Here is a 143,049-nt window from a genome sequence, read left to right as displayed (position 1 = left end):
GGTCCTCCGGCCCGTCCGTTTCACGCTCCGCCGTAGAGCGCCGTCCTCCGGCGACTCCCTTTGGCCTCGTACCCGTCCACCCGTGACTTCAATCGTCCATCCTTCATGCTAAATGCTAAAGTCCCTGTGCAGCCACTCAAAGCTCTGAGAGAGGACGGCGCAGTGTGAGGCGTGGCACATTTGTCTGTGCAGACACCGTCTGAAGACACAGGCTTCAAATGTGCCACGTAAACGCATTTGTCATTAACATCGGTCTTGCGGCTAATTAATGGGCAGAATGCAAGGCATGTTCAGATAGGCGCTCTGGTACAAATAGGTTTTGATGTGCGTGAAAACAATAAAAGGCATGCAGTGATATCCTTCTCAAATGAGTGTTCAGTTGTTTGAGCAGGAATGGACTCGAAACCTCACTTTCATATAATTTGTAAGTTACATGTAATTCTAACAATACAACTACCTTTGTTTTTGCACCTTCGTCTGTATACCTATTATAGAAAATAGGTTTTCTTGACAGCATTTTATTTTTTTGTATTTGTGTTTTCTTGACTGCACAGGGACTTTAAATGTATGTATGTTCACAGTTGAAATCCAGCAGATGCATTGCAACAACAGGACAATCTATGGAAAGAGAAAACAAAACAAACGTCAGAGGCCTTAGAAACTAGCACTGTAAGGCTATATATTCAAAATGTAATTTATAGACCGGTTTGAACTGTGGTCCTATTGGCTCAGTAATTGGAGGCCACTACCCATTTGCAAGATACTGCATTGAAGGTATTTAAACTACTTCTAAAATCTGACAATTTATCACTATTTATGAGTTCATCTACAATCCAACAAAGATTGCCAACAAAAAACACATTCGTGAGTGCCAAAACAAAGATATGCACTGGAGATGTTAAACACTAATAAAGCATTTGTGCACTCTGCTCTTCTGTTTTCTTTCACTGATATCTTCTTACTATTTGTAATCAGATTACCGCGCTCTGCTTCAATAGTAGAATTTCACAAGCACCAACATCCACAGCAACGCTGATACCGTGCCCGATTATTTCTTCTGCCTTAAATCCCCACTGCCGCAGATTTCATGGGCTCAAAAAGTCAATACGTAATGCAATTCTAATATCCATTTTAAAGATGTACTCTCCTCCCATGTGGCCTGCAGGAGAACAGGGCCTCCACTGCAGCATCCTTAAGTACACACAATGGGGGCTCACACAATTCAGCATCCTCCGTGTCCCGCCCACTCCGCCTCCCTGAAGCATTCTTTAATTTGGGGCTATAAAAATGATTTGTCATCTCTGAAAGAGGTCTGCTGTGTTCCCAAGTCACACAGAAAGAAAAAGCAATTAGCGGATGATTGCCATCGCTATCCTCCGCAGAGCACGGACAGCGAAAAATCCCCCCGCCCCACCATCTCTCCCCCCTCCACCCCCAACTCTCACATACCAATAAATATTCTGCAGGCTTGCCTCAAAACAAAGCACTCTGTACGGCAATCCACTTGAGGTATGGGTTATTCAGCTCGGGGAAACTAATAAAGATAAATAAAACTCGCATGAAACCAGGCCCCGGTCATTAATCAGTGATCAGGAAAGTATGCAGCGATAAGTGGGTCTTTCCTCTGAATGTGCTGGGAAGGGGGTTTTCTTTCCCGGTTCTGATCTGTGATTAGGCGAGGGCGAGTCACAATTTCGATTTTGGACGGGCCCCTTGTCAGCGGTCCAAGGTGAAACCTCAGACGACAAAACAAACACGTCCCTGCCCCTCGCCTTTCCCCGGCGCGTTTTCTTTGTGTCAACACGGCGATGCTGTGGCAGAGGCCGCGCGCGAGAGAGAGAGAGAGAGAGAGAGAGAGGCGGGGCAGCGAGTAAACAGTGCTCCCGGGGGCCGCGGAGTGACCAGGGCCAGTGCGAAAACAGAGAACTGCGGGGGCAGCTTCCCCTTCCTTTCCCCTCCCTCCGGACCCACCGCCGGGGGACAATAACGCCTTTCCGGGGGCCCCGGGCAAAGCCGCTCACCGCCGTTTTAAGCGCGTTAATAGAGCGTCACAAAGGGACCACCACTTTGAAATTTACTGCCCAACCTAGGTGGGCAGCATTCCATAGGAAAACAAAGGTGGCAATGGAATTCCTGTCAGGGGCTCACAATACCCCCGCGGCTGAATAGAGTCCCGCAGGGGTCCATGCCAGACTGGTTACTAATGGTCTGCATATATTGAGAGGCTTGTGCTAATCTATTCCATCCCTGCTTTTGCAGTGTCGAGTCATTCTCGTGTGCTAACCATATTTGCACAAATGCTGAATAAGGTTTCTTTGATATCAAGGAGCCAAAAAAAAGACTCACATAAAAAGAAATTTTACAACGATGCATCTAGGAAATTATATGAACTTTGAGACAATGTTGAGCAGCCTAGTTAATCCCCCTCCTGATCACCAATAGTACATTTAAAAAATGTATTTACTGGGGATTAAACCCAACTAAATAGTGTCATTTCATTTGTGATTTCTGTAATACAGAAGCCAATGAATGAAATACTTCCAATACCACTTCCATTGTGTCATTGTCATAAACAGGCTTTAATACAAAGCCGGTTAGATTATGTCAAGGGGGAGCAGGAAATAACAGGGACAGTCTACAATATAAACATTCCAGACAGAAAGGCAAGTGTGGAACCCATCTGTATAGAACTAAAAGAACACCCCCACCCTCCCCAATTCACTTAAATTAGTTTCTGATGCAATACAAGTATAGTACTCTACAGACTTCCAACCAAGTCCGTCTACAGTCTAAGCGCGCAGCACAAACAAATCAAATTAAATTCAGACATCTGTGAATGTATTACCCCTAGCAGGCTTTTTGCAGCCTGCACACTGTGTGGCTCTCTGGTGTTACACCACTGGGGACAATTATGCTATTCCAATCTATTGCTTTCTCATATATTCTACTTTGCCATTTTGGCTACTCAGTGCCTCATAATTCAATGAGCCATCTGTCCAGCCAGCATCTATCTACTGAAGGGCAGGACACGGAAGCACATGTCCGTGAGCGCATCTTTGTCCTGTTATACCAGTGGGCCATCTAGGTGAGAGTGCACCACACACTTTCTACAGTTGCTAACTTATTAATGCAGTGTTTTTCATTGCAATGTAAGAAATGAATTGACCTCAAGTGTCTATCCCCCTGTCTGTGGCCGGTCCCTCCCTCCTGTTCTGGCTCGCACTGAACAAAAGCAGCCTCCCATGTAATTGTCAAATCCTCTGTAAGGTAGGGTTACAGAGAATGGCAGAGGCAGGCTCACCTCATTTACATTTTCCTATTGACTTTACATTGGTTGCGATAAAGCCACCCTTTTTCACAGGGAATTGGACATTGCCTAGAGTAGTGGGTAGCCAGAAAGCAGTCCAGCTAGATGATTGCTGGGCTATTGACCAGATGGATAAAAATGGCTAACATTCATATTCATGGATACAATCTGCCACACCAAATTAAATCAGAACCACATTACTCTACCACAAAAACTCAATTTCAGTTTAATTCAATAAGGGGCTTTGTCCTTGTAGAAACTATAATGGGTAAATATGATAATTGTATTTCTGCAGTGGTCAGTCTGCAATCTTAACCATGTATAATCATTTTATTGCCATGTATATTGAGGTTCCTGAGTGAAATATATTTAAGATACACTTTTGCAATGTAACGTCTATTCACTGATCAATTGGTTTCAGTTTCATACCTTAGAGGAGCTTACGCCGGAAGATGTTTCCACGTGCTAACGAAGGCAGTGGGGATAAGCGAGTATGGCACAGTGGTAATACTATTCCAGGTGTCCAGTGTGGGGTCATAGCAGTCAAGAGTTTTGCACCGCTGGGTACCAAAGTAGCCACCAACTACATAGAGTTTATTGCCAGAGGCCACCGCCTGACAGCTCATGCGCTTGGCTGTGACGTCGCCCACTTTAGTCCACTGGTAGTTCTCGCTGTTGAACTTGTAAGCGGAGCATGCAGAGAATTCAGTGTCTCCTCCCATGACAAAGATCTGGTTGCCAAGGACGGCAGCAGCAGTGTAGCGCCAGGGCTGCGGGCACGTGGCTGGCACAGTCCAGCAGTTTTCCAGCGGGTCGTAGCACTGCACTTTGGGCAGCTTGTCGTGACTCACGCTGGTGCCGCCGAAGGCGAAGAGCTTGAGTTTGACGCTGACCACCGCCGCGTTGCTCACCCCTTCCCTGAGCGTAGCCACCATGGTCCACTTGTTAGTGGCCGGGTCGTACTGCTCCACCTGCTTGAGCGACACTGACGGGGAGGCCGGGAGGCAGCCGGTGGCGGCCGTGTGCCCGCCCACCACGTAGAGGCAGTGCTTGAGCTCCGCTGAGCCGTGTCCAAACCTGGCGATAAGCATGGGCGCGGCCTTGGACCACTCCTCGTGCAGCGTGTCGTAGACCCACACGTCTTTGGACACCCCGTTCTCTGAGCCTCGCCCCCCCGTGACGTAGACCTTGCAGCCGATGGCGCAGGCGCTGAACTCCTTGCGAGGGCTGGGGATGTCGGCCTTGGGGATGATCTCTTTGGCCTTCTGGTCCACCAGGTACAGCTTGTCGCACATGAAGGTCTGGCCGCCCAACAGGAAGAGGGCGTGGCTGGTCTTCCTGGGCCGGGCACACAAGCTGGTCACCACACCATCGTTCTGCAGGATCTTCAGCTTGCACCGGATGGCCTCATCCACCAGCTCTTTGCTCTTGGCCTGCTTGTTGATGAGCTCCTCGGTGGAGACGTTCTCCATGAGGAAGATGGCGGGCAGGAGGGCCAGGCGCACAGTGCGCAGCAGCTCGGGGAGGTCGCAGTACCTCCTCTCCAGGTCGTAGTTGACCCAGTTGAGGGCCGATTCGTACACCAGCCTCTCGTCCTCCGTCTCCAGCTCCTCGTGGGAAAGCAGCTGGACCAGGATGTCTTTGGGCAGCTGCAGGAAGTCCTCCGTCTTGCAGATGGTGGGGAAGTTGTTCAGACACATGCCCCAGGAGAGCTCCGACAGCTTGGCGCACTGGTGGGCATCTGACAGCAGCAGCATGCCCAGGCAGTTGGTGGGGTGCAGATTCTTCTCCAGGAACTCGGCGCATGCGTCCCGGATGTCCTGGAACTCCAGCATGTCGCCGGCCTCCAGCAGCGACTCGGCGTTCTCCTCATTGATGATGACACGGGAGGAGTAGGCGTAGTCCAGCAGCAGCTCCAGCACCTCGGGGTGAATGGAGTCGTGGAAGTTGACCTCGCTGGCCTGGCTCTCCAGCAGGCCGCCGCTGAACATGGCCTCGAAGTAGCGGCTGCAGGCGGCCAGCACGGCCCGGTGGCAGGGGAAGGAGCGGTTGCCGGCGTGCAGCAGAACGTCGGTGAAGAGCCTCTGTTGCCGCAGAGCGTTCAGGTGCATCAGCACGCTGTCGGCGTAGGATGACTTGTGGAACAGGTAGATGTTCATGGAGCCCGTGCTGGCCCGAGACTTGCGATTCTCATGGACACAGATGGACATTTTCATTGAATCCTACAAACAGAAGAAATTGAAATGGTTGAGACAATGTCAAGTCAAGTCAAATCAATAGAGGGCAGAAGATTTCTGACATGCAAAATATGTCCCCTTTAGCTTCTCATATTAAGTCACAGGCAATTTAAGTTTGACTGACAGACAGAATTTACTCCTTTGATCACAGTGCCAAAACAAAGTCAAGCACAAGCCAAAGAAAAGATGACTGCTGGTCAGACAGCAAACAACTCCTGTTTGCATTTCTGATGTTGGTCCGGGAATCTACTTGAGTCTAATCACTGCCAGGTGGTCAAAGCAGAACATAATGCAGAAGGGGGTGGGGCTGGAATTTTGAGGATAAACAACTCACAAAGCTGCAGTCACACTTTGCAGCTATTATTTCTCAATGAATGTCCACATCACCTGTCTATATCAATTATCTAACACCTGCAACCCTGTAACTGAATATACCGATTTAACAATTATTCCAATTTTTATGCAATCGATATCCACCTCTAAACAGCCACGTTAACATTTCTCCCATTGAGCATATCTGGGGTCTATACCAGTTTTCCAAATATACATACCCCCACCTATTTTCATTACATAGCCTACATTAATGACCCGAATCTATTGCATCTGATGTTCCACCGTATACATTTACATTAAGCATACTGCACACGAATAGCAAATACATATTAACCATAAACATACATATGTTCAGGCCAACAGTTTTAAAAGTCAAATGAATGCAACAAATTCTTATGAGAGTTAAATTTGGTCGTAGGCTACATAACGCAGCATGCGCACATACGAACTGTAACGTGTATTTTCGCATTTTCATTATTATTATTATTATTATTATTATTAATAATAAATTATTTATTATTATTATCATCATTATTGCAAACTGACATAACACGTCGTGGACAACTATGTTAAACATCTAGGATACATCGCACACCGCAATTCTACAACACGCTGACCGCTGATCATTCAAAAACTTGTTCTGCCACCAAGTTATTCTAAAACAATTCTCCATAAATTATCATAAGCGAATGGATATTTTACAAATACCTACCTCTTTGTGTTAAAAGTAGGAGTTCAAGTCGGTCTCTTTTAGTCCTCGAACATGCCACTTTGGGAAAAGCCACGATGCTGCCAAAACTGAATAAAATGAATCCAGTTTATTCGGTGGCGTAGTTTAAGGAATTGCGGTCTTGAAAAGGATTTTTATCTCTGTATCTTTCGTTTGGTCTGCAAGAGGTTGAAAAGCACTGATATAACTGATTCGGTCTGGGATAAAAATTTTCAGAGCTATATCACGTTTGTTAACCATGCGAAGTCTATAACAAAAAACGATCTCCAGCTGGCTGTCTCACCCTCAGCTCTGGTCGTACTATCAGTCGGCCAGCCCGTGTGGATCTCCTCGCTTAAGTCAATGGGTGTGTTTTTAGTATTGTGAGGGAGGAACATTCCTGTGTTGAGGAAGAAAAATGGGTGGAGTATGCAAAGTAGCTAGCTGGGCCAGGAGGAAAACAGTATATCAGCCAAGGGAAGGGGAAACGGGCAATAAAACTTGGGCAACCTGACAGCAGTAAACCCTTCTATATACCTCAGAATTTATTATGGACAACTGAAATATTTTCACATTGTAAGGGCAAGGTCATCGATCAGTATTATCATATTAAATTCTAATTTAGGCACATAGGTTTATCGATGGAGACTGGACCATTTCTGTAAAAAAAAAAAAAGAAAAAGTAAAAGGAAAACAAACACTGAACAGTCAATGTAGGCTATAACATTATTAATCCTGCGATATACCTTAAGTCAACCGAATCATAGTTAGGCTACTTTCTCAAATTTAATGCTAGCAAAATTGTATCATTTTATCTCCATGAATGACATAACCTACATTGTTTTGCAGGAACTTCAGAAACACCGCTTGTGTATTAGCCTATTACATCAAATTTGAAAATTGGCGATTGGCGTTTTGAACTGTATCCAATATTTTAGAATTAAAACTGTTATTTAGGTTTCCTGGAGAAAACATGTAAATCGACAGAAAAAAAGGACATGGGAGGCATTAACTGTTGTGCATGGCTAGGTCAGCTGTTCCGTAGCTTCACAACCGTCCTCGAGCGAGATGGACAAGAAAACAACTCCCTCCGGGAATCGATGGCCCCTGCACAACCCGAAAAGCGTGGATAATTACATTATCTAAAATTAATAGTTTCTTCGTGTCTGTGTCTGTCCTGAAGGAAAATTGGGATATTGATTGCACCCAGAGCTGGATTTTGCTATTAATACCATGCAACTCGTGTCATGTGACTCATGTCATTGTTTTACACTGCTGTAAGAAATTATTTGTTAGTGACAGTTCTTCGTCTGCAGTTGTGAAATTACATTTCGAGAAACTGGAAGAGCAGTAGGCCTAACAGAACCCATTTCCGAACTCTGTGTGTGTGTGTGACCTGGGAATGGGATGGGGTCCATTGTATTCAAGCTTCAAATACTATTCCAATTCAAACTCTCCTGCAAAATATATCAAATTGGACACAAACTGTTGTCAGAAGATAGGCAACCATTAACTTGCTAATAGCGCCACCCAGTGAATTATTTTATATCACATGTATCAGGTAAAGTTGTCAGTTACATTTTACGACACAATAGCTCGGCATTGATGTAACTCTGAGCTTCTAAATAAGGCAAGAAAGCATTAAACTATAAGAGGTTCAGATTTGATCTTGGTTATCTACATCACTAAATGTAATTACAGCTGAGCTTATGAATGTAGTAATACCTGATTTTATATAAAATATTACAGAATGGATAATGTGAGTAGCCTATTCTACATTCAGATAAGCCAAACTAAACATTTGAATAAACACCTTGCATTTCTGACAGTATCAAAATCCTTGAACCATTGCACAGTGTTCAGGGAACCATTTCATGTAGTTCATGCAATCAGTTGACTGCATCTTCAAACCACTTTGATTCTGTGGTCAGAGCAGTCGACCAAATGACAGGAGGTTTGGAAAAGAATGTTAAATTCATGCCGCTTTCAGCTGTTACTTTTTGTTTCCACTGAAGCTTGAAGTAATAGAAATGTTGTGTAGTTAATGGAGCAACGCTACTAGCCATGAAACCAAAACAGAGTACTCCAGCTCCAGGAGCACAAGTTGAGTAGCCTACTACCTGAAAGAAAAATGTTCCAAGATATTGAATGAAATAACAGTCAATATATCAATAAGTATCTTCACTACTCACCCCCACACTGCCTCAAGAAAAAATTATACATAATAAATGCGCAGTAAAATCTAGAATAATATATGGAATGGAAATTTTAGAAATGTAAAAGTAATCCTATAAACAAGTTACATATTCATCATTTAATATGCTTTGGAATGACTTTTTGAAGTGTACACAACACACAGAAGTGCAGCATGTAGAATGTGCAATTGATTATATAAAAATAAATAAAATAAAATACAAAAACTCAATTAATGTACTTTCTCAAACCTCTTCAACATGAAAATTCCCCCTCCAGACAACTTGAAAGGCGGTGTGTACACAATCAACTAACATTTACAGCTTAACCTGTCTTAACTGACCTAAAGTGACTTTGTGTCAGCTTACTCCTAAAGAGGTTTTCAAAATCAACATCTTTGTCAGTACAACTACTGTACAAGGCTATGGAAGGGAAACAAACTAGGATGACTCATATTTCCCAAGTGTCTTTGTGTTTAGGAGAAATATTCTGAACAGTTTGAACAAATATTCTTGCATATTTATTTTATTATTGGTATGTTTTCTTTGCTTTGACACAAGCAGAAGATGTGAGGGCTTGTTTCAGGACTTGAAAGTGTTTAAAAATATTTATAATTATGTTGCACAGATAGCTATCTATCGATAAAGGATGTCTTTTCTCTAAAGTAGTTAGCAAACAGATAGGCTATGTGTGTAACTGTTATGCAGATGTGAAATAATTCTGTGAAAAATTTAATTAAAATTATGCAAATAATTAATTATTTTAATAATAATTAATACAGAGATATTAGGATAAGAAACAGAACATGCTGCAAAAACACAGTATATATCTAACAATAAATATATGACACTTTCATAAAGATGTTTCTAGGAAGTGACCTTACATGTAAATATTAATTATAAAAATGATAGATACACTTCACCTCGTGGAAAAAACAAATGTAGAATATTATGTGCATATACTGCCCCCTGGTGTATAGTCACAGATAAATCAACATCAACATCTCAAAGGCTGGATGGACATGGACAGCATAGTTTATTGATATGAACACCATCTCTGTCTTAGTGTTACATGACAGTATAATAAAGTGAAATGCAACTGGTTGAACATAGTATAGGCTACATTTTCAGTTGAAATACTCCTAAAATGTACCAGAGAAACCATTAACTGTAAACAAAACAAGAAAAATAGATATATACTTTAAAACATTCAGCAATCTCAGACTCTGAGGCTCAGAGTTGAATACAATCCTATCTGAATTAAAAATATATATATTTTGAAAACTGAAAACTTCGGAGTAAAGTGTATCGTTGACAAATGACAAGCCTTGCTGCTCATATCCAGTTACGGCACATTGAAACTTACTGAAAAATAAACCATAAAATTATTTATTTATTGCTGGAATATTTGCACCTTGTTTACTGAAAATGTTTAATCACTGCTGCCCTATCTCTCTCATCAGTTGTACCACAAGGTTCAGTCCTTGGCGCTGTGTCATTCTTTCCCTTCTTAAGATCCATGGGCTTCCAAATGACACTGATGTCTTTCACTCTTTTCTACTTTCCAACTTTATTAATGCAGGGTAGATGCATGGTTTTAAAAGCAAAGTGTTCATTGTCATGATCAATATAGTAGCATGGTTCCCTCTTTCAAATTTCTTCTTTTTTTAGGATTTGTGAACCCTTAGAATCAATTAAACCTTTTTGCCTGGGATACATATCTTGCTGTTATATTATTCTTGATGAATAAGTACTTTGTTTTCTCCAGATGGCAAATGTTGTGTCCTGGCAAAGGGCAAAAAAATGCTAGGAAAGCATCATGCTATTTCTCCTACACTGGCAAGAACCTGACAACATGCTCCCTTTCTCGCAGGGAATTGTGGCATTGATCTGCCTTAGCGTATTCTCCATCCAAAAACCTCTTGCTCCAAGTGCTACACTTGCATATACAATATATGAAAACTGCAAATATGCCACATGTTAATCAGAACCTGACAACCTGCTCCCTTTCTCGCATGGAATTGTGGCGTTGATCTGCCTTAGCGTATTCTCCATCCAAAAACCTCTTGCTCCAAGTGCTACACTTGCACATACAATATATGAAAACTGCAAATATGCCACATGTTAATCTGTGCACTCACATCCTATTTCATGAAATGCCCCCACAGTGCCCCCTATGGACACGTGAGTCGCCAAACACTATCCAGGGCCTTATGGGCATTGGAGTTAAGAAAGAGCAAAAAGGCAATGTTTTCTTCGTATAACCCATTCCCATTTTGTCTTTTTTTAAAAATAGAAGAATACATTATCTTAAACTTTAAATGATTCTCAATAACACCTTTCATCTTTACAACACAAACCCAGTAATACAACAAAACGTAGGTCTATTCACAAGAGTTTAATTTGTCCCGGTAAAAAAAAATAATAATAACCGCCCGGCCTGGAATCACGTAATATGAACACGCCTCGTCTTACCCGTGATCCAGGTTTCCGGAGCGCGACTCGCTCATCTTCAGCTCACTTCTCATCAAAAGAGCCTACTTCCTTTCTGGAAACTGATCTTGTGATCAGTCAGCTGACTGTTCAGTTTATAAACGTTCAACAGCGACTTCGCTTCATCCATCATGGTTGCACTACTGGAGATAGGAGCTCTGTTGCTCCTGGTTACTGCTTGCCAGGGGCGATATAAGCAAGAGACGGATCTTCCTAACATTATAAATTCTGAATACGGATCTCTATGGCCTCTTCCACAAAGGGTGCAGATATTCTCCGTGGCATTTAGTCTAAGCAGGAATCGTTTTCAAATAGTCCATTCGCAGGAGTCTTCGGCTGGTCCCAACTGCGACCTTCTGCAAAATGCGTTCCGCAGGTAAGACAAGCGTGCATTTGCGAATTCAGATTTAATTGTTTATTTAACTGCACGATTGACCTCCACAAAAACTATTGACCAACAAAATGTCTGTTCTACCTAAGATGGTGCAATGCATTAAAAAATAGATTGTATACGATGGCTAACCTTACGACTTGAAATCTAGCCGGCTAGCAGTGGTTAGACTGACATTTTTTTCGGAAAACTACTTTACTTGATGTAATTAGCGACACAATGCAATCAGTACAGTAACAATACAATAAAGTAAAATACGGCGTATAACTGTAAAAGTTTCGTTTCATTTCCGCTTTCTGTGGCTTGTTTACAGTAGCTTGCGAGCCAAAACAAAGACATCGGCTGTTTAGCCTCGTTAGCTGTGTGTTGCAACGGGTATTTTCTCCATGTCTCACAGATATTTTGAGTACATGTTTGGGTTCACTAAGAAACTGGGAGAGTACAGGAGCGGACTGGCATCGGAGGTGACTGAACTACAGGTGTTGATCACATCGGTGGATTCCGAATGTGACACACATCCAAGTGTAACATCTGATGAGTCATGTGAGTTTCTGTATTCAAGCTCGTTCTCATCGTTCTCAGGAGCACCAAGGTCAATATCACCACCACATACAGTTCTGTGGTCACCCCTGATTGCTGACAGCCCAACAATGAGCAGGAAGTGTAGGAGTGGTTTTCCAGTGGCTGTACATTTATTATGCAATATTAAGTTAGCTGACCCTCACATGGCCCCCTACTTTCAGTACAAACTCTGGTGATTTTGCTTTCACTTAAGAATAGGGTCATTCTGTGTGAATGTGAATGCAAATATACATGATCCTTCAGGATCTTTATATGTGGCACACAAACTAAAGGGTTGACCTTTTACACTCTGTGCAGAATAACGAAATAAATAGATACAAGTTGAATTTGTGATTGTCTTGAGTTGTTATAGAATTGGTGTTGTCATGTCATATTTAACTTCCTTTGCACCAGATGAACTCACGGTAGACCAGCCCACTGCTGTACTGAAGGCCAAAAAGGTGTGGGGAGCCCTCAGAGGTACAAATAACAGCTACATGAATATGTATTACTGTGCACAAGCCTTCTGAGATATTCTAAGATATATAATAAGAAATATGATAATCAACAATCCCTTTGATTTTCATTACCACCAATAATGCCCAGTTCAGCACTGTTACTGTCCTGAACAAGGTATTATCTATTTATTTTCTCGTATCTAGGTATTTGTCTAGTTATATTGTTTTTTGTCTCCAGCACTTGAATTACATTGTAAACCTCTCTTCTGTAACAAGGACTTGAGACTTTCAGCCAGTTGGTGTATGAAGATGACTATGGAGCTGTAAGTGTTTAGTATCTATGGATAAATTGATGTGTTTACCTAAGCATATGCAGTGTGAATTTGAGGGGCACCAATACTGGCTTTCAGCAATTCATTGCAAACAAGGCAACTGTAAATGTGTAGTCTTCTAGAACAAGCCTGTTTAAAATTTTGCCCCTCCTAGAAGACAAAAAAGGAAATAGCTAAAGTCTGTTTCAGGAAGTATGTAGGTGATTTCCTCTTGTCACCGTCTATTCCACAAAACCGAGCTTATAATAAACAAGTATAGTCATGAAAATTTAGAATTTAATCAGAAATTAAATACTGTTACTTGCACAAAATATTTTTAGCAATGTATGGTTATTTCCATCAAACTGTTAAGTGAAACTCATGGGGCAAATGTCTGTTGCTACATGTTCTTGGAGGGTTTGCAAAACTTAAAGAAAAACACTCACTCTGCTTTCTGTTTTTTTTTTTTTTAAATACAGAGGAGCATTAACAAGACTGCCATAGTGGACTTCCCCAGGTTTGCCCACAGAGGCATTTTACTGGACACCTCTCGTCACTTTCTGCCCATAAAAGTCATTCTGGCTAATCTGGTGAGTCTGGCATGTGTCTGTGAGGGTTCGGGTGCTGGATGGGCACCGGATGTGCGTATAAAGCCTTGACGCAAACGTTTCTAACTAGCACCAAAAGTAAAGCAGTGAAGCTTAATTCATATGAGTTTTTCCTACGTATCTACTACTTAAGATGCTTGAAATGTGTGTATAATTTCAAGCACATGCTGTGAACGATCACTTTATTTTACTACAGAGTATTTGTGCTGTTATTTTTCACAACAACACATATACATTTAAACAGTCCTAAATCCACATTGGAAAAATAAAACTTGACATGATTAGGTTTACTTGTATAGATTTCAAATGGCCAAAAGGGAAAATGAAAATGATCATCAGGGAAAATGAGCTCCATGCAAGTAGAATTTTGCTGCAATAAAAAAAGTGAAAGGAGACAGTCAGACAGACTAACCAGGTCTGTACAGTTTTATGTATATGTAACTCTTCTTTCCTTGTAAACTGGTTCCTTATAATTGATTACCCTTGCATCATGTCAACATTATTTTGCTAAGCCCTTAATTATTAATGCATGTGAACTGTAACTTTAACTCCAACTTTTATGTAGATAAATGGAGTACAGTGGAGGCTTTATTTTGAAATAAAAAAAGAAAGTATCAGTATACATATGACTGTATGCTTTCAGTGCTGTGGCATTTCAGGAAAATGAAATTATGTATTCTATTTAACAGGAAGCCATGGCAATGAACAAGTACAATGTCTTCCATTGGCATATAGTAGATGACCACTCCTTCCCATACCAGAGTCCATCCTTTCCGGACCTCAGTCAAAAGGTAGGAGAAGCTCTATCGGGGACATTTTATTCCTCCGTCAGGACATTTGAGAGCTAGCAGGAGTGACTACATATATAATTATGGAGATCTAAATTTTTTTCTGCTTGCAGCTGTGTGTACTGGAAGGTGCTGCTGTTGTTTGTGAGATAATGGTTTTGCACTACTTATCAAAGGCATATCCACGGCTATGCCTATGATAAGTAGGAATTCAGCAGGAATATTGCACAAAAAGTACTGGAAAATCATTTTCATCAAATTGTGTCATTTCAGGGGGCCTACCACCCATATACACACATTTACACACCCTCAGATGTGAAGATGGTGATTGAATTTGCGCGGACAAGAGGGATTAGGGTGGTCTCTGAGTTCGACACTCCCGGGCACACACAGTCATGGGGGAAAGGTGATTGTGATGAAGAGAATGAGTCCAACTTGCCCCAGAGTTTACTTTATAAGAATAAGAATACTATAGATGTGAATACAGTTACATCACTGTTTGGCTATAAAGAAATTGTACTAAAGTGGTTCATTGGCACTAGAAATCCTGTAGCATTAGTTATGTTTCCTCCTCAGGCTAAGTCTCATAGAAAGGTCTCAATGTACTGTGTGCACACCAGTGTAATTTTATATGTTTCGTTTTCGTGATGATTCTCTCTTGCCCATGCAGGTCAGATGGGGCTCCTGACTCCATGCTATGCTGGGGACAGTCCCACGGGAACTTTTGGGCCCGTCAACCCCATCCTGAACACGACCTATGAATTCATGAGTCAGTTCTTCAAGGAGGTTAGCGCCGTTTTCCCCGACGCTTATGTTCACTTGGGTGGAGATGAAGTGGACTTCACCTGCTGGTGAGTGGCTTTACGCACAGTGCTGATTTACCAGGAACACAAAGGCCAATGAGATTACATATAATGCATTTCTGCTCTTAACATGTCTTTTCATATGACATAAGGAGTTCTAATGAGAGGTAATAAATGTGAAATACTAAAATGTATATAAACTGTATTTGCATTATTTAATGTAGACAGGAGGCAGATATTAATTAATCTGTATAGATTATTGCTTCTTGCCGTTATTACTTTAGAAACAAATTCTGAATGTTTACCAGGAAATCCAACCCTGACATTAAGAAATTCATGGATGAACAAGGGTTTGGTACGGACTACAGCAAGCTTGAATCTTACTACATCCAGAAGTAAGTAGCACTATTGACTGCCATCTTGCATGCATAACGGATATTAACAGCATTATTGAAGTGAACAGTTGCAAGCGTATAAAGTCATTTGTGCACATCATCATCAGTATATATGACTCCATAAAACAACAGAAAATGCAGGGCCACATGTGCCTTATCATTAATACACTGTTTTTCATGGTTTGGGCTGGGCCCTTAGTTCCAGTGTAGGAAAATCTTTATGCAATGACTTTTTTGACAAGTCTGTGCTTCCACCCCTGTGGCAACAGTTTGGGGAAGGCCCTTTCCTGTTTCCAACCCCATGCAACACCTTTGGGTTTCATTGAACAGCCAACTGTGACCCTGCCTAATCGGCCAATCGGTGCCTGACCTCACGAATGCTCTTCTGGCTGAATGGAAGCAAATCCCTGCAGCAGTGATCCAACATGTAGTATAAAGCCTTTCCAGAAGAGTCTATGTTGTTATAGTAGCAAAGGGTGGACCAAATCTATATCAATGCCATATGCTATATCATCATTTTGGATGAGATGTTGGATGTCAGGCGTCCACGTACCTTTGGCCCTGTGGTGTATGAGGCAAACACATGAAATAGGCACAAATGAACTTTTTCCATGTCTGTTTGTGTTTTTGATGTATATGGATGGCATGAAAATGGAATGTGAACATTCTACTTTAATGGTAGGATACTGGATATTGTTGCTGCAACCAGCAAGGGCTACATGGTTTGGCAGGAAGTATTTGACAATAAAGTGAAGGTAAGTGACATTACAGTGGAATAGATCGCATTTTGCTTTACTGCAATCATGGTTGTGATACTCTTGCTGTTTTCTGCCTTGCACACTAACCTGCACCATTTATGCTAAGCATGTAGTTAATATTCTGGCTTGGTTGTGTTCAAGCTTCAACTGACATGTATGTATGGAAGGCATGTGCATTTTGGAATGTTATATATAGCATACGCTATGCTTTTGTCCTAATCTTAAATTGAATTTAATATCTATAATGGCTCATTAACAAGCTTTTGCCCCGGTGAATGTGAACTCAATGGAATCACACATTTCTGCAGAGGTTTTCTTGCAAATGACTCTATTATGCATGAAATAATCTCCTGTAATTGAGTTTAGGAGGGCTCATTTTTTACTATTTGCTCACTGCAGCTGAAGCCAGACACAGTAGTGGAGGTATGGATGAGCAATAATGTGGAAGAAGAAATGCAAAAAGTTACCGCGGCTGGGTACACTACCATCCTTTCTTCCCCATGGTACCTAGATTATATTAGCTATGGACAGGACTGGCAGAAGTACTACAAGGTTGAGCCACTCCGCTTCAATGGTTAGTCAAGGTTTTGATTTTATACTTGCCTGAAACCCATTTGTAAAATTATGTTTTATAAAGCTAAGAAAATATACTTTAAGTGAGGAAAAATGACTGAAATATTAGACATTTAGTCTGTGGTGCCAAAACGTGTTTTATTGTTCCTTACCAAGTCGGCTCAAAAGATGGTTGTTATGATTTCATCAATGGATTTTCTTGGTTTACCTAAAAAAAGAAGGAAAAAAAAGCAAACATTTGAATACTTGGAACTTCAATTTCAAGCTTCCATTTCAAAATGCAAGTTTAAATAGATGTAAACTTGTTAACTCAAATATTTGGAGTCAGGTGAGAATTAAGTATGGCCTTGCATACATACATTGACAATGCATGCCTCAAACATAATTTAACCACTGTTACAGCAAGGTATACTTCCATTGTATTAACATGAATCACCTACATAATGGCTGCCCCTTCCCTCTGTTTGGTTGGTTCTGCACCTGCTAACTTGCTAACCTGCATGGTAAAGTTTCACCGAGCAGAAATCACAAGGACTTTGTCTCGGTGTGATGTTTTCAAGACACGATCTTGTGTCTGCTCTGGATGTAGATCAATCCTGACACACTGGTTCAGGTGTGGAAAGGAAATGCGCAGCAGTACCAGAAGGAGATGGCTGCAGTCACAGCAGCGGGCTTCCAAACCCTACTTTCCAGCCCCTGGTACCTCAACCGCATCTCCTATGGGCAGGACTGGCAGCAGATTTACAAGGCTGACCCCCACAACTTTAATGGTGTGTGAACTTTTGTCACCTCATTAAAATTCACAAAACAATTCAGTCTTCTTATTAAATGAAGGAAAATGGGTTACTATAAAGATTGATTTATTTATATAAAAATATCTTAAATAATTGCTCTGGGGTGCTGACAGGCTACCAGTAGTCATCATTAGGAGACACGCATTCCCTTCATTCAGTGCTAGCTCTCCTGTATTACTGTGTAGCCTGCAGTGAATTAAATTGTCCCTGGCTCTTTTGTAAAGGCATTGGAGGTGTGCACAAAGTTCTGCCTTGTAGAAGTGTTCTTTGTAACTCTACAGGCACAACTAGCAATTCCAAATTAGGGATTGTAAGAAAGCCCTTCAATACAAAAAACAGTACTTGAGCGGCGAAGGAATTTGTGTAGTCTTACCTGATGTTGCTGTTATGGGATTAATTTAGTGATATCTCCAAAATGATGTTTTAACCTTTCCTCTGTGCTAACAGTTATGCAAAGACTGCTTTCCGCCAGCAGTGTGGCTCAATACGGATCGCTGTCTGTCTTGGTAGACCTGGACGAGCCTCTGGCTTGTGTACCCTGCATAGATACAATTGTGTATCTATGCAGGGTACACTAGCTACAACACTAGTGTATAGGCGAGTGATTACAGGATGCAGATATCCTGAGTTCTATGTGTGTTAGGACCTTAAAATTGCTAGGTGTGTTGAGGTAAGAGTAAAAGAGGAATGCCAGGTCACACTGAACTTAGTTTATTGTAGTGTGTTGATGGCAATATACAATGGTACAAAATGTGTGCGTAGTTGAGCGGCTATACGCATATGACACATTGGAGACCGTGTTGATGAGTCTCCCTGAACCCTTGCACTTATCTCCCTTATGTACCCAAAGGTCAAAGCCAAACCCCAAGTCATGAAATAAAGACACAGTCATAACAAAACGGTACATCAGTGATCCTGCTTGTGCTATCTCTAAGCATAGCACACCAGGTTAACCTTTGTATCTGGCTGGGCGCTGACCCATAAGTATCGTGATCTTTAGCCAAAGACACCAACTTGTTCCCCATTAACAATGGCTTTCTAACTATACCAAACATGATTACACTATTGTGGAGAACCTAAGGTTTATATAATGTTGATCCAGTAGGATGTTATGTTACTGAGTCTCATCACACCTGTACACCTGTCAGAACAGTAAACAGTCGGTTTTCCTTTGAGGCACACTTCTGTAAACTGCCCAACAGGATAAAAATAAACAAAATTAAATATTCGGCAGAGCATATGTAAAAACATCAGGTGATTTTAAAAAGTTGTTTATGTTCTATCAGTGGCCTACATCGTCTGTTTATTGCCTGTTGTAAAAAGAGTCCTGATTTCTCTGCGTATCTGTATGTGAGTCAAACAGCCGTTTGACAGGTCAACTGTATGCGATAGGCCAACACCCCAGCTCAGAATTTACTCTGCAAATAAAGACGTCAGCAGTTCAAAACTATTTTATGCTTTTATGAAATGAAGTGGAAGCTTGTTGATTGAGGTCACCAAATATAGCATCACGTGAAATGAACATCTCAAACATGTGACTTGCTTGTGGCCTCCCAACAATTTATTTTTTTGCTGTGGTAAGAATAATAAATTGATTTGGCACCAAGTATAGTTTCTTCATTCCAACACTTTGTTATAGTTTCTGAATCAGTTGAGATGCAGGTCACTGGACCCTCTCCCCAAATTAACTTGTTTGTTGTGCATTACCCAGGAACCGAGGAACAGAAGAAAAAGGTTGTTGGTGGAGAGGCCTGTTTGTGGGGAGAATTTGTGGATGCCACAAACCTCACACCCAGACTTTGGTATGCAGACAACACCTCTGACATAATTAATCTGCAGCCTTCATAATCAGACTGATCTAGTAAATGTGTAGCCTGAATTACTTGAGAAAATGATACATACATAGGGTAGATTGGCTGGAGTCCATGTAGATTATGGGGAATAAGCACCTCCTTATCTCCGATTGAAAGATAAGCAGTGTAGCGTCCGCGTGACTGACTGTCACTGCGTTGGTCTCCTCCGTGTTCTCGACAGGCCCCGAGCAAGCGCTGTAGCAGAACGGCTGTGGAGTGACCAATCCGTGACCAACATCGACGACGCCTACAGTCGCCTCATCCAGCACCGCTGCCGGATGGTCCAGTAAGTGTGGCATCGTGTGCACTGCATGGTCAGAACAGCACACGGGCCTGTAGCGCATTTCTTGGTGTGAATAGAGGTTTAGCCATCTTTACACACCATAAATGAGGTCATATGCATCCTCGTTGTGAGTTCCAGAATATGGGGTCCTTCAGGGTTTGATGAGCATGTGTTAGGATTAATGCAATGGCCTTTTCAGTGATTCTCCAATTTGATCGGCTGAAATAAATGTTGTGCTAGGTTAGGCATAAATAATACTATATTGTATACTGATGTCAAGTGCAATGTAGAATGACTGAAATGGGTGGTATGCATTATTTCCTACCACAACCTGAATCAAAATTGTAATTTTTTTTTTTCAATCTTTCCTTTGGTAAAGTTGCAATGAATTTTACTTATTTGCACTCAAAATGCACTGAAACTACCTGCATTGTCAAAATTAGAAAAAAACCTTTTGTTCACCTGCCATCTGGTTGGTAGGGGAAGTACCAGTAAGTGGGCGAACCACAAACTAATACATAATGGAGGATTAAGTCAATGGAAGGAATTGCAGCTGTACTCGAGAAACGGTGCTAACAGACGGCCCTCCTCTCCCTTTATTCCCGTCCTCCAGGCGAGGGATCCCGGCTCAGCCCCTGTACGTAGGGCACTGCGATCACGAGTACAAAGGCCTCTGATGGCCTCTTACCGCTGGAGCCCGGGGAACACGGCAGCACTACTGTGAAGACAAAAATCAACTCTGCACTAATGTTTTTAAACCTTTTTCTCAACGGGAGATCAGCTGCCTGCATTAAACAAGCTTGCGCATTCGCCGATAAAATGCAAATCATAAAAGGAAATTTTCAGTCATGCGACATACATCCTTCGTGTACACAGATTTATTTTTGAGAAACCTTTTTATAAGCGTTTGATTGATTTTCAAAAAATAAAACTCCTGGAGTGGAATGTATATTCTGTATATCTTTTCTTTATTTGTGTGTTGATACTATTCACTGGTGCAACCCTTTTAAACAGTTCAGGTTGATGGTATGTTTATAGCTTGGAAGTGAGGACAGCAACATGGAAGGTGGCAGTCAGTCCACTATTACAATCAATGTTCTGCACTTGACAAAATGGAAACCATATATGATGCAGCACATTAAAGTATTGCTCCAACCAAACACAATTTAGATTTGAATGATCTACTCATTGTGTTTACACAGGTAAAACTGGAGGGTCAGAGTCACTGTAAGGTCCTAAGATTCACTGTAAGAATGAGATTGTGTATTTTACTTCAGGTTTATGCACATTTAAGACCTTAAATATGCACTTATCTAAAGCTTTTACTCGCAAACATGCTGAAGCCGATTAGCATGTTTGTAAAGCGCGTCTTCATTGAGAGGTACGTTTTCTGGAATCATCCCTCTCGAGTCAGGTGAAAGGGATCCACACAGAGGATCACGCTTCACCAGTTCCTGTAGTCATGGCATCACCGAATGTTGAGCTCAGGGCTGTCATACCAGTCCTGCCATTTTGTTCAGGAGGACACTCTGGTCCTGGGGGCTCATGGCCTGGTAGCTGGACAGCTGCAGGGAGAAGGTGGCATTCCCTGAGGTCAAAGTGCGTAGGACAGTGGAGTAGCCCTGTGTTGGGAAACAAAACATGTTTTAGCGTAGTACAAATGCAACGCCCTAAAGTCTTTGATTTATGAACCCTTGTAAATATACAAAGAGCTTTTATGATCCAACACCACTATTGTGCTGTTGATGAGTAACTCCAGTGAAAGTGTTTAGTGCATGGAGAGTATGGCTTTGCAGGAGCAGGGCTGTGTAGCTGTGGGTAGAGCACTGTTAGCCACACAGGCTGGTATTATTGCACCCACCATCATTTCGGCCAGTGGCACGGAGGCCAGCACCACCTTGTTGTCATGGCGACTCTGGATGTCGTGGATGGCGCCGCGTCTCTGTGCCAGATCCCCCAGCACGGAGCTCAGGTGCCCGTCCTCCAAGGTGATCTCCAGACTCATCAGGGGCTCCAGGAGCTGCCCGCCTGCCTGCCTTAACACCTACGGGCCAGAGAGCACATACTATACTGAACACAAAACACCCTCACTGGCATTACACTGTACAGCGCACACCCTCACAGGCAATATACTGTACACAGCACACCCTCACTGGTACTATACTATACACAGCACACCCTCACAGGCAATATACTGTACACAGCACACCCCACACACTGGCTGAATTTGTTGTGATTTTATTATCAATAAATTTTTATTGTACTTAGAAGTAAAATTACTTCAAAACTCATTAGTCTTCAAATACAATTTACATTCATAAACATTGCTCGTATCTTGTCCACACACCAGAGCGCAGGGGTAATGACACCAGCAGTGCCGGAGCTGGTTTTACCTTGAGCATGCAGCGGGACACACACGCAGACACCATGGCCATGGATGTGCCAGGCTGGATTCTCACAGACTCCACGGTGGTGCTCACTCCCTGCATTGGGTAGCCCAGCAGCGGTCCTGGTGGAGTGGAGTGGAGGGGGGGGGGGGTTACTGTTCCTGCAGCAGTCTGATCTGTCATATCCAGTATGCTACTTTCCTGTCATATGTGAATACTAGACAGAAGTGCTTATAAAAAAATATTGTGTGTTCCAAGACACATATGAAGTATTTATGTATTGTTACATACCTTTGGAACACTGTTGAACACAACGAGGTATGCCACAAAGAAGCATGAAGTCCGGTATGGGCTGTTTTTTTGTGCAATATTACAAATGAAATGCAGGTGATGCTTAGGTCAACTGTGAACCGTGTTACCTTGGAGATATGAGCTCTGTACCCCGTTCTCCACCGCCATTTTGACATCCGGAGGAAGCTCCACCTTCTCCTTGTAGGTGAGGTCACAGGAAGTGCTGGAAGTGGTTTCCTCCCAGGGCCTCACGGACAGCCCCACCGTCACCACGTGCCTCCTGTCCCCTAAAGTCCGGTCCAGTGTGTCTGCACAGACCCCCCCCCCCGGGTGGGTTAGAGCACTGACTCTACAGACGAACCCCATTAGTCAGGCTGTGCGGTACACATGCGCGGTAAGGTACACACACCTGTGGTAGACGCCGGCTGGAGGATGGTCTCCCTGTAGGCCACCTGCAGAGGGCCCAGGTGAGTCTCGATGCCGTACTCTCTCCGGATTCGATCGTGAATGATCTCAATGTGGAGTTCCCCCATTCCACAAAGAATAGTCTGGGAAAAATATTTAAACACATTCACGCCTTCCCTTGTAACCATACTCTACTGTAACGATAGTCAGCATAGTTATACCTTTTCTCCAGCATTCACTGTTCTACAACTGAAATGCATTTACATAACCACAACAACCATACTGTCTACATTAACACCAATCTGCACTTTTTAAATCAAACAGCAGTAAAATGTCAAATTAAATCGTGTATGAACTTGCACCTTCTAACTTAGGACCCTATCACGATTAGACACTTAGACATTCAAAGTTTGCCTGTGGTAAATGAGTAAGTACAGCAGAGATTGTGGGTGGATGCTGCAAGATCCTCACCTGTCCTGAGTCTGGGTCTGTTCTTACTTTCAAGCTGGGGTCCTCCCTCTGCAGACACTTCAGAGCGTGCTCCAAGTCTTTACAGTACAGAGGAGAAGATTATTTTACCCAGACCACCCAACCTCTCACTTGCTCATTTATGTCCTTCTCAATACACCTATTAAACTGAAAAGACCTTCACTGCTGGATGTCCTGTTGATACTGAGCACCGCTACAGAACTTAGAGGGGTCCCCACCTGTTTGCTTGGCCATGGAGGGGGGCTCAACGGTGCAGAAGAACACGGGTTCGGGGACCTCCACTCCAGCCAGGACCAGACTGCCTGGCCCCTTCTGCGCGCCCCTTCCCCCCTCCCCCTCCTTCAGGGCCCGGCGCTCCGCGGCCGCGGCGGACGCCTTGGAGGAGACGATGGTGTCGCCCGTCACCGTCTGGGACAGAGTTCACATGAAGGCCCAGTTTGAGCAAGGGGAGCAGGGAGATGGGGGGAAGCCTAACAGTCCAGGCCCATTGCATGGGTAACATTGGCCACTGATAGAGAAAGGCCTATGTGTTTAGGCCTACTGTAAGGGCTATGCTACACTCTAGCACAGTGCTGCTCAACCCTGTCCCTGGAGATCTACCGTCAGGTAGGTTTTCACTCCAGCGTTAACAATGGGCATCTCATCGAGCTGCTAATTGGTAGAATCAGGTATGCCATCCAGGGGTTGAAATGAAAGGCTACATGTTGGTAGGCCTCCAGGAACAGGGTTGGGCAGCCCTGCTCTAGCAGAGAGGACGCACAGACAGGCCTACCTGTTTCAGGCCCACGGTGAGGGCGATGTTGCCCGCGGTCAGAGAGGGAATCTCCACGTGCTGGTCAGCGAAGGGCATCAGCAGGCGGCTCATCCTCTCCCTACAGGGGCCCGGAAACGCAGGGCGAGAAGAGCGCAGCCTTGAGACGGGGGTGCTAAGCCGTTAGCATGTTTCTCAGCGGCGTAGCTCACGTACGTGGCGTTCCTGTTGATGTTGTGGACGGCAGACTGGGGCTTCATGGTCCCCGAGTAGATCCGGACGAACACCAGGGGCCCCCGCTGTTTGTCGTGGAGGACTTTGAACGCCAGGGCACACAGGTCATCCTTGTACCATCGCCTGTACGAGACAAAGCACAGAAAAGGTGAGAGCTAGTATCAAGGTGGCACCATAGTGTAGAACTTTCATGGTTGCAGGTTCAAATCCCAGGAGGGGATCTACTTTTGTGTGGATTTGAAAGCTGTGTACGTAGCTCTGGATAAGGCCATCAGCTAAGGGAATATGTGATGCAGAATAACCTATACACACTATGTATACATGGCACACGGTGTTGCTGAGCGACCTGCAGTCGACTCACACCAGGTCGAGGTGGCGTTCGTTAGGCGCGGGCAGGTAGGTGGTGACGGCGTCCAGCAAGGGCTGCACCCCTTTGTTCTTCAGAGCGCTCCCACAGAGCACAGGAACGCCTTTCCGGGCCAGAGTCACCCTGCGCACCGCCGCCCGCAGCTGAACACAGAGAGAACACACCGCCTGCTACGTTCTGTCCTTCAGCTGAACACAGAGAGAACACACCGCCCGCTACATTCTGTCCTTCAGCTGAACACAGAGAGAACACACCGCCTGCTACGTTCTGTCCTTCAGCTGAACACAGAGTGAACACACCGCCTGCTACATTCTGTCCTTCAGCTGAACACAGAGAGAACACACTGCCTGCTACATTCTGTCCTTCACCTGAACACAGAGAGAACACACTGCCTGCTACATTCTGTCCTTCACCTGAACACAGAGAGGACACACTGCCTGCTACATTCGGTCCTTCAGCTGAACATAGAGAACACACCACATGCTACATTCTGTCTTTCAGCTGAACACAGTGTAACAATGTAACACAAGACATTTGTGGCCTGTGGCTTCCTGACCATGGGACTGACCCTCTGCTGAGTCACGTTCACCATGAACTTTTTCTGGTCAACTAAGGCGTAATTAACTGCCTGTCCCCTTCCTCTTGTGACTCTGAACATGAAAATGTGCAAGACAATCATTTTCATAACTGAGGTAAAGTCCAGTTAGCACATCCGGAAATGTCTGACGCCACCGTGCTCACCTTCTCAGATGGGACGGCATCAAAATTCTCACTGAACTCTCCCAGCAGCAGTTCTGCAAATTCATCATCCAGATCAGCAACCTGTTAACACATCCATGCGACCAAAACTTAAATCAAACTTTTATCACCCTGTTACACCAACCTAGATCAGGGGCGAGGAATCTTATAAATCCACACTAAAATAAACATGGATCCATCTTAGTTTCATTATAATAAAACGCCCTCAATGTAATGCACAGTTCACAGTCCAAAGCACGGAGAATAGAGGTACGAGTCACCTTTCCTTGTGCCAGCATTAAGGAGCAGGAAAGCATACAAATTTTGGATAAACAGTGACAAACTTTAATATGAGAAACATCTAAACTAGAATTGATGCCACAAGACTCGTAATGTCATGGTTAAGTGATAATAAGTATAATTATGAGATATAATATAAAAATAATTGTCAAAATGACCACCAGCTTTGTGACTTTGTATTGTGTACCTGTTCTATCAGGCTACTCCGGGCCTCTTTAGCCTGGCTCAAGAGTTCAGCATTATCAGAGGAGCTGAGGGGAATCTTCTGGAACACTCGACCGTCTTCGCTGGAGGACTTCACATTCCATACCACTTGCTCTTTGGTGATCAAATCGACCAATCCCGTGAAGCCTTTACCGCTGCCAATGGGAATCTGCAGAAGTCATCTCATATTCTTGTATTAAAGCATTTATGAAACAGGTCTTAACAACAGAAATGCTTTGTTTGATTTATGAAGCACTTTTCATGTGCCCAAAATGCAGAGAAGAGCATTAGGCTGTCACAGTAAGGCTATGACATGTTTGTAAGGATATTTACCTGCAGAAGGACTGGATTTGCTTTCAGTTTCTTCTTTATGCTCTCAATGGAATAATGTAAGCTATGGGACAATGTTAAAAACAGTTCATTGAAATTAAACCACAGGTTTATCACAGCAGATCACTTTGTAATCAGTTTTACTAATGGAAGAGATCCCAAGGTTTAACCTACAAGCTGTCCTACCTGGCTCCAGGTTTGTCCATCTTGTTCAGGAAGCAGACACGAGGCACGCAATGCCTGTCAGCCTGTCGCCAGACTGTCAGAGTCTGAGCCTGCCACCCACAGAACCACAACGTTACACACACACACACACACAAACGCACAAAAACACACACACGTGCGCACGCACACACACACACACACACACATACACACACAAACGCACACAAACACACACAAACACGCACATGCGTGCACACACACTCACACACACACACAAACACACAGGCACACGCGCGCACACACACACACAAACACAGAGAGAGAGAGAAAAAAACAGTCATTATTCACAAGGAGCACTCTAATAACTGCACCTAAGTGGCAGTGACAAAACCTACATTTCAGCTTGTTGGATATCTGTGGAATGAGAAGCATCTACCTGGAAAGCTATGAGGGAAAATCGAGTAAATCTGGGGTGTCAGTTCTTTACACTACACTACGTTTACTTTCGTCTTAGATTAATTGGAAATGTAGAGCAAATACTAAATATGTTTTTTTATGCGTTTCTGAACATGAAGGCCAAACAACTACCCTGGTGAAGTAATTGCGAAAGTCTGAAATATGATTTAAACATTTAGACAAAACCAGGCATACCTCCACACCAGCTGAAGCATCAAAAACTGCCACAGCCCCATCCAGAACACGTAAGGCCCGCTCCACTTCCACGGTGAAGTCCACATGCCCTGGAAACAAAGCACCTCACAGGAACACAGGAAATACCATACCCCCCATCGCACTGTTCACTCTGCTAAAAACTGCAGGGCCTCAAATCCCCACCAGTGGGCAAAAATTCTTTGTTGAGTCAACAGAATACGTTCCTCGTTTATCATTTGAAACATGTATACTTTTCCATCATATAAGAGCACTTATTCTCAAAACAATTACTTGACTATTCCCAAGGGTACAGAGTCCAGAAAAACACTATACTTTTGGATACTTTATATGTTGTAAACATTAAGAGTGGGCAGTTATGTAACAGTTGATCTGCTGTCCGACTTGTATTAAACTGAAACTCCCAATAGTGACCACTTGACGGCAGCACTATTTCTACTGAGCCATGAAAGCATGAAACTAACAGTAGATTGGCAATGTTATATAGCTAAATCATTATTATAATGAACAATAATGTGATGGCCTAATAGTCAACGTTTTGGAGTTTTCAATAGATAGTATTTCAGTTTTAGTGTACGTTTTCGACTGTTTCAGCCAATTTTGTGCGTGATGAAGGATATTTCAGGTAATTACTGATGATCTGCCAGCTTTAGGATGTGTGATTTAATGCACAAAATAGGCTTCAGATCAATCCAACATGTGCTTTACAGAAACTAATATAAATATCTAAAATAGTCTTAATCGCAAAGACAAACTGCCTGGACCAAACACTGAAACTAGAATACTATGAAAACCTACAGAAAATTAGAAATTTGGCCCATACCTGGAGTGTCTATGAGGTTAATTCTGTGCTCCTTCCAATCAAAAGTTACAGCAGCCGATTGTATTGTGATTCCCCTCTCTCTCTCCTGCACCATGAAGTCTGTTACTGTGTCCCCATCATCAACATCTGCAGGAACATGCAAATACTTCAGACTATCAGACAGGTTTGAAAGGATCATTTTGGAATGAAAGGTGTATATTGAGAAGCACTACATTATCTGGATTATTTGATGAATCATTTGTACGGGATAATAAAATATAATACATTATTTTACCCGTTGATCTAGATGGCACATTGCTCTAGGGGCAGTGCAACAGGAGTATGCACTTATGCATCTTATAAACATACATGGCACCTTGAAATATACCAGAATTTAGTGTGACTCCTCCCTTAAACTACACTTACAGATTCTGGGTTCAGTTCTGTAGAGATTTATGTGGAATGAAAATCAAAATATTCTGGTCCTTCCCGGTCTGAACGTCACTTTCCTGAGGTATGAGACGGACAATAAAAGCAATGACAGCCTCACCCCCCAATGCACGAGTATATCCAGAGTAATACAGCATTCTCTCAGTAGTGGTCGTCTTTCCAGCATCTATGTGGGCCATGATGCCAATGTTACGAATTCTATAACACAAAGCCAAAATTCAAAAACATGGTACTACAAAAAAATCACCATCAATTCTTGATATATATGGAATAATCTGAGAATATATATATATATGTTTTTTTTTTGTTGTTGTTTTTACATGCATAGTATGCTGACAATCACACAATTGCATTGTTTAAGCCACAAATATTCCAGTGGTGTCTCATGGTTACCTGTAGTTTAGCAGTGATATTGATATTACAACATTATACAACTTGCATTGTTCATAAGCCAATTTATGATAACATACATTACTGCGTGATATCAAACAGTATTCAAAAATATTCTTAAACCAAAAAAGAATAGGACAATGAAAACCACCATTCTGTACAGAGCCTTGTATTCATAAAGAAGCATCATATCTATGTTACAAGTACTTACCTAGATATATCTGGATTGACCACTGACCGTACTGATTTGACATCATCTATAAGACATAGAAAAAAACTTAGCACTTAGCTGAAGATATCTCACTCATGGTTTATGTCATTTCACTTCACACAGATTGTGCACCTGGTAGAAACCCGTAGTTCCTTTTCCACTGTAATTTCCACCTGCACCAAGTTTCAGCTCCATTCTTCAAACACTGTGTACACTGGAAAGATATTGAACAGAACGAATGTTATTTCTAACCAAATCCCACGCAAATAGATCTGAGAATATTATGCAGATTTATCTAATGTTCAGTCTTACCCCGACAAGGCTATTGAAACACCCCAAGGTCTTCTCCAATGGCAATCTAGGCAACATCGCTACTTTCTATTCCAACTTCTTGTCTAATAATTACTTATAGCTCACTGTCAAAATAACCTTTAAAATATACCTGGCTGACTATTCTTTACAAAAACGCGGTTTTAACATGATTCGCTGTATAAGAAAGTTAGAAAGGTAACGTAAGAACCTTGCCACTAACCTATGTATGAAAACTGGCTAATTTCCTTGATTTCTTTTAGTTTTCCCCCCGACGGAGCAAAATACTTCATACACTGATGACGTCATTTTCACACTAATGAATTCGTAAAAAGGCTGTTTCTAACTTTTAACATCCGATTCGAAATGTGTTTATTTTAACTGTAAATTAGGACATGAAATGATGGAAGACTGCGGCTACTGCAGATCCACATTTACCGAATGTTTAAATGTCACGTTCAACTATCAGGTGTAACGTCATAATAGATCCTCTGGAAACGGAGGTCCTTGCTTTGCAGTTCTGGTTTCTGACATAGGGCAGAATAATCATAGAGCGAATAATTTGATACAATTACATAATTTATTTATTGTTCCATTATAGATTTATTGTAGTTAAATGATCGCGTTTAAGTGACTACACTTGTAATATAGCTCAATCAGACCCCAGGTGATAGAGATCATAACGCAAGTATTTTGTTGATGACGTTTCTTCCTGTGTCACAGAGTTAACCGGATGATTTTCGTTGTTGTACTTCCTTTCAAGAAGCAGGCTGGGGAAAACAAGATCAAGCAACCCAGGCCCCAAGTTAAAGACCGAAAAACAAGTCTAACGTGAAACGATCATCACTCTGCTGATTACATTTTATTACTGGAACACTTGAACTACAAAAAGAACCATGGTAAGAGTAATACGACAGAATCCACGCGCTGTTGCAAATTAAAACAAACAAGCACGTGGCCGAGAGATTGCTGATCTGCCGTTGCTAGCTAACTAGCATGCCAAAGTTAACCTAGCTTGCAAGTTGTATTAGGTAATAATGGATATTTGCTTACTAGCTGATTAACTTTACATGATTATTAGGCGTGGAATGATACTTGCATGAGCCTGGAGCGGGCGGTCGTATTGTTTGACATAGCTAGCTAACATTAGCTGTTTATGTTATTAGCAATAAAGATTTTGTGAACTCGAGATTGCTTCTTCAGAGAATCCTCAGGGGGCGTGTGCATCACGACTAGATCAACATTACCTGTTGAGTTCGTTATATTGTTGTTAGTAGTTAATTGTTTTTGCTCTCTAGATAATTTCCAAGTGTAGTCTTCTTGCTTGGTACCTTCTTGAGAAATAGTTTGTGACGACGCGTGTATGAATGAAATTGCTTGTTGGCGTTACTAGACGAGACAGACGTGATCTTAAGCTTTGATCCCACTTTTCACTCGCAGCCTCAGAACGAACACATTGAGTTGCACCGCAAACGGCACGGTTATCGCCTGGACCACCATGAGAGAAAGAGGAAGAAGGAGAGTCGAGAGGCTCACGAGCGCTCACACAAGGCTAGGAAGATGATCGGATTGAAGGCCAAACTCTACCATAAACAGAGACACTCCGAGAAGATCCAGATGAAGAAGACGTAAGTACTTGCTTCTGCAAATTATCTACCATCTCCCATGCGAGAGATCTTCGCTGAGATCGATATTGTTCCCTGCAATATGATTGTATGTGTTTAATCTTATTTCAGGCCAGCTAGTGCCAAAATCAGTCAATGTCATGTTGTATTACATACTATTTAGGGTACTGTGACTTTTAAAGCACTATATATTATTTGGCCAAAAAATGGTGGAATAAATGTTTGAGGATGGCTTTCTGTTTCCTACTGGAGTCTCACCCTTGAGACTGCATTGAAAATTGTGTATGACAGAACTTTAACTCTCATTCTTCAGTAGATTAGTAGGTATATGTATTAACTTACTGCTAATTATTTGAAATGTCGAATTTCACCACTGTACCTCTTTGTCTTAACGTAGCATTAAAATGCATGAGCAGAGGAAGACGAAGCAGAAGAACGATGAGAAGACCCCACAGGGTGCAGTGCCCGCCTATCTGCTGGACCGTGAGGGCCAGTCCCGGGCCAAAGTCCTCTCTAACATGATCAAACAGAAGAGGAAGGAGAAAGCTGTGAGTACCCGATAGTGACCAATATGTCATCTCCTGAGTCCATCTAATGGTGTGCTATTCTGTGTGCTATTCTGAACCGTAGCATTGCTGGCTGTGGTTGGACACTCATTGACCTCCACATCATTGGCCTCAGCATTGCCGTGGATGGAGGGTTCACTCCCTACCTCATTGTGCAGTAGTTCTATGGTCGAGTAGGAGTTGCAGTCTGCTTGCACCATCTGCATACATGAGGCAGCCCTCCAGTACAGTAACTGCGCAGCTCAGCTGATGGATATAAAATGAAGAGAAATGCTGACTGGCTTGCATCTGCTTTGGAGGAGGCTCATGCTAATGTGTACTCTGCAGAAAGACTCCAAACTGGGGGAGAAAAGAAAAAAAGACATATTGCAGAAGAAGAGTAAAACAAGGTTGTTTTTCTTCCGCAGGGTAAATGGGAAGTCCCGCTGCCCAAGGTTCGAGCGCAGGGGGAGACGGAGGTCCTCAAAGTCATCCGCACGGGGAAACGGCAGAAGAAGGCCTGGAAGAGGATGGTTACCAAGGTCTGCTTCGTTGGCGAAGGATTCACTCGCAAGCCACCCAAATACGAAAGATTCATCAGACCCATGGTAAGACAGCAGCGCCAGACTCATTCGCATTCATTTAGGACAGTGATTTAACTTTTGCAAGCGTTACTTCATAGCTGGGCGTATATGGGAAAATAGTGCACACATCCCAGCCAATCAGTAGTCGGCTGAGCTGTTGTATATTGGTTTTGTGGGCGCACAACATTTGTGAGTTCAGAATAAAATTCTTTGTATCATATTTCACCTAGACTGTGTTTGACACAACAGTATAAGCATTAAGGCTTATGATGGAAAACCTGGGTACTGATGTGCGTTATGCTTTATTTTCTATACACTGAGTGATGCTGCTCAGCCAAGATGTTCAAAAAATTCTTCTCCGTGCTAGGCATCGATTTTGAATGGAGCACGTAATGCAATCACTCGATCTGTAAAATAATTGAAAATCACCATCCCTACTTTTAACATAGTAAAGCGTTTATTTTGAGAGAGTACTTGACTTATCTGGACAGCGCATGTTTGCGATTCCAAAATGACTGACGTCTACGTCCTTCGCAGGGTTTGCGTTTCAAGAAGGCTCACGTGACCCACCCGGAGCTGAAGGCTACATTCTGCCTGCCCATCCTGGGGGTGAAGAAGAACCCGTCCTCCCCGCTCTACACCACCCTGGGCGTGATCACAAAGGGCACGGTGCTGGAGGTCAACGTCAGCGAGCTGGGCCTGGTCACACAGGGTGGCAAAGTCATCTGGGGTGAGTTCCTTCATCTGCGGCTGTCACGTGCATTTCCTTCTCTTCCTTGCATTTCTAAGACTGTGTAATCAACAGAGCCACCAAATTCAGTCCCAGAGGGACAAGCTGCTGCTGATTGTGCAGTGCCGTGAAATAGTATTTGCCTTTCTGATTTCCTCTGTTGTATATTTGTCTCGCTGAATGGTTTCAGACCTTTAGATAAAATGTAATAATAATAGAGAAAGGGAACCTGAGTAAACAAAACACAATTTTAAAATTTCATTTATTGAATGGAAAAAAGTTAACACCCATGTGAAAAAGTAGCTGGCACCTTTAATAACTGGTAGATTTTGTCTGAAGGTCTGAAACCATTCAGTGTGACAAATATGCAATAATGGAGGAAATCAGGAAGGGAGCAAATACATTTTCATGGCACTGTAGGGACTCAAAAGTGATTTCAGCCCGCAGAATCTGGTGACTTGATCAGTTACAAAATTAAAGAATAAAATGGGAAATAATTAGTAGCGACTGGACAAAAATGACACCTGAAAAAATGCATATTCAAAATAAACATTTTATTAAAGCAATTTCATATGTTTCACATTATGACTGTCATCCTCAATTAGCAAGGCCCTTTTCTGAAGTTAAACTATATCAAGTTTTGTTTTCTGTTGCAGGTAAATACGCACAAGTGACGAACAACCCAGAAAACGACGGCTGCATTAACGCAGTTTTGCTTGTGTGAAAGGACTCTATGAACTGTGCCAGGAGTGCAGAGACCAGGACTGGGTTTGACAGTGAACAGCAGGACTTCACAATCACAGCCACACTGTGGATCACTGCAGTCAGAACATCTGCAGTTTCACATGCAGAATTTCTGAAGCTTTGCTCCATAAGGAGTAAATAAAGGGGTTTTTCAAAACATTGTTACTTCATTAAATGTCATACGGTGCATTAAAAGGGCAAAGCCATCTCAGAATTGACAGGTCATTGGGCACTTGTAAATATCCTTCATCACACAAAAACTCAATCAAAAAAATACACTAAAGCTGAATATCAATATACTTCTGAAATTGAGCTATCCTCTTTGTATCCACTTTGGGTGGCTACAAGAGGAGATTACTGATCAAAGTATTATATGTCTTATTTGCTTGTGCTGGCACCCATTTCAGTTCAAATATTACCAGTGACATGTCAAATGTGCCACCCTTTCCAAGTACATTCTGTAACAAATATGAACACATTCACACGACGGCCTTACTCGCACACCAGTATGTAATCTCTCTTCATGAATCGCCATTATGTCAAAATGTATTATGGAATACAATGCCTATCATAGTTATGACTGCATACAGTACTTGCACTGTGCATTCTTTTACAGACCCATCAGCGTGAACTGTTAGTTACCTTTTAAAAGGTGGAATCTACTTCGGCCCAAAAACCCAAAAATGTTGTCTTTTCTGTTCCAATTTATCGGTTTAGTAAAAAATAGGTATCGCATAAATACATTTGTGGTTTTGAAGAAATGAACACGATATTAAGTTGTTAAACAAGAATGTTTATTCACTGACAGAGAATCACTTGAGAAATGTCCCGTGTTACAGCCTTCACACAGCCAATTGTCTGAAATCTGTCCTTGCGAAAACGTCATAAATTCAAAAATCACTGGTAGCAGACTTAAGGCTCGAGTCACTTCTTGACGGATATGTAGCAACACAACATTATGAGGACACCTGCTGAAATAATAATAAAATGGAACACAGCCATATGTACCTTTCGGAATTTTATATTGCATAAATGTGGAAGTCAAATGCAAACCATTTTTTAAATCAAAAAAGTAAAAGAACAAGTGAATGTGTAAAACCTGAACAGGGGGCAGCCTGGTTAAATTTGTGCTTCCACCCACATTTGCATTCCTCTTCAAAATACAAAAAAAAACTTCTATCTTCCATTCTCATGTGACTGTGCTTATGTTATTTATGCAGTCGACTTTTGAAGGCTAGAGCGAAATCGGCACTTTAAAACATGATTAAGTGATATGATGTATCTTAAATGTGTACATTTTCAACTGTCTCTCTGGAGTGAACAAACAGACACAAAGTTATAGGGTTACCAGAGTATAAGAAAACAATGTGAGTCCTATAGAACTAGACAACATTAAATGTGGTATTCTCTTGTATTTTAATAGTACCAAAATATGAGAAAACCTGAACTAACATCACCATACTGTAGATCAATATGGCAGTGTTTTAGTCCATGACCTAAAATCGACAGCCTTGAGTTTCTGGGATGGTGTAATTAACCAGCAACAGGTGATTGGTTACTCTGGGTATCACAGCTTAAGCCTATAGTGAAATATCAGAAGGGTACTTTTCTGAATACTAATATAAGAACTAAAAACATTCATATAAAAAGTTCTACTAAACTTCCAATTATATCAAGATGTAAACACACAAAATGAAAAACAAGGTAGGTAGATATAAGCATAATGGCTCAAAAGCTGCTTTGGCTTCACAGACTGAATTAATTTAACTTCCACCAAGGTAATCTTGAGCAGTTTTATAAATCAAATGTGTTATATTTTACAGGGACATATTTTCATGTGTCATTGTGTACTGCACTTAAAAGCTAAAGCAATCACATTATTTAGGATCAACATTTTAAACTGTACTTTTTTAATAAAACCATTAAAAATGTTTAAACCTTGATAGGCAAACAATGACCCCTGACAGCATATTCTTCGGCCATCCAATTTGACAATTTACGTCAATTTTGGAATGCTTCTATTCTTACTTTTGAAGTGCTGACAAACTTGAGCAAGTTTGCAGCACTAAAATAAATTCCTAAGCACAACATTCACTTAAAATCAGTAACGTTCATTTTGAAACATTTGTGGGTAAATTACAATTTCAGAATGTTTTTCAGCTAAGAAATGTGTAAAAAAAAAATACTTATTTTTATTTTACAGTGAATGTTGCACTGTTTTTTTTCCCCCTTATATTTTTAGAAAATATTTTTGGTATGAATAATAATTTGAGTAACTTTAATAATAGCTTTAAATGTCAAATCTAGCCAAAACATAGGCTTATGTTAATCACTATATTATGACCATGTCATTTTAATAATTTTAATTAATTTATTGAACCCCATAATTTTAATTCTGATTATACTTCCATCTTACTTTTCATTTGAAAACAAGACTGAGAAACCAATCGCCTCTGGCTAGCGTTTTTGTTTCCCCTTTTACAGTCACTAAAACAAGAAAGCCAGTTTCATTCACATATTTATCTAAAGAAAAAGGCAATTACTTATTTTCCAAATACAATTTTCCTCTTACTGTTTAATAATACCTGTATCGTATTCAATTATGCCCATTCGTAAATGTAAATAATTAAAGTGTGTGTGTTAGTCACATATACAGGTTTTAGCAACTTATGATCTGATAGTTTTCTGTTTTAAGCTTTCCATAGACCATAGTCGCTTGAAAGTTTTATCAAGACATCAGACCTAGTGTGTTTGTCCTTAACTGAAAGCTGCAAGTGGAAAACTTAAACATGGAAAACTTAATTCTGAGATTATTTCTTCACTTCTTAACTCCAGCAGCAAAAATATTTAACTCCACACCACCCTCTTTAAATATTCAATACACTGTATTTTTGTGAGTCAAGTTAAAAATTCTAACCAGAAAGAAAAGCCTACAATAACTTACAGAAATGTCAATCTACCACAATGTGTATATATAGAGAACATAACAGGAGGAGACCTGTGAAAATGTTTCAGCACACCTGAAAATGGAAAAAATCAGCCAACAGCAATGCTAAGCAGTATTTAAATGTGTAAAAAAAAGTCTAAAACCTCTCCTTTTTCCCCAAAATTAGCTTTAAAAAAAAAAAAAAATGCTTTTTGGTAAGCTTACAGCATACAATAAAATCACAACCCTACACCCACAATGAGACCCACCCCCATCCCAAATTTAAAAAGTCATCCCTCTTCCAGCCTGCATACTATGACTTGTTTAGGTCTTACTGCGCCGTTTCCCTCTGGGTTTAGATGGTGACTGAATTACTTTGGTCTTCCGTCTCAGAACTCTCCTGTCCACAACTGGAGGCTCATCTGCCTCATCGGAACTCTTCTCTACTGCTTCTTCCTCTGTTGATGTGGCGTTTTCCTCCTCTTTCTCCATGCTTTCATCTTCTAGCTCCGACACCGCTGTCTGGTCATCCTCCAGCGGTCTCTTGTTGAGCCGTGTGGACTTGCGTTTGGGGGGTGCTTGGATTTCTTTGTTCTTCCTCCTGAGACCTGTCACGTCCACAACTGGAGGCTCACTGTCGTCGTCCGAGCTCAGTTCTAGAGTTTCACCATCATCCACCTCCACCTCCTCCTCCTCAGTAGTTCTGGCTTTCTCTTCCTCAGTCTTTTCCTCCTCAGTGTCCTTCCCTTTTTCTGCTACATCTCCTTTTGGTACCTCCTCCTCCATCTTCTCTACTTCCTGTGCAGTCCGATCATTTTCATTGTCTCCATTTAGGCAATATGTTACCTCCTTCAGACCAACAAGCAGAACAGCATCTTGACTGAGGTTCATTGTGTCCTTGTCTAATGGAGGACTGGGTTCGCTGGGAGAATTTACCCTTTCCAAGGGAGCAGCTTCAGTACTCCGCTTTTCTTCCATCCCTTCCTCCTCATTATCGGGTATTACTTTATCAAGTACAACTACAGCTCCATCAGCTACTTCTGGGGCTGGCTTTTCTAGTTCTGGAGCCTTCTGGTGATCTACAGTATCTTCTACTGGGTCTACTGATGTGTCCTCATTCACTGATGAATCAATTTCTGCTGCCAAGGCTTCCCCTGCTGCTGGCGACTGTTCCTCCACTGCCATGGCTTCTTCTGGAAGATCCTCTTCCTTTGCTGGTTGTGCCTCTTCCTCCTGTTCCACTAGTGGGGTCTCTTCCTTTGTTGGAGCCGTGTGTTCTTCTGATGACAAGGCTTCGTCTGCTGTAGAGGCCTGCTCATCTACATCAACCTCTTCGATGGGGGAGATTTCCCCTTGCTCTGCTGGCGAGGCCTCTTCTCCTAGGGAGGTCTGCTCCTGCTCTGCTGGCAAGGCCTCTTCTACTGGGGATGTCTGCTCCTCCTCTGTTGGCAAGGCCTCTTCTGCTGGGGATGTCTGCTCCTCCTCTTTTGGCAAGGCCTCTTCTACTGAGGATGTCTGCTCCTCCTCAGTTGGCAAGGCCTCTTCTACTGGGGATGTCTGCTCCTCCTCTGTTGGCAAGGCCTCTTCTGCTGGGGGTGTCTGCTCCTCTTCTGTTGGCAAGGCCTCTTCTGCAGAAGAAGCCTGCTCAGCATGCAAGGACTCCTCTACTGCTGATGTCTGCTCCTCTGGTCCTTCAGGAACTGCCCCTCCGGTGTCCTGCAAAGCATCAAAGACAATCGTATGTAACAGGAATGACTCAGCCTTACTCAGAGTAAGCAGCAAATATGCAGCTTTCATGATTTTGAAGCCAATTAAATGCATGTACTTTTCATTTTATAACATTAGTCACACAGTTTCATTATCTGCCATTACATTTTCAGAACAAACTGAAAGTAGTGTGCCAACATCAACATTCCAAAAGCATCCACACCAGACACACCTAGAAGGTGGAGAGTGGAAGCCACCTAATTCAATACCTTATCCTCCACGATATCCTCAATCGCCTCCTCCATGTCCACATCCTTCTGGCCCTCCTCTTCCTCTTGGGTACAGTTCTCTTCCACAGCAGCTGGTTCCTCAGTGATTTCCCCCTCCTCTTTACCAAAGTCATCTGTCACTTCGCCATTTATTTGCTCCGCCTCCACCTTGGCCAACTGCTCCACCTCCTGCAAGATCACCCCGTGCAATGAATGATTTGACTCTCCTCTTGAAACCCCCTTACATTTATTTTATGTTAAATGAAGCAGGCGTAATGTGTTTAGAATATACAGTATGCTTAGATGCAGGGCATGAAGCATATGTTCACTGTGACCGTACGCTAGGAAAGGACTAATGCTTCATTCTTTGCACAGATGGACATGAACGTTTATGGAGGAAAAAAAAGAGTGGGGAAAAATGGTAGAAATTAAGGGGAGTAACTTAAGATCGCAATTCATAATAAAATTTTCATTGAATATTAATCCACCTTTAAGATGGGAAATCCACATGACTAAGTATCTAAGAATTACTATAATTGACCTCTCCAAAACACTTGGCATTCCTCACCAGGGTCAGATTCTCCTCTTCTTGTGCCGGTGTTTCTTGACCCACAGGCTTCTCCACTTCCTTGTTAACAGGGCTTAGTTCCTCCTTGTCCCCATCTTCCACTTCCTCATCTGGTTGCTCCTCCCCCTCCCCTTCATCATCATCTGGGGCCAGTTGTCCCTCCTCTGCTGGGGTCTCCCCTTCAGAGTTTGCCACCTTTGCTGTTGCAGAATCATCCACCCTGTTCACGCACATTAACACAACATCAGACGAGGATTATGGATTTATCTAAATGGATTCATTCACAAACATGCCCTAACTTTCATTTTTATCCTTATCTAGCATGCACAAGCAGTGGTAAATTTGTTTGCATACAGAAAAAAAAAATTATATACACTATATACATTATAAATGCTCCCTGTGACACTCGATCTATGGAAAAGTTCTGGCTGACTTAAAAAAGTTAAAATATTCATCACCTGGTTATTTTGTCAGGCAGACTTTCTTCAGTAACTTCTACTTCCTCTCTTATCCGTTTGCGTCTATAACCACTGCCTCTGGTACGAGTTGAGACAGGCATGTCTTCAGTGTCTGAAAAGGGGCGACACGTTTAAGCCAAAACTGAGTATGGTTAAAATGTTACTAAATTCACAAGTGTTTGGCACAAGTTTTTTCTGAGACTCATGCAGCCATGACAATCACCAAGCCATACTTTTCCTAAATAGATAATATTTCTCACACTGACAATTCGATGCCATGTTATTTGGTGCCTTTAAAGGGGAAAACATATTGTGGTAAAGTGAATAGTGAATACTTGCCAGCTCTGAGGTGCTTATTGACCATCGTGACTTCCTAACAATAAAAAACAAAAGTTAAGTCAAAGACCTGTAATTTTGTCACTATATCACATACAAAAGTGTTTAGCAAATGTATAAAACATTAAAACAGCCGTAAAATGAAAATTACATAATCCTTCCACAAAAACAAAGGCCATATGAAATTATACTGGGAACTGAAAAACAAGTTTAATTGTTTATTTTTACAGCTTCAGACTGTATTTTGAAGAGAGATAAGATATAAAGGAAACCGGAGTTAAACTGGCAAAAAATTTAACAAACCGTGACTTCCACAGAGTTTGATAGGGTTTCTTTTTGCACCTCCTCTTCCATGGCTACGTCGTTCTCATGCAAAAGTGCATCTTCCAGGCAAAGGCCTTAGGAGAATCAACAAAATGAGAAATCATTTAGAATCACGAGGACAATAAAAAGCTGTTTGTTGTCCACCATGTTGAATTCCATTACCAGGGTAGCCTTACCGCTCACAGCAATTGACTGAAGCTTGCTTGCTATTCTGCATCTCTGGAACGGGCCTCCAACACTTTCCACTTCCCACAGCAACTCCCGGTCGGCTGGATATGTGTTAAGGTATTGTCCACACACTAGGAGAAGACACGGGCAACAAGACTGGCGTCATCTGACAACACTAAATGACAGACATTAATTCAACGTTTGAAACATTACAAAGGACGGTTTTCACAGGTTACACAGAGATTACTGGAGGCAATCTTCTGCACACACTTTTCATTCTATTTTCTCATCCACCACATGTGTCTTTTGCCCATTATCTGCCAATTACCTTTTAACATGGCCTGTGAAAGGGGATACTTCAACCCAAGCGAGTCCTCTTTGAAACAATCCACAAAGTCCTCCAGTATCTGAAGGCCATGCCCATTACCACGGTGAATCTTCCGGACAAATATGGAATCCATGACAGGCAGAAGGTAACGCTGAGTCAAAAAGCTATTGCACAAGCTTCCTGTTAGAGGAATGAAGAGCAATTAGACACACATGATCAGTAGGGAACAAAACTAGGAGTTTACTACTTTCAATGTACTGTAGGAGCACTTTGCAGTGGTGGAAGGGCAAGACATCCTTAACTTAAGCAGGCCCTGTTAAAATGATTTTACAACAACCCTCACACATTTCCTTTGATTGTAATTTGCTTTTATTGTTTTCAATGATAAAATATATGTTTCTGATTATATACTATTTCATACATAACATAGAAAAAATACACCATCAGTAAAACTGCATACTGGTATTCAAACTATAGAAACACAGAAATTAAGCTGTTGTAACATTTGTAGTGTGAACAATCTTGAGAGCCATTCCATTTACAGATATACTGAGGCTTCTTTTCTGTGGTATGTTTGATAATTAAGGTCTTCCTTTAAACCCAACTGAACTTGAGGAGATTTTAAGTAAAACCTTTTCAGGAAAAGAGCGTGTGTCATATTTTTCTGAAGCAGTCAAGAGAGTTTTTCTTAAAGTGAAGAAGTATACCTAAAATAACATTAAACAAGAAATTGGGGAAGCACCCTCTGGTTTGTAGATTTACCTGTGGGTTTGACCGAGTAGAAGCCAACAGCTTCACCATTTTTCCAGAGAATTTTGGCATAATCACTTGCACTGTGGCAAAGAAAAGGCACTTCATTTTGGCTCATCTCCTTCGATCTGTACACTATGCGGTTGAGCACGTACAGCGCTATTTTCTCCCCGAGACTCCGCACCTAGAAACAGAACACCAGACAGAGCTCCATTACGGCATCCACAACAGGACATTCCCCCTCTGCCACGCACGACGTTCAGTTTCTCACAGGATATGAAAGGATATTCTGCTGTTTTCCAGGAAATTAAATAGTATGAAAAGGGCACGAAAACAGGCTTCCAGTCTCCAGATGACAGCTAGTTTTCACCCCAGGGTGAAATGATTTTACTTTTATTTGTTAAGAATGAAACCACTGTGAGCATTATATTGGAAGTATTGCTCCTCTACATACTAAAAGAACTTTACTATGTACCAGGTTTGCCAAAGACTATCCTGCAAATAAGTAAAATGGCTTTGAAGCTTTATCCAACTGGTACTAGTTTGGGGAAAATATGTATACATTACCAGCATTTACTAGACACTCTTATCCAGAGCGACTTACACAACTTTTGTACAATGCATTTCTTTGACAAGAGAAACTAAATTTGTGTGACTGCCACAGTACAATTCTAGATAACCAACCGCCCATTCTTAAGACTTAAATATACAGAGCACAATGAAAAATGTACTTTATTATGCATGTATATTTCAGAGAAAAATGCAAATGGATATTACCCAAATGTTTTTGCATTCACAACTGCATTCATAACTGCATTACAACGTGTTATATTGCACTGCATTACATTCAGGTGATTGGTTGTTGCATGAACACTACATACATTACAATACATAAGTAATCAGAAAGGCGTATTTTCCAAGTGAGTTGACTGGTTGAATGCCAATACTGGTGAAGATGCAAGCAAGTCACAAAAAGAATGCAGTGATTCTTTTCTGCCGTCAGCATGGAGGTGGATTCACAGTAAAGATCGTATCCAATTATAGTGGGATAACAGTGAATGTTCATGTGACACTGACTCAAGGACACATTATTGCACATTTGTGCGTGCGCTGTACCTTCAGGAGCCCCTTTCGAGAAGGGTCTGCAGTTTTCAGAATATCCTCCACAGCCCACCATTGATCTCCCAGATACAGAGCCACAGCTGAAAACAAAAAGGGCCAGGCGGTGAGGAAAAACAGCAATAAAGCTTCTGTGATACAATGGTGATGTGCAGTGATATGAGTGAGGCTTCATGAAACTCTAGCTGGGTGATGCGCTCTTATGCTCATTAACATTAACCAATCATCGTGTTTTACGTGGAGGGAAATTAATTTGATTGGTTCAAGCAAGTCGGTACATTGTAGCTTCGACTGTTATGCCGTTCAGGAAATTGGTAGTGATATGCCTTGAATTAAATGGAATACCTGTGAACTGGTCTTCTGGAGAGAAAAGAGCTAACACTTTGTGTCTGAGGTCAGATCCATAGAGAGGGACAAAGCCTACATTCGAAATGGTCAGAGGGATCTGTTGAAAAGACCAGACAGAGAAATCACATGACAGATTCATCAGATATGGCTGGTATCAAAGATAGTAACAGCAGATTGTGTTGAAGAGCAGACAAAACCAAAGGACACTGTCACTGCAAAAGGTAAGACAGCACAGAGATACACAGTGAATATTATACATTTACTTATGAGATACCCTCATCCAGGGTGATCCACAGATGTACAGATGTAGTTCAAGTATCTAAGGCAAATGTCACGAATAATTTTTCATGGGTAGCTGGCCAGGAATGGCTGAAAACATGGTGCACCCTAAGAAGTGTTTTATTTAACCTACAATCTTGCATTATCCCAGCATTCCAAAACTGGTCCATAATTCTGAGAAGTGTCATCCCATTTTGATACCCTTAATAAACTTTCAGGCTAAGACTGTAAACAGAATTAAGAGGACCAGCTACAGTTTCTTTATCCTTGGTGTGAAGCCCCTAAAGATACACGCAGGCTTGTACACTGACACCAGGGAATGCAGATCATAGAGAATAACACTCCTGAAAATTAGTTGTCAATCACAAGGACCCTGCAAATTAAGAATCCCTTCAGCACATACTAAATTCCACATTAGTAACTAATTGATTCACTTAGCTTAAGGCAGTCTAGAACAAGAAGCAGGTCAAGGCACACAGGCATGCATGTAGTTATATGTAGGTCCATCTGCTATATGTTGAAGAGTTAGCCTATTTGAGAAGACCTTTACAAAGGTTGAAACAAGAGCCCATTTCTGTGGCATTTCATTAATTCACTTTTTCTAAGAAGTATGGATGAGAGATCGGGAAGCCAATCACCAGGCAATGCTGTAGCTAGACTGGCCATTTGTTACTGCACCTATAAGCTCAGTTTAAAAACTTTAATGTGACAATTTGCAAAAATAACCCTTCATGATGACTTCTGGAGAAGATGGTGAGAGAAGACTCAATGTCAGTCTATCCAGAGGTGGCATTTCAGCTTCAGTACCCCACACAGGCAACCAAGGGCATCACAAATATAGGCATTATTATGAGTATAACACTACAAACACAAATACGATGGTCATCACTAATGGGGCTTTCAGTGGAATCCTATGCAGAGCAAAGGAGAGTTGAATTCATCTCTTACCCGTCGGGAGTTTGGAAGTGAGAAGTGCTCAGCGTTGTCAGGGTTACTGTAGAGGAGGTCAGACATATAATCTTCAGCTGAATGCACCAAATCTTCATGGCTCAAGGCGGCCAGGACATCCACAGGGAATTCCATCCCTGAGATTCAAAAGTTACCCAGAGTTAGAACCAAAATATGTTTCTTTAGAAAGATTTACTAAGCACTAAATGAAAATTGTGCGCACTGCCACTTGTAAAGGCAAATTTGTACATTATCTATTCAATCTTATTGAAATTTCACTGGTATTTGTAGCATTTCATTTATTCAAACATGAATACGCTCTGGAAAATGAACTACCAAATTGAACAGAATTCTGTTCTAGGCATTCATTTTTTTATTATTAAAAAAACATCACAGTATCTGCACTTGGTCTCGATCAGAGTTTTTTTTTCTCCAACCCTGGTGCAAACTTTAAGGATTTTTAAATCATCTCTGTTGCCTAGTTTTTTATTCTACGGAGGTCAGGCCAATAGGTCATTTAAAACAAAACTAAAGGCATTTTATGAAAGGCTGAAAGGAAATTGAAAAAAGAAATGGGGGGAGGGGACCTTTAAACATTCCAAAGAGGCCATTTTGAAAAAACAGAATCTATCCTCGTAAGAACCAAAAGGTAGTGACCATGTGTATCAACAGCATGCGGGCACAGGTATTAGCCCTAATGAACACATGCAGCCAATAAACCTCAACTGTGTGAGGCAGTAACTATTACTCTAGTGACCACTGGAAGGATTTATCCCCATAAAACCTCTTACACCACTGTGCTAATTAAACCTGCCACTCCCCCTCCTAGTCCCTGTGCAAGTAGCATGGACTTCCCAAAACTAACATAACTAACATTAGACAGACTGTTCTCAACAGCATATCCACGGGAACCTTCTGTATAAATTTTCAAATGGGGGTTAAATGACAAGATGGCAAAAGACTGCATTACTACTAAATAGTGCACCAAAATAAACACAGACAACACAGCATGGCCAGTGATGTACATTCGGGGCCACTAAGTACAACTAATTCTGCCAATACAGCCAAAACAAACAAGCTACATCCACAGACCTGAAAACCCACAGCTTCCAAACAGCAACTCTCAGAGTCTACCAAAGAAGACATTGGTTTGGTAGAGAAGAAGGGCATCTATGTGTAAGTGTGTAAGTGGCAAAAGTAATTCAGTTATTCAAACACAAATAAATAAATACGTCATCATTTTTATTCCCATCCCCCCCCCCCCGAACTTTATTCTAGTTGGAACATACACTGAAACATCTGGTATAAAAAGAAAAGTTATCCAGCTTTTCAAACGTTTTGAAACACGTTCACCCATTATGCCCGTGAGCAGATGAGGAATGTGCTGCTGGAGTACAGAACGTACACACACACACACTCCCACAAGACATTAGCCAAGAGAAAGACACAGTGAGCACAAAGTAACAGCAACTAAAGCACTACACGAGATACAATCAGCCAACTATCTCGCATAGCTAGCAAACCAAAGTTTCCCTTCCAAAAAGAAATGAATGACAGCTACAATTGTTGCACTGTGCGTCTCCAGGAGTACATAGCTCAACTGACTTGGGGGGTTGGGCGATCACTCAACAGAAAGTTGCATGGCAAAAGCAGGAAGGAGTAGTGTCAACAGGAGCGACACCAATAAATACCCAGTCAGGAATTCAGTTTTATTTTATTTTTTCTTTGCATGAAAAATTTTTCCAATTAGACTGCATAGAGAGGACAACGGATATATTTCACTGGTAACCCTCTCTATCATGACGCTCATCAAGAGACATACAATATGCTGACTAAAGTTCCAGCTCTAGACTTCCTTCCTGTGCACATACTGTACTGACATACATGTACCATAATCTCCCTCAGTAGACAACTTTTTTCATCAGTTTGCTCAATTCACCTCAGTATCAGGAAAAAAATGCTCACTGCGTATCCAATTACTGTTAGATCACAAATGTTTGCCTTGTTGAAGACAAACATTTTTAAACCTTTAAATTCTGATTAATAAAAGAGAGTTTAGTTTGAGTCACTACCAAGTAGTTAGCTAGGAGCATTACACTGGAGCAGAAGTACATTTTGCAAGAAAAAACTAGCATGAATAAGCACGTGAGCCTTGAATTTAAGAATGAGATATCAGTAAAGAATGAGATATCAGTAAAGAATGTAGATCTGGGTGCTCTCTTTCTAACAGATGTCTCACGCCTCATTTGACCTGGTTCTCAGTGCTACTCTGGGTGTAATACAGCCCGCAGCCCCCCAACCCCCTCGGACTTCCCTCCCCGCTTCATTCCACATTCCTGTCTGGGGACTCCTGAACATATCAAAAGAAAAGCATTCTGTTAACAGGGTGGGACTTCAACCCCACTGAGCTGAAATACTCTGTTAAGAAGAGTTGTTTGATCCATCCAAGGTAACACTGAGAGCTCTGTATTGTTCAGTCAGTCCGGCCTCTCAGTGCCCCACAATGTTGAGGCACCAGATGAATATCTTATCTCCTGGGGTTCACTCCCTAGAGCCTGCATTATGAAATTATGCTAATTACTGATTTTAAGCAAAGCGGGCAACGGGCTGAAATGAATCAACTACAGGAGAGTTCGGACACTGTTTCCCCTTCGCAGGGACAGAGGCCAGACTGAGCTGGAGCAGCCATTTTGTGGAGGCATTATGCAGGGACTCTGGTTTGGTTCAATGCTAACCTAACCATAGTTGTTGAACCATTGCCCTTTGTATCCTGCAGAGTTGGGGCTCAATCTGAACCCATGCGCATTTTTTTTTCTTAACCAATTTCCCACTTTTAACTATACAGGACTTATTATCACCATTCATAAACCTACAAGCACAATATAACATTTCTGAATCACAAGAAAACAAATAAGGTTCCATCAAGAACTGTGGAATGGGGAGTAAACACCACATACATATAACTTAAAGAACTTTGACCTTCTTTCCATAGTCAAGACCCTGTATAATGCTTTATCTGATGCAATACCTCACAAATCCCTACATTGAACTGCCATCTTGAGGGATGAACCCTCCCCCCTTTACTACTTCTGTTTCCACTACAGATCTGAAACAAGACAAGATGGCAGTGTCACATGAGCTACCAAAGCAGAGAGAGCAGGTCCAAATTCCCTTCCCAATGTTAGTTAAACCCAGTGCAAAGTGCTCTCTCTGCTAAACAATCTAGATACTTCTTAAAGTATCTAGATTGCATTTGTAGGACTGGAATTTTCCACTCCATATCTTGGGTAACTATTTTAAATACCTTGAACACCCGTTCATATGGATTAATGGATTTTCATGTCAACAATTAGTAAATGACTCTATATTTTTAAGCAATTGGACTGTTTGGTCATGTCAGTAAAGTGCATACAATGCACATGTGCAGCTGAACATTCTCTGAAGCACACAGGACACCGCAAGGAGCTGGGCAGGAAACACCCATATAGGGGCCCCTTGTTTGTGCAAGCCGATTCCATATAGAACTCTGTCAGTGACGTCACTCTGCAGTCAAACAGTGTCCACAGTATGCTGACAAACCCCATTTCCACTGTCACCATTTACATGAGCTTTAACTTTCCCTAAACCAATGTCCCCCACCCCCTGCTAGCTTCCTCAAAACGACACAAAACATGTAGCCCTTGATAACAGAATTATTGCATCCACGCGTTCCTCATAGTCTTACAAAAGCTATGCTGCAGCATGGGCAATAAAAGGAATGCCAACCATACAAAAGAGCTCTTTCACCCCAGAGCCTCACAAAATGAGCAGGCAAGTCAATTATCTCACATAACACCAGAGTCGCCATGTCATTTCACAGCATGGTAGGAGGGAAAAAACAACAGGCCCAATCATGCTTTAAACTGGCCAGTGATAGAAATGACCACACATACACAACGCGGACAGAACAGATAGTATCCAAGATGGACAAACCACAGTTTAGGGGTGGGGGGGGAGGGTGCAACTCTATCTTTGGAGAGTTTGGATTATTCCTGTGCCACTCGGGGCTGCTGTTGGTGCTGGTACAGTCCCCTGCCAGGAAAGATTACTGGCCAAGCAGAAACTATGTGCAGTGGAACCAGCTGAACTCCACTCCTTTGTATCTGCCCCTGGGCTGACAGTTTTAAATATTGAAAGGATGTCCTCACATTCCGCCAGTTCAGTGCACATTTAGTGCACAACCTGTACACACCCCCACCTAATACCGCTTTAAAAACCAGGGACTTACAGGCTTTTCACACACATTCTGCACTCTTACAAGCAGCTTAATTCACACAACTTAATTCTTAATACACACACCGAATGGGTATGCATGAGTGTCTTTATCAGTACGGCTATGGGTAATTTCCATATTCCTTTGGTTGATTTGGTTATGCATTTCTCTTCAGATATAGATGAATGTGTTGGTGTTGTATTCTAGATGTTCTGTAAAGAAGTAAGCAATTTTGGGGGGTGGGGGAGGTTCCATATCATCTTCCCCCTACAACATTAAAGCCAGGCATTCTTTACGTTTCCTGTTAAACAGTGACTAATTTCAGTGTGGAGCAGTGGTTACAGCTCTGTGCCTAAGGGTTAAAAGCTAGTGTGCCATTTCTGCAACCTACATCTCAATTTCTAATCAAATGCCTACAATCCAAATATTCACTATATTTGGATTGTAGGCAATATCTCACTTGCCAAAAGAAAAAAAAAAAGTTACACACAGAAATGCAAACTTTACATTAATTTGCAATGCACTGGGTTTGTTTACAGAGCCACACATGATATTCAAGTATTGTTACACACAATGCAAAGTAGACATTGCACAATGCAGGCTTTGTCAAGGCATATTTTGTATTCTATGATCTGATTAGCCAAATTCATAAACTATTTCCTAGGTTTCTAGCATAACCCTACTCAAACGTGTCTTTCGGTGTGGATAAAAAGCTGTGCTGTTTGGTTTTACTTGGTTCTTTTTCCATAAGACAGAAGGACAGAGAAAATGGCGGCAAAATGAAGTCAAATTCAACTAGTTTCAAGTTGTGCTCTCTTCCACTTTTGGTCAGGTCATACATAAATAAAGTCTCAAGCAGAGAAAGGTAATCACAGAAATGTAAAGAAAAGAAAAGAAAAAAAAAACACACAAATAAAAGCAGGGGGCCACTAGTGAGTACAAGCGAGGGGGCGTGTTATAGTCTGCAGCCATGATGTAGGAATGGATTCCAAACAGCAGTGGAATGAAAAAGACAAAGAAACAACCCCTGCTGCCCCTCCCCCTCAATTAAAAAAATTAAAAAACATATACAAAATAAAGAAATATTTGCAACTGGGTATTATACATCTTGTATCTCCATACTGTGACCTATGGAATAAATGTTTAAATGTACTTCTGGATATATAAAAAAAAGTTACCACAGTGGGCCCATATAACTATTAACTTAAATTTAAAAGCAAACACTTCGGATTCAATTGAATTTGTGTATCAGCAACTGATAACGCAAGGTGTAATCCTTCAGGAAAAATTTAAGACGGCCCATGCGCTTACTTTATATTTATTTCAGCGGATCACCAGGTGTATTCAAATCCATCCGTACTTCCATCCGTGTATTTATTACGAAACTGTTCTTCCTACATTTCTGAACATAAACGCCCTCTTTATTGAGGAATACGTACCGGGAAAACTGTATTTAGAAAGCTATCCCTAATCCAATCTGCCATAGATGCTTTCTAAACCAACGCCATAGGGCCATGCCACTGTTCTCAGTTTTGTTGTGCAATATTCACTGATAAATACCCCCATATATTTTAAAATAATGCAACGACCACAACCCCAAGCGATCGAAAACTCACCTCGTATTAATCAGAAGTAGTATTTTGCCTATTATTCTTTTGTAGAACGTATTTCTTTATTTGATTTTTAATTCCGAACGCCTCGGTGATACTAGTGCGTGTCGCCCGCCTGCGCTCTGTGTTTGGCGCACGCTCATTGCGTGGCTCGGGGTAACTTGGAGCAGGGAATGTGCTAAATCATGTTACATAACAAACGCACTCTCTGCTGAAAGTACTTTGAAAATAATTTTCGCCATCAACACATATCGTCAGAAGTGTCTTATTACGCGAAGTAAATATCGTTCTTTCTTATAATCTGGGAGAAGATCATATATATTGTTGGCAATGCCATGCTTTTTCAGGATACTGTTTTGCAATGGTTTGCTCCCATTTAAACCAATCAGCAACTCTGTGACCATTTAAATTGTGTCAAGGTAAATTTGAACAAAACCAGCACATATAGACATATATTTAAGCAGAGGTAGTAGTAGTAATAAGAATAAGACTAATAATAATACTAATAATAAATTATGTTGAAGTTCTGCACAACAATAACTGTCACATTGCAAAAGACCTCAGAAATCTACAGTAAGCCGACTCTTCATCTTTTCATTCTAAATAGCATAGCATTTATCCTATATTCTCTTATGAGTTTTGATTGTATCTCATATTACTTACAAGAACAAGAGAGCTTTCTCTATCAATAGTCAGTATTTCAGAATTATTCTATCATAAACAGTACAGTTCTTTAGCCCATCAGGCCCTTTGTGATTTTTGAGCTGACCAGTGCTCTCTTTCTTCTTGATGATTTTCCAAACAGTTGAGTTTGGTAAGCCTAAGGTTTGGTCTATGTGTCTGACTGTTTTTTTTTTTCATATTTCTCAGCCTCATAATGGCTTCCTTGACTTTCATTGGCTCAACTCTGGTCCTTATACTGACAAATGCAATAACAAACTCTAAAGACAATTAAAAGCCTAGAATTAAGACGAGATACTGAAAGCTTTCGAATACTTGCAGTAAAGAAATCCATTATATAACCCGCTTATTACTTGTCAGGGTCTTGGAGGGTGCTGGAGCCTATCCCAAAATGCATTGGGAAAAAGGCAGGAATAGACCCTGGATGGGTCACCAGACCTTTCCATACACACACCATTCCCTCACCCACTCACACCTATGGGCAATTTACACTCTCCAGTTAACCTAACCTGCATGTCTTTTAACTGTGGGAGGAAACCCACGTGAACACAAGGAGAACATGCAAACGTCTTGCTGTGAGTCAACAATGTAACCCACTGCACCTCCATGCTGCTACCCAGTTTCATTGTTTAATTGCAAATCTAAAATTGTGGAGTACAGAGCCAAATTTGTCCCAAACATTATGGAGCTCATTATACATATTTAATTTGTTTTTCGTTAAATTATCTGAGTGGCAACACTGCATAAGGTTTTTAAACAATTAGTTTATAATTCATCCACATCTTACACATTTTCCCATTTTTATTGTGGCAGTAGAGTTTAGGTCTTCAGTGCATTACAAAGGCAGGGACAGTCTGTGTTTACTTACTGGTCCAAACCATTGACAGTTGATAATCGTATGGCTGCTTTGGTATGCAGTGTATAGAAGAGAAAGCTATGCTTGGCATCCCTGGCTAGAAATAGACACACGTGTTTCTACATATACCATTTACTGAACGTGAATATGGCACAGTAGTACAGCACAATCAGTTCAACACTACCTTTAACAAACATTTCCCACAATTCTTGTTATAATATTGGTATATTTTCAGGTTTCTAGATAGCATTCGAACAAGCAGAATGTTCTCATTGCAATCATATAGGTTTTTAACTTAAATGTATGTGTACTTTAAACAATATCCATTGTTTGTTAAAAAAAAATGTTTTCATCAGCCTACATTAATATTTCTGATTTGAGCTTAAAGATTTTAACTTGATTTTCATCAATTTTATTTTCACAGTGAAGCACTAATAACATATTGCTCAGCAGACTAGATTCTAGCTTTTTTACACTGTTAATGCATTTGTGATAGATCTGCAGTTTCGTATTCATTTTTAAATGGCTAAGAAAGATTCCCTTTATATGAGGATAAACTCTCCAGTCATCTATCAACATGTTTTTTTATTGATTGCTGCTTAAAACATGGCAATGTTAAACTTCTCAAAATGCATAGTCAAACACAGCCACAGCCTGTGTTCTGTACATGAAAGCATTTTTTCTTCACAGATCCCTGGAATGGGCATTCATTTCTGTTATGTGCTTTGTTTTTTTTCCCCCTCTTCTTCTTTTTTCAGTACTTGTCAGGCCTTGATGATGTCCACAGAGCTGTGTGATATATACTGCCCACCACTGACCCCAAGCTGTTAGGGCTAAGAAAACAGCAGCAGAGTCCCGTGGGAAGAATCCCACATTGCATTGACAGTTGGCTCATTTGTGCAATTGGTATGTTATTTTTCATAAATCCAGTGCATAGAAAGTATGATGAGAAGCATTCAATTTTTAATATACCTGGCTCATGAGGATGAGTTGACTACCAGGGCATCATGGTTTATTTGGATAAATCTATCACTGTAAAAGAAAAAAGAAAAAACATTCAGTTGGGGAGTAAGGTACACACATCCATTTTACTGAGCATATTTGTCTTGCAACTCTTGTGTTTAACAATATTGTTTGTGCTGGTTTCTGGTTATGCACACTTCAAACCATGAAACAGGATGGCTGAAGATATCATTCAGTAACATAACAATGCCGTTTCATCGGGCTCCCAGCATAGTGCAATTCCTTTCATAGCCAGCAGGGGATGCACTTTGATAACATTGTGATTTTCTTTCTTGTGACTTAGAAGAACAGTGTCTGCTTTCTTCAATTAAATGACAAACATACAAAAATACCTCCAAAAAGTGTGGAAGACCAAATTTACTTTAAAAAAAAAAAAACACTATCAAGACTACTGCGTGTCTTCTGCATTTGCGACACACGTCTGGTATTATGTATTATATTCTTACTGATTACTCAAGCTTCCTAGTCATATTAAATCTAGGCTGTCATAAATAAAATAAGTAAATAGTGAAAAAAAAAAATTCTTAGGCCAGTATGTCTTCACCTTTCCCAAGGTAGCTGATAAAGGATGGCAGTACAACAATATCATGCAGCTGCGTATCATTCATCAGAACAGGGTTCTTGAATAATAAAACTATCGCCTGCCAAACTGCTACTGAATTTTAGCTGCTATTAGATCTACAAGAACTAATTCCTAATGCGCGATTATCCTGTAGTATGGGCATGTTTGACAGGGTGAAATAAGGGGATCACTGTTAAATTGGGGTTGCTGTGTTTGTGACTGGGAGACTGTGATGTGGGAGAGCCACAGGTCAAACTGAACCAGATTGTGCTTTTGAATTTGGGCAAGAAAGGATTGAGTCAGCAAGGGAGGGGTAAAATAAATAAACTGGGATTATGTTGCATTATGCTCTGCTCACTGTATCTATACAGTCTAATGAAAGAAAGTTTTGTTCATTGATTCATACCTGGCAAGTCTGGAAGGTCTGTGTGGAGAGGTGGGGGCCTTTTTTCAGTGACAGTTAGGACAATTTAAATATGTACAAACTGGAAATGACGATGTGCTGCCTGCTGACAAAAAAGGAAAAAGTGTAAGGGGTGTAGCAAGTGAATTAAACTGAAGTTCACAAGCTTTCAGGATGTGCATTTTTCACTATCAATCTCTTCCACAACATAGCTCAGCGACATAGCTCAGGAGGTAAGAGCGGTTGTCTGGCAGTCACAGGGTTGCTGGTTTGATCCCTGGCCAGGGCGTGTCGAAATGTCCCTGAGCAAGACACCTAACCCCTAACTGTTCTGGTGAATGAGAGGCATCAATTGTAAAGCGCTATATAAATGCAGTCCATTTATATAAATCCAGTCCATTCCCTTTTTTAGCTATAAAATCTCAGGTCTATACCATAGACAACTGCAGTGAGAATCACTGCACACATTTCTCTTTATCTCACATGTATTCAAATTTATTCATCAGGATAATTCATAAACTGACCAGTAGGTGACAGCAACAATCAAATGCATGCCATGGTCAGATTGAAAATGTTGGCCTGTTCTATACTGGGTGTCATGTTTGTACTCATTAATATTTCAGAATCTCAATATAATCTCGGTCTCAAGGGCTAGATAAAGGGAAAAGTTTTGTCATGCAAGGGGATTTTTGGTTTTCTTGAATATTTTTAGTATGATTAAAATAAGTTAATTCCCAATTTTCTCTAAAATACAATTGTCCATGGGGTACTTCATGTGTCACTACAATGCTATTTAAAGAACAGAAAATTGCTGAGTTTTGGTTTACAAATATGGTTTTTATGGTTTTGTTTGATTGTAAGATTTTCCCTATACCTTTCTGCTGCTTAATTTGTCAGCTGTTTTGTATGTTCCATATATGTACCATATTTAATGGTACATTATGTCAGCTTACTGGAAACAAAACTATTTATAGGAATGACTAAGGAACCTATATAGGTTATGCTACAGTATCTAGTCAACATCCAGTCCAATAATGTTAACACTCTCCCTAGTTGTTGCATGGAAACTGTTTGTTTGTCTTTCTGCATAGATGCTTATCATATTGTATTTAGTTTATAATTATTGATATATTTAGCTTGTAACTATTGAACTATTGCATTTGACAACTTTGCTTTTATGAATGGAGGCTAAACATGTAATGGGTGTAGAATGGATATTCCTCCAACATTCCTGAAACAGTTAAAGGCAACTCTAAAATGATCTACCAAACAGATTAATTCTGTTGTAGTATTTATTCCTTAAAGTTCAGAACAAAATTGCTATCAAAAATCTTATTGAATCGCCTGAAAAATGAAAACAAATTCATTTTAATTTGGTATGAAGTCCTGAAACATACATAACAAACGTCATTTTCCATAAGGAAATAATGGAGGTCACTTGTTATGAACATTACACAAAATGCCTATGCAATGGAACATTTTCATTTATGACAAGAAGCCCAGATAATGGACACTGCATAATGTTGTTTTCAGTGTATTTTCTCATAGCATAGTTCAAAACAATGACTGTTGTAAAACAGCAAATATAAATCACAGACTGACACCACACGCACATCATGCCCTCATCTATAGACTAGCAAGAAGGGGCAATTCCTGGATGCATCCCACATGCAGAGAGTCAGGGAGAACAAACTTATCAGGAAGTGGTAAAGCTGCACATTCTGGCTAAAAAAGTGTTTGTCACAAATGTTCCATGTCTCACAAGGTGCTAGGGGTTTGAGGCATAATTGACCCCAGCCTCACACAGAAAGTGAGGGTTTTAAATGGTAAGTTTTTTCTGTGAATTCCCCCTCTTGGCACACTGTAGCGACTCCCGTTGATTGGCTGGCGAAGGCAGTCTAGCTGTGCAAATGTCGCGGCTCAGCTGGTGGATTGCAGAGTCAAAGCTGGCTAAAAATAATTTGGAGAACATGTGAACGAGAGTGGGCCCTCTTGATTCAGGACTACATTGGAGCAATGGGACAGGCAAACAATTATGGGTGTGCATTTCAAATTAGGGACAGATATAGGGTGATATCTCTTAGCTGGTGTCAAATTGAACTCCATTAAAGTAACTTCAGCAGTGGTGTTTTTGCTGTGTAAATGTCTTTTTATGTGTAACTTATCCAATAAAACACATTTCCATCAGTTCATTTTCAAGTACTTGCTTACCGTCCCAGAAAACAGTGATTTAATTTTAATCTCCTATTAGATATGTATCGTTACTGTTTGTTGAATGCTGAAACTCTGATCTCTTCCCAGAGTGAAGACCTTGAGGTCACTTGAATGTAATTGCAATGCACTGCATGTTTCCTTTCTCTTGCCTAGTGGCTTTTTTCAGGGGCCATGTTGCTGAAGGGGAGATGGTGAGATGACCCGACATTTCGCGTCAGCCCAACCCTTCCACTTCCTCTTGAGATTTGGGTCTGTGCACGCTGGCCCCCGCAGAGCACGCCAGGCACACGGGGATCTCTCCCATCAATTATTAAGTGAAACCCTACCTCACCAGGGTGATTCATTAATGAGCCCCACATGCAATGTGCCTTAATTACTTCAACCGCTTACAAGTCCGAGTGGAGAGAAGAGTCACAATAAAAAAACACACAGAGCGTTAACAGAGTGGCAGTGTGCGGCTAAGGGGCAGGCAGGATATTGTGTTCCCTCAGAGGGGTCTGGTGGTAACATAGAGGTTTACCGCTAGCAAGTAATACATTAGAATTATAGCTCCTTCCGCCAGGCTAAAGCATTCTCAGACATGCAGGGGGATTAGATTATAACTGAGTGCTGGTGATGTCAGCTGCTTAATGGCAGCTCTTTCTGTGGTGTAGAAGAGACTTCTATGTGTTTACAGAGAAGTTTAGTGTGTGTGTGAGTGTTTGTGTGTGTGTACGTGTGAGGGTGTGTACGCATGAGGGTGGGTGGGTATGTGTATGTGTTTATGTGCATTCAAAACAGGAACTGAAAGGTGTGATTAAATGATTAAACTTGATTAAATCTTCCACAACTACCCCCTATGAATAGACATGCTGCATGCTTGTGCTGCAGTCATGGCTACAAGGGTACAATTATCTGGGATTTTTGGAAAAATGACATTGAAGCAGATGTTTCCATCATTGCAACATTCATCTTGGATTGCCAACTGATTTTGTTTTTTTTTTTTGTTTTTTTTTTGGGGGGGGGGGAGTAGGGTCGAGCGTATTTTAAGAAATTTTTATTAAAACTTTAAACTAAACAAATTACAAGTATAGATGCATTTTTGTGTAGGTTGTGACACTGAATGTAGCTCCCACTTTAGCCCATATGCTTGACCATCCTCTTGCTTTTTTAACGTCGGTGTACCTATTTGATTATGCTTGTTTTGGTTTTAAATAACTTGCACAAATAAAGTGAACATAAAATCTGGGTATGTAAAGTAAATGACAACAGGATAGGACACAGACACGTCCTTTGACAGAAATACAAGCAAAAGCATTCATCGACACATTTTGGAAAGGTAATTAAAGCACACATTTTGTTCATGAGAATAACTGGTTTCCTGAACAATCTTGGTCTCCATCTGTGTAATTGTACTTTTAGAAGCTCAGCTGGAGACATCCTCACATTCAGGATGTGTGTGTGTGTTCAGACAAAAGAAGCGATAAGAAAACAGGATGTATTTTATTGGAAATCATCATGATAAGCAGCAAGAACCAGTTTTACTTTTTGTTCATACATTAAACATTAAAACATTTACACTTTAAGACATTAAAACATTTACAACTTTATTCTGGCCTCCATTTGTAATTCAAAAGTTTTTCATTGTGAATTGTGTGCTGTTTGTGAAATCCAGTATAGTTGCGTCAACAGCCTAGGGATATAACTGACTTGAATAAGTAAAACAGACATGAACCCACATTAGGGCACTGGGAAAAAAAAACTGCAGATACATAGAGACAGGAAACCACAAGTTCAGCTGACACTTGTAAACAGAACACTATTCATTCGCACATTCAATGAGGTCCTCAGTATTCAACAAAACGTAGAAAAATTGCAAGCACTCATGAGCGGTGCAGTCTGTAAAGGTGCTCAGTGTATGTACCTATAGCTCAGAAATCACAGACTTGAGGCTCAGCCTTAGTCAGCAGCAAACTGAACACAACTGGCTTGTCTGCAGTGCATTTTCCCTGGACAGTACTGTCTGCGCAGTTGCATGGGCGGAGTGCAGAGGCTCCAGATGCAGTGATCCTTGTGTGGGTGTGGGTGGAACACTGGTGATCTCAGTGGCATAACAGACTGTTCCAAACTGGGGGATTAAAAAGGGATAGAAAGATTGCGAATAAAAAATGCAACTATAAGAAAAAGAATTAGTCACTTGTTGGACGCTATTGGAAAAAGCAGTTCTTACAATGCTGGTAGCCAGGTGTGTAGTACTACCTGGTACTACTAAACTAGAACTACCTCTTACAGGACGATGAACACAAAAATCCTAAATAAATAAATAAGTAAATATATAAATAAATAAATCTGCAAACGATAATACAAACACCCGCAGTATGAAACATATAGTGTATCCAGAATTTCAACCCATTTTAAAGGAGATACTGTTTGTTTAGGCAGGGATAATGTTATTCTTTGTTAGAGCAGAAAAGTTCTGACTGTGCATGAACTTCCAAGTTAAAGCACTGAACTATCCCGAAGTCTGGCATTTTCTGAAGGCCCAGGCCAACCTGATTCCAGAAAATAACGCAATTGAAATTGCATGCACTAAATTTAAACTTTCATTGAATGTTTTGCTAGGCTAAGGATTTATGGATGACCAAATTTGGGAGGTTAAGACGTGGCATTCGCTTCAGAAAGGAAAAAAGGGTGAATTGAAGTTATCAAATAAAAACAATGAATACTGTCTGGATTTTGACAATGCTCCTACAAGCTCTGTCTATGACTAATAATGAAAACTACGCTCGGGTTGCCGTCCCTTCTTCCACAGCATGGTGAGAGTATAGTGAGCGTATTCACTTCCCCCCACCTCCTCTGTGTCCACCAGGCTCAGGCATTTCCTCCCTCCCACAATATGCATCCTGTTCTGTCGCCAGGAAACAGGCTCGACATGTGGCTCCGCCCAGGAACACCTGTTGGGGCCAGCAAAAAAAACAAAAAAAAAACAGGATTAGCTCTCAAGAAAAGGTGCAGGTGTCCCATTACCACCAGCGTACCTGCTCTCCTTCCTAGGCCATCCCAAAAACTTCTGGAATGTGTGGTGGTGCGCGGTTGGAAAAAGAGCAATGTCTCTCATCTTGGGTGTCCCCACCACCCCAAGTGAACCAAACAGCATCCGGTAATATGAGGCTCCAGAAGATCCAAGAAGGAGATCCCTGGAAATGATCAATCTAAAGTCTGCATTAGCCCCGTCGCCTTTTCCCTGTTGAGTTAAATGGTGTTAAGTTGACTTCATCCCGTCGTGTTGGTTTGTGGTCACAGGCTTGTACACATGGCCAAGATGAAAATATATTAGCATTATCTTGCTTACGGTAAGGCCAGTCGCTGTGAAATATAATACTCCACTCAATACTCAAACAATTAGATTATATTAAGTTGCTTTTTGAAAAAATCCAATTTGACATTTCATAATCCAATTGGAGTCCATACACTTAGCGACTTACCTGTTCTGCTCAACAGTGAAGTGCACCTATGATATGCCTCACTTCCTGAAAGCCTGTCCACATTTACTTAGTTGGTTCAATCAGCTATGAATCATGGGTACTGCCTTTAATTAAATTCCCACTTATAATAGCTCCATTTGGCCGGTAGAAAGTTTTTGAAGTTTTGCACTTTTGAAAGATGAGACTGTACTTTACCACTTAACAGCTACAGTGTGAAATGGAAATGAAGTCGTACCTGGGGATGAAAGATATCTGGCTGTTCCCCCTGTAGAGTCAGGGGTATGTACTGTATCCCCATACTCTAGCCCTTCCTCCCTTGCTGTGCCAGTCTCTCGGCTACTCGGCCTTCTGCACACCCTCTGCAGAGAGTGGGAGTCATGTAGCCCACACAGCCAGAGGAGAAGAAAGAGTCTTTGTCACCCTGCTGGGTCCATACACTCCGGCAGCTCCAGGGGGCGACGCTGAGTAATGGGGCGTGTGTCTCGCTGCGCTCTCCATCGCCCCAGCGTTTCAGATCCCCCGTCAGGGACCCAGAGGCCCATGGCCCTCATATGAAATGCAGGCAGGAATAGATGGTGAAATTTTGAAGCCACTTTGAAGAGATTATTGATTAGCCTCAGTTTGAAGGGCTGTTTCATGAAGCTTCTTGATGTTCTGACCACAAAGTACACACTTTCCACAATGCTGAGCTTTATGTTGTGTTTTTGAGTCCAGTGTAGCAGTTTGCAAATTTAGGCCTGAATTTAGCATAGCAGTGTGCAAATTTGTGGGTTATCCTTGAGGCACGGTATGAAGGTTACTTTACTTTTCACCACCATTTAGCTGATTCTCCTATCCAGTGTTACTTACCATGCAAACACAAGTGCAAAAATCAGGGATCTCTGTGCAGTAATTCCCTAGAGAGGAAATGTCTAGTCCTCTAGTTTATTGAAAACTAAATTTAATTAAGATATTAAAACAAAAACAAAAGTATCCTATTGAGTATTAAACAGAATCTATTGAGTATTAAACAGTTACTTGAAACAATTTAGGAAACGTTGGGTTGCAATGCTTTGGAATACACCTTGTTTAATTTCTGTGAGCTAAGATAGCAAATATTGTTTAATGTAACTCGGTGCAATTTTCATATCAATACTTTTAATGGCAGGCCTAGATCTGAATGAATGACTTATAGAGCTTATATAGTGCTTTGTAGGCTATATGTTCGTAACTTGGCATTTTTGTATGTTTTAAATGTGTGTTTTTTTTAAATTAGATATCATTTCATTTTGTACTGTGTTTTATTATGAGTAAGTGATTACAGTAATTCATATATAAATGTAGGCTATGCCAAACATGCAAAAACATGAATGCAAGCAAATAGCCTGCATTCTGTAAGAAACACACAGGCATGGATTCAATTATTTTTCCTTTACCAAAAATAAATGAAAGTATATGTCATGATTTTAAATGTAAGTGTTTTTAATTATTGTACTAGACAGACCTACTAATCATTTGTATGTCGGTAGAGGATCTATAGGGATAGCTAACATTAATTTAGAAATGAGGCACCAAGTCGTAACTCTGCAGAATGGCATACCTGCCATTGCAATCCTAATTATATAAACAAGAGCAAGGAACCGCAGGGTGTGAACCAAAAATGGCTGACAGCAAATTTGTTGTTAAGGCTAGGTTAAAATTCTAGAGAAGGCTTGCAGGAGGAGCTGAGGTGCAGTCTGAGTTGGGAGATGGCCAACATCATCATAGGCTCACATGACAACACACAGTATGAGATCTCTGCCATCCAGCAGATTACCAGGAAATAAATGAATAAAACTACTGTATCTGTCACAGAGGTACATGCATGAAGTGTTTTTCATTCACACAGGGCACACCCATCTACATTGCCAGTAGAGTCAGCATATGTGAGAAGATGCCATCACTGAAAGACAATGTCTGTGCAGGTGTTCTGATCAACACATTTGACTGTAACTTCTGCTTCATTACCCCAGACTGTGAACCACTGAATGACACATTACACTTTTATATATTTTTTATCTCAGATTCAAGTTGGAAATTCATCATATCAATCAGTGGGTTCATACACCTTTACTGCAAACCTCTTTAATCTTGTTAGCTAACCATTTCAAGCCATAAATATTGCTATTATTGTCACTGTAGTTATTTATTTATTGTCATCTCTTCATTTTCAGTCTGACACAAAAACAAAAGTAGAAAAAGCCTGGAACTAAAAAACAGAAATAAACGTTTACCATGACAGAAACAAACAGGAAATTTGGAAATCTAACGGTTTTTTTCTACACTGTGCTTGTATAATTCTACACATTAAAAGGCTTGAAACTTGATTTTCCAAATTTCACTGGTTATGCTGTCCCAAATATAGTAAGAGATCATCATTTATTAGGGGTTATCTAAACATTTTGTGCTATACTATACTATACTATACTATATAATCTGATATTCTAGTCTTTGCATCTTGACTTTCACTTTCACTCATATTGGGAAATTCCATTTCTTGTATTTTTTCAAGGACAGGACACAGCTGCAAGGCCAGTTAAGGTTTCAGATGAGCGGTAAGGATTCAAAATGAAACTAATGTACGACTTTGCCCAGATATGTGCTCTTTACAAACACTGACGTTGAGCTAAATACATCACACTGATTTTTGTAAGTACAAAAGCAAGTGAACCAGAAAAATATGTGATGGAGTATAATTCGTGGGACCTGTAATGAAAAATATCAGGAAGCCTTGGAATTAGTGGCAGTTTGAGAGTTTCACATCAAAACATTAAAAGCTGGCTTCCATAATATAAAACTTTTTCCAACTGTTATACTTTTATAAATCCTTCAATTAATACATAATCCACAATAATGCTAGTAAACCAACAAAGGTCATACCGTTTGTAAAGACTGACTCATTTCTTTCCTGAATAGAACATCAGAGTTGAGCATCAGAGTTTCAAAGAAGGCCTTAAAAAATTCTGGAGGTTAAACAATGGACAATATGACTAAAAGCTACAATGGTAATTATTCTTTCCAATTTATATTTCTACAGTAAACCCCTAATGTATGAATTATCCAACTAAAATATGATTGCAATGAACTGCTGCATGAAATTAACTGCAATGAAACATGGCTTAGCATCAGCACACCATAAAAGTCATCAAGCTTTCTTTGGCAATGCATGTTGAAATCCTAAAAGCATTATGCTTATTTTTTGTATTTAAAAGTGTTTATGATTAGCTAAGTGGCTACAAATAACTCACAAAGAACCACAGAGAGCTCCCGAAAAAACCTTTTGCTCTTAGTGTCCACAAAATTTATTCCGGTTAGACTTGCACATCTCTTTTTCACCACTACATCACCAATTCCAACAATACAATCAATAGCCTTGGCCATAATTCAGTTAAAAACCATTGAGGGCATTTCTATCAGGCTGACATTTTAAACACCCACATTTTATGCCTTCCCTGTGACCTCTCCTCAGTCATTCGCTAACCACCACAAACCAAGAACAGGCAGGGTGCCCCCACCACAGGAAACCTGAGCTGGCCTGTCTTAACACAAGCAGTAACTGTGATCAGTGAGCCCACTACCCAGGATTCCTTAAAACAAACTCTGAAGGAAAATATCCCTGCTCTGCAGTGCAACTAACTCTGTGCCATGTAGACTGTGCCTGCCTACACATATCTTTTGTCCTCAACTGGAAAAAACTACTAATTACTGGCACAAAGACAGCCTGTCAATGTTTATGTGCTCATAGCAACCTCCATTGGTTTAAACCGGGTTTTTAAATGTGTTGTAGTACATTTAAGTGGATAAAATTACAGCAATTCTGCTGTGAACAGCTCAAGAATATTTGAGAAAGCCAAGTAAATCTTATTTTGGTCAAGTGAAAGTGAAAACTGTTTTTTTTTTCTTCTATTGTACATGGCTTCTGGTAAGTAAACAAATGATTTAATAAAAAATAATTTATGTGTTTATTTATGTTACGTGAGAAGAATGAGGCTATACAGGTCCTTAAATGCTGGATTTAATTTACTTGAGACACTAAAAATATAATCCACCACATTTGCATTGCAAACCTTACAGGATGTGCCTGGTTAACATGATGAGAGAAATATTTACTAAACATCTTCAGTTCACATGAAGCTAATATACGCCAGAAAACATTGGAAGGAAACAAATATTGATAAAAACATATTGTTACTGATTTTTTCTCAAAATCAACATTATATCACCATATATACACAGTGATCACCACAAAAAATACATAAGTTGATGAATACTGTTTCATTCCCTGTCTTAAACCTCCTCAGCCAATGCATGGCCTCTGAAACAGGTCATCTCTAGCATTCTCATTCAGAAATCTCCCTTCGGTATCAGTTCATTTACTGTTAAGTCAGTGACTGTATAAACCTTTTTGCAATGTAATAATACCGCATTTTGTACAAACTGTAGATATCATGTAATGTGTTAGTCTGATACAGCAGTATAACTCACAACTGCAACTGCCAAGTTGGAAGTCTTTTCTGTGAGAAAGCAGAAGAACCTGTATTTTCCTGTGAAGGCCCATGTCCTCTGTCCACTCTCAGTCACCACCTGTAGGTGGATAGGCCAAGTTACCACGGCTTGAACCTCGAACAGAGTCGCCAGCCTCCGTAAACCAGCCTGAACGTGCCAGGAAATAAAGCAAGCTCCAAAAATTGCTTACGCAGGGTTAAGCTCTCCCCTGCGGTCTGAATGGTATGGGAGCGCCGCAGCTCCACCGCAAACCAGCCACAAAGAACGAAACACCCAGCTGCTGCAAACTAGCAAAAATAACTCAATGTCACAACAAATGGGGAAGGTACAAAAGCTGGGACCTTCGGAGTCATGACCTAATGAGAAAACTTTGCTGAGATACGCCAAATGCTTTTTTGACACTGCCATTATACATACTGCATGATGTAGAATAGTGTAAATGAGGATGAATTATTAACAGACTGCGGTTAATATTATCGGTTCACTGCTTCTAAGCATTCAGTGAGGGTGAAATGGTTTCAAAGGGGAACTAAAGGAACATAGAGTGTAACATCCGATGATGAGGTCAAGACCACAGGATAAGTGTACACAGACTGGGTCACAGAATGAAAACACTGCTAGAAAAAAGTTTTGTCTCACTACTACACCAAAGCAGTATGTGACACTTAAATTTAGCAAGGTTTTTACCACAAGGGACAATACAGTAGAAAGCACATCCCAATACTTTAGAAAGCTTACAGTCAGGGGCGCAGGAGAGATTTTTGAAGTGGGGGGGACCAAACTGTGAGCAAAAGAATGGTCTCAACTTTTAAGCTTATACAACTACCCCAATCTGGGGGGACGGATAGGGGTCCCTATGAAACTGGGGGGGACGTACCCCCCCGTCCCCCCCGCCATCTGCGCCCCTGGTTACAGTCATAGTGTAACTGAAAAGGCTACTATATGGCTACTTGGGAACATATGAATATAGAATAGGAAAATGCAACGTTGTGCTCAAGTTGTAGCAGAAATTATCATTATGCTTCCTAGTAAGAATATTCAAAAGACACAGCTGTGCTAGTTTTAAAACTCATCAAACTTTATCATTCAGTTGTGATAATAACATAACAAACAAGTTGAACATTTAATCTTATTTTATTCTTTGATTCCTCAAATAATCATATTGTTTGTCTTACTATGTCTCCATTTCTCCCTATTCAGTGTGACAGAGAAGGAAGAAGTTTTTGTGAACTGAATAACCGAGGCAGACATCACACTTGTAGCTATTGTTTGTATATCCAGTACTGCAGTGTTTGTCCTCACTGGACAGTGCCCGACCTGTTGCTGGATGTTCTATACTGGCTTGCATGCATGCGTGCACATGGCCACACATGTGAAATGATTGTTTTCAACATTGAGTGGTGACATGATCCGAAGACATTCATTGGAGTGAATGGGAAATGTAGGGCTACAGGGCAGCAAAAGGAGGTGTTGGTCATCCTCCAACTACTTAACACAACAATGACACAAGCAAAACAATCACTACAACTGATGAAACATTGCAAGACATCATTTATTGCATACTGTTACAGTGAGCCTATTGTCTGCTAATAAAGTCCCGATGTTGTACTTTTGCAACATGGTCAAAATGACCTCAAAGTAAGACATACATTGTTCTGTTGAAAATAAATTGGTTACCCACATGTACAACATACATTTGGCATCCCAATAAAAACATATTGGAGGCAATTAACTTTCTACAAGAGGTGGAAAATGCAGATGTGTTGAGATACAAAAGGGATCTGCTTAAGGAGCCTATGCCATATGTGCTCTAGACACTCTCTGTGGAACAGCTGAAAATGTTTCACTCCAAATATGAAGCTGAAATACAGAACAGGGCCTAAGGAACAAGGAAATATTGTTATAAAGTGAAATTTGCAACAACAACAAAAAAAATCTCTTTGGTGCCCGAAAAGAAAAGTTGCATTTGTCTAATACTTTGTCTCACAGGGTTAAACCAACCATCATAAATGCCTTAATGTGTTTGTTATACAAACACAGCTCATATCTGAACATAAAGGCCATCAGTGAAACCAAGTAAAATATCAAGGAGTGTCCCTGTACACAAACAGACTTTACACCTACTTGATAAACATTTCTCAGAAATATGGTTGTACAACTGTCAACAATAAATTACATTCCACAAAACAATTTTCTGAGTACAGTACCAGAAATACTTGAAACATAGCACAATGTGAATTATAAACCATTCAGCTTGTAAGTGCCATCTGAATACTATCCTGAAGTTTGACTCCATTGTCAGCTGTGTTGGACATTGCTCTTGGTTTATGGTTAACTTTGTGAACAATTTATTTGAGGATTTCTTATGGGTGTTACAGTCTCAGGCCAAAAATGAAGGATACTTGTTGTTATTTAATTCCAGTTGTTTTTTGTTTTTGTTTTTTTGCTGCAAAACAGTTCACAGAATCGGTCCTACAATATTTTCATGAAAGTAAATTCATTTATTAAAATTTGAATTGCCCACAAACATAAATTTCAAACTTTAGATAATTTATTATGAAATGACATCCAGTGAGAAATCCTCTTCATGCTGTATTTTATATTCAATAACAGTCACTCTTGGAGGAACTGCAGACTTTCAGTACAGTTTACACATTTGCAAAAAAAAAACTCCAATACAAAAAAAAGTAAAATAAGATCATGAAAAACAAGACACTATCCCTGTAAATATGTATTCAAAGGCACATTTTCCATGTTCAACCAAAACAGTTTCTCATTAAGAGGAGTGTCTTTATGATAATTTCAAAATACAACATATGTGGGCAAAATAAGTAATAAGCTTGACACAATTCATGTTTCCAACGTACACAACCAAAATTCAATCATTCTGTACTATGGCTGAAAAACCTGAGCAGCTACCTCCCTGTTATTAAAACAAACCCAGCATTCATTTAAAAACACACCCCAGCCAGCCGCAACATGCACATGCGTAAGAGACCGCACACCATGAGGCTTCTCACCTGCTTTTACACACTTTTCATCCCCTTTCATAATCTCCATCCCAGGAGACTCTGCCCGGAGCCAGCCGACCAGTAGCAAAGGGGTCATCATTTTCCCATATCAATTTTTGTCAAAGGCAGGTCAGAGTGTTCTCAATTTGGAATTCAATCTCGGCCTGGAATTCAATTCTGGACTTTAAAAAACTGGGGTTCAACTTGATGCCAATTTTACCAAGATCCTTTGCTTCTCAAGAAGTTTTTCCTCCAAACATCGAATAAGGACAGGATCCACCTTAGGATCCACCTTGTTGGCAAACCAATGGCCATAATTAAGGAGCCAGCGCAGCTCGGCGGCCCCGTAAATGCAGACGCTTCGCAGGTGTTTGCCGGTGCAGGGAGGGTACAGGGACCCTTCCAGGTAATTCCACTTGACCAGCCGTGTCCTGCTCATTAGGTCAGTGACGTCAGGCTGGGACTGCTGGATGGCCCCCGGGGCCCCGGGCACTCGCACTAAGGTGGCCCAGAAGTGCTCGTCGGGAGAGTACGTGTCCGCCGACCACGAGAGGAAGTCCTTCACCAGCGGGTTCCCATCGACATAACTGACGAACTCACGCGACAGCACGAAATAGGCGCTCCCCATAAAGATCTGGATGTTGTGAGGGGGCGGGGCTTTGGTGCGAGCGGTCCTGACCGGCAGTTTCTGGTACTCGAAAGACACGTCCTTGAGCATGTACTGGAACTTAAAACGCTGCTTCTTGAGCTCGCTGGGCCGGCTCGACTCCAGCATGTTGGCGCCCTGCAGCTTCTTCAGCTCGGCCACCAGCTCATAGTTGGACTTGAGGGGGAAGTCCTGGCCACACAGATTGATGACGTACTTCCACTTGACCTTGGAGCCGAGGAGGTCCGATAAGCAGTTAAGATCAGCATTGAGCCTGGTGATGTTGGCATACTGTACAGATTCCAGCTTGGAGGCAATGAAGACATTGGGGAAACAGCTGGCAAGGTTCTCCATAGCGGCTATGAACCTTCTGGATGATTTTCGATCATAATGGATGCAGTAAATATTATGAGGCATATACACTGCATGCAAGATCCTCTCCACCATGGAAGCATGCTTGTGCACTACCAAAGAATATGCCAGTGGAAACTGGTGCTCCTCATTGGAGAGGGGCAGGTTTACATAGCCCCTTGACTGGATATATCCCAGACAGTCTGAGGTCAAAGACACAATGTTATCATCGTCCACATCCACAATGTGTTTCCGTCTAATTTCTAAAGACTTCCCGACCTCCACTGGGTCCATTTGATAAACAGCAGAGCAATTAATATCATATTTTTGGGGCTGAACCCTGTAAACATTTGTTGTAACTCCATAAGGCTCAATGAAAAAACTGTTTTTTACAGTGACTTTTATATGAACAAGCTTCAGGAGACATACCACGAGCAGCGACAAAGAAAAAATGAAGCACTTGTATTGTTGTCTGCGTAGAAAGACACATCTTATTCTCATTCTGTAAAAAAATAGAAACAAAAAATATAATTAAAAGGGAAGATGTAGGACATTACTGCTAGCACTATAATTAACAACAGCTCAGTTTAAGGGTAGTCTTCCCAGATGTCTACATGATTTAATCCTGTTTCAACAGGATATTCCCTAAAATAGTAGGATATTTATTTATTTTTTTAGCTAATTTGCTTTTATTATTATTTTTTTCTGCTGGGGGGAAGGGGGGGGGGGGGGCTCAGGGCTTACCTTGCTCATTAAGGAACACGTTTGGAGGTTCCTGCAGATCCCATTCAGACAGCTGGTCTTCACATGACGGCCTGTAGTAAAATAAATAAGACGACCATAACCGTAATTCTAAAAGTACCCTACGGTTGTAGACTAAACAGTTACAGGTTTTAAAAGGTGTGACCTGCAGTATGTTACAGTTTCATATTAATATATTTTTTAACCAAATATATGTGAAAAGGAAAGCAAGCGTCTTCAAAATATTAAAACCTTTATTCAATACAAACTCGTAACCTCAGTTTGATAAGTAAAGAGTTGTTCCTCGCTTACAGATCTACAACGCACAGCGGATGTTAGAGTAGCAATAGAGAGAACTAACACTAAAAACATAACTTCGGAAGATTTTAGGCTGCATGTGCCGAAAACGTGGCCACATTGCACGGTTAAAAAAAAATCTGGCACACACACCATGCATTGTATACATCAGGTAGTCTGATCTTCGTCGGATATAATTCTGGATATCATTTTTCCTTTCAACTAGTTAACAAACATCGTAAGCCGATTTTATGAAAAACGATCTGTGAACAGAATTTTAGTATTATCTAAATGATTTCATCTGGTAAAATATTTAAACTCCGTATATAAAAAAGGCATTTTAAGAGAAACGCGGAGCTTTTGCAAACTTACATTCATGAAGATGAAGACTGCTCCCGCACATCTGAAAAGTGAGAAAGCAGTGAGCGGTCTGGTCGTTTAATAGGAGTGCTAGAGTAGTACGTGTGGCAACGAGAAGAACTGCAGGCAGAATAAGCAAGCGCTGAAAGAAGCGCTGTGTAATAGCACTGGATAAAAGACTATATGGCATTAAGTAAAACGCATTTGACGAAACCGTGCACATAAAGTGAGGAATATTATAAACACCTCAAAAAAAGTTCGAATTATGCATATTTGGCCTAGCAGAAAGCAAAAAATTCGTTCTGGCACCCAAAACACTGTCCCCTGATGACCAATAAGTGTGATAAGTGACACCTCCAGCAATGTAACGATTGGCGAATCATAATACTGTGTAACTGTATGTGAAGAGAGAGCGAGACCCTGACATGTCAATCATCTCTGAGTTAGTTTCAAAGTGATTCACTGTCAAAGATTAACAGATGGCTCCCTTTATATACAATTAGATACTGTGCTTACTGTAACTGCTGTACATTTTTGTTAGGAATACAAGATTCAACTACAAAAGCATCATTTGCAATGTATTATTAAAATTTTAAGACAAAAGTTTAATCCAGTGTGAAATATGAATCATGTCTACACACTACTTCATTTAAATTCTGTTTTCAGTGTTTTTGTTAACTGGTTGTATTTAGTAGTTGTTGCAGTATGACATAGAAAGGGTGACAATTACATCAAGAATTTAAGCAGACTGTCTGTGCATGACCTTAATAACTACCAAAGATAGTAAAATATATTTATTTTAGATCATATTCGAAGAGACTGAAATAGGCTACTGATAGCGAGTGGCTTGAACCCTAACCCTAACCCTAATCCTAGCTCTAACCCTAACCTTAGCCTTAACCCTACCTGTAACCCTAAACCTAACCCTAACTGTATCCCTAACCCTAACCCTAACTGTAACCTAATCCTAACCCTAGCTGTAACCCTAACCCTAACCCTAGCTGTGACCTTAACCCTAACGTTAACACTAGCTGTATCCCTAACCCTAACCCTAATCCTAGCTGTAAATCTAACCCTAGCAACCCCCTAGATCAACTGCCTAGATCTCCATAGCAGCCTCCTAGTAACACCCTAACAACCAGCTAGAACACCTTAGCAACTGCCTAGAACACCATAGCAACTACCTAGTAACACCCTAGCAACCGCCTAGAACTCCACAGCAACCACCTAGCAACATCCTAGCAACTGCCTAGAACTCCATAGCATCCACCTAATTACACCCTAGCAACCACCTAGAACTCCATAGAAACTGCCTAGATGTCCATTGCAACCATCTAGCAACACCCTAGCAATCACCTAGAACACCCTAGCAACCACCTACAACTATATAGCAACCACCTAGCAACACCCTAGCAACCACCTAGAACACCCTTGCAATCACGTAAAACATTATTATTATTATTATTATTATGGCACTTGAAATAGTATATAAAAATGACCAAGGAATGTCGATTATATGTTTCTTCAAATTCACCTTTGTACATCCATCAAATGAAATGAAAGTGGGGACAAATAAGGTTTGTTCCTCACTGGGCCTCCAGTGAGGCAATATTGTTGGATCTGTGCTTATTGGATGCAATAATGACTTCATGCGGCAGTGAAAGCTTTAATTTAATTACTTAATTTAATTAATTACTTTTTCAGCCCAAAAAACACCTGATACAGTGTCACCCTCATAATCTTTCTCTCTAATATTATTCCATGTGGGAATAAATAATGGTAACTTTTCAAGCCAGGCAAGGATTTATCCCCAAGTACCACAGTAATGTCCAGAAAACTGGGACACCTTCATGACCTGAGTGCACCAGCTCAATCCCTGACTGCTCAGTTTTAAGAGTAGTATGATGTTTATTTTTTTATTTTATTTTATTGTTTGTTTGTTTTTTTTTACAGTTATGAATGCATTTTTATTAGTGTATTGGCAGAATTCATCGGGGTATACAGGAGACGTGTTGATATTGAGCACCATGGGCCAAGCAGCATTGAACTGATGGAAAAAATTTTGCCCATTCATGTCATTTTCAGAACTTCATCTATTTTCTGTTTCTGTGCAGAATGTGAGACACTGAGCAAGAGAATGTTTTGGTTTCTTCTTAACATGGTTGAGACAAACTGCTCTGAAAGCCTTTTTGTGCTTGCTTGGAGTCTATTCCACATTTCACATTATATCACATTACATTGCACACAAAAAGCTAGAGATTGTTCATAATTTTGGTGCAAACACACTCCACACAGTTTATTGGCAATACTATATAAAACCAGTCTCAAATTGTCCAATGATATTGTTTTGGCAATATTTCTGCAAGCCCTCAGATTTGACCCTTCACTGGAACAATAACTTTGTGTACTTTAGGGGCCTGGTCAAGTCACATGACACTGCTTAAGCCTGGAACACACCCTAAATACACCCTCCTTAAATCTATCTTCTCTACAGTGAGAAGCTACAGTAGCTACGACAGTGTGTCTTATCTGGATTTAACACTAAGATGCATGATGTGGAAAAATCCTTATTCAGCACAAAACCCACAGCCCACGCACAAATTTTCCCCTGGGGGCTGCCAAGCCAAGGGATAAGTGTACAGAGAAAAACAGACAGACAACATGGCTGGGCAACATCACAATGTTTTTCTTGAGGATCAATTCAATCCCAACATGCCTGCACTGACCATGGAAACTGCTGGCTGAACAGCTACAGTCATTATTAGGATGTGAAATAATTGTCTAGCCACCACCCACATGAAACGCCCAGATGTCAGCGGTCTCAGCTGGGACTATTGCAGTTTCATTAGCTCCCAGGATAGTTTACCTATTGCTGTGGTGCTTGACCTATCACGCGTGAAGCGGCAACGCTGGCTCCTCCCTGTATTGCATGTTCATGGAATCTGCAGCTCAGTTCCAGTGTGCTGGCTCTGTGCTTGTACACAACTTGTCTTTCTTTCATTATTTTATTTCAGTCGTCGTTTATCCTGAGAACTCAATAAATGACTTGGGGTGGCTTGCTGCTGTTGCTGCTTACTGCTAGCACTGGGATGCACCAGCCATTTTCTGCGCCCGAGGGAACGTAACTGGTCACCAGGGCATACACAATGACTGAGAGGAGAGTGTTAATGGTGAAGGCACTGTGGCAGACCATCAGCGAACATAGGCTGGTAAATATGGCAGTTCACCCAGTACTGCACCTGATTACTCATCGCATTCACCCTTACGTCTTTCCCTTAATTTTAACCATACTATAGGGCAGACCCATATCATTCAACAAAGACCGTTTATCTGGGACATCTATCAGGAGTCTCAGTTGCTTTGTCACTGTTTGTTTTTCATGTCATTGAAGCCATTCTTCTTTAAATAATTTATTTTGCCAGTTACATTAGGGCCCTTTTTCCATTTTGGAAGTGCTCTCCTGGCTGGCTAGTGGTATGATGTGATGATACCATGTGCCCCATATGAAGAGAATTTTTCAACATGGAAAGGGGAGGATATTTTCCAATGCAACAGTGAGGCCTTTTTTGTAGGCACTCATAAGGACCATTGAAATATGTATTCATAACAAGCTTTTGCTACCTTCTCACATTTCTTGCAGCTGTACTTCAGATAAAACTTGGATCAAGCCTGCCCATTCAACTCCATGTGGGTTGAATGAACTTTTCCTTTTTCTTTTTGAAAAGTCCTACCCCCTACATATTTTTATGCTGACACTACTAAGCTTTCCAATCACATACATAGCTTACTCATCAAAACATGGAAGAAAACATTCAATTATGTTGGTGCTTTGTTTATAATGTCAGTGATAGATGCAGAACAATAGGATTTATTATGTACTATAAATGACGAGGAGCATAAACAGGAAATGGGCTGCAATTGTAGTACAAGGGTGTTGCTCATAAAACATTCCCTGCTTTGCTCCTATCCCAGAAGGAGCAAAGCCTTCAGTTGGAAAGCAAATGTATTGGCAGTAGGATCTCCCCTGCTTTGTATTTGGCCTTTTGTTAGAAAGTCAAGGCACCATGAGAAACCTGAAAAGTCAGATTCTGTTTTTTAGCAACACGATTCAATGCTGCCAGGACTTCTTTTATCAAGAGTGTCAGTAAACTGTAGGTTTCCATTTCTTCTAATAACATTTATAGTACATACACATACCTGATCAGCTTCTAGTGGCACACATATTTCTACTTCATTAGACACACAAGCCAATGATACTTCATTTACTGTATGTTCATGTATGTCAACAGGCCTGATGAATCATGGTGCTTGGAAACAATTGTTCCAGTGACCATTTATTTTGTTATGTTTCTACGGATGTAGCAGCATAACAGTCCTCCATTGTCAGGACTGTTCTTTAATGTAGAGCAATCTTTCTTAAACTATGTGCCGGGACCCAAAATGGATCATGGAAGTGTATGAAGTGGGCCCTGGAGTGAGTCTGTAGTTCACTAAGCTATGCTAGTATGTGTATTTGATGCGTCCCTGAAAAGTACAACATTTTTAAGTTGGTCCCAATATTAGAGAGTATTTCTAATTTGGGTCCTGTTATTAAAAAGTTTAAGAACCGGTGGTGTACAGATTATAATACAGCTGAAAAGCCTAAGGGTGCCTGTTACGACCATTAGTGTAGATCCTGAGATGTGTGCAATTCAGATTTGGCAACAAAAACAGAAAAGTCTAACATATATTTGGGTACTATTACGTTGATGAATAATGGTAAAAGTGTGCAATTAGTTACACAATAAGTGCATGTTAGGTGTTTCTCTACAGCAGAGTGTTGATACTTTTGACATTTGTAACACAGACAAGAACTCGTACAACTTAGGTCTATGTTGAGGAAGTTCTGGGCGTAAAGCATATCAAAGAAAAAAATATGCACAATATGCTCAGTCATCAAACCAAGTGATTCTCCCATGGTCACATATGCAATGTCCACTGAATGCTGCTCTCACGTACACATACTGCAAAATAAAACCACTTGTACTGCTGAATTTGGTTGTACTGACTCTGCTGTCTGACTGAGAGCATCTGGGACCCAACAGAATTAAAATAAGAGTAAGATTGTTTTCACAATACACTTTCACATCTAAACCATGAAACAGGTGAACACCCAGGAAGTGGTTTGTCTGCCCATGCCAGCACTTCAGGCCATTGGACACAGCCTGGGGCCTCTTCTGTTTTCTACATTTGATTTGTGAGAGTTTTGTTTCATTTTTACAGGACAACAAACAAAAATAAAAAACTCGAAAGATTTGCAGTCATGCTGGCATTATGACAGAGCATGAAAAAGAAAAACAAGTTTAAAATTGGTGCTTATCATGTTTCAAGGTATGTGGCTTCATTAACCCTTTAAGGCTCAATCACCACTGGTAACTGAAAGCAATGGAGTTTGAGAATACTGGCATAGAATTTTCAAAAAAATATTCCAAAAAACCTACTCTTTAAAAAGTTAAACATTTTAGACTCCAACAGCTTCACATTTTAAAAGATCTCCCAGCTTAACAAAAAAGGAACGTGGATACAGTGAAGCAGCACCCATGCTGAATGGGTGAAATGACATCACCCGAGAAAACCTCAGCACAGAGTTCAGCACAATGCCTGTTAACGTGCAAACCAAAAATATCCCAAACACTCATTCAGTCAAGACCTCTGACATTCCCACACCATGACACAGCACCCCTCTCTCTCGCCAGCTACCACTATCTACAACTCTTCCTCTTCCTCGGAGTGAGATCACACCGGCTTTGGCCCCTCCGGAAAGGAAGTGGCTGCACGTTCTGTCGTGACTTGCAACAAAAAGCACGTGTGTTTTGTATGAGAGACTGTCATAACTGTCACAGTGCCATTAGTGAATCATCATAGTTATCATCGTAGTCTTCAGTTAGTGATGGACGTTCCTCTACTGTATGGCCTGAGGTTACATCACCATCTGTGACCAGGTCTAATTTTCAGATTCAGCTAAAGATGCAGGTCTTCAGAAAGAACAAGGAATCTTCTGTCCTTTAAGTTGAATAAATGAAAACATAATAATAATAATAATAATCATCATCATCATCATCAGCATCATCAACAATGATAATGCCTACAATAATAATCAACAATTCATCAATCAACAAACCTATCTTGATGAATTGGATACTCTGTAGTATAAAAAGACCTGTTTCAAGCATTTGATATCTAGAGCCTGATGGTGGAAGTTTGTACTCCAGCCATAACAGAAGGGAAGGTTTGGCATGCATCTTGTGAGCAAGGTTAGCGATGCACCGCTATTCTCACCAGCAAATTACTGAGATCATATTGTCAGAGTGGGTTTAGGCAGACAGGATACCAGGCCCTCACTTTTTTCCCTGGTCTGAATACAATCGCCCCTGTCATTGCTGTTTGGAAAAGCATTGCTTAATGGATTCTTGCTTCCTCCAAGAAAGACATCAGAACGCAGCAGCACAGGTACAGCCGTCCTGTTCTATATCCACATCTCACTGCCTGCCTGTATCCCATCACTGATTCACACAAAATCCTTGCCGTACCATTACAAGATGACTTATTTTCGCCATTCTGATCAGCTACATGAATGGTGTATGGCTTAATGGCACAATACTGTAGTTGACTGCAGTCATGCACAGCTTATTTAACAAACAACACCGCTTTTTTGTGCTGATTGTGGGAGAAAACAATATCCCTTATTGGACACGCAATTGCATTGTGGCAATACCATTAATCCCATGGCCCACAGTGCAATGCTAACTTTATTTGCCGAACATCCCACTGCACCTGAAAAAGATATTTGGCACAGTTACCTGAGAGCTGGTGTGACTGTTTTCTGTATAGCAGTATCAGTCCCAGATAAAGGACCATGATAAAGGTAAGCAAAGTCATACAGACCCAGTGATCCTCTTTATAAAACACAACATAAGTAACTCTATAAACACAATCACAACGCTCCATTGTGTTTACGTCATCCCTGTTGCCAACGTATCCCAGCAGATGTGCTGTTCGTGAATAAATTCATTGTGTTCCTCATTTGCAATGAAAATGTACTTAGAGGTTTCTATGGTGTTTGCATTTCTAAAGCTATTGAAACATACTGCACAAACATAACGTAGCTAAGCCATTCTTATGTTACAATAGAGTGTTGTTTGTTGGGTTAATATTACACTTAGTGATTATAAAGGCTTCTGTGCCTTCTGGGTGATACTGGTTTTTGTATTCCTGAGAGTACCGCAGACGTTTTCCACTACTGTATGTCATTCTAGATAAGAACCTCTTAATCTGAAAAAATAACATTCAAATAAATAATAATTATTTACCTTTCCTCTCTTCTTGTTAAGCATTAGCAGGCTCTTTAGTTTATATTCTAACATTTTGTATAACAGAATAATAAAAATATAACCTTGGTTTATGAAAGCAACTAGACCTTTCTTTTGCTGGATCTATAGGCAACATTTGTTCAAACCACATTTCATGCTTCCTGTAAATTTTTCCCACCCCAAATATTAGAGACATGGGACCTTACTGTGGCCAAACAGAAACAGACATTTTTGTCATAACTGACTTTATTTCAACCGAATGTATTTCACTGACGGACCCTAAAGATTTGGGGTACAGTAAAATATTATACCTGCACTGTCGGCTGTATTTACAGTACGGCAGAGCTGATCCACTGCTCGCCCTCAGTAGCTTTGTGTCCACATCCATCATGGAAAAGTCTTACGGATCTAAACAGTCATTGCTTTTTCAGTCACAGTTCTGTTCCTCCTCTACCAGAGCCTCTGCTGTTTTGATTTCTAGCAGAGCTTTCAACACTGAGTAATAAATCTATCAGTCAAACTGTATTTCATACTATGTCTACACATACTTCATAAGCAAGTTATCACAGAGCACCGAATGGTAAACCAACAAACTACCAGTTTCAAAACTTTATACTTATATATGAAAGATATAACAGAATAATTGGTTCTTAGCAAATCAAATTATTTCATTGTTAAATTGCCAGAGATATTCAGTTGTTACAAAGAACACAGAGCTACATTATAATGAATCTATTTTAGTTTCTAATCACTTGTAACAGAAACCAGCTGGCTTGTGAGTAGTGATTTAGCCCATTTAAGAGTGCGGCTGCATTGATTTTTTTTATTTAGTTCTGGGCTTTGTCCGATAACCATCTCGTACCTTCAGAAATACAGACGGAAGGCAAAGAGCCAATGCAATTTTCAACAGTAGCTGTGCTTATTCAGATGGGATGAACTAGGCCTCCTTTCAGAATAAAAAAGGAAATTCATTTTAGTGTTCTGCCTTGAAGTGCATACTGACATTCCTGGCCAGTTCTGCATGGATGTCTTCAACTTCTAGAAGGGAATCCACTAAGGAGCATTATTTCCCTTATGTCACTGCTGAACATTTTTAAATGGAAACAATGAAACGTTTGGCATTAGTTCAGCTCTAAAAGTTTATATGAATCCAAAGGGTACTATATAGCGTAAAACTATTTAACACAGAACGTTTTTGCTGTAGTCTATGTAAAAAGTACACGACTGCAGAAGAATCACAGTTATCACTGGAGATGTGATAAGTAATACAAAACTTCAGTAATCCACAGGTCAGAAGGCATGAGAGAACTGAAATACCCTTGTGTTCAAGCATACATTAGCGGGTCTGGTTTGACTTCTCTGCAACAGGTCTTCTTTCATAAAACCCAGGTATATGCTTTCTGAAGGCATGCAAAAATAGGAGAGATCTGAGAGATGTACTATTGCTTATTTCAATCTCCCACAGTAATGGTATTAATCCCAGGACAGCAAATGCATGATTCACGTACTGTACGTGCATACTTCGCTGACTTTATATGGATTATTGAGTTATGCAGACACCATGACATGCGTAGAATTGTTCTGATGTGTGTGCTGCCATTGAGAACTCAAAATAAACAGTGACACACCGAATCAGACCTCTCTAAGATATCATACACAACAAAAACATACTTGGGTGCCAGAGTTAACAGTGTTAATGAAAGGCCATTTTCAGAATAACTGACATGCAACAAAGGATCTCAGTGTCCTCGGAAACTGTTTCAGCACACGGCAATGGTTTCGCTATAATAAGGCCAGTGTTTCTCCATTGAGTACCAGGGGAATTGGTTTCAGGCTGCCTCCTGTCCAATTACACACAGTGAGTGTGTAAAGTCAAAATGGATTATTTATTCAAAGAAGTCCTGCTCGTGAGACAGACTTATTCAAGCTGTCGGACTTACTAGCTGCTAAGATGATGTTGCATAATTTTTAAGCGAGGATGATTATTTATTCAAGGATTCCAAGACAGACAGGCAGTTGTCTAAAGCTTTTCTCTTGCATTCCCATAAATAACAAGAACCCTCCAAGCAGCATTAAAAGGGACAGTGTGACATAATTCCTGAAGTATTACTAAAATGGAACAAACATAACAACATAACCAGAAGTATGCTAGCCTTATTCATCTCCCACTTGTGTGCCAGTGCCTATTAGTAGATGTCAGTGAGAGATACACCTTTTCTATACTGAATACTAACTCTGTAATCAAGTTGAGGGTATACAATAGGGACTCATTATGGGAAAAGAGTTATCAAAGGAGTGCAAATATTTCAGCTCCAGTGCCCCTTTCACAGAAATTGGGAGTAAAGTGGTGGCACAAGAGGCAATTCCAACAATTGGCTATTTCAAATCTGGGTACAAACAACAGGGGGTGGGTGTTAATTAAAAAAAGCTCTGTACTGTGATTTCCTGGTATCCCCTGCTGTTGCCATAAGTGCCTCCATTGAGAAACGCCACGGCCACACCACAGGAACCCAATGCACAAGCCTGGTGCTACGGGGTCCATGCCCTCTACATATCACCAGCGAATTTTCAGCTATTTTTCTTTGAAGAAAAACATGCATTGGCTTAAATATCAATATACCACAATTCACATTCAATATGTTTGCTCTATTTGTGCAGTAATTTCCAATATTTTCAAAATGTTCTAAACCCAGATGACTGCTGTATTTGATCGATTCACTGATTATAGCACATGTACCATCACTATGGTGATTTCCATGTCCTTAATACCTCTTTGACCATATTACAAAGGGTTACAAAGATGAGATATGTATTAGGCTGCAATTAATCGTAATCTTGTTCCAGATTTAGGGAAACAAGCAATTATGGCAACTCAAGTTGTATTATAGTACGTAATAATACGACAAGACGTATTATAGTAAGTTCAAATGTGAAACAGATTTCCCATGCTGTTAGCCCCGGCTGATCACAGATTGAATGAATAAAACAGCTCAGTCATTCAGGCCAAGTAATAATGATCTTTAACCAGAGGAAATGGACTCTTGGCTCTTCCGCTATGGGATGATAACCATAGAACTTAATCACAGCTGATGGACTGAGGGGGTGACTGACAGGATACACTGGGACTGAGAGTCCACAGATGCCTTCTTCGGGCATTGGCAGTACTGTGCAGATGTGCCTGTGGAATACACACGTAGGCATTGACACTTTTAGTTTAGTTTAAATTCAAAATGGATTTATGCAATAAAAAAATATTATTTAATGTAAGTGTATATAAAAATAATGAAATATGACTCATTTCTGTTCCATCAGGATTTCATGTATTGCTACAAAGTAGTTTATTTATTCATTTTTACATACAATTCAAATTTGTTAATTAATTGTAAGTCTGGTGCTTTAAAGTGCCTATCTGTATAAACAGTAATACTGATGAAAACATAGTAGTGAATGTAATTTCTGCTGCCACCTGCTGGCTTATACTATAACTCCTCTGGCATCCTTATGAGTAATACCACACACATCTTGAAAAAGACCTTGAGTCAGAAAATATATTGTGTTTTGTCTTTATATTGAAAGGCTGTACTTGTCAGGTTGTCCGCTAGTGGAAGATTACAACATTTGTAGATGAAAGCAGCCTATTTGTCCCATATTAGCTGGAATATAGCATACACAAAATGATGCACAGATCCAGTTGTTATGGGACATAATTCATCTAGTAACTCTGAAAACTCTGAAAAAAGTTTTGCTTTTTTCTGGTTGTATTGTTTCTGGTCGCATTTTAAGTTTTGTAAAAAGCTTAACATTACCTCAAACATTACCTACATTACCTCCAATATTTTCATTCTCCCAAGAAAATGACCACCGCATATGTGCGTGCACAAATGCATTTTTATCTATGCATGATACCACAGGATGCAAAAAAGCAGACCATAATGAATAAATCTGAATAAGTTGATACACCATTCAGATGCATAACTGAATATCATTTATTACTCTGATGTGAAAAGAAAATTTTGGGTTTCAATATCAAGCACCAATTTCCTAAATACTTTATTTCAGATGGCATTCAGCACAGTTAATTAAAGAGATGGTGATGTTGAGCTGCAAAAAAATCTCTTTATTTTGAAGCAAATTCTACATTAGTTAAACAATTCATTTGGGGGAATGAATGAAAACTTTGCAAAATCATCATGAAGGTAAACAATCCCACACCTTGTTCCTTTTCCCCCCACGTCTAATTACCTGCCCCCCTGCTCCTGTGATGTGTGTTCATGCAAGGCAATGACTATTTGGCCCTTTGTTTTTTTTTTGCGGGACAGGTCAAGTACTGACATTCTCCCTCGTTTGTTGTTTGTTTGTTCATCCATACTTATTTTTCTACATACAAAAGGACGGAAGAATAAATTGAACTCTTACAAATTTCACAAGTCATATAAACTTTGTCTGACCATAAGGTATAAGCAACACAATTAAGGCCCATTCATATTTCAGGATGTTCACTAGTATTGGACTTCATACATATTCTACCCTTCAGTTTTGGAGTATTCGCTCACTAGAATGGATACATCCAATTCTGCTAAGGTGTAAGATTAGTGAGAGTACACGCCACAAGGTGGCAGTGCCTGATTAAAAACCCTCAGCTGTTGCAGACGTTGACTTTCACATTTTGAGACCCTATTTTAGCAAATGGCTGTTCATTCAGTGCAATGGTGGGAATTGTCATAGACATTCTGTCCAGGCTTACTGGTTTAAGCGAGCGCCTGCAGGATGTTTTGGAAGCAGACAGTTACGATGCCATTTCGGATGGTCCAACTGGACTAAAGGTGGAGAAACAGGCAACACAAATATTTCAGATACAACACTTTTCTTTACAAAATGTTGAACATATTGTTATCTAAAAATGAACTTAGTTAGTGAACCAGCAGACAAGATTGATTCTGGTTTTTTATTTACCTCAGAACTGATATGACTCGATAGAAGCAGAAATTATTATTCAGTCAATTAGGTCAATTATCCTGGGAATTACAATACCAACCAAATGTACCAACCCAGCAGCAAGGTGTATGCTCTTGTAATCTGCCACTTAACTGCGATGGAGTGGGTAGTTTGGAATTTGAGAGAGTATATTTATCAAAGTTGTCAGTAATTTACACAAGCTGCACGCCTGGTTACATTTTCAGTACGTTCTCTATCTGAGGGCCAAGTCTTGGGAGCAAGCCTTGTGACTGACTTGTACCAAATGGAAACCGTAAATACTAGTATGCCAACCAGAAGTACAGTAGCCTACTCTACATTGCATAAAGTATGTGTGTCTTCTGGTTCTAGGTTCTAATACAAACCCAGGAGCAAGCTATAGCCACCCAGTCCTATGCCACACACGCTCGCACACATACGTGTTATTTGCATAACAAATAACACAAAACAAATAACACAAAAAGGGGCGATATAGCTCAGGAGGTAAGACCGATTGTCTGGCAGTCGGAGGGTTGCCGGTTCAAACCTCGCCCTGGGCATGTCGAAGTGTCCTTGAGCAAGACACCTAACCCCTAACCTCTAACTGCTCTGGCGAATGAGAGGCATCAATTGTAAAGCGCTTTCGATAAAAGCGCTATATAAATGCAGTCCATTTACCATTTACCATTTGCATATCTGAATTTAAAATCGAACACTGAACAACATACGCATGAAATTCTCAGGAATGGCTTTGTCAGTGGACAACACCAGAAAATCCATGAGCTGTTATATTAATATTTAAATTGTTACTAGAATCCGTTTTGAATGCATTGATAAGTTACCGCGCTTCATCAAAAATAATAGTTTAGGAAATATTAAAATATACGTTAGCACGTGACGCTTAACCTCAGCAACGCGTTCGGGTTTGGCCCGACAAATTTACAAACAGGTTACTACTCCTAGTCTCCCTCATGACCACGCCTCTACGAACGTCACGTCGTTCAGACTGCCACTGAGGTCAAAACGGTCTCAAGATGCTATTGGCTTTCATATCTGTGACGGAACCGTTACAATGTTTTCATCCGGATTATATAGCGAGCTAATAAGTAGCTAAGAACCAGAGCTTCGATGGGTCGGATTTTGAGAAACGACTTTAAAAAGAACGGTATGTAAAAATAATGATGTACCCGTCTATTCAGCTTTAGACTTTTAAGAAATATTTATTTAGTAGACTACATAAATACCAGTGTCTTGCTTGCTAAAGACGTGACCTTGTTATTAACTAGCAAATTACCCGCTATGCAAACCATGCTTGGATTATGGACATCATATTAACGACAGGCTCACATTAACTGACGAGACACTATCAAAACGAACTTTGTAAATGTGTCGTATCATTTGGAAGCAAAAAACTTGCATTATCTTTAGTTAGCTACTTAGTCAGATAGCTAACTAGAGTTAACGCCAGCTAAATTAAGTAATGCAGCCTACTACTAGTGAGTGGAGGGCTCCATGGCTAGCTAACAGTAACAAGCTAGCCAGCTAAAACATGAGTTCCTGTGGTAGTTCGTGGTTAACTTTACATAGTCTAAATAACGCGCATTGAATTTGATGAAAATAATACTTCAGTAATCTACTTTAAATAAAACCATAAATCTATTTCTTGATCAATCGGTGTTTTTACTTCTCTGTTCTGTAAGTTGTGCATTGATGTATAGGTCCTTTATTCCTCCGTGCAAAGCCTTGATTAAAGCGAATGACCGTCGCGCTGCTTTTCCTGGTGTTCCAGGGGACTCCGTGACATAGCCGCATCATGCTGGGCTTGCTGTTCCGCATCCACGGCCTGTTCGTGGCCTCCCACCCCTGGGAGGTGATCGTGGGGACCGTGACTGTGACCGTCTGTCTGATGTCCATGAACATGTTCACGGCCAGCGACCAGCTCTGTGGCTGGAACTATGACTGCCCCAAGACAGAGGAGGTAAGAACGCCACTTCAGGAAGGATTAAAGGGGACAAAAAGAAATGATAATGACATATTCATAAAGGACCAACGGTCATTTTTATTGAACTGTTTTCACACAGATTATTTTGGAGCTTTAAGACTTTAACGGAGATGCAGACACGACTGTCTCAGTTTTGAAATGCTTAAACTGATTTGTTTTAAATTAGGCCTTTGTTTGTTACAGCAAATCCTGAGCAGTGACATCATCATCTTAACAATCACAAGATGCATAGCCATTCTGTATATTTATTTTCAATTCCAAAATCTGCGACAGCTTGGTTCGAAATATATATTGGGTAAGCATTTTAGTATAATTATTTAATGTACTCATTCAATAATTTCTGTGCCGCCATGCATAGAAACATGCATATATAACGGTGGTTTATCATGTAATATTGCGCTTTGTTTTTTCATCAGGGATTGCTGGTCTTTTCACAATATTTTCCAGTTTCGTGTTTAGCACTGTCGTTATTCATTTCTTGGACAAAGAGCTCACAGGCCTTAAGTAAGTACATTTCTCGGCTATTCTATCTAATATTTTTCAGTATCCTGTGATTAGATAACAACAAAGTGTGTTCCATGTCACAGTGAACTCACAGAACTGGCCCATTCACGTTGGCACATGCCTTTTGTACAGAATATAAAGCTGTCCATTCATTTTTTCAGCGAAGCATTGCCTTTCTTCCTGCTACTGATTGACCTCTCCAAAGCATGCGCCCTGGCCAAGTTTGCCCTAAGCTCCAACTCTCAGGTACCCTCAACAAATCCAGCCATTCTGTCTCCTTTGGAATTGAAAATGCCTAATCGGTGAGATGTTGTTTCTCGTGTTGTGTGAGAATAAATGCCTTGTCTCCTAGGATGAAGTGCGGGACAACATTGCCCATGGAATGGCCATCCTGGGTCCTACGTTCACTCTGGATGCCCTGGTGGAGTGTCTGGTGATTGGGGTGGGCACCATGTCTGGTGAGTTTTATGTCTGATTTGTGGAAGCTTTAAGAAAAATGCACTCATTCGGAAGCCTTGGTTAAGAGTTGAAATCCCAGTGAAACCCTACTTGTGGGAGTAGTAATCTAGTTCATTGTTTAGGTCATTGTGGCCACAGATGGTTTTATTTATGCTCAAATCTTATGTTACAAAGTGTTGTTTCCCGCTGCACCTCACTTCCTGTTTTCCCTTCCCTGTCTCGTCCCAGGTGTACGGCAGCTGGAGATCATGTGCTGCTTTGGCTGCATGTCCGTCCTGGCCAACTACTTTGTGTTCCTGACCTTCTTCCCTGCCTGTGTCTCGCTGGTGCTGGAGGTGGGCTTGCTCTGGTAGACTCTTGGGGAAGGGGGGTAGTTAGCGGCCATGTTTTCTGCAGGTTAGTTTTTTTACTCTTCCTTTTGGTCCCCCCCCCCCACCCCCGTGCAGCTGTCCCGGGAGAGCCGTGAGGGGCACCCCATCTGGCAGCTCAGCCACTTCGCCCGTGTGATGGAAGAGGAGGAGGACAACAAGCCAAACCCTGTCACCCAGAGAGTGAAGATGATCATGGTGAGGGTTTCAAACGCTGCTTCAGACTTCTGGTAGGGCACTGTCTGGTGAAGAGTGGGGTTATTTGTGTCTTTCCATACTGATAATACAATTGTCACATTCAGCAGTACAACAAAGTACAATAAATCCATACAGAATATATGCAGTTATTCTTAGGAAGAAATTATAGACATAGGGGTAGATGTAGTCTCAGTGATTCTGGTCTATGGCAGGACAGCTTTGGAGGTAAATCCATCTTTCAAAGGATGCTATGCTCTGAAGATGATGAAAGTGGGCTTATTTAACCTAGAGAAGGCTTTGCTGTTACAAGAACCTTGCTGTGTTCGGAAGAGGTGACTATGGAGGTAGAATTTGAAGATTGGGTTGCGAGTTTCATTCCGCCTTCCAGTCTCTAGGCCTGGTCCTGGTCCACGCTCACAGTCGCTGGATGACAGAACCGTCCTCCCAGAACCACACGATCGAGGGGCCCTGTGTGGCTCTGAGCCTGAAGGACAACGTGCCCAAGAGGATCGACCCAGAGAGGCCCCTGTGGCTGCTCCATCTATTCAGGTACCCGCGACAGAGAAATATCCAGTCTGTCTATTAGGCACGACTGTGTTCGGTGCCAATCCTGGGGGGGGGGGGTAATCAGACATTGTGGGGATAGGATAGGAACTTCTTATCCTCCACCCTCGTATTTTTTCCTGTTTTCTTCATGGTCTGTCGGCTATGTTGAATGTACTATGGAATACCTGTAATTTCCCTGGATATGTGGCAGGGTACTGGAACCGGGTGTCTTCTCCACACAGGGCGGTGAGCATGGACATCGAGCAGGTCATCACTCTGGGGCTGGCTCTCCTCCTGGCCATAAAGTACATCTTCTTCGAGCAGGTGGAGGCGGAGTCTACGCTGTCTCTAAGCAACCCCATGACCGGACCCCCGCCGGCCCCGAGGAGGGGCGGGGATGAGTGCTGCAGGGCGGAGCCGGCTCTGCCCTGCTCCCAGCAGGGTAACGCCCAGCAGCCCAGCCACCTCGCCAAGGAGCACAAAGGTGGGTTTAGCAAAGGTCTCTTATTCAATAAAAATGTCATTTTTCAATTTAAGTAGTGTAATTAGCATAAGAAATAAAATCGGTTGCGGAACTAGTACAACAAAGAAACAAAATGAATACTAATAGTTATAACAATTTACAAAAAATCTAAAAGAGTAGCTGTTTCTTTCTCATGCTGTGTACAGGCTAACTGTATTGTATACAACTTGTGTTGCTACAAACTGTGTTATAGCCGTGTCTTTTCCTGTCATTGCAGCTGAGGGGGTCTGCCCTCTGCCTGCCGCAGGGGAGCCAAAGAGCCCCTTACTTTTGGGAAGAATGGCCACAGTGTCGGAGTGCTGTGTGGACGCGGCGCCAGAAGTGGCTCCAAAGCCCCGCCCTGTCGATGAGTGTGTGTCCGTACTGAGGAACCCAGAGGTATGTTTGGCCCCCAGGCTCCCGTTGCTCTCTGTGTGACGGCTGCTCTTGGTCACATGCAGCGAATGCTTTGAGGGTTGTTCAGGACGTCATTGGCGCGTTTGACACGTTCCAGATGGGTGCCGGTTGCCTAAGCGACGCAGAGGTGATCTCCCTGGTGAAATCCAAGCACGTTCCTGGGTGCAAGCTGGAGTCCCTGATGGAGACGCCCGAGCGTGGAGTGGTCATTCGCCGGAAGATAATCTCCTCCCAGCTGCCCAGTCCCTCCGCCCTCACTGGCCTGCCCTACAAGGACTATGACTACTCCAAGGTACAGTCACGGGACCATTAGGGCTCAACCTTAGCATTCCTTCATGGCTGGTGGAATGCATCACCTTCAAACCAAACGGTCTTGTGAGGTGTGTTCTTATTTTCTCAAAAAAAAGTACATTTAGGGGATACAGAGCGAACCTTTAGCTTGCAGTGTAAGAATGTCATTGAGTCCTTCAGCTTGTCATTAGTCTAAGTGTGCAGTTAAATATAGTGTAAATGGACGGTTCAGCTGTTGGGTTGGGTTCTCTTAGTGAAGTGACATTGTTGACCTCTTGCCGGGACAGGTGGTGGGGACGTGCTGCGAGAACGTGATTGGCTACATCCCCGTGCCGGTGGGAGTGGCCGGGCCGCTGCTCTTGGATGGGAAGCAGTTTCAGGTCCCCATGGCAACGACAGAGGGCTGCTTGGTGGCTAGCACCAACCGAGGGTGCAGAGCCATTGCTGTGAGTGAAGGCCTGAGCCTGACTAATTAGGGACGCACTTCTCTGTTAGCATAATCCACATTATAATAATGGATGCATTTTATACCATCAATCAATTTGTATTTTATGTGCCATCAATCGATCGGTACTTTTGTACAGCACCATTTACAGTCAGTTTGTCACTCAGCTGCACTTCCCAGAAGAGATTTTTAAAAAAGGAAAATAAATTCAATTACGCTTGTCTAAAAAAAACTGGAAAATGATTGTCGGACTCCACTACAGGCAGTAGCTAGCGCAACAGACGAATGTGGTGTTAGCCTTCAGAAGGCTGTGTAAATAGCGGTCAGGTAAATGCTCATGTGCGTCTCCCCTCAGCTGAGCGGGGGCGTCAGCAGCCGGATCCTAGCGGACGGGATGACCCGCGGGCCGGTGGTGCAGCTGCCTTCTGCTTGTCAGGCCGCCGAGGTCAAGGCCTGGCTGGAGAACGCAGAAGGATTTGCGCACATCAAGGAGGCCTTCGACCACACCAGCAGGTAGGGCTTCCCCTGTGTCAGACGGGCCGCTGTGAGGACATGCATTGTGAGGACATGCTGTGAGGGTGCATTGTGAGGACGTGCTGTGAGGATGGTTTGTGGGGACGTGCTGTAAGGGTACATTGTGAGGACATGCTGTGAGGGTGCATTGTGAGGACGTGCTGTGAGGGTGCATTGTGAGGACATGCTGTGAGGGTGCATTGTGAGGACCTGCTTTGAGGGTGCATTGTGAGGACGTGCTGTGAGGGTGCATTGTGAGGACGTGCTGTGAGGGTGCATTGTGAGGACGTGCTGTGAGGGTGCATTGTGAGGACGTGCTGTGAGGGTGCATTGTGAGGACGTGCTGTGAGGACGTGCTGTGAGGGTGCATTGTGAGGATGCGCTGTGAGGGTGCATTGTGAGGACACGCTGTGAGGAGGAACTGGCTGCTTCTGCTCCCACAGGTTTGCACGGCTGGAGAGGCTGATGGTCACCCTGGCCGGGCGGAACCTGTACATCCGCTTTCATTCCACCACTGGGGACGCCATGGGCATGAACATGATCTCCAAGGTCAGCGCTGGGTTCTGCTTTTCGGGAGTGGGCTGGTTATAAATGAACTCGTAACTGGTTGTGCAGTATGTCGGTGTACAACACTGAACTGACTTAATCTGTGCTGGTGGGGATGTGGATAATCTCATTGTGAAACCTCATTTACACTTGAATGTTGCAGGCACAGTAGTAAACAGTATTGTGTGTGTGTGTGTGTGTGTGTGTGTGTGTGTGTGTGTGACACAGGGCACTGAACAGGCACTCTCCAGGCTCCAGAAGGAGTTTCCCGAGCTGCGCATCCTGGCCGTGAGCGGGAACTTCTGCACCGACAAGAAGCCAGCCGCCATTAACTGGATCGAGGGCCGAGGGAAGTCTGCGGTGTGCGAGGCCACCATCCCAGGCAGAGTGGTCCGGGAGGTAACCAGAGCGGCCCCCTCCGCGTTCTGTCTGCCGGCGCGCCGCCCCTGCGTGGGACCTGCTCTCCTCGAGCTTCCTCTGAAAGTTTGTTTTTCTTCCTCGAAGGTTCTGAAGACCACCACAGAGGCCCTCGTCAGCCTGAACATTAACAAGAACCTGGTGGGCTCCGCAATGGCGGCCAGCATCGGGGGCTTCAACGCGCACGCGGCCAACATCGTGACCGCCATTTACATCGCCTGCGGGCAGGTGATAAAACCCGTTTCCGTCTCCCGTTTTAAGCAAGTGCATAAAAAAACATCTCCTTAAGGAGTTCTCCTTAAAGTGCTTGGCCCGAGGTGCTTGGATGGGCGTCCCGGATAATGGGTGTTATTTTTTGGCTTGTGGCAGGACCCAGCGCAGACGGTGGGCAGCTCAAACTGCATCACGCTGATGGAGGCCGCGGGGCCCGCCGGGGACGACCTGTACGTCAGCTGCACCATGCCCTCCATAGAGCTGGGCACCGTCGGGGGGGGCACCGGCCTGGGCCCCCAGCAGTCCTGTCTGCAGGTAAAGGAGCCACCGACAGCCTTCTGTCCCGCAGGCTGGGGGCTGGGGGCTGGGGGCCGGGGGCTGAGACTGGGGGCTGAGACTGGGGGCTGAGACTGGGGACTGGGGACTGGGGACTGGGGACTGGGGGCTGGGGGGACGATTCCACCAAGCCCAAACCTATGGAACGCTGCGTTTCAGATGCTGGGCGTGCAGGGGTCGAGTCGCGGCTGGCCCGGGGAGAACGCCCGGCAGCTGGCCCGCGTGGTGTGTGCCGCCGTCCTGGCCGGGGAGCTGTCCCTCATGGCCGCCCTCGCCGCCGGTCACCTGGTCCGAAGTCACATGATACACAACAGGTACGGGCCCCGCGGTGCGCTGGGTCACTCATCCCATTACTCAGGAGTAACTCACTAAGGCCTGATAATCAGAGATTAAGCTTAGAAGGCTATCCCCACCACGTCAGAGTAAATACCTGCTCTCTATTTTTAGATCGTCTGTAAGCAAGTTCATAATACTGTGCGAGATTGTAGTATGGTAGTATATTCCTAAACAAGTAACCGATAATATGTCAGGTTGCTCTCCAGGGAATTAAGTGTGCACTATGGATTTTTTCTGTTTAAACAGGTCTACAGAAAGCTTGCAATAAACTCCAGGCGCATGTACCAACAAAGCAGCCCGAACACGGAATGTACACTAGTTAGGATCCTTCAGACGGGGGTAGAACAATCCCACAATGCCAAGCCTGCTGAAGTCTAACCTCTACGTGACATCCCAGTATACAACACCAGGAGGGAAACTCCCTGCCTGGATGGCAAGTTTAAACTACAGATAAAAGCTGGATCACTTCATGGCGATTTTGACCGATTGGAAGGCAGTGTGATCTGTGAACACGGCTGAAGCTCATGCCACAGGAATCGATCCCTTCTCCAGTTGGTGGTTTGACAGTCTGCACTACGTCAACAGGGTCCAAAGGCCATGGGTGTGAATGCTTGTTTGTTTTTGAGTGAAGCCACGTACAACTGACAAACGTGTCATGTACTTTAAGTCCTAAATTGAAATAGGACCGCCCAAGTCAATTTTATGACTTGGACATAATTGTAATATTCTGCAGTTCGGCTCAGCTTACTTGGAGCAGGCTCTCTCTGCTGGAAATTATGGTAATTTAAATAAATTATGGTGCTATAGTATTATAAGAGAATATAATATATTCTGGTATGAAAGAACATGAATATGGATTTAATAGAATGTGTCCATTACTATTTCGCTTTTTAATGGATTTGGCTTTTTAGTCAAGGGTCAGTTAACATGGTCATGAAGAATATGGTTTTTAGCACGTACCAAATACAGCGTATGGTTTTACTTTGCACTACAGTAGTAAATATGAAGTGATTCCTTGAACTATAATTGTAGTTATTTTACTTGAATGTGTGGTTCCTGTGAACAGGTTAAAAAACTGCTGGACAGTCATGTTGTACATTTTGAAAATGGAGAGATTAAGCACTACTAATTCAGGTATTCTGCACAATTGTAAGACGGTTTTTTGCTGTCTATAAATTGCTTACTTTCAAGTGTCTGCATGCTGTTTTGTATTCAGCAGCTAGTCAGGTTGTCCTGAATGTGATCTTCAGTTCAGTGGAGATAAATGTGCGTGCGTGTGTGCATATTTAAATTCAAGATATGACAGCTGTTATCACAAGATATGTGCTGAGACTGGAAAGTACATTTAATCCAGCTGCAAAGCAAGACTATCATTTACCGTCAACAACTATGTCTTTTGTACTTCTTCAGTTGTTCGAAATAAAAAGATGACTTATTTCTTATTGTGGTCTGTTTCATGAAATTTAAAGCCGAATTGTTTTGCAGTTTGATTGAATTGCCCAAAATAAGGTCTTGTCAGATTAATTTTTTAATTCGTATGTATTTTTGTGACAAAGTACAATAATAAAACAGACCTAGTAGTTGTTCTTTCTGAAATGCACAAGTGCGATGACATGATTGTGGACTGTGTCTGGGCACAGCATCACATTACAATCAGTATTCAGTAGAGATCAGTACTGTACAACTGCAGAATTGAAATTTTCTTAATACACTATATCTCTCTGACAATACACTATAAAAGTACAGCATATTTCTATGTACCATTGCACTTTATAGAGCAAATCTAAAACAATTTTATACATGCACTTCTATAAACAGTAAAAGTGCAGAGAAGCAGGTTAAGATGCATTTGTGGCCCGTGTATACGCTAAGTGACTTTGGACTGTATATTGTGGACAGTGAGTTGGGCGTGGCCGAACAGAAAGTCCCTTGAGACAGCTTAGTGAGGTAACAGCACTCTAGTCACCAGAGGCAGAGCCAGCCAATCAGCTGTCTGCATCAACCTGCCAGTGCAGAGGCAGCAGGTCTGTTTAACACCAATCATCTCATTCCTTGAACCTCTTTAGAACTCAGTGGTTAACCTCAGCAAGGTTAAACGTCAGTCCAGTGCAATTGGCTCTAATTTACTAAGACAAGAGAACCAACACCAGGAGCTCTGTCCCCATTCTGCCAACACTTGCCAACAACTACATTGCCACAGATAAAACTTTTATTGAGATGAATCCATTTACACTGCTAACCAGGCAAATCTGCCAGAAGGCAAATTAAGTTTAATCTAACTTTACGTTACATTTTACAGTACTTCAAAATAAGTACAGCCAAGTATCCATGTTCATTTTCAATACCTTTATATCTTCAATACTGTATTCAAATAGGACGTTATCATAACAAGACTTGGTTTTCCGTTTTCCTTTTACAGAACAGAATCGAGAATTTAATAAAGCTCCTATAAACACATCTATACACTGACAAAAGCATCGTAAGACAGACGGGGACACCAGAAACAAAGACAGGAGCGTCCTGGCACAGAATGAACTGCGCTGCCGAGTTTAAGGAGCTGGGCGTGTCCCCTCCCAGAAACCCCTTCCACACATTTCATATTATAGCCGAGAGGACGCAGATAGCCGGATACACACGGAATGAAAGAGAACTCCGATCCTTCTTGTCCTTTATCACAGGAACGCGAGTAACACGGACACTGCAACACCAGCCACCGCACACAGCCTTTAGTGTAATCATTTTATTTACAGAACATTTCCCCCAATGAAGTACATTCAGTGCCAATGCAACTAATGAGAACCCAAAACAGATAAACTCCCAACCCCCCCACCACAGCTCGTCCAGTCTTCTGAGAGGACCCAAGTCAAAAACGCATCCTTTCGCGATGGAATCGCGGGAATCCTTCCCCTGCCCGAAGGGTGAGAGGTCAGCGATGGGCCGCTCGCCTTTTTTTGACTAAAAAGCGCAAAGCTGTAGGCAGGACTCTCCACAACGACAGACTGTCCCCATTGATTGCAAAATCACAATGCTCCTTAAAAAGAGATAAGAAATTGAAGTGAAATGTTAACCCCGCTCCCCTTCAAATTTCTATATAAATGTGCTTTTCGAATAAAGAAATAAAAGCTAAAAAGTATGTCTTCTCTTGTTGACATCATCTTGCTGGAAGTACCCAGTGATAGATCATATGCCCTGCTACAGTGGGATAAGACTGAGGCACTTTCTCTAGTGATTTTATTGGGTTTACACCCCACGTATCTCCTTTTCTCTAAGGCATATGAAGACTCAACAGTCACCGAGAACATAAACACATTTTTACAGACACATTAGATGTGCATTGTTGATAAAATGATATGTGAATCTAACGGACAATACTTGAAATGTTCGTTACCTGCACCAACCACACACCCCGCCCCCCCCCCCCCCCAAAAAACCAAAGAAAGTCACTGAATGGAACGGAAAACGTTCTTCTCATCCTCTACGGTTCAGCGTAGAATGCGTGAGCCAGGGCAGTTAACGTCATGGCCAGCTTGGACATCCCGCTGTTGATGAAGAACACAACTTGGTCGAAGCCCAGCGGCTCGCTGTTAGCCAGCCCTGGACTGGCGTTGCGTTTGGAAAAGGCCAAACAATTTATTGCTTGACTGGTAATGCCTTCACCGCAGTTCTCTGCTATCCGGCTGGTAACGGTTCTAAACTCCAGACTCAAAGCCTGTACTGTAGCAACGTGGCCTTCTTACCTCTTCGTGAATCACACCATCTGTCGCGCTCGTACAACGAAAAACATGGTAGAAATATAGATTTATGACCAAAAAAAAAAACCTGACAAAAGAAACGAGTATCAACTTTTCAAACTCTTCCTCCATCGGACACGGCGTGCGGTCTTCACCAGAGAGACGAGTGAAAAGACAAAGGTCATAGGTCATAGGTCACAGGTCAGTAACAGCCCTCAGGTTTCACAAACAAGACAATTGTTTAAGAAAAAAGGCGACCTATCGTTTGTCATTTTAGAAAAATTAGCAGCATGAAATTAAGCCTTGAGACCAGCGATTATACAAAGCAAATCCAAACAATCCAAAACAAATCACAATAATATATATATATATAAAAAGACATTTACAATTAGCAGGACCAAAATAGACTCGGTTTATACTCAACCTTCAAAATTGCCATATAAACAAATTACATATTTACCAATATTTAATGTTTTGACAGGAAAAAAGCAAAAGAAAAAGAAAAAAAAATACACATTTGGCTATTCACTAGCAGTTCTACAGTAAGACGTCAGCGCTAATGATCATTAAAGCCTTCGAACCCCACTTTGCAGAGAATGGCGGTGATGTAGTTGGTGGGACCACACAGGTAGGGAGTTCTGGAACAGTCTGCGGAAGGTGGGGGGGGGGGGGGTATCGTGGCGAGGGTCCATGCTGCCGGCCGGTCCTCCAACACCTGGGGCGTCTGGTAAAGTGTGCTGGGTGTGGCCTCCGCCAGCAGGGGGCAGTGCAGGGCAGGGCAGGGCAGAGCGGGCAGGCCGCAGTACCAGGGCTCTGTGCAGACACAGGTTCAGCGTTAATAGCGTTAGCTTTCCTTGCCAGGTCTTGCACCAGCACAGCTGACTGCCATCACACACATGTGGGTCTCATCTGGTTTCAGCCGAGGAGTCAGCACAGGGGTTTGGAGAGGCTTGTGCCTTGACCACAGTAGCATTCCCCTCCATCATCTGCTTATGACAGCATGCTGTCCTTTAGCGAACAACACAAACTCATCCACAGAAACCAGGTTATAGCACACTACCACAGAGGAATATTCTGGTCCAATAGAGACGCAGGTGAATGAAACAAATGAATCAATCCAGCGAATCTTGCCGACAGAATTCAACACGGCCACAAGAGGGCTACTACAAAAGACAAATGAAACGCCTACAATCGCTGCGACACTAAGCATGAGTGGGTGCTGGCCATTTTTGCATTTCTGCTGGCCTACCTGGAGGTTTTAGAAAAGAATGGGCTTGTCGGCAGTCTTCTCCTGGACGTAGGAGGTGAAGCGCTTCAGGAATTTGGGGTACTCCCTCTTGGCCACTGCTCTGAGGACGGAGGCGGGAGCCCAGCCCCCAGGGTTCACTGTAGACAGCAGGACAGGGACCACGTTAAATAACGACACACTGTGGTTAAATGGCACCTGTCCTTTCCGAACGTCCACCCTCCGACTCCCTACACGCGGGGAAACCCCACCCATTGCCCCGCGGGGATAGCGGCGCTCACCGTTAGCGACGTAGGTGATTTTACACAGGATGTTGTCTCTGCTGATCTCTTTGTCGCCCTCTGGTGGGCTGACCAGGGTCTGGCAGATCATGGCGATGCTGATTTTGGCACGGACGCACCTGTTGCTGGGCTGCGGGGAGAAACAGCACACAGAAAGGCAGTGTGACGGTCTGCTCTCAGGAACCGGTCTACACCACCGCTACGTTCTATCATGCGCTGCCCGCCTGGGGCCTGGAGAGCTCAGGCTTACAGGGGCGTTGTTGTGATCCACGGAGAAGTTGCAGACCAGCCAGGTGTCGGGATCGTTCTCGTTGTTGGCCAAGATTTTTCGGATTGCGGACAGGTACAGGACGTCCCTCTGGGAGGCGGGCCACACCCTCTGCAAGACAAACGCAAAGCTGTCAACCGAAGGCTGAACCTGCTCTTCAGGACCTCTGTCCTGACTCAAAGGTGTGGAGCTTCATCACTGCTAGGTGCACTTTACATCACAAATACACTTAGGGTTGGATGAGGGTAGGGGTTAGGGGGGTTAGGGTTAGTCTTCAACACCCAATTATCACATCATTTCTTCATTTTGTACACACATTCCAAGCAGCATGCAAATAATAAAATGAGCACACTTATAATTTAATGGTCTTCATTAAATAAAATTAAGGTCCACATAAAAATCCCTTCACAAAAATATTTTCATATTTTCAAATGTTGCAGCACACACACACAGACTGAAGGGAGTACATAAGTGAGTTTACCTTGTGCGTCTGATACACGATAATAGCATTGTCCGATAGGGTTTCCACAACGTTGAAGTTTTCGATGGTCGCTGAAAAGCAAGGTCAAAGCGATGTCACGTTTTCGTTTGGGGCTTTTTCATCCGCAAACTGAGCGCAAGCGAGGTGACAGCAGCCTGAGGGGGCTGCGGAGCAGAGGGGCGGGACTCACTCTCCCAGTCGTTACGGACGTCCGTGTCCCAGAAATAGTGGCAGACCTCGTGCCCGGTCACCCCTTTGACCGAGTGGGTGGCCTTGAGCGGGTCCAGGACTATCCCGTTCTCCTCCACCTCTCTCCTGTACACCTGGAATACACCAACAGCTTCACACCTGCCATCCCATACACATTAATAATGCACTGGAGGATCGGAATTTCCTTACAGCTGTTACGCTGGAAAAAAGCTAAGGCCACCTGGGCAAAGAACTGCCAAGAGCGCCATCTAGTGGAATACAAAGCAATACACTTTCCGACGTCTGCAAGAACAGCAGGTTATCAGTGAGCTAGTTTCACTGTAGCATCACAGCCTCGTTGGCCTTCATAGGCTTACTGTGGAGAGGACAGATGGCTTAAGCTGCAGCACTGAGAGATTTCCACAGCTGAGAGTGAAGACGCAGCGCAGCTGTACACGAATGGCTGCAGTGACTCTGGGGACAAATTAGTGCTCCCACAGCCTAATGGGAAGGACTACACAAGCAGCCATTATCCTCAGCGTTCTCCATTCTCCAGCTCCCATCTGCCCAACGCGCTGGTCTCAAGCCGCGCACGTGAGACTGCGGGACTTCCCAGTGGGGTCCGTGAGGGGTGGTCACGTGACCAGAGAGCCTGGCGTCCTCACCTTCATCTCCCCCTCCTCCACCACCAGCTGCCAGTTGGCGTCGCCGCCCACGTCCTGCAGGGAGTAGGTCATGTGATTCTGCACCATCTCCTCCACCTGCAAGGCAAAGGGCACCGGTCACACCTCCTCCATGCAAACGAGGCACGGCTTCGGGTTCGACTTCCTCCTGACGGGCACTTTGCATCCAAACGGCAAATGCAAAGGTAAAGGGAGAAAGGTAAAGGCGCGGCACTCTGTGTGAACAAGACTCACTCACACTGCAGGTAACAGAACTCCATATGAAGTCTGAAAGCTCTCTCACACACTGCAGGTAACAGAACTCCATATGAAGTCTGAAAGCTCTCTCACACTCTACAGGTAACAGAACTCCATATGAAGTCTGAAAGCTCTCTCACACTGCAGGTAACAGAACTCCATATGAAGTCTGAAAGCTCTCTCACACTCTACAGGTAACAGAACTCCATATGAAGTCTGAAAGCTCTCTCACACACTGCAGGTAACAGAACTCCATATGAAGTCTGAAAGCTCTCACACACTCTACAGGTAACAGAACTCCATATGAAGTCTGAAAGCTCTCTCACACACTGCAGGTAACAGAACTTCATATGAAGTCTGAAAGCCCTCTCACACTCTACAGGTAACAGAACTCCATATGAAGTCTGAAAGCTCTCACACACTCTACAGGTAACAGAACTCCATATGAAGTCTGAAAGCTCTCTCACACTCTACAGGTAACAGAACTCCATATGAAGTCTGAAAGCTCTCACACACTCTGCAGGTAACAGAACTCCATATGAAGTCTGAATGCTCTCACACACTCTACAGGTAACAGAACTCCATATGAAGTCTGAAAGCTCTCTCACACACTGCAGGTAACAGAACTCCATATGAAGTCTGAAAGCTCTCTCACACACTGCAGGTAACAGAACTCCATATGAAGTCTGAAAGCTCTCACTCACACTGCAGGTAACAGAACTCCATATGAAGTCTGAAAGCTCTCTCACACACTCTACAGGTAACAGAACTCCATATGAAGTCTGAAAGCTCTCACACACTCTACAGGTAACAGAACTCCATATGAAGTCTGAAAGCTCTCTCACACACTCTACAGGCAACAGAACTCCATATGAAGTCTGAAAGCTCTCTCACACTCTACAGGTAATAGAACTCCCTATGAAGTCTGAAAGCTCTCACACACTCTACAGGTAACAGAACTCCATATGAAGTCTGAAAGCTCTCTCACACTCTGCAGGTAACAGAACTCCATATGAAGTCTGAAAGCTCTCTCACACTCTACAGGTAACAGAACTCCATATGAAGTCTGAAAGCTCTCTCACACTCTGCAGGTAACAGAACTCCATATGAAGTCTGAAAGCTCTCTCACACACTCTACAGGTAACAGAACTCCATATGAAGTCTGAAAGCTCTCACACACTCTACAGGTGACAGAACTCCATATGAAGTCTGAAAGCTCTCACACACTCTACAGGTAACAGAACTCCATATGAAGTCTGAAAGCTCTCACACACTCTACAGGTAACAGAACTCCATATGAAGTCTGAAAGCTCTCACACACTCTACAGGTAACAGAACTCCATATGAAGTCTGAAAGCTCTCACACACTCTACAGGTAACAGAACTCCATATGAAGACCGAAAGCTCTCTCACACACTCTACAGGTAACAGAACTCCATATGAAGTCTGAAAGCTCTCACACACTCTACAGGTGACAGAACTCCATATGAAGTCTGAAAGCTCTCACACACTCTACAGGTGACAGAACTCCATATGAAGTCTGAAAGCTCTCACACACTCTACAGGTAACAGTACTCCATATGAAGTTCATGCAGTCCAGACTGCCCTTCATAAGAAGATTCAGGGTGGAGACGGCATTCTGTGGGGTTTCTGTTTACGCATTCCCCATCGACCATCGGACACGCCCGATTTCCCTCTTTCAGCAGGCAGACGATGCACAGACAGTTTCCTCAGACATACCGGTGAGCCATGCCTCTCACACACTCCAGAGTAACTTAAGCTTTAATTACCTTTTAAATAACCCATCCAAAATAACAACCTGCACCAGTCAGACACGCACAGGCTACTGACAGTAATGACCCTAAAGACAAATCTGTGTCCTGCCACGTTGGCATTGATTAGTACTGGAGGACTGGACAATAGCACAAGCGATGAAGCTCCAGTTTCATCCTGATGAGATTAAATATGGACCTTTACAAGAAACATATTCAATCTTATCCCAGCACAACATTCACATGAAACCATTTCTCCTCTTTACAAGCTGTATTAGAGAGTTCCTTTATCCATAGACCAAATCTTGATAGATCACAAGCAAAACGAGCAGGGCGGTTAACTGGAAGAGGTTAATACCTAAAGGAGTACGCTTGCGTGTGGTAGTTGACTGTCGGTGTGCATTCTCAGAAGGGTCAAATGGAGAGGGGACACACACCGCGAGCACTTGGGGGGGGGGGGGGGGGGGGGGGGGGGCGCAGGGGCACAGGTGCGGGGCAGTGGCGCTATGCGTGGATACCATACCTGCGCGCCGAATCTGTGAGCATCGTCAGGGGCAACGGCTACGTCAGCGGAAGCCACGGAGGGAGCGCAACTATAGGGCTACAGCGAGGGGACGGGACAGAAGAGACGGCGAGCTCAGTGACCGCGTCGTCCCTCACGACCCCCCTCAGGACCCCCTCACGACCCCCTCACCACCCCCTCATGACCCCAATCACACCGACAGCACCTTTCAACACCAGCACGGCCACCGATCCCAGCCCCGCCTCCCGGGGCTCTGCATTATAATGCATTATAACGCGTTATAACGCAGAAATGCTGGGACTGGGCAGAGATGCACACTCGTGGATACGGGTCATTCCTGAACTGCAGCACAGGGAGGCAAACGCCTGTTTGAGTGGCGGGAGGGGGGGGGGAGGGGCTCACCTTCTGGGCGAACCTGTGGGTGCCGATGATGGAGTAGGCATCTCCGGAGGGCGGGGGGGTGCTCCGGTGGAGCCGGGACTTCTCGGCGTGGGACTGCGGGGACATGGGGACAGAGGCGTTACACCAACGCTGCTCCACAAAAACAAGGCGTGGCTTTGTGTGCATGAACACAGCACAAAGGGCCAGGTCAAAGGACAGGATGTTCTGCAGGGTACTCTGACCCATTCCATTTCTTTACAAAATCCTCTAAACTAAATGCAAACAACAACAATATAATTCGCCTTATTGATTTTACGAATAGGTCTTAAAGAGCCAGAGAAACTGAAACCTCTCACTCTCGCCAGATTGGTGGCTCCAGGGAGCAGGTGCAAACCCTCCGCCCATGGCCCTGCCATACTGCAGGGATGAACCAAGCCTCCACTTGTATGTTTGTAGTTCAGTCACACACAGAAGGCAGTGGAAAGCCCAAGGAACTACAACCTCCAGGTTGCAGTCCAATGCTCATATTTATTTTTTATTCTTACTGTCAGTTTCTTAGGGTAGTACTAAATGTAGAATTCAACCATTCCACTCCAAGGTTTACTCTTTGAACAACACATTATTCAGACTGAACAAAAACTGAGGAAAATGACAGGACTCTTAACGAATAGACACATTTATTTAGAGAAGAAGGAAAAATTGATTTACCGTTACCTGTTCTTCTATCTTGTCTTGCCTGTCGAGGGCAGCTTCAACAGCATCGAAAAACTCCTCTTCGTTAATTAGGCTGTTCGGCCCTTCCTGAAACAGGAGGATTAAATTACATGTAAACAAGCAGCGGTTCAGGAAACAAGAGACCCAATCAAGATGTCGCGCTCGTGCGCCTGTCCTGAAGCAGGGGGGGGTCTCAGCGTTGTAGCGGCGTTTTGTGCTGATGGAGGGCCTCAGATAAGGGCCGTGAGCCCCCGGGGGAGACCAGCGAGGCGAGCGAGGCGGACCCCGTACCTCATAATCAGGGCCTCCGAAATGAGACTTCTTCTTCAGCTCCGTCATGGCAGACTTGCAGGCCTCCTCCACGCGCCTCCTCTTCTCCATTTCCTGCGCGCACGTACACACACACACACGCACACACACGCACACACACACACGCGCACACACACAGCAGAGAGGATTCATCAGACACACCGCATCACTCATTACAAACATTACAAAACGAACAGCACAACGCACTCTCGGACCCTCGCACCCGTAGTACTGTGCGCATTTGGGAGGGACGGTCAATGATCTAAAATACGCACCTCCTTAAGATGTTCTCAAGATGCAGGATCAAACGAGCACAGGACACACAGGACTGTCTTAGGAATGGCAGATCAGAAAGGGGAGCAAATCTAGAGGCATCTCCAAGAGCTATGTGCAGAAACACAACTGGATGAGCCGAGCCTGTTCTGGGTCTGGACCTGTCGGGAGTTTGCCGCACGGTGGATCTGGAGGTCCAAAGTTCGGAAACCCCGCCTTTGGCCAAACACAGACCCCGACACAAAAGGGAAACCTGAAACTGCCACCCCTTTCCCCCTCAAACCAGAGAGAGCTGGAAGAACCAGATAGGGGAGCAGAAGTAGTGAGAGGTGGGTCATGCCTGGAAGGCCTTTCACACCTGCAAATACCAGCTGATCTGAGCTGCTCCAGCTCCCAGAAACACTTGACCTGCGATATCACTGGCTGCATGGACCACCCTATGACAATGAAAAATGGAAGCGTTTTGCTAAATTGGCACCGCAATTAAAAATGAACCAAAAATGAATCAGCTTCAGTGTCCCGGTAAGCTAACCGCTCCGCCACTGCTGAACTCTCACTGCTGACGACAATCCACGAGCTGTCTTTCTCTATACGTCTCAGGACATGCAGACAGATGACGCACACGGCCTCGCGTATGGAAATCAGACGGCCACAGACGTAACAAACCGCAGTCTGACAGAGAGGCCCTAAAGAAAGCAGTGTGACACACCCACACACGTCCACCGCTCGCTCTCCCCCTGCCGCCGGTGTCCACTCCCTGCAGGACAGATCCAACGTGAGAGCCCTTCTCTTATCTCATTACCCACTTGTGAAATCCACAGATGAGCAATCTTCCAAGAATAATGGAGCTGTGAGCAATCTCCGATAAGACCAATTTTGCATCGCCATGGAAACCACTAATCACGATTTCAAATTATTGAACTGAAGTCTGAACTCCGAAGGCAGTCCTGTTGGCAGTCAGGTTTATACCAAGTCTCATTTCATACGGCATCTCCAGAACAGCGCCAAAACAATTAATTAAGGCTGGGTGTTTGTCACGAAAAATATTGGCTGAAGTCACAGAGCAGTCACAGCAAACTACTTAAAATTCATAGAAACTGGAAAAAAACCCAGAAGAAATCAGTTTTACAGAATGTTTACTGTTTAATCAATGATCCCAGCGCGTTCTAGAAACCGTATACATCGTCGTACTTTATTTCTACCATTATCGTTAACGGCTGTGCTGTACTGATGCAGTGGCACATTCACAGTGTTACTGGTGAGCTACAGTGGCACATTTACAGTGTTACTGGTGAGCTACAGTGGCACATTTACAGTGTTACTGGTGAGCTACAGGACTGTGCTGTACTGATGCAGTGGCACATTCACAGTGTTACTGGTGAGCTACAGGACTGTGCTGTACTGATGCAGTGGCACATTCACAGTGTTACTGGTGAGCTACAGGACTGTGCTGTACTGATGCAGTGGCACATTCACAGTGTTACTGGTGAGCTACAGGACTGTGCTGTACTGATGCAGTGGCACATTCACAGTGTTACTGGTGAGCTACAGGACTGTGCTGTACTGATGCAGTGGCACATTCACAGTGTTACTGATGCAGTGGCACATTTACAGTGTTACTGATGCAGTGGCACATTTACAGTGTTACTGATGCAGTGGCACATTTACAGTGTTACTGATGCAGTGGCACATTTACAGTGTTAATGATGAGGTGCGGGCATGTGGCTGAGATAGGGCTTCCTCAGACTCTACCTTATCCACTCTCTTCTGCCAGCTGTCCTCCCGCTTCACCATGAGGTCGATGCAGTGAGAGAGAGTGGCCAGTATCCCAGCAGTGGTGGCCTTGAATGTGATCGCCTCCCCTTTAAAGTCAATCCCATTCATTCCTTTGGGGCTCAGAGACTGAAACACTGGAACAAAGCAACATGTGTGTCAGATCCTTACCTGGGCAGTCACTAAGATTCAGCTTCTTTCAGTTAAAAAGTGAGAAGAGCAGAGAGAAGAGTTACAGAAAAGCAACGGCAGGAAACAGAACTCTCTCTGCCAGGATGCAGGTCTACAGCGCCTGAGCAAAACAACGTTTAAACAAGACCATTATTCTCCCGAAACCACAAACACAGGCCAGAGCACACCACACAGCCAAATACACTCCAGAAGCAATTTGTCAGTAAGGTTAATGTGAAGTTACATACACATTTTTCTGCCCTCAATATCTGTCATTTTCGTACGCGCGTGTTAAAGCCTAAGATAATCAAGCTGCTTGTTTCCGAGCGCAGACGCGCGGTAAAATAAACGCGTCAGGCACGCCACGGCTGAAGAGCCCGCGGCTCACACTCACGTTTCTCCTTGCTGCCGTTGTTGTTGTGCACGAACTCTCCGTCGGGGCGAGTGGTGGGGAAGTCGTCTTCATCGTCCTCCACGACTGAAGAGAGAGAGAGAGAGAGAGAGAGCACACGCTAGTCCTCTCTCGCCCACGGGGTCACCGGCGGCGGCGCGGCGGGCAGGTCGGGCGCCGCCCGGCCCGCTCACGCACCGGGTCCGTTACCGTGCCGACCGGGCGCCTCGGTACGGCCGCTGAACATAAAAGCGCTGCTTCTGCCGAAGGCCGGGGGGGGGGGGGGGGGGACGGAAAAAAAAACCGGACTCTCCAAAGCCAAACAAAAGAAGCGGGCGACTCTTCCTGCTGCTGAACAGCCCCGGCCTGTGCTGCACAGAGGAGAGCCCGCTGCCAGGAGCAGACGCCGCGCCCGGCGATGACTGGCCGCATTCTGCGCGACCGCGGGCGGCGGAGTGGGCAGACGCGTGCCCCTTCTCGCATTCCCCGAGCGCGCGCGCGCTGCGCCGCGTCGACGCATTCCCCCTCCGAGCCGCAGACCGCGCGCTGCAGGTGCTTTTTCTCCCCTGCTTCTGCTTCCAGGAGAGAGATACTCCAAACCTCACGTGGAGCCAACCTCCCTCCGGCAACCTCTTTCCCCTCCCTGGCCCGGGTTCACGCGGTGTTTTTATTACTGCCGTGCGTTTCACTTAACGCTCGCCGGAGCTGTGAAAACCCCGAAAAATGTGCTCCGATAGATTTAGCAAAAAAAAAAAAAACATGAAAAACGAAAGAAGGAAAAATCGATACTGGATATGTCTTTAGCCGTGACAAGACCCCTGGAGTGATAACGGTTCAGAAACCCCTGGAGTGCATTCTGAATAACTAGCAGCAATAATAAACAGCAGCAATAATAACAAGCAGCAACAGGCTTTTTTCCCCCTCATAGCATCTTAGTGGAATATCAATTTTCTTGATACGTAGTGAAAGTGAAAATGAACCCCAGGCCCACCTTTGTCCCTCTGGAACTCGTCTTTAGACACGTCGGCGCAGGCGTCGAAGTATTTCTGCAGCGTGTCCACCTGTCGGCACAGAATGTCCCGGAACGTCTCCATTTCGGCCAGCTTCTCGCGCAAGCTGTGTCCTTTCTGGCAAAACACAAACAGAGCGAGTTCGCTCACCGTTTTACTGGTTACTAGTTTGAATATGCACCGTACGCACAGTCTGTCCTGTCATTTAAATGGGAAACAAGCTTAAAGAAGTTAAAGTATATTGCGCACGTGTGGGAGGCCTGGCTCAGTAACACAGGAGGCGCACGCCCACAGTGAGCGCGCTCAGCAGGTGGAGCCGGGCCCTCACCTTGAAGGATGACGTGGAGGTGGCGGAGTAGCCGCTGGCCGCGGACGTGAGGGACAGCATGGAGCCATGGCGACGGAGGCTGGACTCGGAGCCGTAGCCGGACTCCGCCTGCGGGAGCACAGAACGCAGCCGTGAGCGGAGAAAGGGCACGCTCACACACACGGACACACACACGCACAGGCGCACGCACACGCACACACACTCACTCTCAGACACACACATACACACACACACGCACACACACACACACACACAGGCGCACGCGCACGCACACACACTCACTCTCAGACACACACGCACACACGCGCACACACACGCACACGCACGCACGCACACTCACTCTCAGACACACACGCACGCGCACACACACACACACACACACGCACAGGCGCACGTGCACGCACACACACTCACTCTCAGCACACACACACACACACACACACACACACACACACGCACACACACTCACACTCATTCTCACTCTCACTCTCACTCTGACACACACACACACGCACACACACACACACACACACGCACGCACGCACACAAGATTGCAACCTGGGCGGGAGACAACAGGGCGTGTGATCTTAGGTACGCTAGGACACACGCTAGGACAGTAGGGAAGCCATTAAAATCGCTATGAGCCGGGCCTCAGCTGGCCTCGCTCACAGGCACCTGCTGCGGGGGCTAAGGGCCCTTCAGAAAGGTTGCCTGGTTACCGAATGTGCGCAGCTGCGGCTGACCCGGGGTCAGTTTGACAGCCGAGGAGCCCCTCGGTGCCCCTCCCTCTGCTGCTGCCGCAGGACAGTGAGCCTGTGCATGTAGCTGTGTGTGCCTGCTCACCATTTAAAGCTGCAGGCAGCGTGAAAACAGTAAGGAAAAGCGTGCAAGTAGACCCCCTGAGCACAGCTATGATGGACCTTCTGTCTTCACACATTACTCAGATCCTGGGTAAACAAGTGCAGGCAGGCCAGGGTTAGAATTAGCTAAATGCAATAAAACCATAGAGGAGTGGGAAAATTTTAACAGGGCATGAAATGTCAACACAGTTGATGACTGACCGCAACACAATGTCATTTCACATAACAGGTACAAACAATATCAACACAGGAATTTCAGATAACAATAAGGAGCAGTTGAACCACAGTCCATCACTGCCCAATATGACCAACCTCTCATAAGGCCACAAAGAGCTCCTGTACCCACAATGCCAGTGCCTACTTCCTTAAGGAATTCAACAATGACACACAGTTCTACAGAAGGGTAATAAAATGCCACTGAACGTACGTCATTTTGGAAAATGACCAACACCAGGCTTCCACATTTAGTAGTTATAAACACTGATCTCACTTTGGGTGAAGCAATGTAGCCTATAATTTAGAGGTTTACAATAATTCACGAGGTTTTACAACTGTATAATTGTAAATACTTTTACTAGCTGTGGTAGTGTACTATGCTAGTAAAAGTATTTACAATTATACAGTTGTAAAACCTCATGAATTATTGTAAACCTATGGTAGGTGAATGCGATCTCAGAACCTATTCAGGTTATGTAACTCACCTTTTGAGTCTTTCCTTCACTGCGAGTGTAACAACAGAGCACCGCAACAGTGAAATATTTACATATTTCCTAAAAACGTGAAGGGCTCTTCTGGGCTCTTACGCTTATGTAAGAGCTCTCAAAAAGCAGCAGTGCGCAGCTCCATAGAGAGGAATGCTCTGTTCGTGCGTGAGGGGAAAAACAACACAATGCCAATCATGAGACCCGGGAATGACACATTCCAGATCAATCCGAGCGGTCCAGCTCACGGGCTACACGCTCACATGGAGGGTCTCCTCATTTCTGATTAGCCAGCCGGGTGAGAAAAGTAGCCAGCTAGCAACCGGGGTTTGAGGCAGAGAGACGGATTGTTCCGATACCATCATTGTTGCTAAATGAATTAGCCTTTACTCTGCTCTATCTGAAGTCTAAACTAGCCGGCCAAACATAGGTGTGTAGCAGGACATTTAGCCACCAGCTGGCGCTTGGGGAACTCCTCACACTCAGTAATGGGTGGGAGTGAAAAAACGTCTGACCCGTGCTGGGGACACGCCCGACCGGTGCGTTGCCATGGCTGAGACAAGTCTGTCTGTCTGTCTGTCTGTGCCTGTCTGTCTGTCTGGGCGAACAGACTCCCTGAGGAACTGCTGCCACCAGCTCTCAGGTGTAAAACAGCCGATGCACCCTTCAGCAAAGCTCCAGACCTCCACTGCTCCAGCTTCACACCCTTTACAGGAACACAGAACAGATGCGCGCGGAAGACACGCACGCCACCCTGCGCATCACATCACATTCAGGCATTCAGCAGAGTGGAGGGCCTTTCACAGCTTACCGCTAGCGCCATGACGACACGCTTCTTTAACCAGGACCAGCGCGAGACAATCAACGGGGCGACATAGCTCAGGAGGTAAGACCGACTGTCTGGCAGTCGGAGGGTTGCCGGTTCAAACCCCACCCTGGGCATGTCGAAGTGTCCTTGAGCAAGACACCTAACACCTAACTCCTAACCCCTAACTGCTCTGGCAAATGAGAGGCATCAATTGTAAAGCGCTTTGGATAAAAGCGCTATATAAATGCAGTCCATTTACCATTTACCAATCAAGCAGCTCTTTAACCACTCAAACACTCAAACAACCCGGCAAACGAATGAGTAATACGGTCCTAATGACCGGCACTGTTTTATTGGATAGATGTATGGATAAGATTACGGTCTAAATAAGGGCGTCTGCTCAGGAATACTGTTAAAATGTCTGTAATATAACAAAACCAGACATTAACCACAGGAAGGAGGGAAGAAGCGGTCTTGTGAGACGGATGGAAAACACAGAGAGGCTCCCCCGGCTCCATCTCCTCAGCCTGGGAAGCAGACTGCAGTCAGCAGCAGTGGCTGCAGGCCAGCACCGCCATATCGCAGGTATTACAACGGGACCGATTCGATAAGAGCTGAAATGGTCTGACCTGCCTGAACTAAAAACAGGAGAGCCCCACAATCCCCAGAGGCCGCTGAGCGTGGATACGCGGTCGATATGAGAGGCGCGAAGTAAGGAGGAAAATCCCTCTGTGTTTATGAAAACCACTGATCGCAGCTGGTCTTATTTCCATGTTACACCTCTGCTCAATGAAAAGACTGACAACTGCAGTGGGACCTCCCCCCACACGTGGAACTACAGAATATTAAAATCTAAGATCCCAGTCCCTCATGTTTTCCATTAGGTAATGGCAGAGAAGGAAATTATCTTGATGCCATTAAACCGCAATTAAACTTCATGTGACAAAGCGACAAATCGGGGACGATCCTAAATGCATTAGCTGCGACCTTTTTTCAAGTTTTCAGAACCTAGAGTCAACAATTTCCTAAACTACTACTTGTGATGATCAACCACAGAGATGGACGACTCCTCTCCCTTATGCTGATGAAATCAGAGCAGTTACACTAACAGAATCAGGGAAGTTACACTGATGGAATCAGGGCAGTTACACTAACGGAATCAGGGCAGTTACACTAACGGAATCAGGACAGTTACACTGACAGAATCTGTGCAGTAACATTAACGGAATCAGTGCAGGTACACTAACAGAATCAGGGCAGTTACACTAACAGAATCAGGGAAGTTACACTGACAGAATCAGGGCAGTTACACTAACAGAATCAGGGAAGTTACACTAACAGAATCAGGGACGTTACACTGACAGAATCAGGGAAGTTACACTGACAGAATCAGGGCAGTTACACTAACAGAATCAGAGCAGTTACACGAACGGAATCAGGGCGGTCACACCGACGGAATCAGGACAGTAATGACAGCTGCACACAGCTCACTCTTACACAGACCAGGCACCAGTGAAGCAGATGGAATGAGCTGATACAGATGACTGGCCCATCTCCACAGGGAAAAAAGTAAACAAACAGGAAAAGAAACACTGACAAATTCAGACTATTAAGGAAAAAAGCTTACCATTCCATACGCTGAAATAACAACATGCAATAACTGGATTTTCGTACCATTAAAAAACCGTTACTAAACTCCTATTGAGGTCAATCAGGTTAGAGTTCTAATTACCCTGCTGTTAATGCAGAGTCTTCTGCCAGCTGAACCGAACTTATTAAAGCTAGAAAGTTTGGTAACCAAATACTCAACAGCGGGGAGATATAATTACACATTTCAGACCCGACAGCAATGAGGTGGAAAAGCTTCATTCATCAAACGTAGCTCCGTCTGAGAGGCTCGCAGATGGCAAATGGCTCTGTTCACAGCCAAACGAACAAATATAGAGGGTGGCGTTTTTACGGCTTAAATTTGTAACGCAGTCATTAAATTCCTGAGGAGCTGCGGCTATACTCCAAATAGAGCATTTCAGCATAAAAACTGCATTTCCGAATCCCATTTACACTACGCTGCGATACAGACACAGCAGAGCAGGAGCTAGGCCAGCGCACAGCCAGAGGCTAAGCGCATGAAGAGAGAGCAGAGCAGCATGCTAGCACAGGCTGGGCTTGAGCACACACAACCTGCAGGGATACAGCCCAGCCTCGGCCAGCAGGAGCAGCAGCAGGGTGGGCCTCAGCGGCTGCAGCAGCACACGGACCGAACGCTCTCCAGCCCCTCTGAGCCCAGCACCCCGAGGCCGCGGACGCCTCTCTGCGGGGGCGGGGGATCGAGAGCGGGGGGCGGGGGCGGAGGAGCGGAGGGAAGCGGGTGAGCGGAGGACGGGAGAGCGGAGGCGGCGGGGGGATCGAGAGCGGAGGCGGAGGCGGGGGCGGGGGAGCGGGGTGGGAGAGCGGAGGGAAGTGGAGGCGGGGGCGGGGGAGCGGGGTGGGAGAGCGGAGGGAAGTGCAGGCGGGGGCGGGGGGAGCAGGAGAGCGGAGGGGAGCGGAGGCGTGCCGCTCCGTCGGGGTTTCGCTGCAGTCCTGAGCGTGTGCCGCATCGCACCCGGGGGCCACTTACGTTGCTACGCCACGGGGCCCGTTCCGCCTCGCTGCATTCCTGTACGGGGTCCATCGCACCGCCGAGCATGTGTGTGTGTGTGTCAGTGTAGTGTGTGTCAGTGTAGTGTGTGTGTGCGTGTGCGTGCGTGTGTGTGTGTAGTGTGTGTGTGTGTGTGCAGGCGTGTGTGTGAGTGAGTGAGTGAGTGTGTGCGTGGCTGTGAGTGAGTGAGTGAGTGTGTGTGTGTGTGTGTGTGTGTAGTGTGTGTGTGTGTGTGCAGGCGTGTGTGTGAGTGAGTGAGTGAGTGTGTGCGTGGCTGTGAGTGAGTGAGTGAGTGTGTGTGTGTGTGTGTGTGTGTGAGTGTGTGTGAGTGTGCGTGCGGGCGTGGCTGTGAGTGAGTGAATGTGGGCAGAGCAGGGATCAGGGTGGGGTATTGCAGTGAGGAGATGGATAAGGTCTGTCAGCAGGCACCGTGCACCCTCTCGTCCTCTTCCTCTCTCTCTCTCCTTCTCTCCCTCCTCTTCCTCTCTCCCTCCTTCTCTCCTTCTCTCTCTCTCTCCCTCCTTCTAGCTCTGGAGGCTGGCAAAGCACATGCCAAACAGCATCTTCTCTCTCCCAGGACAGACCTACCGGAGTACTCCTCTGCTGGCACTGCCCCCTCTGCCCCACAGACGCTCATGAATAATTCAGCAGGGGGCGTGAGCTTTCATCTCCCGTCCTCAGCCAGACGCAGTGCCAGAGATTCACTGACCCGCTGCAGGCCAACTCAGGTCACGGGGGCGTGAAACCAAGCCCTCATAAAGGGACACATCTGCGAAGATCACGAGAACACATCGCCCACCTAAAACGGGCTCTCTGCCCACCTAGGAGCCAGGTCATGTGACCCATGTCATCACTTATGGGTGTTTCCCACAGTCTTGGGTTACCTTAGGTCAAACAGCTCATCTTTAGCGCCAATCCGAGAGCAGTGGCTGATCTGAGAACAGTCCGATAAGCATGCGAACGGGCTGGCGTAATTACCCAGACCTTTTCAGACTGGTCCCAGGTCAGTCGTCCCAGAGATCACTAGGGAGGAGGTAAAGTGAAAGTGAAAACAGGCCTAATGGCTCTTGGGGGAGGTGAGTGACTCAGCTGAGTTCCCAGCAGAGTAAGGGCAGGCACTGCAGAGTACCCTCCCGGGACCTCGCCCTGCCGCTGCAGTCTCCCCAGCTACTTTCCAAAATGCCTAAGGGCGCAGAGTAGCTACTTCAAATAAACTCCCAATTCCTTAAGGCCCTGAGTGGTGCTTTTAGGAACATGAATCACCGCTGGGTGCATTAACCTGGTTTGAGCGGTACAGGCTCCGCAATCAAGGCGCGTTCACTCAGCCGCTCCCGCGATATTGATCTGGCGCTCCTGGGTTAGAGGAGCGCATCCCAGCTCGGCCATTTCCTCTGCTGATAGGCGCTCACGCGCTCAGGCAAACGCCATCTGAACATGCGCCAATAACGCTTCTCCAGCCACAAATGAAACGCGTTTAAAAGAACGGGTTAGCAGTTTTCATTCCAGGCTGCGCTTCTCAAAAATGCCAACAATTCCCATGAGTGAAATACCAGGTTTCGCCACTAGGGGGTCAGCGATTTGTTTTTATCCTCAAAGCTGTTTGGTCATTTGTCTTGTTTCTGGATTCGCCTGTGTGGAGCTGCAGGTTAACACATCTTAGACGGCCAGCAGAGGGTTAATAAAAAGGCTTCAGGGGACAAGGCGCCTTTTCTGTTCCCTCACCCGTCTCCTTTACTCCGGTGAGTCTGCGGGATTATAATGCTGTCGATGTCATGCTGCGGCTAGGCTACATCATCCCAGTGTGCTCCGGGACAAATATGGCCGAACGCCACCTTCAGCGAGCTGCGTTTCACACACTGAACATGTCCCTCAGCATAAAAACAAGCAACCAAACAGGCTCCACGCGAGCATTTCCATTTGCTTAACAAAGCGCTTGAGTAACCCCTATTTGCATCCCTGAACTGCAGCCTCCGCAGCGAGTTTGGCCTGGTAGCGAGGCTTCTAAGTCTAGTCACATGACCTACCCCCACATTATTTGGGTAGTGCCCCAACATCAGGCCTTTATTGACAGTTTCCCGGTTTGAGAAATATTGCATGAACTGAATGAAACAAAGAGGACCCCTCTCATATAAAACAAGACCAGGTTAAAACCTAGTAGGCTATATGGCTGGACCTAACACACGTGATACGGCCGACCAATGGTGTGACTTCATTACTCAGTCACAGACATTCGTGTTTGTAGGGCTGGTCCCGCTGTTGCTGTCCAGCCAAAAAGTTTGAGTATGTGAGTGGCCATTCTTCCCCCACACCGGCTCCCCTCTGTTCAGCAAGGCGGTTTCACCCAGACTGAAATCAGAGCAGCATAGCAAGCCGAAGACTGCAGCGCTTATCCTAAAAGAACCAGCAAGAAAATAACCACTTACGCCTTCCGTAACAATGCAACACTTCAGGCAGGCTGACAGGCAGCTGGTAACATAACGCTCGGAGAATGAACCGCTTCATTTACATTTTCACTCGTGTCACACCGTTTCGATTACTCACCTCTGCCACTCAACGGCAGGAAATATATTTATCTCACAACTTTGTTTCTTTAGCCATTTTAAATCCACATCTCACCAAAATGGCCCTAGAGAAATTCAGATGATCAAAACTAACTGAGTATTGGCTTTTTAAGAAGAAGCACAATGCATTAAATGTAGCACATAACTGCATGTTAGCATCCAGCCCCTAGGTGGCACCAGATATACATTCTTTACCTCAACTCCAGCAGAAACTCAAGGTGGCTCTGCAAGTAATACGCCAGCACCTTCGCCTTGTTGAGTACAGCCAAGCCTCCTGTTGGCCAATAACAGTCATTCTTCGCAAGAGGTGTGTGTATACAAAGTGCTGTGCGGTTCACCAGATAAAGCAGCGTTCCACAGACAGTGCTGCTGAACACTGGTGCTGACCCGCCCAGTCAGCTGGGGAGATTCACAGGCCTGCAATACACAAACTCAGCCAGGCCTACATACTGTGTAACAGGCCACAGCCTTTTTTTTTCTGCTAATGTTTTTACTGAAGCACAAATCATTTGTCTTCCAGAGCGGTCTGATCAATACACCAGCTGCGTAACACAGTCACTGCCTCTGAATGCGTTTTCATGCGTCTGCACTTACATTTTCCGCAGACGGCTGACGGCATCGCACGTGGACGGAGACGCAATGATTCTGCACATTTAGACACACTGGCATCAGCAGTGATCAGGGGATTGGCGTCTCCCTGGCGACTGCACGAACCAATCGATTGATCAATACCCCTTATACCGATATAGCTGGACGGAAATAGAAAATGGACAACAACAAGAGCAAAACACAAGCAAACGCAGCGTGTCCAGGTGCAAACCAGCAGCATAATTCGCTCATTTAAAAAGCACGCTACCAAACACGGGATCAACAACACCGGATCTGCATCACAATTAGGGGCCCATCACAAAACAGACCGGATGGAATAAAGATCAAACCACAGAAAACGAGCAGCAGCAGTACTAGTGAGGGTAACAGGACACGAGGTCATTTTAATTGCGCATCGACGCTCGCTGTCTAAATGAATTCAGAAAATCTGCATGTCCACGACAGCAGCTGCTTTGCGCCATCGCTATGAAAGAGAGGCCTTCCGTCCCAGGCATTGTGTGGCCCATTACCGCGGCACCTTCCCCAGGAAGCGCTGCGCACGCTCTGCCTTTGATGAGGGGAAGTTCAGTCGGAAAGGCCGACGGCGCGGCATCTCAGCGTTAAGCGCGAACGCAAAATGCTGAAAGCAGTGAATCCGGGGGCGTGGAGCCAGGTCCGGGGGCTCGGGACGGGGCTTTGCTCCGCCCCCCCGCTCGTTACGGACGGGAGGGCGACAGCTGGGCGGGCGGGCGGGCGTTCCTGCAGCGCTGTCTGCCGTCCCACATCTCCCCCGCGCCGTCAGGAGGAGACAGACCCCGGAGCGCGTTCTGTGGGTCTGCTCCAGTCTGCTCCAGTTATGCTCAACGGCATCAGAGCAGCCTTCATCAGGCTACACGAGCCGCAGGAGCAATGCTCACAGGCCTTCAGGGGCAGGGGGAGGAGACGGGGATTTGGGGGAGGAGAGAGGACTCCGGGGGAGGACAGCAGTTCTGGGGAAGGACAGGGGGATTTGGGGGAGGAGAGGGGGATTTTGTGGGAGGAGATGGGGATTTTGGGGAGGAGAGGGGGATTTTGGGGAGGAGAGGGAATTTTGGGGAGGAGAGGGGGTTTGGGGGAAGAGAGGGGGATCTGGGGTAGGAGATGGGGATTTGGGGGAGGAGAGGGGGATTTTGGGGAGGAGAGGGGGATTTGGGGTAGGAGAGGGGGATTTCGGGGAGGAGAGTGGGTTTGGGGGAGGAGGGGGATTTGGGGGAGGAGAGGGGGATTTGGGGGAAGAGAGGGGGATTTTGTGGGAGGAGAGGGGGATTTGGGGGGGGAGAGGGGGATTTTGGAGAGGAGAGGGGGCTCTGGGGGAGGAGAGGGGGATTTGGGGGAGGAGAGGGGGATTTTGGAGAGGAGAGGGGGTTTGGGGGAGGAGAGGGGGATTTGGGGGAGTAGAGGAGAATTTGGGGTAGGAGAGGGGGCTCTGGGGGAGGAGAGGGGGATTTGGGGGAGTAGAGGAGAATTTGGGGTAGGAGAGGGGGCTCTGGGGGAGGAGAGGGGGATTTGGGGGAGTAGAGGAGAATTTGGGGTAGGAGAGGGGGCTCTGGGGGAGGAGAGGGGGATTTGGGGGAGGAGAGGGGGATTTTGGGGAGGAGAGGGGGATTTGTGGGAGGAGGGCGGCTCTGGGGGAGGAGAGGGGGATTTGTGGCAGCTGTTGGAGCAGAGCTCTGTTCTCATCGGCGCGGCTGTAATGTGGAATAAGCGCAGCGAGCGCTAACGCTCGGCAGTTACCCCCGGTGACGCATGAGCTGGGACGGCCACGCCGGCCGCGGGACGCGCCCTCGGCAAGATAACTGCGGGCCGGCCCGACGGGGGGGGAGGGGAGGGAGGGAGCGGTGAGTCAGGCAGGCGGAAGGACACACCGCCTGCCTGGTGGGGTGGGGGGGGGGGTCTGTGACTCAGCATTTCCAGCTTCTCTTGCAGGGAAAGGGATTTCCCAGCGCCCCTGCAGCGCTGCACTTCCCCCCCCCCCGCCACAAAAAAAGCACATGACAGCTATGGCCTTCACGCGCCTGAGTCACCACACGTACGCCCCACCCCACCCCACCCCACCCCACACAGGGGCGGTAATGTGAGGAATGCACATGAGCCACGCTGGAGCAGGGACACCAGGGCAGGACAGAGGAGTGCCAGAGTAAACATCCTCCTCCTCCTCCTCCTCCTCCTCCTCCTCCTCCCCCTCCTGCTACACAGCACGCTCAGATGACAGCATGGGCGGGCTCTTTAAGGAATACCCTACGCACACTTCAGCATGTAGCAAAAAACTGCGGAAAAGTCCACACCTTCCACTCACGTACAAAACCCTAACCCTAACCCTACACACCTTTTCTGTCATATTTTCTAAAGTTCTCCAGTGTTTGTCGAGGTGGGAAAGAGCAGAAGCGAGCTGAGGTCTGGCAGCTTTTGGCAGGCTGTGGACGGTAGAGCCTGACACTGCAAGTGAGCAGCAGCAGCGGCAGCACCTCCACACAGGCTCACCTCCACACAGGCTCGTACCAGGCCCCACTCGGCCCCCCCACTGTAGGGCCCACAGGGCCCAGCTCCTGGCGCCGAGCTCGCTGTCTCTCCCTTCGTCTCTCTGTCCGTCTGTGTTCATCCAGCGATAATGGCCACTTCAGAACGTGCGTTTATGGAGAGAGCAGAACTGGATGAGAGACGCTAATGCAGTACTGCAGACTCCAGGCCCGAGGCTCACACACTGATGGACGGTACTGCAGGCTCCAGTCCTAAGGCTCACACACTGATGGACGGTACTGCAGGCTCCAGTCCTAAGGCTCACACACTGATGGACGGTACTGCAGGCTCCAGTCCTAAGGCTCACACAGTGACGGACGGTACTGCAGGCTCCAGGCCCGAGGCTCACACAGTGACGGACGGTACTGCAGGCTCCAGTCCTGAGGCTCACACAGTGACGGACGGTACTGCAGGCTCCAGTCCTAAGGCTCACACAGTGACGGACGGCACTGTTCGGTCCGGAGCGGAGGGAAGTGCGCTGGCTACGGAAAGTGCGAGGTCAGAGCTGACATATTTACAGCGCTGGGGCGCCGCCCGCGTTCCCCGCTCCGCTCGGCCGCCGCAAACAATGGGCGCCGCTCACGCCCCCTTATCGGCCCCTCAAGGCCTCCCGCGCTACATTGTGAGCGCTACAATACCGCGAGTGTGGGAATTAAGGAAACAAGCTCCACGCCCGCACCCATAACGCACTGCAGGAACGCTCCCAGACGCACGCAGGCACGCACGCACGCACGCAGGAGAGGTGTGTGCGGAGTGTTTCTGGGACATGCCCAACGCACGTCCGCCAGACGGGGGAGGGGATGAGTTAAGTAGGCCTGGGGCGGCTCTGGGGAGCTTAAGCAAACGGGCCGGGCCTGCTCTAAAAATAGAGCGTGTGTCAGCCGCTCCGCTTCGGGCCTAACGGGGCGAGCGAGCGAGCAGCGGGGCGAGGGCCGGCGGCGGGACGGGGCCACGGGCCGCGCGGGACGGCCGCCGGGCTGAGGATCAAAGCCAGCGGCTCCTCCGAAACGGGGTCACAGCCTCGCGCTCTCATCCTGCTCTACGCAAACTGGGACGGAGAGACAGAGCCGCCCGTCAGCACTGACCCGCCAGTCAGCACTGAGCCCTCCCCCTGTCAGCACTGTTCCGCCAGTCAGCTCTGCCCCGCCCACCGAGCACAGCCCCGCCCCTGGCACAGGTGAGCACAGAGGAATGCAGCCGGCTCACATCAAATTCAGGATACCGCCACGCAAGAAACCGCCGCGTTTTAATAGGCTTTCACCTCCACCTCGCTTACAGCCTCAGAAGGGACTGAAATAAGTGAGTAAATGCTCCGCTGACTGCAGGCGGCTTTCAGCCTGGCGTTGATTCAGAACCGCGTGCTGCTTGCCCCCGCGGCTCCGCGCTGGAGCGGTGAAACGCGCGAAGAAACGCAACGGAGGTCAGGAGCAAACCCGCTGTTCCACTGCAGAGAGAGAGACCGACAGCTGCAGCCTGCCCACTGCTTCATCTGCCCGGGGCAACCCTTCGAAGAGCAGGTTGTTTTTTTTTTTTGGAAAGTTTCGTCAAAATTAGAAGTTGGGTGTTCTAGAACTTTCAGTTACCAGTAGTGATCGTTACATCGGCACTGGGACGTTAAGGGTTAATGAACATAACGAGCGGGAGGGACAGACACGGCGCTGTCACTCCCCACACTTGTCACGGTGTGGAGATCGGGTTTAACGCCTCACCCAAAGCGCAGTTCCCCACCCGCACGTTCACGCTTCACAGCGCAGTGCCTTACCGCACTGAGACACAGCGCTTTACACGGTATGGCCCCCCGCCAGCCCCTCCCCCCCAGTCACATTAATACACTCTTAGAACCTGTGCAGTCTCACACACCGGCCATACACTGAGGGGACTGCCCATTAGCACAGCGATCGCCATTCACTTTCATTACAGTAAGGGAAGAGAACTGTTTTTAAACAGGCATTCACTGCTGTAGCTGAGAGTGCTGCCATCTTTAGAGCACCCAGCATCCACAGTTTCCTCTCCTTTATTCTTAATCTAAAGCCCCTAAAGCGACTGAGCTGGCAGGTTGTTCAGCTGTACTCAGATCTGATGTTATCAGAAGAACCTAAATCCCTGTGTGTGTACCGGGGGTCATGGAGTCAGACCTGCTGGTTTCAGAGAGATCCGGAACCTTCCTTCATGCATAGCAGCAGAACGGGGGAGCTGGCACAGCTCTGCACGCACGCCAAAATAAAACTGAAGCAAGAGAGTGCGGTATTAAACAGAAAAGAGGACACCCGCACACCGCCGACACCGCTCCAAAACCCCTTTTCCTGTCTGCACCCAAGAGAGTCCTCCACGGGCATGCTTCCTGCAGACCAGTTTAACTGCAGCTAATGACATCCACATGCACCGCTTTCCTCACTGCAAACTCGGTAATGCCTTTCACAACTGTGATTCACCTGAGGGGCGAGGTGACACACAACTCCACTGCACTTTCCGCTTCCGCACGTCTAGTTCAACCGCCGGAAAGCCCCAGCCACTCTTCTGAAACACGCGTATCCATCGGAGTCTTACCGTGACTTGGCAAGCGCGACGCGTCAAACCACAGCCTAAAACACACGCAACCGCAAAACCGTTTGGACACACCGAGCACCAACCACAGCGAAGGAGCCGTCACAAAAGCGCCATCCGTGAGGGCCGCGGCCCCAGCGTCGAACCTGGAGCCGACGAGCCACGACATGGGCACGAGAAAAGCTCACATTCACCACGGACTTCATTCAGACGCTCCTTGTGTCAGTGAACGTTACGGTAAGTGCGTTTTAACGGTCACGCAATCCCGCGATCCCGCTGGTCCGTCCGGAGCCCCCGTCGGGGGGAGCGTCCGCACGCGGCGCGGTGCGGCGCCTCACCCTGTGCAGCTCGATGGAGTCGATCCACTGGTGCCGGTGCTCGGGGTCCTGGGCCCGCAGGTACCACACGCTGTCGTTCACGCTGATGTCCAGCCGGCACTCGTCAAACTCGTGGGGCTGAGGAGAGAGGGAGGGAGGGAGAGAGAGAGAGAGAGACGCCTGTTAGCCAGTGCTCTGGGGCCAGGGGCGCGCAGACTGAGCACGTGGACGCACCTTAACACTCAGGAGTCTGAGCACAGAAGAGCCAGCGCCGGCTCGCCCTGTCACACTGCAGCAAAGCAGAGCCATGCAAATGACACCAGCGCTAATGCTAATGAGACCGGACCGGCAGCCCTCTGAACTCTGAGGGAGGGAGTGGCCTTTGTTCAGCTTGTGTTTCGCAGCACTCCTGGAGGCCGTCAGGGCCGCGCTCGTGACCGCCGCTCCCGTCCGCAGGCGGCGGGCGCGGCGCAGCGGGCGGGGCTAATCCCGCCTCAGGAGGAATGTGCGGAATGGCGCTGGCGCGTGCGGCGGCTCGGGGGCCAGGCACCGGTTTGAAGCCCAGGCTGAGGAATGCGTCAAACACAGCGGGGGGGGGCCCCGGCGGCTCCTCTGAACGGGGCCCGGGGGGACGAGGGTCTCCCCTGACCGCAGCGCTGGGGAGGCCCCGCCCCTGCCGGGTAAACCCCGCCCCTAATGTTTACATTCCACGCAAGGCTGCCTGTTTCACACCGCAGCAATGCTTACAGGTTCTGACACCGTTAGCATGTAGCGCACCGATAGCAACAACAAAACCCACAGTGTCACAGTCATCACACAGGAGACCTTTGCTGTGAGCAATGTCCATATTTTTAAATGGTTATAGCCACAAATGAGTGTCATCATCGTGGCCTACCAGGCTTCCTGTAGGGCCATATTTGACAATTTCACAAAGAACTGCTCACAGTCAACGCTGAGCTTCCGCAACTTGAAAGCAGTACTATGGGAAGCAAATAATTAGAAATGGGCGTGCGTGCTTTCGAACAGCTTTTCGGCAGCGATACATTAAAACTACATTAATGTCAGTCTGACTACGGAGACAAAAACAGGGAGATCTTAACCAAACAAATGGCAGTACTCCTCATCATTTCCTGAAGTTCTGCTTCCTGCCACCCTTTGCAGTTTCCGAGCACACCTAAAGACAAATCTAGCCCAAAGGCTTTACGGGTCCCAGTATCCTGTTAAAGAAAACATGCATACGCGCACACACACACACACACACACACACACACACGTGATCACATTAACTCCATTCCATGTAGCTTTGCACCATGAGGTTAAACACGTAGTGCGGGTCTAATGCGAGACACTTTCGATGACTGCTGCGTTTGTTCTGTGCTTCAGAGCCCCCCTGCATGCAGTCTAGGCCGGTAATTATATCCGGGGTAAAACCCTGCGGTATTAACAACTCAGCCGGCATTCTTCAGGACCAGGTGACACGTTCCAGGGCCGGCAAGCAATCCCTTTCGCGCAAAGATAACACGGAAACAAAAGGTTCATTGTGGCCGTGGGAGGTTGAACAATTTGAACACTTTGATTAAAACCAATTTTCTCAGCAGATCCACAGAGCGTTTAATTAAAGGAGAGTGCATTTAGCAGCAGCTGCTACTAGTCCCCACGGGTTACCTGTCATTTGGGCAAAGAGTTCATCAGTATACGTACATCCCATTTAAAGTTACCTGTACAACACTGCTAGCCCTTAAATAGAGGCATGTATATTGCGAGGCATATGTTTGAGGGCTGCATCTCCCAGCCCGAGGTTTTTGGTGGCGGTCACACTTCCATCCGACCCCCCGCCCAATCCGACAGCAGGATAAAGCAGAGATAACACCGCAATCCGACGGCTGAAGGATGCAGCGCAGACCAGCAGAACTTCCTGAGCCTTATCTGCTGGTCTGTACCTGAGCCTGAGAGTTCCACAGACCTCCCCCTCCCCTGCCCCAACATCCCCTCCAGGGTCGAGCTTCCTGCCTGGCTCCCCGCCCCCCCACCCCCCGGGGAGCATTCCTTTTCCTAAATCATAAACAGAGGATCACGTTTGCATTCCTGCCGGGGAAAGAAAATGTTTGACAGCGGCTGCTGCAGCTCCGCGGACACAATGGCGCTTTTGTGCGCGGCCGATCAGGAGACCGCTAACGCTACGCTAACGTAGCGTGCTTTTAAACGAACCGGGGAAAGACGCTAACGAACTTCAGGGCAAACGTGACAACACCTGTCTGCCCAACAAACCCACAGGTCTTATCTTACATAAACAGAGACATTTAGGTGGACAGACATGTTGTGAAACAAGCCCCTCTCTCCCTTCGCTCAGGAAGAATCGACGGTCTCTGTAGAAAGAGCGCTTGTGGGAATGTGCAGTGGACCGGCGGTTTAGCTGCGAGGCTGTGTGACATGATGGGATCTTGGTTATGCTGAGCAAACAAACACAAGGAGGCCCCTTTGAGACCAACAGCGAGCTGCAGCAAATGCTCCGATCGCATGCTTTTTGTGCAAGTATTCATCATTCTGAACCATGAAATGTGAAATACAAGACACAAGACATTACTGCAAGAACAGCGAAGATAAAATTCAGAATCCGTGATTTTTATTTTTTTACTGGAGTCAGATTTATGCATGGTTCTTTTTTTAAAAAATAAAAATGTGAACGTGAATATGGAACGAGTGCTCTGGGGGCAAGACCGCTTTCGTTTCCTAAGAATCGGTCTGTTTTGAATTTTTTCGGCGCTGGGGTTATATTGGGCGAGGATCAACTCTGTTGTCCCATCTCTAGAACATTCCACCCCGTGGAAAAACTAACTGTGGCCACGAGGGAGTCAAGCGGGGTCACTGAGGTACTGGGAACAGAGATTAAATAAGCAGCGTTCTCCCCTGTAGGGGCTGGACGCAGCTCGGACCATTAAAAGAAATGGCCGCCAGAGAGACTGATTGAGAGAGCAGAGCTGGTCCGGATTTAAAACGGGGGGCGAAGGCCTAAACTGCCTCAGGTTACAGTGAAGAGGACCAAGCGGCTACGACGCGTCTGACACCGTGCGACACACCTTCAGCCCGATGCGCTGTTGGTCTGTGCCGACGCGGGGGCTTGACTCTTAATCGCAGTGATATCATTTATCGGGAGTGATACCCCACAGGCTGAATACTGCTCTGGCTTTGATAGATCTAGGCAGTTGTCCACCTCAGTCCTTGGGCAGAGAAACATGCTGCGGCATGTGTGAATGTGCTAGCGTAAATGTAGGCTACCATTAATGGTCATTTTATAACATTTTTGCTAGTATCTGCCCCTGCATTAGGCAGCAGTCTCAATTAAGCCGAACTGATTACTCACACTTCTAAACAAAAAAATACTTTAATAAACATACACCAACTGTGATATGAACAAATACAGCCATTGCAACGACTACTAAAACGTAATTAATGCATTAATCCTAACAAATATTAGTCATTTAAGGTGTATAATGCCCAGAAATAGACCAGGAAGAAATCTAAGGATGCACAATACGGAAATTCAGTGCTGACACCAAGCAGATATAAATGTCAGCACAAATGCAAACTGCATACTTCAGGGAAGAAGAAGTGGATGAGCACAAACATCTGCAACAAATATGATTTGTAGAAAAATGATCTAATCTCGCTTACTTTATTAAGCAGGTAGAATGTGCTTAGACAGGTACCAACGCTCTGTATATAGGCCTATTCACTGGTGAGTTTGACTGATAAATGATCAATTAAAAAAACAATAATAAATTAAGATTCATATGACTACGACTATGTTACTTTTGAGCGTGTCATTTTCATGTGATTTACAGCATCGCAGCGTAGAGAATGCATCGCCTCTAGTGCATGTATGCTGGGTCAGCATATCAGGACATTGCATCACCAATAATCACAGCACAAGGCCGAGACAAATGGGCTTGTTTTAACCGCTGAAACCCCAAAGTTAAAGCCAGGCCTGCCCAACCCTGTTCCTGAAGGTCTCCCGTCCTGTAGATTTCCACTGAAGCACAATTCGGCACACCTCATTTTATTAACGAGGTGTGCCAAGCAGCTATACACACAGCTCAACAAGATCTCCGGGTGTTATATGAGAGGTGCTTTGTCAGGGCTGGAGTGAAACCTACAGGACGGCAGATCTCCAGGACCAGGGTTGAGCAGCCCTGGTTAAAGCTGCGCTATGGACAGAGGGAAGCGCGGCGAAGAGATGTGTGGGCCAGATAAAACAGCGTCTCTGAAGCCCCAATAAGGCTCCAGAAACACGGAGCCTGAATGCTCAAAACCGCCGTGACAAAAGCTCCATTGTATTAGTGAAGTCATCGGGAAGAGTTTGCCAGCTCTCGTCTTGTGTTTTGGGCTTGTGACGCTTTGTATAATATTTGGAGAGGCATGACTTGAAAGAGCAACGCGCTTTCATGTCTTTCCCAAGACGGCGCTCCCTCCCAGTGGGCTTTTGAAGGGCCCCCCCCCGCCCTGGGTGTACGTGTCGAATCGCAATCCACGCGGCGACGCGCGACTCCTGACCCCGTTCCGTTTCAAACAAGGCAACTCAGTCGCACAACATCCAAAACGGAGAAGCAAATCGACACGTCAACTCCCAAATCAGCACTGGCCATTCTTGGGAGAATAACTACCAAACCGTTCTTGACTCGCCGCTTCTCAAAGAGTGCAAAACGTGCTAGGCTGACACAGGGCCTGAACACTCACTCCGCACTTGCAGAGAACAACAAATAAACACTCCGGAAGGCAGCGAAGAGCATTTATTTCACTTTCACCGTCACGACCGAAGGGAAATTAACAAGTTCTGGTCACACTTCAGCCACACTTCACTTGCTGCAAAGAGATTCACTGCCAGCAGTAGTGAAGCCATGCTGCTAGACGTCTTCAAGCTTATTACAGAAAATACCATCCTAAACCTGATCCTTTGTCCAATCAGTGTACTACAGGGCCCTCAAAAAGTATGGGAACAGCAGAGTGACATTTGTTATTTTTGCTGTATAGTTAAGGCATTTGGATTTGAGACCAAAAGGTGAATATGAGACAAAAGTCCAATCAGCTTCTATTTCACCATATTTACACGCGCATGCATTTTACCATTTTACAGAAGCAGCCGTGTCTGTGGCGAGTTCCCCGATTTTTGGGTGTGGTGTGAAACAGGGCATTACTGTTGCGTGTCAAAATTAGAAATTCGAAGTGTGTGTAATAATGTTGCAGGGTTGTTCTGAAACATAATATCACAGTGCCTGAAACAATCTGATCTGCCTGTAATCAGTGAAAGGGAACATATTTCATTATGTCTCCTCAGACGGAACGAGGTGATCCTGGATAAGGTTACTCGGTGACCGGCTTGCTTTCGGCTGCCGTTTGCGCACGTGGGCGTTGTGGAAGAGGAACTAAGAAGAGAACCCGTGTCATTAATGACTAACCAGATTCCCTGGTGCACTTCCTCTCTCTGACACTGCCCACAGGAAGTAGTGAGGATGTACGGAAAAGCACATGCCCCGCTCTACACGTCACGTATCTCGTACCTGACCTCTTTCCTTCCCTTCCTCTCAGCTTGCGATGTGTAAGTGTCCAAGCATTCTGGGAACAGAATTAGACTAGATATGGAGCCAGGATTTTCCAAATGAAGCCCACTGCTCACAGTACCACATCAAAAGAAAACATCAAGAGTTGTATGTTGACATTAAACAAGCACATAAATAAATTAATAAAAACGTACAAGAACTTATGCTTTCTGCATGGTACAGATACATCTTTAATAACACTGTTGTCCTCCAAATATCCACAAACAACCGCCAACCATGTCAGTTTCTATTTTTCATTAAAAATATAGAGAGCTACTTTTAATATCATATCCAATTCTCACCGAGCAGTGAACAGCCTATATAAATCACAATAAATAATCAGCTCTGGATTTCAAAGAATACTTTCTAGAAAAAAAAAAAAAAAAAAAAAAAACTTTGCTACTCCACCATACCAAATAAACGTAATTAAATGAACAAGACGTTTTCAGGTTTCATGACCAGATTTTGATATCTGTGGTCTTCACAATTTTACCCTTATATCTCAATCACTTATCTACAGCCAAGGTATTTATGTATTATACTGTATATATACACTCACCGGACACTTCATTAGGTACGCCCGTTCAACTGCAAACTGCACCCGTTAACGCAAATATCTAATCAGCCAATCACGTGGCAGCAACTCAATGCATTTAGGCATGTAGACATGGTCAAGACGATCTGCTGAAGTTCAAACCAAGCGTCAGAATGGGGAAGAAAGGTTATTTAAGAGACTTTGAACGCGGCATGGTTGTTGGTGCCAGACGGGCTGGTTTGAGTATTTCAGAAACTGCTGATCTACTGGGATTTTCACACACAACCATCTCTAGGGTTTACAGAGAATGGTCCGAAAAAGAGAAAATATGCAGCGAGCGGCAGTTCTCTGGGCGAAAATGACTTGTTTGACTTGAGAGGTCAGAGGAGAATGGCCAGACTGGTTCAAGCTGATAGAAAGGCAACAGTAACTCAAATAACCACTCGTTACAACCGAGGTATGCAGAAGAGCATCTCTGAACGCACACCACATCAAACCCTGAAGCAGATGGGCTACAGTAGCAGAAGACCACACCGGGTGCCACTCATGTCACCTAATGAAGTGGCCGGTGAGTGTGTATATATATATAACCGAAGGCTGGAACTGAATCTGATGGCAAAAAAATCACTCAAACTTAAACTGGAGGCCTCACACAGTGACGGCAGCATTTCCACTGGTCCCGTGTACAGTAGCAACGTACCAGGCCTTGGGGAGCACGAGGAGTCAGTGAAGGCACGCAGCCAACTCATCCCTAGGGATAAAATGCTAAAATACCAAGCACAAACAGCAATGTTAAATGGGCACAGCAGCGCGGCTGTTTATGGAAAAGGCTACAAGCATTAAAAACACTTTGACAGGTTGGAAAATGAAATATCTGAGCGTGTGCTATTTTCTTGTAGGAATCCATTTACCACTACCTTTTTTTTTTATTACCTTACAGGCCACTTAATTTTTTGCTGAAAACACATTATAGCAATATTCTTACACTGAATCAAAATATGCTGTGCTGAGTGTGAAATTAAGATTGGGCACAAAATTAAACTTCTTGACTGTATACATCAACGAGTTTAAATTTCAAGGCACTGATTACATTTTGAAACCTGATGACATTAGGCCTGCATTCTATTCTTGTGCTCCACACAGCTACAAGGACCCTTAGTCATAGGGCCCTTAGTCATAGAGTATCTACAGTGCATTAGTAATACAAAATCCCAAGCGTTAGCCTACTTTTCAAAAAACAGGATGAAAACAAAAACAGAAAAGGGGCTACAGAGCATAATTGGCCTTTGAATGCGGCTGACCCCCATCGACAGTAACACTTCAAACAGCCTTGCCTTTATCAAATATTCACAACGTCAATAAACAAATGCTTCTGTGGAGCTGCCCGACCCCTGAGGAACAGCAATCAGCAGCAGTGATAATGTGCACTGGCATTTTTCAATGCCCTTGTGTCGAATCGAAATGCTCGTTCTGCAAAAGAAACCCTCTAAATTTATGAATTGCTGACATTTTTTTTTATTTTTTTTTTTTTTAGATTCGACAAAAAAAAAAACCAAACATAAAAATCTGTACACAAACAGAATGCAATCTCACAAAATACAACAAAGCCTTTTGAGCATGGAGCTTATTACTATTTTCCACAGATGGGCTATCCGGAACACTACGTTTGACTACTGACCCCTATGTGACTTGTGCAGCCTGCCAAGAGCCTTCATTCACACATGCAATGTTTGCCTAACCCATCTCCAAGTCCCCCTGCAAAGGTCAAGCTTCTACAGGCCCACAACACACAAGAAATGTGTTGCAGGAAGTTGCAGCTAATGATAAACAGGCCGCCACATGCATCAGTGAATAACATTTTTTTTTTTAATCACCAAACTGAAATATATAAGCAAATTAATTTAAACAACAAAGTTGAAAACCCCGTAAAGAAAGAATTACAGAGCTCTGTAGTGAATATTCACAGAAGCAGACTGACCCAAAGACAACTTTGAGCTTCTTCAAGAATTAGGCTATACTTGCACAACTGTTCAGGAAACTGATCATACGTCCACATGTCATACCCAATTCTTACGATACTTGAATGTTAAACATGTCGCATTAAATCACATCCACATTAAGTGGAGTAGTAAAAATAATCAACCATTATAGCTAGAAATCAAAGGTAGGCTATATGATTATCATTACCACTTGTGAGTTTCAGTGAAGCCTTAATTAAGCTTACCATCAGACAGCGATAGAGTGCATTGAGTGCTACTTATTTCAATAGCTCAATAAGGGCAGTAATTCAATATGGACAGATAGTTCAGAAATGTAGCTAATCTACATCTACAGGGAAACCCCTAAGTGTACAAAGCATAATTAACAACCATGACAACACTGATCCTTAACTAAACATACCTATTAGGAATACTTCTGTAGTTTACAAGGCTTTAGAACTGAAGCTGACTGTAATATTTCTAACCACACCCACTGCGCCAGATTATTATTTTTCCAATAAGCAAGGCAGATAAAACATAACGGGGATTCGAGGGTTTTAATCGATAGGTCTTTGGTCGTATACTATGCGGACTGTGTTCTGTGTAAAGCGTCTCATCAGTGGCTTCCTATAAGACTCCCACAGGAAAGACAGACCCGGGCCTGTTCAGACCTGACTGTCACTACTGGTCACACTTTCAGCATAGACTAATTTCTTCTGGTTCTTCAATATCAACTTACGCTGTCAGGATGACAAGCATTTCCTGAATATTGTCAGTTTCCCCATTTTAAAAATTACTGCAAATGTTACATCAAGTATCACTGACTGGGGAATGCAGTGCATTCCAGTAGAAAACGTCAAAGTGAAATGACATTTTAACAATGTTCTCAAGTTAATACAAAAAAAAATTGGTTAAGTGCAGGAAAGCTGGATAGGAAATGGTGTGCTTTTCACCCCAAACACAGCTCATGAGTGATTCTGTAGAGTAAACTGAGGTTCTGACCAAATGAAACCAGCTGCATGTTTGCAATTTGAGGAGGCCAATTCAAATAAATATAAAAACTGCTGTGAATCACAAGTGTCAAATGGTGATATCTAACATATTAAATAATCAGATAAATTTTCTTAGAGAAGATAAACTTGCAAATCCAATGGTTTTGCCAGAGACTCGGTGGCTTAAAAAAAAATCCCCCTTCATCAAATTCCATCGATCGCTGCAAGACTCTGAAAAGTTGCTCCTTTCAGATAGAAGTCCAATGCAGACCTCTCATTCGGAGGAAGACTGAACCACTGAATCTAAATACTTAGCCTAGTTCCGCAATGTGTGGCCTGTGAATGCATGAAAAAAAATCACCACTGTTTGAAGACAACTGATGTTAAAAGAAATTTCAATATCAACCTTGCCATGTAACGTATAGCTACCATTTTTCACAGCAATTATTCAGTACATTTGTAAAGATAAGTAGATAGTTCATAAACTTTGAAATTTCTCAACTGATTGATGCTCAAGGCTCATAATTGCCAGGTGGCATTAGAACTAACATTACAGCAGAAAGCCATGAAACACTCCTCTTAGACATGCATACCACATGCAAGAGGCATACAGACTGCTGAAATAGTGCAGCTAACCACTCAGTCAGAAAGGAAAACTAGCATGTCCTGCTATCAATTCCATACATACAAGCAGGGTCTGAAATTGACACCCACCAAGTGCCAAACGAAGGTAAAAATGGTCTTCGGCAGATAAAAATTAATTGGGGTCACCTGCCAAGCTGGCCGGTAACTTTTTCTGAACCCGTACCTTAATGTTTTGCTTAAAACACTAGACAACACAGGAATGATGATGATATGGCCCTCACTGGCCACTGTACCCACTTGCAGTTATAACACACTTCATGGCAGTGCTGTTTCTCTCTTTACTATAGTGCAGTCTCTCTTGTTATGTGAAGAACTTGCTTTATTTTTTTGTGTCTGGTCTTGCACATGTGGCGACACATGGAAGGAGGTAGGCCTCCAAAAAGAAAAAAATAAAGAAAATGAAAAAGAAAAAACTGAAGATGACAGTTTTGCAAAATATGCCATTACAATAGCATATCAGATTGAGAGAGATTGTGGTTGCAAAGTAGAAAGGTGGAGATTGGGAGGGGGAGATTATCTCAAATGATGATCAAAAAGTTTAAGAAAAAAGTTCCCTTTTGCTGACAAGTCGAAGTAGTGGATTTCTGTGGTTGCTCATCTGTAATGACATCTCCAAAAATGCCTCTCCTAAATAAACCCCATTATTGCCCGTCTATTTATTTCATGGTGGCCGTGCTGATATTCTGCCACAGATTAATCAATGTAGGGGAAACGCTGAGATGTTTCAAAGTAGGGTCTTGAGAACAGAGATGCTACCACAGACTTGTCTAAGGATGAGGTGTGTGGGCACAGAAGAGGGTGATTTCTCTGCAGAAACACATTAATTTTGCGTAATGCAGATTAGTTCCCGTCAGATGATTTTCCTGACACAGGCCGTGTGTGTGCATGTGTTTAAGACACATTGTTTGTTTTGAAGCTCCAAAAGCCTTAAATTCTTTTGCACCAAAAATAGTTAACAGAATGTTAATTGCTCAAAGGGCAAGAAAGTTTAAAGGCAACGCTGCAAATCTGATCTTCTCCCTTTATAATAGTCTCTTTAAAATTTAATCTAAACATGAAATAGCATACTAATGAAAAAATTCTGCCTGATAAATTTTACGTTTACCGTAAGATTTTTGGCAGGTGAGCCAAAAATTAATTTTGGACTCTGTGTACAATGGGTCATATATTTACCGTAAATCTAAAATGACTTTCAAGCAACTCTACTTTCATGAGCATTACTTGTATTCAGAAATGGTATTCCAATACGTTAATAAATGAAGGACATTCAGTGCACAGAAATATTCCAAAACCAGAAAAGCCTACATGTCTGAGCTGGTAAGGAGACGACAACTAGGCTATAACTTGGCTAAACCTACATAAATTCTTGTGACTTTCAAAAATCTGTCCCCAGCTTTGAGGGTATTTACTTTCACAGGATTATGAAAGAAACATCGGCTTAAGACGCTAACAGGACAAGATTAAAATTTCAGGCCCAATTTCACCCCTCTGTAAACTGCATGCTGTGGGCCTCTGAATTTCACTTTAGCCTACCTTCTCAAGCACGTTTAGCTACTTCCTACAGTTTGTGTCCTAAAACATCCCAATGGACAAAATAGACAAATGAATCCTTCATTTCAGCTCAGTGGTGATTACTTATGCTATTAGCAGATGCCTGCTCATCCACTGAGTGTCTTAAGTTGCATTCTGAACCAATTCAATGCAGCCCTTCAGCACAATAATGACTGACAACATTGTTGTTGTTTGCTTCCAGGCTGCAGGCCATTCCTGGTGCCTTTTTTACGGGAACTGAGACAAACAGTTTGTGGTTTAATCAGATTCTGAGGTATTTTAATCATGTTGTGTCCAAGGGCATAAGAACATACATTATTGTTTCTTTTTTTTCCCTGTTCTGAATGTGGCTGTGCAGCTTGCACTGTGCAAACAAATGGTTCCACTCTGCAGTGCAGATTTAATTTCAGAAAACCCAACCTTAATTTTCATATAGACTGTTCAGACTGATTGTATCATGAACATGGAATGCCGTTTTAAGTTCATACATTTTCAAACAAAAGCAACAGAAACTTCAAAATGCATAGAATATACTTACAGGAGTGGTTGCATGCTCTATGTGGGTTACTTGAAACCCTAAGAATTGTACAGACACTAACAATTCAGCCATTGATGAGCACAGTAAAGTGACCACACAAATTTGCAGATGTGTGAACATTTAAAAGATCAAAAAGTGTGAAAATGCAGCTATGAGGCCAATTATCATTCCCCACTATTAACAACTTGGGCAAATTGCTGGTTTAAGAAGCACCAAGCTACAGGATTTATTTTGTTAAATTACATAATCTTAGACATGCAACTATGTCAAAGCAATTGGTACACTATTAGAGCTTACTTTGGCTCTCTCACTACTGTGTACCCATGGTGCCTGAAATCTGCACAAGAGGTTAATGTGTACAAAACCAGGAGCTGGGTAAATGTAGACTTGAGCTGATACAATCTCACATAATCAAGGAACAATAAGGCATTTATTTCTTTTCAGGAATGTGGCAAGGAAATAACTGAACAGGTCATGCTCATGCAAATATGTTTTCATATGGACTGTTCTTAACAGAGAAACAAATCTAAAGCCTGACCTATAGCATGTATAAAATGTATTTTATTTCAATGTTTTGAAGCAAGTCAGAAAGCACTTTCAACTTTATACACTTTCAAAAATATTTTAAAAAACACAAGAAAATTGACCCTGAACCTCAGAAATGTACCTTCACAGGTTTGTCAGTGAGTGTAACCTTAGCTTTCCCCTCTATGCCCACTTTGACCAGTGACACTAAACTGCCAAAGTCCGTGCTGAAAATACCTCAAGTCATTTGACAAGTTAACACTCACAGTTTAATCACTTTCAGCAGATACAGATTCCATGTGGAACATCTGTTATAGTGTTACCTTTAGAAACCTCAGTTGACCCACGTGGCTCAGCTTTTAATCAATGGGGTGTGAATCAGGTAAGGTTATCAGGAAGGAATTTGTTCAGGGAAGGCGAACAAAGTGGAGCATGAAAAGAACGCAACTTGGCTAAATGCAGAAGAGGAGAACTTGAGGCCAGTTCATTTTAGAAGATAAATAGTGTATGCTTAAAGTAAGCACAAGCTATCCCATCACAATCTGGACATAGACGTTTTTGTAAGTTAAATGACTAATAACCAGTTGTAAACAAATAAATAGCACAACTACGAAATGCACAGTAACCAATAAAGCGGGCAACAAAATGGCGCAGATATTTAAGTTTGACAAAACATTTATCATAAAAAGTGTGACATGCCTATGCTCTACGCACGCCCTTACCGTGATAACAGCCTTGCTGAGACATAGGGATCCCCTGCAGCCGTATTCTCTTTCATCCTGGGATTTATAGTAGCTTAAAGTGTTGTTCTTCAACACGACCCAGCGGTCCTGCCATCCATGGATGTAATTGGTCCACTGCAGTATAAGCACAAACAAAACAATGAAGACGGTCTGTCTTGGCGAGTCTACGTTTATTTTATTTTTCTAGAGAAAGATCCCCAGAATTAGTACAATCATATTCGATGTGCCCATGGTTGACATTGCCTCAAGTCAGAACGTGGTGGGATGGATTAATTTAGGTAGCCAGCGATTATAAAATATTAAGCGTTACAGTTCTGTGCAGAGTCAAAATGAATTAAAAACGTAACTAAACTAGCTACAGCTATTCCAATGCGTCTGTATGCGATTCTAATTTTGACAAATTGACACATAGAAAACACAATGAAATTAGTGATGGTGTTGGGACATTGGTGATATCCATCTGTCGTTGTGGCTATACCTTGCGCACACCTTGCGCGTGGCTATGATGACGGAGAAAATATCAAGATGGCTTTATCTAGCAAACTAACGTTAGACAGAAGCTGCTGATTATTGCGCAGCTCGCTTGCTACGAGCCTAGTATTAGGAATGAATCACACAGAAGTTTCTAGCTGGCTAACGTTAGCTCGAAAGCTGACCTGAAGAACGCTAATGTGATTAGGCGAGAAATGAGATGACCAGGCAATAGGCTAATTTACCCGAAAATATTATCTTTTACTGCAAATAACGATGTAGCGTTGATAGATTATATCCCTAACGTCTGCTAATTGTTGGCTAACTAGTTAGCTAACACTGCCCATCTAGCTAGTTATAGGTCGCTGTACTTGCGAATTTGGATGTCTGGGCGTTGTTGAGACTTTCACTAGCACAACGTTAGCTTGTTCATATGTTACTACACGTGACAACCCTGAAATACAAGCAACTTCGTGTGCTAGAGCTAGTAGTATATTGCCTTAGCTAACATTACCGTTAACCATATATTTAACGCATTCGAATTGACCAACCTAGCCAGCGATATTAAACGGTGGCTATCGATAACTAGGTCTAACTTATAGACTAAAACACTAATATTTGGAATCACGAAACTAAGTTAGCGGTACTTATCTGACGGGCTTTAGCTAACTAGCTGCGTAATGTATGCGGATCAACGAGCTAGCTCGGCATGTCAGCATTTAGCTTAGTTACATAGCCAGTAGTAATAGTTAAACTGACAGTGACAGCATAACATGCCTGGCAGTCTCGCATATCAACGAGCTCAAACGGAGCCGTATCCTAAAGGCAAAAGGAGTGCCTCCCCCACCCATGATTTCACGTTAACGTTAAGTTACCTTACTGAGGACTCCACCGAGCTCAACAACAGGCTGTCCGGACTCAGTTTCCAAATCCTCCTCGGATCCTGAAGAATTCCAGCTCTGATTATCCGACATTTGTTAGATAACCACCCTCGCCAAAAACGAAAAAAAAAGAAAATAAAAAAAGAAAAATAACAGACGGGGAATGCGGTTGTTATTCGCAAGGTAGCTAGCTTCTAAAATTCATACTGACAGTTCGCCAACGGGAAAATGTAATCAGTAATCAGCTAGCAATAACAAGATACTGAATAAATGTTGACTGCATTAAAATGCACCTGACTGGCAACGCCAAAAGAAAAAGTAGCCAGCTAGCCACCTTTGAAGCTAGCAAGCTAACGATCAAAACCCGCCCCCTTTGGTTGCTTCAAAAGCGGCAAAACGATTGCAATGTGGCAGTAATCAATAGGACAACTTCGTAAGATGAAAACAACACATATCCCATTATTTTTCCTAGAAAAATATAACGTTTGGTGGCTAGTGCTGGTTAGAAAAATTAAAGTATGGAACCCACTGTTATTCTCGAGCGTCTAGTTCATTCAGCTGCTCGATACCGAAGCACAGGCTGACTAACCTAAACAACCGCCATCTTCCCTGACGTCTGAAGAGCTTGTGAGTGTGTGTAGCGCGTGTCACTGGTAGTTGAGGGGCGCTGGCTCCTTCAGTACGTCACGAGAACCTTCCCAGAGAGGTGGTAAGTCCCACCTACATCGACTGTTTTCCGAGCATGGCTGACTCTGTGGCTGAATTGCACTGTTATCAACCAGAGAACAGTTTACAGCTGCTGCGGTGATCGGTTCATTTTCATTTTGCGCCAGAAATGCAGAAAACTAGGAATATATATATATATATATATATATATATATATATATATATATATATATATATATATAATAGAGTGGAGTATGGAGCTATTCCTAAAGGAGCAGACACCAAACATTTGTACGAGGTATAAATGCTAATTTTGAAATGTATGCATCACTACTGGAAGTAGGCTATAATGAATGTTTTTTTCCCTTGTAGTATACAATTGCGTATTGCAGAAGTGGTACATGATATACCATCCACACCATATGGGTTCATTGAAATGCAGCAATAAGATGCTTGAAAATGAGTGGTGTCATATGTTGTTGCTGTTATGTGTGTGTGTGTGTGTGTGCGCGCGCGCGTGTGTGGTCGGCGCGCAGTGTGTGTACGCATGTGTGTGTGTGATCGGCGCGCAGTGTGTGTGCGCGCATGTGTGTGTGTTGGGGGATTGAGGGTGGCAGTCACAATATCAAAATACATATATCTTGTAGCTCGAATGGTAAACCACACATTTAGACTGGAAGTGCAAAGTGCAATGAAATATCGCCAATACCATTTCACTGGATACTGCCCAATGGTCCTTCCACAGCCCTGGAAGAAAATTTCAGTGAAAGCCATATCAAATGACAGGATTGCTTATGTTATGTTTTTTTTTTTTTTTTTTTTTTGAGGGTGGGGGGGAGGGGGCTTACAGAAGCTACAGTACATGTGAAGGAGTTGCCAACATATGTCATTTTAAAAGGTACCTGAAGTTTGTAGTGTAGTTGTAATCTTAACTCACCATTTGAAAATTATCTCAGTGGAAGTGTAAGTGGTGTTTACCAGAGGAACCGTGAATGTCACCCATGATTACGCATGGAGAGGAGGGATACTTTCTCCATGCATTCACTGCCATTTCCACCATAATAGAGGACATTGCAAAAAAAAAAAAAAAAATGTTTAAATCATGGTAGGTATCTTTCCCTCCTGTGTATTCAAAGGGTAGCCTGCATTATTTCTTTAAAGAACCTGAGGTAAAACAGCCACAAGAGTTTCAAGTTCATGGTTAATTAATTTCAAGGCTAACTGATGGTTCAGTACATTTATTACAGTAAATTTGTCCACATCTGGGGTAGTCTTTTCATTACCTGTCTTTGGTGATCTGCTCTGTGAACCTATGCCACTGTTTTGGCTATCATTGTTTTTATGTATGAAAACCAAACAGCAGCACAGCCATATGGAAATTTGTGAGGCTGCACGCTCCTGTAATTAAAAAAAGGAGGGGAAAAAGGACAGCAGTGGCAGGGTTTTTTTCACAGGCTTTGAAGTTCCATCAGGAGAAGAGCAGTTGATGAATTGAGGCATCCAGAAATAGTTCCAGCATCCGACAACTGTTGTCATCACAGAGCTGCCACTGCAGAAAGCACAGCCACAAGCAAACATATATAGTACCTAACCCTAACCCGAACCCTAGCCGTCAACATGTTTTTACTCATCATCAACGACCTGGACACGTCATTTCCTCAAAGTCCAGGTTTCCCCTGTTCAGTTCGTCACTCAATGTCCTTACAAGTTTAATACGTTTTTCAGACTGTTGATCCCTTCAGCCAGTCACATGGACAGTCAGTTTGTCCATGCTTATGCTGCCTTTTTCTTAATATTAATCCTCAGATTGCATACGCAGAGATTTCCGCAGCAGCTTACATCCTGATCTGAGCTCGTGCTTGCCTGGTAAGGCCTAGATCTCAGAATTGATCCACTTCCTTTTAGACTGTGGTTTGTTTTCTCATGGGCACGACCTACCCCACCAGTCAGTCATGAGTTCCACAGTCTGTGTGATCATAAGACTATAAGAAACCACAAGTCCCCTGTTAACGAAACAATGTACTCCTCTTCTTTTTATTCAATAAGATTACCACTGTTTCTGGAACCCTGTGCATATTTCAACTGAAAAAAAAAATAATGCCACAGTTTGGACTTTCAGCACTGGGTGGAAACCTTTCTGAACCATGTTTTTAGTCTTCCCATGGACAAAAGATAATGTAGTACTTGTTATTTCAGTTACATCTACTGCCAGCTTCATTCAATTCGTTTTCTTGTTTTGACAGGCAGTATCATATCTTACACCACTCTAAATATACCAGGTTACCGTGCATGGTTCATGAGACATGCAGTTTCATTAACTCCACTATTAGCATCTATCCCCTAAGAGGAAGGACTGGTCAGAGGGGTTCTGACCCCTTCAGCTGGAGAGCATTAGATCTATCTGAAGCACAGAGAGGAGACAGCACAGGTCATTGGGTGCACATGTCCTCTGGACTGCAGTACTGATTAGGTACTGTCCCAAGCAGAAGGACAAACTGTTGGAGTGCAGCTTACAGGAAAGGCCCTGTAGTAGTATACAGAAGCCGAGAGACCTTTCCAAGTGGTTCCTATTGACTATGAGCAATGTCTATATAATAGTGGTCACATATGGACAGCCTACGGAGTGATGACTAATGAGGAGACCCATCGGAACAGACAGCAGACTGGAGTCATGAAGAGAGACATAAAGGTAGTGGGATAAATGGGCAGTAATATGCTGAGAACAGTCTCTTTAGATGTACTAATTTATGAGTGACCACTGCTGCTGTTCAAGCAGACAAGACCAATTTGTTTTGACCCTCGCACACTCTAGCACCCACATAGTAAGACCCTAGCATGGGCCTTACCATGTAGGTGCTTAGGAGTGCTAAGTTCTTACTATGTTGATACTTAGCAGTGCTAGGGTGAGGGTCTTTACTCTGTGGATGCTAGGGTTGTGCTACAGTGTTACTAGGGTTTTATGTGGTTGCAATGGTCTGCTAGGGTGTGTTAGCCTGTGCTTGGGTCTCTGTGTGGGTGGGCTAGGGTGTGATTTGGTGTGCTAGGGTCTTACTATTAGGGTGCTAAGGTGTTGCTAGGGTCATGCTACAGTATGTGGGTGCTCGGGCATATAAGGGTCATACTATGTGGGCGCTATGATGTGCTAACACAGTGGATCCCAAACTGGGTCCTGGGGCACCCCGGTGTATGCTGGCTTTTGTTCCTTGAAGAATTTCAATCTCAGAATTTTAACAGTTACTTTTTCTTAATTAGGTGTTTTTCATATTTAGAGGGATTATTTACCCTCTTAAGCCACCTTATCCCAGAAATAGCTTTGCATGTCATGTCTGTGTTCATATTGTGCTTACTGTGCTATATTGTAAACAGTTAATATTTTTGGCAGGTCTACCTACAAAACATACATACATTTTGAAAGCTGGTTGAGTGTATTGTGATGTTTGTACATGGCGTGTCTATTCTGGTCAGCAAATAGGTATGTATGTTTACAAATACTTCCCACATTAAGACACTGTGAGATGGTGTAGACATACCAGTTTTACATGTCCTCACTGCTCTCCCTTGTTTAACCACCTTTGCTTTAGAACACTGTATGGCAGTTTGCAGATGTCTGCTTCTTATCAAACTCTTAAAATTTTACTGTTTGCTGTTTACTGTGCTGACAGGGAGTCAGCAATTGTGATGAAGGGACAGTGATCAGTTGCAAAACATATGATTGGATCAGCATTATGTGAACTTCAGGTTCTCCATAATGCAATGTCATGGGGAACACGTTGATGTCTTTAGTGGTGGGGTGTTGACTAAAGATCTTGATACACAGGGCCTGCCTGTGGCATAAACGGTCTATGTGGTTGTTTAGGGCCACAAACACTGGGGGGGGGGGGGGGGCTACACGATCCAATGTTTATCTAAGGTAAATAACGTTATTTTCGCAATTACGTTTTTCATCCTCTATCGCGGAACTAGCGGTATAAATTTTAAACGGAACCAAACATTTCATAACAATGTAATGTAAGAAGGATTTTACCAAGCGATGATTGTGTCACGATTGTGTCTTATCTGATGACTTGGTGTTTTGCTTTTATCGTTGTGCAGTGTTTTTGGGGAGACTCGTCAGCACGGTCTCCTGCGCGTATAAGTCATTTACGCATAGAGCCATTTCACCTCTCACATTTTGCACCATTGTATACTGTCATTATTACTAGACAAACTTAACAATAAACTGCATTAATTTTAACCTGGCATTCCTCTTTGACTCTTACCACTGCACATCTTTGCTGGCTACACAAGACATGGCTGCATCTACCAAACTAGTTTGCAATTTGTGTGATGCCACACTACTGGCGGACAGCAGTGTCCTCCGTCTATGCATAACTGTTAGCACATGAGCGGTTAAAACATTATTTTTGAAGTCAGATAACTGAGATAACATTAAATTAATCCCATTCCAGAGGCACTGGTTTCTTGCTGCTGGTGACCTCGACGTGCTGTTTGGTGTGTCTGAGGGGTTTCTTACAACACACATATAATTAATGTATTTTTCACAAAGTTTCCACAGAAACATCTCACTTCCTCTGACTAATAATATGAGGCAGATATATTAATTCGAAAATAGCACTCTCTTCTTATATCTGTAGAGTTGGTTTTCATCACAGTGTAATAAACTTTCTCCTAATGAGGACAGCACAGAGGGCAGGACAGTGTGTACATGTCCCCACTGTTTGCCAGTGCTGGATGAAACTGGACATCTCCCAACATGAATACACAGAGAACAGCATTGCACATTGGAGGTGGATGTCATGTGAGCTTCAGGAATGCGTTATGAAGTTGCCCTTAACTCTGCCTCGTGTCATTCACTGTTAAAATATAAACCAAACACGCTCTGTGCCAGTAGCTTTTCATAATTACTGAGTTGATAGCTTTGCTGAAGCAGCACTCCATGCTGAAAAGCTCCATCATTACTTGTTCTGCAAGGGGTGAGGTATATGCATATTCAGTTGTTTATGTGGCTTTTTGAGGACTGAATTCCTGATGGAACATCTTTTCAGCAAAGCTATCAATGTTTTGTTTACTTCGCCTGTGAATGTGGAATGTTTATTTTTCATGGCATACATAGATATTGCTGAAATAATGTAACCTATGAGAGAGTAAATCTTCCTTCACTTAGCATTAAGTGTCATATTAAGAACAATTAGCATCTAATTACTATTCAGAGGCTGCAATTATGGTATGAATGAAAACCAGCATGCACAGTGGGTCCCCAGGATAGAATCTGAAAACCTCTGCTCTAGTACATGCAGACATGCTCACATATACAGGCATTCCCTGACACGCATGCACACATACATACACACACACACAAACACACACACACACACGCACACACACACACGGGTCTAATAGTAATAGCTGTAGAGGGTTGACACAGCTGTTTCCCAGAGAAAGTGAGTCTCTTACATTAATGAATGGAAGTTCTAACTCTTTTGAGTTTCTTGGACTGTATTAAAAACTCCACACCTGTATAGTACTGGTTTCACATGTATGGTGCTTTAAACTCCGTCGACACAGTTTCCCCATGCAGATGCAGTTGGTACGCTCTCAGTTTCTTTCTGTAACTGTCATAGTACAATCAGGATGTATGGGGTACAATACTAAGCAAATGTGTTCCTATGCCTTTAAAGTTGTGTTCTAAATGTATTTAGAAAATAATTACTTCCCTCCCTCAATCCTCAAATTAAAAGAGATTAAACCTTACAATAGGTTGAATGTAATTATATAATCCTTCATTTCATAAGATTACTGTCTACATGATAATTTTTATAATACTTGACATAATATGCACCTTGCACACCAGCAATATTTAATGAAGCAGTTATATGCATTTGGCCTTTTTATTTTAACATAGCAGGCACCGTCTCTGCCCTTACTGTTATTTTAATTATTTTTAGCTCAGATTATAAGCTTCCAATGTGTAACGCAACATACTACACGTATGATACACTCCACTTATCTAAAATAAGTAAAACTGTTGCTCCATTTCATCCTGTCTCCTCTGTCTGAACTCTAGTACAGTTTGGTACTATGATCCATGCAAGCTGACACACATCACAAGCTGTAAATGTCTTCTGGCCGCTTCTACAGTAAATTGCTGTGCAGTACATGGTACAATTGTATAAATATGCTTATTGTATAAAACTGTGCAATATACTGTAGACTTGTGAAGCAATATGATTTGCTTATGTGATTCAGATTAAATATTATGACAAAGGGTGAAGGCTTAGGCTTTTGTTCTCTTAATTTCCTTTTGGAATGCTCTGTGTAATTCAAAATCAAATTATGAGTCATGGCATCTAAAGATTCATCTGTTTATATGAATTTTGCATTTATGCCTGCTGCATTGTATGACTGCTACATGGATTTGTACATGGGAGGGGTTTTTAGTGAGTGTACTGCATTTTGTGTTTTAATTTTCTGTGAGTGACTGTCTTTTTTATAAGTTCAGTGTGTTTGCAGAATGCAGCTGTGTCTGTACATATGTACCATCACCATGATGGCTGCTGGCTGCTGTACTGGGTCTTGGGAATCAGGGAAAGTGCAGATGTAGCGCGTATCCAGAACAAGTGAATTGGCATCACTGGTTTATGATTGAGTTGACAGGGCTGAAAGGGAAGCATTGATAAACTTAAAAATGCCCCCATTCCCTTGTCATATTTCCTGGGTTTCCAAATCTAGAAAACTTTTTTTTTTTTTTTTTTTGCATTTACTCCAACATCTGGATGAAAGAAAACAATTAATTGTGCGCTGTACTCTGGCCTGCTTATTTTACAGGCTCTGCAAGAATATTATATTTTTGATTAGTCATTAATTATTGGTTCACCAAACTCTCACATCCAGGGCAGTATTATTTACTTTGTCTCGCATGCAATAATTATGTTTTCTAAACATCTGCTACAACTTATTCGTTTTGTTGTTTGCTGTAGAAATTTAGCTGATAAAATGATTTCAATTCTGCAATGGCAGAATCCCAGCAGTCTGCAACACCCAGGCCCAGTAGCACATGTCAGCACTCTTTACCAACACTAATATCCTGTCTCTTCTCAAGTTGTATTCCACAGTTATGATTACTCTTTTTAGGAATACCTCTGTTCTTTCATAAGTGAATATAAGAGTTTTGACTGGTAAGCCATTCTTAATCTCAGGGTGATTCCATTTACTTCCATAACCCTTGTAGAATTGTTTGTTTTTGTGTCTTATAGTTTAACAGTTTAACTGTTTTCATTTCATACTATTTAAAATGATGAGCCTATTTGTTATGGAGACCCAACTGAGGAACTGAAGGAGAAAAATGAAAGGAAATTAGACTTTGGGAACATTTGGAAAGTCTCACCAGCACAGGTTCGCAAATATGTGCACTGCTTCCCCTAGCTGAACAAACCAGCTGCCAATTATTGCCTTCTGGCCTAAAGTGTAGCCTTCCGCATCTGCCAACCAGGTGAAGATGTTTTTCATTTCCATGTCCGATATTTCATCTCCTAGTTTCTGTCACCCCAAGGTCCAGGGGGTGTTTGCAGACTGTGGCCCCAATTTGCAGCCTGCGTGTTTGGTCAGGGACATTTTGGACACGCTCGCTGGGCGGGGAGGTGTTGCCGGACCTGAGCGCACGCAGGCACGTTACAGTCGTGCGTACAGCACCCTCATGAGCGCTAAACGGACTTACTGTGGCGATCCAACCCGTTTTTGCTGCAATGCGAAAATCATGACACGCCTCAGCGGGCCTGGGACACTGCTGCATATCCACCTGGCCCACCACTGGTCTCACTAGAGCGGGTATGTTATTCGCTCAGGAAGAGAGTATTTCAACCGTCTCAATTTCACTTTCTCTCTTGGTATAACACAGCTACAGTACACATTTGCTCTGTGTCTGGTATTTTGGATACAAAGTATTTTGATTTCCCTGTGTTGTAAAGTGTCTTTGAGACTGTGACTGTGACTGTTTATTATTATTATTATTATTATTATTTTTATTATTATTATTATTATTATTATTATTATTAAGACTAGACCTATATTTGTTATATTATGTGTGATTGTTTATTATATATTTGCTTAATATTCTGAGACTTTTGTTTTAAGAATCCATTGTTGAAAAGGTTACCTGAGTAGTGACATTTACTTTTGTTTGCAATGCTATTATTTGGTTTGTTTGGCTAACTTTACAATAATGGATTATAAATGGGCCTACTGTTCCTTTTTGATGATATCACATTTCTGTATTCCTGAGACTAACAGTGCTGTTAGCCACTTTTGTTGCTGTGCATAAGAGTGTCTACTATGGGAATGTAATGCAATGCGTGTCCTGAACACTACTGCAATGGTCTCTTTAAGACTTTGATGGAGATATATTAGACAAGAATAAAAAACGAGTGGTTCTAAATGTGTAACTATCAGGATGCACCAGGCTGTGCTCAGCAATACTGGAAATCATTCCACAATATCTGCTTTGTGGAATGATTTTAATAAGTGGTTTTATGTCTTGTTAATGACATTCCGAAGCCTATTGCTTTTGTTAGAGTAGGCTAAGTCGTTTTAAATGGTGCGTCGGTAAAAGTCCATCTCCACTAATTCAGCTGAATAAAGTAAGAAAAAGATATGATTTGTAGTGCTGAATCAAAAGTGGCTTTTTGGGCATTATCCAGGCTAATGATAAAATGGCTGTCAGAATCTGAAGTGGAACAGTGCACCACAGTTTACAATATTGTGCTGATGATCTGTTATAAATTGGTAGAATCAAGAGAATGCATTGCTTTATAAGACAACGTTTGTGATATAGACACCGCAGTGGTGTTTTCCAAGGATAGACAAAAAGGCTTAACTTGTAAAATGCTTTGTTCTTTTGCAGCTTTGTTCAAAGGACAAAAGCCAATGGACTGTAGGCTGTAGTCCTTGGGGAGCATATCCAAAATGAATGAAAAAGCAGATTAGTCTGCCTGAACATTTTCTGTTTTTTTTTCTTTCTCATATTGGCTTTGTTCTCCTGATGGGATAATGTTTAAATGGGGCAATGGTTAAAATCCCAATAACAAATACATGAAAAAAACATTGTTGCCTTTAAAAGAACTGTGATGCGGATATTTTTAATAATTCCTGCAAAGTAGGAAATAGTCTTCTCTGGGGTTCAATCTTTATCTTCTGGCTTCTTACCTGTGACTCCTAAGAGGAGATTAACTGTTTTAGTTCTTGTTTCACTCTCCTGTCTGTCCTTCCTTCTTGGTGAAGAAGAGGGGGGCAGAGAGGGGTTCCCCTCTGATCTACAGAGTGAGCATTGAGGCATTTTTGATATTTTATAGATTGAAGAAAATATTTACTACTAAATTATTTAAGTTAATTATATTTCATATTTATATTTACTATTTACTAATGCAGTTATGGGACAGTGAGAATTTATGAACCACAAAATTGGAGGAGATAGCTTGTGCTATCAATGACTGATCTGAACCAGTCATATGTTTCTTTTTTCTTCTTTTTTTTGCAAAGAAAAGCCACTTGGTGGATTCAAAAGCCCACCCACAGGCGGATTCACGAAGCCTCACTTTACTATTACTACTGCTAGTACATATGAGCGACACTGCCTCATCCATCTCATTCTGAAGATAAACACATTTCAATTGATGTGATTCACATTCTGGCACACTAATATTCCTCACATTCACTTATAGTTTCCAGATCTCACCTGACCTGAAAGATCAATGTATAGATTATGATGTGATTCAGAGGAACCCGAAACCATATACACCAGGATACAAAAAATCAATAGGGTGCACTGAAAAAAATCAATTTTGTTATGACTCACCAAGTCAGAGTTGTACACTGATTTATTAAAAAATTCCACTGCCAGGGATAATACTTACGGTTATTAGTCTGGCTATTATTCAATTTTTTATCCTGACTGAAGGTGTGTAAAAGTGAATCTCTCAGTGTAGAGCCAAGAAGAGGAAATATGTCAGACAGAATGTTTGCAGCCCAGAACTCAGTGGGTTTCCATCTATGCCCAGCTGCATCAGCAGGGGGCACTCATCTTCCTGCTTTCCTCTGAAATATCTTGGCAACACTTCC

General features: G+C 43.5%; 8 protein-coding genes and 1 long non-coding RNA gene across 15 annotated transcripts; 3 read left to right on the top strand and 6 right to left on the bottom strand.

Moving 5' to 3' along the window:
• Positions 1-239: 239 nt before the first annotated feature.
• enc1 (ectodermal-neural cortex 1) lies at positions 240-7,001 on the bottom strand. The gene is made up of 3 exons (XM_035389941.1): positions 6,590-7,001; positions 3,737-5,529; positions 240-618 (listed from the first exon to the last, which is right to left on the bottom strand). The coding sequence occupies exon 2, from the start codon at positions 5,521-5,523 to the stop codon at positions 3,748-3,750; it is 1,776 nt and encodes a 591-aa protein (XP_035245832.1). The 5' UTR covers positions 5,524-5,529; positions 6,590-7,001; the 3' UTR covers positions 240-618; positions 3,737-3,747.
• A 4,332-nt stretch (positions 7,002-11,333) lies between these two features.
• hexb (hexosaminidase B (beta polypeptide)) lies at positions 11,334-20,778 on the top strand. Of its 2 annotated transcripts, none has more exons than XM_035389757.1 (14): positions 11,334-11,647; positions 12,060-12,205; positions 12,638-12,703; positions 12,958-13,004; positions 13,472-13,582; positions 14,290-14,391; positions 14,662-14,794; positions 15,059-15,239; positions 15,500-15,586; positions 16,269-16,341; positions 17,507-17,687; positions 19,423-19,513; positions 19,746-19,850; positions 20,461-20,778. In XM_035389757.1, the coding sequence occupies exons 1-14, from the start codon at positions 11,403-11,405 to the stop codon at positions 20,522-20,524; spliced, it is 1,632 nt and encodes a 543-aa protein (XP_035245648.1). In that variant the 5' UTR covers positions 11,334-11,402; the 3' UTR covers positions 20,525-20,778. The 2 variants fall into 2 exon arrangements, with proteins under 2 accessions (XP_035245648.1, XP_035245649.1); XM_035389758.1 differs by lacking the exon at positions 17,507-17,687 and adding an exon at positions 16,744-16,918 and having other exon boundaries at positions 11,340-11,647.
• A 16-nt stretch (positions 20,779-20,794) lies between these two features.
• gfm2 (GTP dependent ribosome recycling factor mitochondrial 2) lies at positions 20,795-29,825 on the bottom strand. Of its 3 annotated transcripts, none has more exons than XM_035389753.1 (20): positions 29,343-29,825; positions 29,163-29,244; positions 29,031-29,076; positions 28,530-28,627; positions 28,001-28,126; positions 27,160-27,248; positions 26,530-26,618; positions 26,347-26,407; positions 25,997-26,182; positions 25,513-25,593; positions 24,766-24,914; positions 24,387-24,527; positions 24,192-24,291; positions 23,638-23,827; positions 23,402-23,478; positions 22,935-23,073; positions 22,654-22,833; positions 22,241-22,356; positions 21,709-21,891; positions 20,795-21,469 (listed from the first exon to the last, which is right to left on the bottom strand). In XM_035389753.1, the coding sequence occupies exons 1-20, from the start codon at positions 29,397-29,399 to the stop codon at positions 21,341-21,343; spliced, it is 2,319 nt and encodes a 772-aa protein (XP_035245644.1). In that variant the 5' UTR covers positions 29,400-29,825; the 3' UTR covers positions 20,795-21,340. The 3 variants fall into 3 exon arrangements, with proteins under 3 accessions (XP_035245644.1, XP_035245645.1, XP_035245647.1); XM_035389754.1 differs by having other exon boundaries at positions 29,563-29,825; XM_035389756.1 differs by lacking the exons at positions 28,530-28,627; positions 29,031-29,076; positions 29,163-29,244; positions 29,343-29,825 and adding an exon at positions 28,406-28,510.
• A 243-nt stretch (positions 29,826-30,068) lies between these two features.
• Positions 30,069-33,785, top strand: nsa2 (NSA2 ribosome biogenesis homolog (S. cerevisiae)). The gene is made up of 6 exons (XM_035389759.1): positions 30,069-30,238; positions 30,780-30,967; positions 31,362-31,512; positions 31,938-32,117; positions 32,631-32,823; positions 33,480-33,785. Exons 1-6 carry the CDS (start codon positions 30,236-30,238, stop codon positions 33,545-33,547), a joined length of 783 nt encoding a protein of 260 aa, XP_035245650.1. The 5' UTR covers positions 30,069-30,235; the 3' UTR covers positions 33,548-33,785.
• A 2,648-nt stretch (positions 33,786-36,433) lies between these two features.
• On the bottom strand, positions 36,434-50,109 carry LOC118212130 (soluble lamin-associated protein of 75 kDa-like). Its single transcript, XM_035389752.1, has 13 exons — positions 49,964-50,109; positions 44,096-44,232; positions 42,866-42,965; positions 42,518-42,603; positions 41,414-41,585; positions 40,652-40,831; positions 40,332-40,454; positions 40,135-40,229; positions 39,835-39,868; positions 39,496-39,607; positions 39,038-39,257; positions 38,470-38,658; positions 36,434-38,209 (listed from the first exon to the last, which is right to left on the bottom strand). The coding sequence occupies exons 2-13, from the start codon at positions 44,228-44,230 to the stop codon at positions 36,818-36,820; spliced, it is 2,838 nt and encodes a 945-aa protein (XP_035245643.1). The 5' UTR covers positions 44,231-44,232; positions 49,964-50,109; the 3' UTR covers positions 36,434-36,817.
• Positions 50,110-57,158: 7,049 nt separating this feature from the next.
• Positions 57,159-64,693, bottom strand: LOC118213189. 2 transcript variants are annotated; one of them, XR_004762358.1, is made up of 3 exons: positions 59,396-64,693; positions 58,527-58,629; positions 57,159-57,803 (listed from the first exon to the last, which is right to left on the bottom strand). It is a non-coding gene; the product is annotated as an uncharacterized LOC118213189 (long non-coding RNA). The 2 variants fall into 2 exon arrangements; XR_004762357.1 differs by having other exon boundaries at positions 58,527-64,693.
• A 522-nt stretch (positions 64,694-65,215) lies between these two features.
• Positions 65,216-69,245, bottom strand: LOC118213188 (beta-1,3-galactosyl-O-glycosyl-glycoprotein beta-1,6-N-acetylglucosaminyltransferase 4-like). Of its 2 annotated transcripts, XM_035391964.1 has the most exons (4): positions 69,103-69,241; positions 68,437-68,507; positions 68,122-68,194; positions 65,216-67,569 (listed from the first exon to the last, which is right to left on the bottom strand). In XM_035391964.1, the coding sequence occupies exons 3-4, from the start codon at positions 68,191-68,193 to the stop codon at positions 66,895-66,897; spliced, it is 747 nt and encodes a 248-aa protein (XP_035247855.1). In that variant the 5' UTR covers position 68,194; positions 68,437-68,507; positions 69,103-69,241; the 3' UTR covers positions 65,216-66,894. The 2 variants fall into 2 exon arrangements, with proteins under 2 accessions (XP_035247855.1, XP_035247854.1); XM_035391963.1 differs by having other exon boundaries at positions 65,216-68,194; positions 69,103-69,245.
• Positions 69,246-82,427: 13,182 nt separating this feature from the next.
• Positions 82,428-90,927, top strand: LOC118212698 (3-hydroxy-3-methylglutaryl-coenzyme A reductase-like). Its single transcript, XM_035390878.1, has 20 exons — positions 82,428-82,557; positions 83,182-83,370; positions 83,578-83,689; positions 83,811-83,898; positions 84,060-84,144; positions 84,251-84,356; positions 84,586-84,692; positions 84,804-84,923; positions 85,312-85,472; positions 85,712-85,953; positions 86,210-86,370; positions 86,486-86,680; positions 86,967-87,125; positions 87,480-87,637; positions 88,081-88,186; positions 88,412-88,582; positions 88,688-88,828; positions 88,970-89,128; positions 89,309-89,463; positions 89,732-90,927. Exons 2-20 carry the CDS (start codon positions 83,206-83,208, stop codon positions 89,751-89,753), a joined length of 2,613 nt encoding a protein of 870 aa, XP_035246769.1. The 5' UTR covers positions 82,428-82,557; positions 83,182-83,205; the 3' UTR covers positions 89,754-90,927.
• A 1,283-nt stretch (positions 90,928-92,210) lies between these two features.
• LOC118212699 (ceramide transfer protein) lies at positions 92,211-132,916 on the bottom strand. 2 transcript variants are annotated; one of them, XM_035390879.1, is made up of 17 exons: positions 132,268-132,916; positions 130,901-131,035; positions 117,841-117,957; positions 104,247-104,354; positions 103,900-104,035; positions 102,912-102,995; positions 102,326-102,483; positions 100,283-100,375; positions 99,986-100,078; positions 99,299-99,391; positions 96,347-96,442; positions 95,683-95,815; positions 95,493-95,563; positions 94,994-95,122; positions 94,744-94,873; positions 94,466-94,602; positions 92,211-94,029 (listed from the first exon to the last, which is right to left on the bottom strand). In XM_035390879.1, the coding sequence occupies exons 1-16, from the start codon at positions 132,364-132,366 to the stop codon at positions 94,475-94,477; spliced, it is 1,803 nt and encodes a 600-aa protein (XP_035246770.1). In that variant the 5' UTR covers positions 132,367-132,916; the 3' UTR covers positions 92,211-94,029; positions 94,466-94,474. The 2 variants fall into 2 exon arrangements, with proteins under 2 accessions (XP_035246770.1, XP_035246771.1); XM_035390880.1 differs by having other exon boundaries at positions 99,992-100,078.
• Positions 132,917-143,049: the final 10,133 nt, after the last annotated feature.

The sequence above is a fragment of the Anguilla anguilla genome, chromosome 14 (genome assembly GCF_013347855.1).
Source record: "Anguilla anguilla isolate fAngAng1 chromosome 14, fAngAng1.pri, whole genome shotgun sequence".
In the NCBI taxonomy this organism is placed as follows: Eukaryota; Metazoa; Chordata; class Actinopteri; order Anguilliformes; family Anguillidae; genus Anguilla; species Anguilla anguilla.
Note: the sequence above shows the minus strand (reverse complement) of the source record. Positions and strands in the feature narration are given on the sequence as shown.

Coding starts and splice junctions, on each gene's coding strand:
- gfm2 (XM_035389753.1), bottom strand. CDS start 29,399: ATGTTGCCTAGATTGCCATTGGAGAAGACCTTGGGGTGTTTCAATAGC. Junction 29,245..29,342: donor GTTTCAATAGCCTTGTCGGG/GTAAGACTGAAC, acceptor ATATCTTTCCAG/TGTACACAGTGTTTGAAGAA. Junction 22,834..22,934: donor CCAGCCGGCGTCTACCACAG/GTGTGTGTACCT, acceptor GGGTCTGTGCAG/ACACACTGGACCGGACTTTA.
- enc1 (XM_035389941.1), bottom strand. CDS start 5,523: ATGAAAATGTCCATCTGTGTCCATGAGAATCGCAAGTCTCGGGCCAGC.
- LOC118212699 (XM_035390879.1), bottom strand. CDS start 132,366: ATGTCGGATAATCAGAGCTGGAATTCTTCAGGATCCGAGGAGGATTTG. Junction 102,996..103,899: donor CGAGTTCCAGAGGGACAAAG/GTGGGCCTGGGG, acceptor CTCTCTCTTCAG/TCGTGGAGGACGATGAAGAC. Junction 99,392..99,985: donor AGATAGAAGAACAGGTAACG/GTAAATCAATTT, acceptor ATGTCCCCGCAG/TCCCACGCCGAGAAGTCCCG.
- LOC118212698 (XM_035390878.1), top strand. CDS start 83,206: ATGCTGGGCTTGCTGTTCCGCATCCACGGCCTGTTCGTGGCCTCCCAC. Junction 88,829..88,969: donor TTTACATCGCCTGCGGGCAG/GTGATAAAACCC, acceptor GGCTTGTGGCAG/GACCCAGCGCAGACGGTGGG. Junction 89,464..89,731: donor AGTCACATGATACACAACAG/GTACGGGCCCCG, acceptor CTGTTTAAACAG/GTCTACAGAAAGCTTGCAAT.
- LOC118212130 (XM_035389752.1), bottom strand. CDS start 44,230: ATGGAATTCCCTGTGGATGTCCTGGCCGCCTTGAGCCATGAAGATTTG. Junction 42,966..44,095: donor CACTTCCAAACTCCCGACGG/GTAAGAGATGAA, acceptor TCTTTTCAACAG/ATCCCTCTGACCATTTCGAA. Junction 41,586..42,517: donor CTCGAAAGGGGCTCCTGAAG/GTACAGCGCACG, acceptor TTCTGTTTCTAG/GTGCGGAGTCTCGGGGAGAA.
- nsa2 (XM_035389759.1), top strand. Junction 31,513..31,937: donor AGAAGAGGAAGGAGAAAGCT/GTGAGTACCCGA, acceptor TTTCTTCCGCAG/GGTAAATGGGAAGTCCCGCT. Junction 32,824..33,479: donor GGGTGGCAAAGTCATCTGGG/GTGAGTTCCTTC, acceptor TTTCTGTTGCAG/GTAAATACGCACAAGTGACG.
- hexb (XM_035389757.1), top strand. CDS start 11,403: ATGGTTGCACTACTGGAGATAGGAGCTCTGTTGCTCCTGGTTACTGCT. Junction 12,206..12,637: donor TGTAACATCTGATGAGTCAT/GTGAGTTTCTGT, acceptor CCTTTGCACCAG/ATGAACTCACGGTAGACCAG. Junction 17,688..19,422: donor TGACCCCCACAACTTTAATG/GTGTGTGAACTT, acceptor TGCATTACCCAG/GAACCGAGGAACAGAAGAAA.
- LOC118213188 (XM_035391963.1), bottom strand. CDS start 68,193: ATGAGAATAAGATGTGTCTTTCTACGCAGACAACAATACAAGTGCTTC.